Raw genomic sequence first — 140,853 nt, forward strand, 5'->3', positions numbered from 1 at the left:
CCAATTCTAAGGACAGTTATTTATTATTCAACTCAATGGCATGGACACATTAATAGATCATTATATTTACGTTACTATACAATGACTCGGTCAACAAACATGAAGTAGATACACTACCTACCGTAAGTAACTCACCCTAATGGATCGCTCTGACAATGACTCACGTGTGACCTGAGGGAGGCCCAGCAGCTGGGGAAGCTGCAAGTGCTGCTGGACTATGTCTCCTATGGGAGACTCTGCTAGCTGGAGACTCGGTGCTGGGGAGGGAAGTCTCCCTCTCGGAAGGAGCTGTCGTCCCCTTCCATGTTACAGCCATCGACATGGGACCAGGTTTGGTCCACTCAACGAATTTTTTGCGATTTTTCCACCAAGTTTGATGAAAAACGATTGTTCCGTTTCGGCTGCCCAGAACAGACACACACACAGCTATTCCAATAGTATATTAAAAGATAGATGGTCGTGGTTGTTATAATCATGGTCTTGGTTGTTATAATCATGGTCGTGGTTGTTATAATCATGGTCGTGGTTGTTATTATCATGGTCCTGGTTGTCATAATCATGGTCGTGGTTGTTATTATCATGGTCGTGGTTGTTATTCATGGTCATGGTCCTGGTTGTTATAATCATGGTCGTGGTTGTTATAATCATGGTCGTGGTTGTTATAATCATGGTCGTGGTTGTTATAATCATGGTCGTGGTTGTTATAATCATGGTCCTGGTTGTTATAATCATGGTCGTGATTTTTACAATAAGGGTCGTACCTGAGACTATCACAGGTAGAATAAACCCCAAACCTTATCTTTAATCTCAATAAACCTAGATTAACCTCACCTAATCAACAGGATTAGAGACCATTAGGATTGTACCACCAATACCGATACATTTCACACTGGATTAATAACAAAACATTTAATCACATTTCCAATAACTAATGTCTTACGGATATCTTATCAAGTTGGGAGTCTTACGTGTCTATATAATTATGTTTTATTCTTACAAATATTTATAGTTCGTTGTGTATTGTATTGTATGGTATGGTATTGAATGGTATTGTATCCGGCTGACAGCGTACAGCGAAATGAGGGTGTGCCAAGTCCGTAGAGCTTGTATCGTTTTTCCATCGTAAATAAAATTGTTAATTAATGACTTCCTAAAGAAACCATCGACATGGGACCAGGTTTGTTCCACTCTACGATTTTTTTGCTATTTTTCCACCAAGTTTGATGAAAAACGATTGTGCCGTTTCTGCTGCCCAGAACAGACACACACACACACACACACATACACACAAACAAACAGACACACACCTGGTCCTATAGTATACTAGATATCTTGTATCTAATATAGCCCCTCGAGGCGATAATGCATCTCACATTTTACAAACAATATCCTCATAGATACTGGTATGTATGTTTTTTGTACCCAACTTGGTTTTGACCTGAATAAAACTCACTATAAAGAGAGAGTGTGTTTGGTGGGTGGGTAGAGAGAGCGGTAGTAATAAAAGCAACAACAACAACGATAACACTCGACTATGTATCAGTAATGACACCAATACTCACTAATGACAACTATGCCCTAAGGAGCGTTTGTATACTGTTATTCTTTACCAATTATAGCTTTCATTGTACCTGTATTTGTCTGTACATCTATAATTTTATCTGTACTTGCTACTGTACTTGTGTCTATACGTGCATCTGTACCTGTGTCTATACGTGCATCTGTACCTGTGTCTATACGTGCCTCTGTACCTGTGTCTATACGTGCATCTGTACCTGTGTCAAAACGTGCATCTGTACCTGTGTCTATACGTGCATCTGTACCTGTGTCTATACGTGCATCTGTACCTGTGTCTATACGTGCATCTGTACCTGTGTCTATACGTGCCTCTGTACCTGTGTCTATACGTGCATCTGTACCTGTGTCAAAACGTGCATCTGTACCTGTGTCTATACGTGCATCTGTACCTGTGTCTATACGTGCATCTGTACCTGTGTCTATACGTGCATCTGTACCTGTGTCTATACGTGCATCTGTACCTGTGTCTATACGTGCATCTGTACCTGTGTCTATACGTGCGTCTGTACCTGTGTCTATACGTGCATCTGTACTTTGATATTATATTTTTTCCCATCTTTCCAATCATTACTGTAGTAGATGATAACTCAGTGGAAGTCTATGTTAAACACTCACTAATTGAATAAATGAATTACTCTTTATGACATTAAGTGTAGCAGTAAAAATAATTCTCATTGGATGGTTGGATTATTTAATCTATCATATCAACGGTACATTATCGGTACATTTCCCTACAGCTGATAAGGTTTAGTAAGTCATCAGGTACAGTTTACCTCCTGTCATTTGTAATAATTACTGTATCTGTAATTTGGACCGCAACCTGGACTTGTTCTGACTTTGTGAATTAACTTTATAATAATTATTCTAAAGTTTCATAACAAACTTTCAAAATTCTTTGTTGATACTTCTAAATTAACTTTCTGATACGTGTACAAATGTTTATAAATAAACCTCTAAATACATGTACTCCTATTTTTTACTAAACATCCGGGTATTGGTGCGAATGTTTCTGAATTAATTTCAAGAATCCGACTTCAAATCCGTTTCCGAACTGTCATGAGCATTTCCCCAACACTGAAGTGAACGTCACGTGTTGACAGTGACTGAGATAGACCCAGATATAAATATGTTCTGACCATTTATCTCTTCATCCAGGCATAAAGTTTCTAAACCTGGTTACTGAACGTGGAGTAACGTGAGAGGCACCCCGGTTTTACATATGCAATTTACCTTTGATTGGTTTTTATAGTAACTTCCAAACACAACCTTACCTCATTAGTGTCCGGTCCCCATCACTGTTGTACGAAATCAACCTAATTTAACCTAGCCTATCTTTACGCTAATCTAACCTAACCTATCCCCAAGTTAACCTAACCTATGTTAACGATAACTTAACCTTATCAAACCTAACCTGACGAAACTTGACCTAATTAAATTCAGTTCACACTAACTTATATCAGCCTACTTTAACCCTATCTAACCTAATCTAACCTAACCTACCTTGACCTAGTTTAACCTAATATACCCTAACTTAACCAGGTACTGTATCAGGACCTACAGACATGTGAGTCAATATATCGTCTAGTAGGATTTTTCCCTTTGGGGTTTTGTCCCATAATACTATAATCTCGTGGATTTTTTGTTTTTTGTTTTTATGGTGGAATTTTATGTGTACAATTCATTATAAGGAAAGTAACTACACGAACTTTTAAGAAATCGTAGAGAGGGTAGTCCAAATAGGCCCAACAAAGCCTAACCATTAGGCTGGCCAATCATGGTTGATCAGTATCAGTCGAGGACTTGATACGTCGTGGTGCTTGATTATGTCAAATTGATGATTGATAACTTACAATCGAAAGCTAATGATTCATCATTCGTAATTCAGGTATGATGATTTACCATTGATAACTGATGATTCACCCAAACATGATATTTCGTAATGAGTCATCTCTGACATCTGATAAGATCCAATGATTTCACTGATAAATTATCATTAGCAAGTTATGAGAGATTATTATCTGTTGTTGATGCTGATATTACTGAAAGACTTCTAATGTATTGTGAAACTCTTGTTTTGGGCTCACTACAAGTCACAGTGTGGTGTGTGTCCTCGTGGTGTGTAATTAAACACCTGTCACCTTCTTCACAACTTTCTCAGACTTTACTCTTGCTCTCACCACTGTTGGCAGAAGGTAGGCGGCCGTCGTCTGTCTTAGTTTCCGTAAAGCGCATCATTGTCGAGTGATGGAGAACGCCAGACGCTGTTGATTGCTCGTGCTGTAGTTCTCTTTCTGACACGGGATTTACTCTTGATCACGATAACAACACACCATTTACACCCATATTATTAAAAAAAAAGTCAGCACGAGCAATCACTGCCTGGCACTCTAACCCCCCTTATTAACATAACATTTGGGGGCTTCACATAACGATGTTCCCCTGCTTTCTGCCTACAGTGGCAGTACTTAAGGGCCGGAGGAAAGCATCATTTAGCTCCACCACTTGTTGTTGTCGTAGTTGGTAGTGGGTGGAGGACCTCGCTCCGGATGCTGTGTGAGAGAGGGAGACGCAGCCCTTCTTCAGGAGCGTCTCACGAGCCATTAATAAGGAGAGAGGCAGTGAAAGTCGAATAAGAATGGCGAAAACAACGTAACTGTGACTCATTATCGTGTAATTGTGACTCAGTGTCATGTAATAGTAACTTGTTTTCACTGTCAGATAGGAAGGTGGGTGAAGGAGGCGAGGTTAGGAGTGACACAGCCTCAAGCACTGACACACAATAATAAAGTTTGACTGTTTTTACTGATAGAAGAGGAATTGACAGATAAGGGGTGAAAGATACACTGACACACACAGAGGAGAAACAGAGATAAACAGAAACAATAGGTAGATACAAACAGACAAACAGAAAATAAACGAGGAAAGATTAGAAGAGAGAAGGAGAGAAAAAGACACGTAAGGAAAGAGCCATTTAAACTGACACGCAGACAGTCAAAGAAAAACACAAGAGATAGAAAGGCAGACTGACAGACATAGACAAGGAGCTCTCTCTCTCTCTCTCTCTCTCTCTCTCTCTCTCTCTCTCTCTCTCTCTTCTGATCATAACAGCAAGATGATCCGCTCCACAATATTCTCGAACGTGTTTTGCGAGAGAGAAACTTACATACGCTAAAGAAAATAGAAAATGGTACCCTAAATTGCTATAACTTGTCGTACCATATGGTGGACCGGATACCTCATTCCCCGCGATAAACTTGACTGATTGACTTGACTTGACAGTCTTGAAATAGCCACACCCCGCAGAAAGGAGATAATAATGTTTAGAAAAGACTTTTCCTATCTGCTCAGCACACCAGACACGTGAAGAAAATGTGTTCCCGAGAGAAACGGTTTGGCCACATGACGCTTAATGTTTAGGCTACGGTTAACAAATTTATTGACAAAGCTTGGAGTACAGTTTGCCATTCAGTCAGGTCTTGACACTGAGGGTGGTATCACTTCTCACTCTACGCAGAACAGAGGTTCGTACACAAAGAAATACATCACATTCATTAGCAGTATATATAGGTCAGAGTCATGTGGGTGATATCACTGTTCACTGCCATGCAGGACAGTGGTTCATATACATGAGACGTAATATTTTAATTGAAAACCAATCAGTGTGGGCTAGCAAATTTTGGATAAACAGCAAGAATGTCCTCAAACACCCCTGATTCAATGTAATAATTACAAAGTTCATGATACAATAAGTCAGGTGGCCTGAAGTCTTTGACAGTGTCACATTCAATAATATAGTGTTCAAGTGTATGCTTTAAAGGCTTATCACAAAGTTTACATGCTGGGTGTTCCGGTATGGGTACAGTGTCACTAAGTTGCCAGAGGTGTCTGTATCCTATCCTAATTCTGACGCTGGTGGCTGGTGTCTCTGATGGCGGTGAGACGGACACACACCCTGGGGACACACACACCTCGAGGAGAGAAAGAGACACACACAGAGATAAATAAGTAATGAAACAGAGATAAAGATAAAAAAGAGAGAGCAAACAAATGAAGAATGGAGAAAGGGAGGATGAGATAGCCAGAGAGTAACTCCGGGATCAAACACTGGCGCGATACAGTAACTTGTCTCTTGGCGTAACAACACATTAGCGAGAAAGTGACAACTATTACGTGTAGCATAGTGACTCATGGCTCTTACGCTGCCCATGACTTGGTAAAATCTTTCCCACAAAAGTACAGATGAAAAATAATGTTTTATTTGAGCACAAATTTGTTACAACGATCAGATGTTTGCAGAAAGTTGTAACTGTGTGGATCCTCCCGTTCACGTCCTGACGTATTCCTTGTTCTGGGTAAATTTTGTACTGCACGTGTTTCCTGCATGCAAAATTTTACAAGCTATTCATAGGACTGTTCCGCTCGTATTGCTTCTAAAATACGGTAGACCCGTTTCCTGTTGGTATTACGTTAATGGCTGTGAAGTCTAAACGTTAGAATTGTAGTCAGGGAAACTTGTGAGGGACAACACAAAAACGTAGGCTGAGAGTCTCTAAATGACACATCGGGAGGAATAAATAAAAAGCTTGCCACGAACTGTCCAGGCTGTGACCACATCTTAGAGGCACCGCCACAGGGAGTCCAGGTAAAGCCACCGCACACACGCACACACACCTTCACCGCTTGGAGCACCACCCACGGCCACGGACACACGGAGGGGAAAATCTTGGATGAAAGAGAGAGTTTCTATATCACACAAGGCAACTGTCAGTGGCCGCGGGAGAGAGGTGATGCTCCTGCAGATTGACGACGCTCTTCGGGCCATCGCTGCTATAACACGTGTGAACTGTGGAGGTGAGGTGTAGGTTTACTGTACACTGGAGACAAAGACAGTCTGCTAAAAGCTATACTCTAAATTTCTAAACTACTGGACACGTGTACTGTACTTACCTGTACTATGAAGGTCAGGTGTAAGTTTCCATGAGACTTGCGAACACACGTAGCATCCGGTACTGTACATTAACTCCCAAAGGCCTCAAGAAACCGCCAAATCTCCCAAAGGTCTCAAGAAACCGCCAACTCTCCCAAAGGTCTCAAGAAACCGCCAAATTTCCCAAAGGTCTCAAGAAACCGCCAATGGTCTCAAGAAACCGCCAACTCTCCCAAAGGTCTCAAGAAACCGCCAACTATCCCAGTGGTCTCAAGAAACCGCCAACTCCCAAAGGTCCTCAAGAAACCGCCAAATCTCCCAGCCAAGAAACCGCCAAATCTCCCAAAGATCTCAAGAAACCGCCTTGACGTTTTAAGCCAGGAGAGAAAGTCCGCCAGCTGCTCCTATAGTTTCTTTTGTGAGTTTTATTGTTATTTGTGTAGAGGTAAACCAACGAGATGTTTTATAAGATTAGTGAGGCGACAGATGGTGTTATTTTGTAAACCAGTAGTCAACCTTTTTAGTGTGTGTTTGAGATTGTTATTGTTGGTATTTTTTATTGTTATTATTTTTGTTGCTATTATAGTATTAGTATGGTAGTAGTGTTATTATTAGCAGTTATTATTATTATTATTATTATTATTATTATTATTATTATTATTATTATTATTCATGTTTATTTTCGCCTCTCTCCATGATATTCCTCTTCTCCTATTTCCTTATCATCTTTACTTCCTGATAATCCTTCTTTCTTCCTTTTCATCGTCCTTATTATATTTAGATTTCATTTTTATTCCTTCCTTCCTTCCTTCCTTCCTTCCTTCCTCTTCCTTCCTTCCTTCACCTTTTATCGTTGTTGTCCTCCTTTTATGTGTTTTCTTATTCCTCTTCCTCCCACTCCGTTTCACTCTTCTTCACCCTCTTCCTCCTCCTCCTCCCTCCTCCTCCTCTTTACTCTTCTTCACCCTCTTCCTCCTCCTCCTCCCCTCCTACCTCTCCTCTTTACTCTTCTTCACCCTCTTCCTCCCTCCTCCTCCTCCTCCCTCCTACTCCTCTTTACTCTTCTTCACCCTCTTCCTCCTCCTCCTCCTCCTCCTCCCTCTCCTACCTCTCCTCTTCACTCTTCACCCTCCTCCTCCTCCTCCTCCTCCTCCTCCTCCTCCTCCTCCTCCTCCTCCTCCTCCTCTATTCCTTCTGCCAAAACCAGAAGGAAAAAACATGAAAAATTAAGATACATTAAAATAGCTACAAAAATCTTTAATTTGTTTCGAGTTTGGTAAAGAGTTTCTTCAAAATTTTTGTGATTTTGTTTTAAAAATTTATATTATGTGTGTGTGTGGAGGTCACTGCCGTTTCCCAGTCTGGCAGTAAATGTTGTCTACAAATAGTCACTCAACTCCTTTAAAAAATTCTCACACGTTTGTTATGACTTTCTCGACGACGTTCTCTCTCTCTCTCTCTCTCTCTCTCTCTCTCTCGAGGAAAGTTAGGTTTTACAAAGATCTTCCCTGTTATTACGGTGTTTTGGATGTGGAAGGCTCTCTCATACCTCTTATTATTATTATTATTATTATTATTTATTTATTTATTTATTTAATTATTTATTTATTTATTTATATATATATATATATATATATATATATATATATATATATATATATATATATATATATATATATATATATATATATATATATATACAGGTATATATATATTTTTTTTTACAGGGATTAGCCCACCCAGGCACAGGTCACTGACCCACATCAGGGCCTGGGGGGCGAAAATATAATATAATAATAATATAATAATAATAATAATAATAATAATGATAATAATAGTAATAATAATAATAATTAATAAAATAAATAATAATAATAATAATAATAATAATAATAATAATAATAATAATAATAATAATAACCATAAATAAATGCAAAAATTACAAAATAAATCAGGAATGAGAAACGACAGTATGTATGTTGTGTTGTCAATAGTAAGAGAAATAATTCAGACCCTGCAATTGTGTGTAAATAAGGCAGAAAGTCAGACCAGCAGCCTGGGACTTGGTCTCACAATTTTCGTGATGCCATATGGCAGCAGGGTCTACCATTAGACAACACATTATGCTTCCAATATCTTCCCAGGCAGTAGTACCTCCCTGTTTGATAGCTGCCTACTACCTACTTGGCCATTTTAAGTCAACAGAACAGACTCTCGTATGAATGAGTGTTGGTTTATGACCTTGTGGCCTTGTCCTTGCCCACAGCCTTCCCTCAAAAATTAATAATAAAACTTTTACGAAATATGTATCACTAATTTATCTCTTACTTAATAATATATAATTCATCTTCACAGCACTAGGAGGTATGGGTGAAGAGTGTCAGTAGGTTAGTCTAAGTGTTTTATTCTTTAAACTGATATTATATTTTTTCCAGTCATTCTTGAAACCTTTGAGAGAGTTGGCGATTTCTTGAGACCAACCTAATGCTAACCTAACCTAACCAAACCAAACTTGACGCTAACCAATCCTAATTTTTCCTGCAGTCACTGTGTCCTCTCCATTCAAACATTAATCAACTATTACTGTCAAACTTTCTAAAGAGTTCCCCAGCCAGTGATAGAATTCCCTGACACGTGAAGGTAAACAGATAAACATTCTCACTTAACATTCTGAAAGTATTCCCACTCTCTGAAAGTGATCCCAGATTGAGGGTTTCGCTGTGATTCAAGTTACTTTCACTTTTTTTCCCTTCGAGCAACTTAGCATCTAGCGACAGTAAACACGGATGGAGTGAGACTTGAGGTGAGGTGAGGCGCGTTCAGAAGCCTTATTGATGTTTAGAGAAATATGAAACGGGCGGCCACAGTTCCCTCTCTTTCCTCGCCTCTCTCTGTCCCTCCCTTGTATCCGTTACCTCCACCCTCCCTCCCCCCCTTGTATCCGTTACCTCCACTTCCCTCCTCCTCTCTCCCTCCCTTGTATCCGTTACCTCCACTTCTCCCTCTCCCTCCCTTTGTATCCGTTACTCCACTTCCCTCCTCTCTCCCTCCCTTGTATCCGTTACTTCCACTTCCTCCCTCTCTCTCCTCCCTTGTATCCGTCCTCCAGCTACCCTCCCTCCCCCTTGTATCCGTCACCCCCACCCTCCTTCCATCCTCCCTCTGACCAGTTTCCCGTGACCACAAGTCCTTCACTTTCCCTCTCCACCCACCCATATCTCCCTCACCCTCCCCACCCTAAACTTTCTCTCCTCTCTCCCCCTCACCACCAATTGGATCTGCCAGTAATTGTTTACTGAGAGCCAATGCTGTGGTTACGCTTTCATAACAGTAATTACGAAATCAAGTTAAAATCTTCAACATTCGCCTGTAGTGCGTCCGTGTGTCAAAATAAACAAACGTAACATGTGTTAATTATGACTGGACAAATTCTTCCTCTGGGTCACCTTATCTCTCTCATTTATAACGCACATCTGCAGACAAAACAACACACCACTACCTCGACACACTGTATACACCAAGCACCTCTCTGTAGACATAACACGTAAATAAAACAACGGGAAGGACTACGAGCACAAGGATATCTTAAAAGGATCTTCCATAACTGTACAACATAAACAGGCTTTATTATCTGTACCACACTTCCGCGTCCCATATTACCAGTCACACAGAAACACGTAAAAACTTGTAAGTCTGAATACAAAAAGCATCGAGGATTATCACCAGTGTATAATAGTGTAGAAGGACACCTAGCGGAGTTTCTATCTTTGTTGAGGACGAGCTAGTGGTTTTAGAGACACTCCTAATGCTAACCTAACCCAACCCCCCAAGGAAGCGATATTTCAGGGCAAATTTGTTGTTTGATTTGGGTTTTTATTCACACTTTAATTTAGGGGAATTTTCTGAACCTGATCTACATACGTCGCTGTTACCGTAATTTGTTATTATTTTTTTTTTTTTTACTGGACAAGAAAGTGAAGTGAGTGGATAGGAAATAAGTCTACAAGGGAAGTTTGTTTTTCTGCAATTTAAAATAATAAGTCAAAAATATCAGATTGTTTAATTTTAAGTTCATTTTTATTCAGTTAGGTCGTCATTACAAGTCTACATTGATCTACCATCATGTATGTAGACAATGAAGGTGTACAATTAGACAATTCAGGTATACAGGTGGTGATTGTGAGGGTGTTGGTGGTGATTGTGAGGATGTTGGTGATGGTGGTGATTGTGAAAGTGATGGTGACAGTGATGGTGATGGTGATTGAGAGGGTGATGGTAACAGTGGTGGTGTTGATTGACCCTGGATGGTGGAGAGGTGGGTCTAACTACCCTGGATGGTGGAGAGGTGGGTCTAACTACCCTGGATGGTGGAGAGGTGGGTCTAACTACCCTGGATGGTGGAGAGGTGGGCCTAACTACCCTGGATGGTGGAGAGGTGGGCCTAACTACCCTGGATGGTGGAGAGGTAGGTCTAACTACCCTGGATGATGGAGAGGTGAGTCTACCCTGGAGGGTTAGAGGGCTGTATCAAGAAAAAGGAAAAGTTGTATTAAGGATGATGAGTTCTCAGAGGAATAGGCTGGTCGTGGTGGGAAGGAAATGAAGTTTGAAGACTTGGCCAGGCTGCAGGTGACAGACGAACTTCATTAATGAGGTACTGCAGGAGGTAGTAGTGTAATGGCTCCCTCACCTCGTGGAAGCTCACTGCCTGGTCGCTTAGATACTCCGCACCCTGCACACCAAAACACAAATTATTCTACTTCAACGATTTTCAGCCAAAATTACATATATAAAAAGAGAACTTTATTTATAAATGAATGCAGATTTATATAATTAACTTATGTCTGTACACAGTTTCCGTGACGGTGGTCTGTGGGGGGGGGGGGCTACTGTACATCTCTTGTGAGATTACGTCACTAGCACGATCTGTATTCGCACAGTCACGCCTGCTGCACCTACACACACTCTCTCTCTCTCTCTCAACCTACCGTAAAGAAAACGCACTTACAAAATTAAACTGGTACTTGCTGAGCCTCTGGAGCCAGGAGTACTTGGACTGGTATTGGAGGGAGGGGTCGAGAAGGACCCAGGGTGGGTATGGCAGGAACCTGGGCCGTCCCAGACTGTCCCGCGTATCACCAGCTGTCACTCCTGATGGGGGAGGAACCCAACATCACTCCAATTAGCAATATACATTGACGATAGGCTGTCTGTAATGTCATATCGCTGATACTTAAGGTTTTAAAGGAAACAATAAGGGGGTATAAGGAGTATAAGGAGTATAAGGTGGGTAATCAGTGAAGAGTACCTGGAACTATAAAAGGATAGAGAGGCTGCTGGACAGACAGTGCTGGATAGTCATTGATATGTCTAAATTCCACAGTCCACATTTCCCCTTAGTCATGGCGATGTGTACCTACCTAAAGCCTTCATGCAGGCACCCATGTTGACATCCTCGTAGGACGTCAAGCCAGGTACATGACACTCCTTTACATTGGTATCCTGTAGCCTCCTGACTGCTTCCCGGCTCAGGACATAGCCAGCTCCCCCACTCATATACTCCAGAGCATCTTCATCCTGCTGAAAGGAGAGTGTAGTTGAGGGATATATTATATGTCTGGTCAATACTGTTGTTCAACTAACCTACTACTACTATTTTTTTCAACGTGGCCTCCACCCTCCCCCAATAGCCACACCCTCGCCGCCATTTTATTGCCTTAAAATTAAATATCCTAATACATAAGTAGCTACCCTAGCTGTGTTGAGTTAGTTGAGCGGCAGATCTATGCGGCATTCAGTGACTGTTGCTTCGTAGTCATTATCTGCGACTGTTGTTGTCTTTGGGGCCGATGCTCTCGTTCCCCTGAGGCAGAGCAATGCAGACCTAAGCAGAGAGAAGAGCAGTCGACATCTCAACCAGGCGGTAACGTAACTTCTGGTCTGCAGCTTCCGTTCAGATAGCACCTCCGAGAGTCCGGCATAGAAACATCTTGCACTTGGTCCCATCCCACCAGAGGCTGTGAACACCAGAGGAGTGAAGCTGCCCTGATCAACATTTAGAATTCCCTCCCCATATGCCCTGATCTTCTCATTCTCGTTCCTCCTCTTTGTACCATCGAGAGCTAGGTTACGGTGACATGCGGCCATGGGATAAAAAAATCATTATGCAAAGAAGCCGTGCTGTACCCACGTCCAGAATCCTCGAGCACTTACGTCCACACGGGCTTCGTTGGATGTGTTTGAAATCCTATGATGGAAATTTTCACCGTCCAATGGAAGGAGGGTCGGTTTTACACTGACATCATGAGAGATTTCCTTCAAAGTATTTGCTGTGATATCCTTTACTTCGTCGTGCCTCATGCATACGAAGCCCCCTTTCTTGCATACCATGGCGTGGTCGATGTCATAGGGAGAGCCACACACGCATTGGGAGGGCAACCCTTCTACTGGCCTACCGTTCCTTAGAGCAATGGCATTTGTAAATTCTTGTTTATTAAGACTGAACCCTTTTGCCCATCGGTAACGTTCTTAGGCAGTTCGAGGCGCCCACCTCCTGCACTATAGCTACTTTTTCTTTCAAGTTCTCTGGCATTTGCAGCATCGGTTCCTGCAGTTTATCACTTTGGGTGTACTATCGTTCTGTCGTAATGGACCCTTGAATCTTGTTTAATTCCTTGGTATCCACCTGACTTGTTGCATTCTGAGCGATTATGTGCTCACTGAGGGCTGCCGTGAGCTTGACTGTGTTCTGATGTTCGGTGGCAGCAAGCTCCTCTGGATTGGTCAATCCCATTCCTCCCAATCCCGGTGGTAGTGCAAGGATTGACCTTTCTGCTGGGGTTAAGTGAAGGTGTTTCACAAATTTTTAGAATAAAATTGACGCTGATAGCTTCTTCCAGAGGGTAGAGGAGGGGTCCGATATCAGGGATAGTGCGCATCAGGTAATTCCAGCGATGCTTGACTCCGTGGGTGAATGCCGCAAAAGCCGCATGTGGCTCTGTTTTAGCAATATCAAACAGAGCTTGGATTTCCTCCACCCACTCATTTACCTTTCCCGTTACTTACTCGGTCTTGAAGTCCTTCGTGCCGATTACTGCACCTAGGTGTCTTAGGCCATCCTTTGTTATTTTGACCTCACTTCCGCCAAACACCTCCATTGCCCGTTCATAATGTGCTGGCTTCACAATGAGGAAGGACTTGCTGGCGTTTGGGTGGTACCCTATTTGTGGACCATATGATGTTATCAAGTCCCACCACTTTTTGATGCACTCCACTTTTCCTGCTCCTGTAAGGTCGTCAGCATAGGCCACTTGCTTGACTGCGGTTGTTTTCTAATCTTATTGTGTGTTGGAGCACAGATAGGCCTAGTGCGTACATGGCCATTGCAACAGGGTCCCCTGTGTTGTTCCCTCAGTTGACTGTATGATAGTATCTTCTCTTAGAGCCTTGAAGCTTGTTATATAGAGGTCTGGTGGGTTCCTATAGGTGTTTTCAACATATCTTGTAAAGCTTGGACACTTGATCTTGATGATGTGCAGTGTAGCTTTACGGTTGAGTATGTTGAATGTGTCGGAAGCGTCGACCAGAAGTACTGCCTCACAATCACGCTGTTCAAATACGTTTCTCATGGCGTGAATGGCCGTTCCCCCTCCCCCTCCCCCCGGCCTGGTGGCCAGCACATACTTGCAGGTTTCCTGCAGCTGCCCTGAGATCATCATTTACCACCTCCATTATGCATTTTCCAATTATGCGTCTCAGCACTTCCCCCACCCCTATAGGCCTACACCCTGGATTTTTATCCAGGGGAATGAGGCGGCAGGCCGTCAGAGCATAAAGGTGATGGCAGCACGAGGTTACTAGCTTTCTTGCAAGGACGGCAGTGGCATTGCAGAGATCACTTGCTACGGCACCAAACTTGTTAGTGCTGAGGATGACTCTCCAACCGTCTGCGTCCAGACCTGATGGGCCAGTCCCTCTCTGTTTCTTCAGAGCTTTTTACCACACCATCCCTCCTGTTATTTTCTCGAACATGACAGCATTTGGAGGGATATAGTCATCCTGGAACCTGATGCCTTCCTCATCACTTGCAGGGGATGTTTTTCTTCAGTTGTTGTAATGTCTCTCTGTTTATTGGCAGCACACCTCCGGAGGATTCCTCTGTAATAGATCTTCCCGCCAAGGACACTTTTCCCACCCGCATCTTATTACCAAACTTTCTGGCAACGTCATCGGTGTTTTGCTTTAGTCTCTCCTGCTGTATTCTTGCTTCTCGTAGATCATCAAGGGGCCCCATTCTGCCACATTGTCAATCTTCTCTTCATTGCTGCCACATTTTCTTTGCACTTAGTCCTTGCATGTGTCCTCTACCAGAATAGATGGGGTATTATTGTCAGTATTTGAAGACCTAAAGGGTCAATGAAGCTGTCCTGAGTGTACTCGGTTATGAGGCGAGTCATCTCCCGTATCATCTCTTTGGTGGCCGCACTCTACTACTACTACTACTATTACTACTACTATTATTATTACTCGTAATAATGAAGATAAGATGATGATGAAAACGAAGTACAAAAACAGCAAGGAAAACAGGATGAATAAAATGAACAAAATTATGAATAGTAATGATAAATTGTAACATACAAACAGCCACCACTGTTTCCACTACCACCACTACCACCACCACCACCACCACCACCACCACCACCACCACCACTACCACCACCACTACTACCACCACCACTACCACCACACCACCACCACCACCACCACCACCACCACCACCACTACTTCTACCACTACTACTATTGCCACCACTACTGCCACGAAAACTACTACCACTACCATAATCACTGCCGCGACAACAACCATCCACCACCAGTACTTCCATCGGTGTCACGATAACTACCACCACCATCACTCCCACTACAACTACCACCATCATCACCACCACTACAACTACCACCACCACCATCATCACCACCACCACTACTACAACTACTACTACCACAACTATCCACCACTAGTACAAGTACCACCACCATCGCCACCACTCAAAATGCCATCACCACCACTCCAACTACCACCATCATCACCACCACTACAACAACCACCACCAAAAGTACCACCACCATCACAACCACCACTACTACTTTGCTATCACTCAGAATCGAGTACGACGATCATCCAGCTATGATACAATGATACGAGTTGATAAAGATGTCACCTTCGTCAGTGAGCTCTGAGGTGACTCTTGAGACCGATACGGGACCGGCAGGGCCGTCCACAGATGATGCACGTGTGGAGGACTACATCTAGTGCAAGAGGAGCGGCGGCAGTGTCTTTCTGGCGCTTGCGCTTGTCTGCCTCGGTATGCAGTCAGGCTAACTCGAAAGAATTGATACCTAATCGTGTGGTGCTCCTCCAAGCGTTACGGCATGGAGTGATCGTCTCCCAAGTGAGGGGGTCGATTTGGCACTTTTTCAAGTTTGTCTTAAGACTATCCTTATACCTTTTCAGTTGCCCGCTAGCGTTAGGTTTACTATTCGTTAGGTGACTGTAAAGTAGCTGTTTTGGCAGTCTACTGTCGTCCATGAGGGTAACATGGCTTGTCCAGAGTAGTTGTTCATGGATAATGGTAGCCTCGGTACTCCTACAGTTGGTGTCAGCGAGAATACTGGCATTTGTTCTTTTGTCTTCCCAGCGAACTCGGAGGATGGAACGTAGACTACGTTGGTGAAAGTTTTCAAGTGCCTTGAAGTGCCTCCTGTATGTGACCCATGACTCACTGCCATACAGCAGGGTGGGGAGGACCACTGCTCGATACATGTGCAGCTTTGTAGATAATTACAGCTCCCTACAGCTGAAGACACCGGTAAGGAGTCTGTCAAAGGCTTGAGATGCACATCTGATCCAATACTGAATATCTTCCTCGATGTTCGCGGAGGTGGATAGGTGTAAGCCGAGATACTAAAAGTGGGTAACATTAGAGAGGGTAGTGCCGTTAAGCTGGATGGATGGTGGAGGTGTGGCTGAACCAGGGGTAGGCTGAAAGAGAATCTGAGCGACGAGGGTGAAGTCGTCTGCATACTGCATACTCGATGTCCACCCCGCCGGTTAAATTGGCACAGGCAGCCAAGAAAATGGAGGAGAGAGTTAGCGCCAGTACACATCTTGTTTTACCCCCGTTTGGATGGGGAAGAACTCAGACTGGGTGCCATTGTGCAGGACACTGCCGTTCATGTCATCGTGAAGTTTCCTCACAATGGCGATGAATTTTGGGGGCCAGCCGAAACGGCTGCGGGTCCACCAGAGGGCTTCCCTGTTGACCGAGTCGAAGGCCTTGGTTAGGTCGATGAAGGCCATCTACAGGTCATGACGCTGTTCTCGGCACTTTTCCTGTATCTGGCGGGCAGCAAAGATCATGTCAATGGTGCCACGTGATGGTCTAAAGCCACATTGAAATTCTGGGAGGAAGTTTTCCGCTTCAGGAAAAAGTCTGTTTAGGAGGACCCGGGCGATAATCTTGCCAGCTAAGGACAGCAGCGAGATCCCGTGGTAGTTGCCACAGTCTGACCGGTCTCCCTTTTGTTCTTATAAATATTGACGATGGAGGCGTCCTTAATAGCTTGGGGGATTTCCTCCTTTTCCCATACATTCTCCAGGAGAGAGTGGAGACGGCTAGTAAGCAGAGGTCCTCCTGCTTTATACACCTCGGCTGAGATTCCATCAGGCCCTGAGGCTTTGTTATTTTTCATCTGTTTGATGACAGTAGCTACCTCAACCACCCACCCACACACACACAACAACAACATCGTTCCTGACCCTCATACGACTCACCAACACACACACACACCCTCACATGCACGCACGCACATACACGCACCCACATACACGCAGGCACGCACATACACGCAGGCACGCACATACACGCAGGCACGCACATACACGGAGGCACGCACATACACGCACGCACGCACGCACATACACGCACGCACATACACGCACGCACACATGCACTCACACGCACGCACATACACGCACGCACATACGCATTTGCTCATAAATTTTTGCCATCAGCGAGGTGTTGAAGTGTAATGACCCAGGAACACCAAAGCGAAGAAATAAAGAGCAGAAAAACCAATAAGTGAACGACTTAGATGACCAGTGTCAAGGAATAATCCAATAAGACCGGACAGCTCGTAAACTGCACTGGCTAACTATTACCCTGGAAAATGGTTTGCCAATCGATTAATATCCAGGTTCCCAATTACTACTTGGTGAAAAGCCCAGAGAGAAATGGCATAAAGAAACGTGCCCAGAGTTTGTGTGTGTGTATGTGTGCGCGCGTGCCGCCATTGGCAGTACCTCGCTCTGGCACATCATCCCAGTTTAACATAATCTTAACGGTCGCTGCTTCAGATATAATTTATAGCCACAAAATTTTTAACTTTTTTAGATAATAAATTCATATAACAGTCAAAATCCATAAGATGGTTCTAAGAGGTTCAGCCTTTATTATCGATAGGTCGAGGGAGGAGGTGGCGTTCTTCCCCTGGATGGATGATGAGGAGTACTATAACTGGCTGTCCTCAGATGAGGAATCCTCAGATGTTGATGAGGATAGATCTTCACATGTTCCTGAGGACAACAACATCTCCTCCTCCTCCACCCTCCTCCTCCTCCTCACAACGAGGCCACCTTCCTTCCGCCGTATAAGGAGCATGAGGTGCAGGAAGTCATCATGGCCGGGAAGGAATTCGTGCAAATTCTCCTTTTCCTTCGTACATCAGCTCTTTTTGGACTCTCTGCAGGCGCTCGCGCCTTCCTGTCCTCCCTGTGGGGTCTACGATGTCCCTGGACCATGAAGGAGATGAAGACACGGATAACCGCCAACCTCGATAAGTTCTTCGGGGACTACTACATCGTGTTCTACGGCCTCGTCCTGGTCTTCATGTACCAACAACTGTACACCAGCTTGTCTCTCATCTCCTGCTTCCTGGGCCTTATGCTTCTCCTCCTGTGTGGGTTCCTGAAGGTGGTGGACAGACGCGTGGGAGACCACCACATCTCCTCCTGGGTTCAGAGGGTCTTCATCTTTCACGTGATCCTCTTCGAGTCAGGGCTGGAGGGTGTGTTGATCTCCTCCATGTTGTGGGCCTTCATCGTGATCTTCCTCCACCAGGCACTTCACAACCCCAGTGTCTCGCCTCCTCATTTTTGGTGTTTCGGCTGAAGCCTAACAAACCCATTTTTACATAATTTAAACCAAAAAAGACTTCCATTTTTACATAATCATTAGGGAAAACCTCAAATTTTTTATACACACAAATACAGACGAGTTATTAAAGACCCTCTACACTGATACATACACACACACAGGCTTCACTACACCGCCTCCTTGTACAGTATTGGATCAAATATTAAAGTAGTGAGGTTCATAACGGATTGCACACAACAAATAGAACATGAGCTCAAATATTTTTACTATAGATAAAGTCAAGTTTATCTTAAGATTTATATGGCGTGATATATAGTATTCTCTCTCTCTCTCTCTCTCTCTGCAACTACAACTACCACCAGCATCATCACCACTACAACCACCATCACTATCACTACAACTACCACAATCATCATCACCACTACAACTACCACAATCGTCACTACCACTATAACTACCGCTATCACCACAACTACCACCGCCGCCATCATCACCACACCTTACCATTACCACCACTACAACTACCACTATCACCACAACTACCCAATCATCATCACCACTACACCTACCACCACCATCACCACCACTACCATCACCACAACTACAACTACCATCACCACCACTACAACTACCATCACCACCACTATATCTACCACCACCATAACTACCACTACAACTACCACCACTACAAGTACCATCACCACCACTACCACCACACACCTGCAGGGGAAACATCAGTGACAGGCCCAGGTAGAGAGGCTGAGAGGGATCCAGGAAAGACAACAGGTGACACAGGTGAGAGTAGACAATGAAGGTGTCGTCGTCAGCCTTGAGGAACCAGTCACCCCTCGACGACTCCACTGTGAGAACCCTTCAGCACTTTACCCCAGAGGTCCTCGTACCTGGGGAGGAGAGACAAGCAGTTAGGTGCATAATAGGGAGCGATGAGGCAAAGAGGGGCGTGGCAGACAGGTAAAGAGGAAGATACAGGCGGTTAAGACACGGACAGACAGATAAAGGAAGAGAATGGGTAAAGAGACAGACAGGGGATAATATGTAGACATAAGGAGAGGCGCACAGGTAGGAACCTCTACAACACCCTACCTTACGGCTAACACAAGCAGTCAGTAAACAACGGCGTTCTCCTTCACCCCATAATGACTCACAGATAACAATTACTCCAGGCAAAAGGAGGCACACCCTCTGCCAGCTGCGGTGCTCTTGTATGGTCCACAGCGAATAATTGTGCAATAAGAGATCGCCACTGTTGGAAGAGAGTGAGCTGAAGTTCGCTATGTCTTAGTTATTTCCAGATTAGAGGGAGAGGAGTGAACGCTCGTCTGGCATAGCTTTCTTAAACGGATCATTAAAGTATAAAGGGCAACGTCAAGCACTGTTGCTTTCTCGTACTGTTACTGGTTTAATCGCATGGGTCTTGTATATCATATAATAAAGGTTTATATAATATACTACGGGTCTAATATATCAGATAATGACCCGCGACTGCTAGCCAGGGAACTACAGTAGAGACAGATCAGGTACTTGAAATGAAAAAGTGAGCTTGTATTTATGTAGATGGTTAAAGTGGCGCTGTGCAGGTCTGGGTGGAGTAAAGAAGGTCAAGTGCTCGTCGTTGCTCCTGCTGGCGCTGGTTTTATGATACGAGCTTGTCAGGGATAAAACTGGAAACAAACACTTAATGTAGGACTCACCTCGCGTAGGTAGATATGATGACTTGGTCGAGATCCTGGTGTGGGGCAGATGTGAGGAAGATGGTGTCTGGGCAGGCGCTGGGGTGGCCACTCTTACCCCAGGTGGACCCCAGGTGACGGGCGCGGTCCTCGTGGTGCTGGGGGGAGGTCACCACCAGGCACACCACCCTAGGGTCTCTTCTATGAGACCACCCACCCGGGGGAGGGACGTCACGACTGTGAAAGAACTGTCCTGGTAGCAGTGGTGGCCGCCCTGGACTGGTGTGACTGTGGGAAACAGTGACAGTAAAATAAATAGCTGTAAGAACTTTATATAAGATTTGTAACAGTGAACCGATCTCTTAGCTCTGATGCTGGGCTTATGTGATCAAATAGTCTGGAAAAGTTGCTAACCTTGCTGTTACTGTTCATATAGATTAGCACTACCTATCTATACAGTGTACCACAATTAACATTATTTTTTTTTATGATAGATGATATTGTGTGATAGTTGAGGCTTAGCACGGCGCTATCCATTTGACCTATAGAGTAGCGGGGTGGTCTGTATGGTAAAGGTAGACCACGTGTTGTATCCCATCACAAGCTCAATATATTTACAATAACGAGAGAAATAAAATTAATTGCTAATTTCTTCCAAATAATCTTTACCTGGTCAGTCCCAGTCACCACATAAGCATACGTTACCCTTAGATCGTAACTCTTTTACATGCCTTCTCGGTTCATGTCCCTTTAACTGAGATGGTAGTCAAAAAAGGTGTTGTGAGTTGTGAGATGTACTGTAGGTGTCATCGCCTCAGTCTCAGGGTCATTCAGTTGTCAATACGTACCCGATGATGTAATAGCTCCTATACTTCCTGCTGTGAAGTAATATTTAACACCAAGATTTGACAATACGGAGAGGATTTTTCAACTGGACTGTTCTGTATTATAACACACTCTCTCTCTCTCTCTCTCTCTCTCTCTCCTTAGCTGTGTATAGTATCACTTACTTGATTGCGTTGAAGAATATACAAATAAGGACAAACGCAGCACCCACAGCCAACTTGCCCCTCACACTCGTCATCTTGTCAACAGATAAACAAACGTAATGGATTCAACACTCCAGCAACCTGAATTCAAATTACATAACTACGTCATTATAAACAACGATATTTTTCCTTCTCACATTCACGACATGACGACACTGTTGTCTGGATATCATATCTATTTTCTATATCAGTGAATATATATATCGTTGGTTTAAACAATCATAGCAACACCTGGATTACCTGCACGACTCGGCATTACCTGAGGGACTGAGTAGATAAGGTTGCTGCCTCCTGATAAGCCCGGAGGTGATAACGTATCTTAACTGGGGTGGGGGGAAGGGGAGGAAGAGAATAAGGGGTATGAGAGAAAGGAAAGGAGGGAAAGGAGAAAAGAGAGGAAAGGGAATTAGAAAATGGGAGGAAGAGAGGAAGGAGAAAGAGAAATTGAGAAGGGGGCCAAAGCAAGGAGAGATGGAAAGAAGGGGAAGACTTACGCTCTGTCTGTTGCTGGTTGATGAATCTTAGCCTAAAGCCAACCTTGGTGAGAATTTATTGAAGGTGTAGAAACTGCCGCCAACACAACGACCACACCCTTATTTAGTGACCTGTGTAACCCAGTGTCAAAGAGAGCCCTGGAAAACATGGTCTCCCCAACAGTGTTTATGGGTAGCAAAGAGAAGGACACTAAAGAAAGTACTCGTAGTTTAAAGATGGACCAGAATCGAAACCTGGTCGTTTTACTGGAGAGGCGGGAACACTCCAGTATTACGGATTGACCATACTAAAGAGATAATCTTCTCGCAAACTACGGAGTCGACCCTTCAACCTAGCCATTTCCTTCCTCACACACACACACACACACACACACACACACACACACTATTACTATTACTATTACTAATACTATTACTACTACTATTACTTTTTTAACGTGGCCTCCAGCTTCCCCCAATAGCCACACCTTTACCATCATTTTATTACCTTAAAATTAACTATCCTAATACATAAGTAGCTACCTGGCTGTGTTGAGTTAGTTGAGCGGCAGATCATGGCATTCAGTGACTGTTGCCTCAAAGTCGATATCTGCGATTGTTGTCGGCTTTGGGGCCGATGCTCTCGTTCCCATGATGCAAAGCAAAGCAGACCTAAGCAGAGGACAGTCGACATCTCAACCAGACTGTAACATAACTTCTGGGCTGCTGCTTCCGTTCATATAACACCTCCGCGAGTCTGGCGTAGAAGCATCTTGCACGGTCCATCACGCCAGAGGTTTGTGAATACCAGAGGAGTGAAGCTGCCTTGATCAACGTTCTGAATTCTCTCCCCATATGCCTTAATCTTATCGTTCTCGTTCCTCCTGTGTGCAGCATTGAGAGCTAGGTTGCAGTGGCATGCGACCATGGGATCAAAAATCCTTATGTCAAAAAAGCTTGCTGTCCCCACGTCCAGAATCCTCGACCACTAACGTCCACACGGACTTTGTTGAATTTATTTGAAGTCCTGTGACGGAGGTTCTCACCTTCCAATGGAAAGAGGGGCGGTTCCACCATGACATCGTGGCATAGTTCCCTCCGTAGATTTGCTGTTAGATCAGTTACTTCCTCACGCACACCATGGCGTGGTCGATGTCATAAGATGAGCCGCACACGCATTGGGAGGGCAAACCTTCTACTGGCCTACCGTACCTTAGAGCAATGGCATCTGTGAATTCTTGTTTATTGAGACTACTACTTTGCTGTCGCTCGGAATCGAGTACGACGATCATCCAGCTATGATACAATGATATGAGATATAAGGGATGTCACCTTCATTGGTGAGTTTTGAGGTGACTAAAGAGGCCGAAACAGGACCGGCAGAGTCGTTCACAGATCTTGCACATTTGGTACGGGAGGGGCGGCGGCAGCGTCTTGCTGGCTCTTGTCTGCCTCCATACAGTCGGGCTACACACACACACGCACACATTCGTAGCAACAAGCACGCAGAACTAAATGTCAGAATAGGCTCCTGTATGTGAGAGCGAGGACGACCTAAGTGTGGACAGCGTACCAGCATTATGTACAGTATACTGCTTGTGAAGCCATCGTCTTATCCATATGTATATACATACATTTAGAGACAGATTGATAAAGAGACGAGCAGATAAACACATAACAGGACACACCCAGACACACCCAGAAGTGCTGCTCTAAATAAGGTTTTATGGTGCAACACAACACCATGATGTGGGCGGGGCTGCAAGGCCTGTTCCAACCACCCACTCCAGTCTCCCGGTCCTTCTCACCTCCTCCCATTACAGTTACAAAAATAAAAAGCCACTCAACAACCCCATGCCCCCAGCAGGTCTACCACCACCTGCTTCAAGACGAACCTTCAGGAAGGTAAACCAGACCAGGTATAAGTGGCCTTCAAGACTAAAATGCCACATCTTGAAACTTTTGCGACAAAGAAGATTCTATAAACCTTTTTTTTTTGTAACAGAGAGACGTGTCCCATAATCCTCTCTCCATCAAGTAGACTCATGAAAGTCATTTACAAAAAAGAGATATTCTGAATAATTCTTCTTCAGTAGATACAAGTCCCCGGCACATGTTGGGACAATAAGACACATTCTTAAGTGTTTTAGAAAAGAAAGCTCAGTCCCTACCGTTCTTTTAGGGCGATGATCGTCCTCCTCAATTGATTCATGGATAAGAGAATATAAAAAACTTGTAATTATTGCCAATCTTCACACACAAAATAAAGAAACACACACACACACACACACACACACACACACGTAAACTTTGAAGACTTACACTTATGTCTTGAAGTTGTTCAAAGACGCAAGTGTTTAATGCTCTATCTTAGTTCACTTCACCGAGATGGGTAGACGGATACAAGTCGTTATATATATATATATATATATATATATATATATATATATATATATATATATATATATATATATATATATATATATATATATATATATATATATATATATATATATATATTATTATTTTTTTTTTTTTTTATATACATGCTTCCATGTTATTCCATATTATTCCTGTAATGATGTGTTATATTTATTATTATATAATCTAGTCACCTTACCTGTATGAAGGTTTTAACTGTTATTATTTGTTCAAGCCCATCTTATTTCTTATTTAGTATTGTAACAAGCTTTCTTTTCCTCTAACGACCATCTGCAACGTTAAACGACCCACCGCAGGTTTTGGGCCGAATTGGCCCTATATATAGTCCACCAACTGATTCAGTCAGTCCTCCTTGTCATTCAGTTCACATCCTTTGAGTGACACTCGTCACCTGTTACTTATACTTAGTTTATTTGTGTTGTTCCTGTCGCCACCAATGTGGTATATCTATATGAGTACCTATTTATGTCTCTATTTATGTCCATCAGTATTTGCTTAGTTACATTTAAGTAATTCAGTGTTGTTTCACGTTAGTTAATTTCAGTGTTAGTTACACATTTTTATGTAGTGTTAACGTAATCCAATGCTTTATTTTTATTCTTTTGATGTTTCGATGTTTAGTATCATTTGTGTCTTAAAAGTTTCAATGGTGAATCAATTTGTTGTGACAGCCTACGAGGCTCTTTATTGTGTTAATATTTAATTAATCAAATTCTTAAAGGTTTACTTTATTTATTTTTATTCCCTTTTAATTTACTTCACTTTTTTGTTTGGTTACGCCTAGAACCTGCATATTTAAGTTAATTACGAGACGGCGTAACAATATATATATATATATATATATATATATATATATATATATATATATATATATATATATATCGTCCTTAGCTTACTCGTATTCTTGTAGTATATTTGTCTTTTCATTTCTCCAACTCCTCTGAATCACTGCTGAGTGTCCCAGCTTGTTTATAAACCTCATTAAGTATTTTTGCTTAACATATATGATTATTGTATATCAATAATAATAATAATAATAATAATTAACGGTTTATTGAAAGAGCTTGGCAGCCAGAAGGCTGAAAATATACAGTTACATAATTGGGGAATGGGTTTCGAATTACAAATAATATACAAGTAACATAAGTGACACAAATAAGACATATAATAACTAGATGGGGAAAAGCTCAAACTACAGTTCATTTCAACATAGTGACAGTGCAAGGAGTAGTGTTTACTGAGATTGAATACACTGGTTTATTACAAGTTATTGATAATTTTACAATGGTTGGGACTGGGCTGTTCTTATAGCGATCAGTTCGTGCACTTATGGGCTGGATGCGGTTGTGGTGTCAAACAGCAATTCTCGGGCTAGGGATCTCAGGTGGTAGTAGGAGCCGGTGTCGAGGATGGTGCAGAAGTTTCTTACCAAATTTGCAGATGAGGTCGTGGTGATGGTCAGTGAGAGTCGAAAGGGTCAGTGTGTTGAGCGCTTCTTGATATGTGGAGTAGGAAGGGGAGAGAGTAATCTTGCATGCCCTCTTTTGCACTTTTTCTAGGTGTTTACGTTGTGGCATTTAGGGAGGAAGACCAGGTGGGGGAGGCATAGGTGAGCTTGGGAAGTATGAATGTTGAGTAAATACTGAGGAGCTCGGATGCAGGAACTCCGAGGAACTTGAGTCGGCGGAGGAAGTGGAGACGGAAACTGGAGGATTTGACAACTTCACTGACGTGTGGTTTCCAATTTAGTTTGTTGTCTATGGTGACGCCGAGGAGCTTAGTGGAATCTACAACCTGGAGTGTGTTCGGACCTAATTTAATGGAAGGGGGTGGGACAATGTCGGAGGAGAGGTTGATGTACATAACCGTGGTCTTGGTATGGTTGATGGTGACGTGGTTGTTGGTGGCCCAGTTTTGGAGACTGTTCAATAAATCCTGAAGGGCGGTATAGTCGGGAGCAGAATTGTTGACGCTGATCCCAATGGTGGAGTCGTCGACATATTTCCACCGAGCGGGGGTTTCTCTTAGGGCATCATTGATAAGCATAACGAAGCAGAGTGGTCCCATCTTGGTGCCTTGGGGACGCCACAGGTGAGTGACTGAAAGGTGGAGACAGCCCCTCGGAAGCGTACAGCTTGGCGTCGGTCACTGAGGAAGTCTAGTTCCTTCCGGTGCATCATAGACCTTCCTTGCATTATCCTTGTAAATCTTTTATTATTCTACACCTTCCGTCATTACTAAACAGACTTATTTCTTATGTAAATCTTCGTAAAACTGAGCTGTGTATGACAGAGCATCCCACCCCCTGGTGTATCAGTGGACAATGTAACTCGGTGTGTGTATTTGCGTGTGGCACTCACCAGTGTTCTAAAATGAGTCGACTCCTTATCCTCAGAAAAGCTGGCGTGGACGAAATAATTTTGGCTAGAACCGACGGCATAGCCTTTTCTACATACAGTTCAGAGACGGGTGTTCTAAGGAGGTTCATTCACTTATCTGTAGTTGTTGTCTCTCTCTCTCTTAATTATATTTGTATTTTATTTAATTTTTTTTCCAACATTTCCTTTCTTCGTCATTAATAGTTACATATTCACCTTTGCGTCATTATACATGTGTCGTCCGCCTGCACTACAGAACGATCACTTAACAACAATCGAGTAGTGAATTTGAAAATAAGTCTTTTTACATACTTACATTGATCAGTTGGATTATAATATTAGTATTCCTTTACCAGGTGATGATAACCTTGTATATATGACCTTGAGTTAAACAGATTAGATTATATAACAACTCCAATTTGTAACTGTTTTTATTTCTCATATTATTCAGCTGCTTGAGATAAACTCTAGAGAAACACATTTTCTTATGTATTATATTCCCGTTAAGATCTGGTACACTATACTTACTGTGCTTAATGTTCCTCAACACAGGTGACGCTTAAAATTTGTAGTTATAGTTTTTGTCTTTTTTTCGTGGATGCTTCAATGCTTGTGACAGTAACTGGGCAGGCGATAGCAGAACTAAAAAGCAGACTGTCCGCTATGATGGGCGTTGCCTAGGTGGATCTTGCTGTGCCTGGCGACCTTGTGGCTGGCTGGTCGATATTATTATTTGATAAAGAAAAAATCCGATTTGCAACTACAGTAATTCATTCAGTACCTGACACCTCTCTCAAATGGAAGACACCATTATTTATATAACCACACATGATGATGAGCTTTCCTGTAATATTATACCTGTATATATACTCGTTTGTGTATATATATAACACAGAGACAAGGGGATGATAGTTAGGAAGAAGGGCAAGATGTGATCGACTCGTTCTTGCGAGATTCTTGCCTTACATGCTGGAGATGAAGGCGTGTCATGGAGGACCCGGACCCTGATTTCCCTGAAAACATCCAGGCTGAGAGGGAGGGCGGGTTTTTGTTTTTGTTTTTTTTTGAAGGACAGGTTGAACCTTGAAGGACACGAGCAGTTCATATATATATATAGGCTGGGAGGTGTGTTCAACAGCACACAACTCTACCATCTTCCTCCTGCAGTAGTGACACACACCTTCAGTCATGAGGTTCTTGGTAAGTAATACGAGAACAGCGGCGCCTTACATACTGTACTGCATCAGTCTCGACCATGTGGGCCTCAGACCATTCTTAACTAGACTTCGACTACAGTGCTTATAATTTTTGTTGATAATTTTACATATTTTATAATTATATATATATATATATATATATATATATATATATATATATATATATATATATATATATATATATATATATATATATATATATATATATATATATATATATATATATATATATATGTGTGTGTGTGTGTGTTTATTTATTTATTTATTTATTTATTAATAATGTTGCGTAAATTCAAACACGTTAAATATTTCGTAAGCGACTGTAAACACAGTTGATCATGTTACGAACCCCTTCTCGCCGCTTACCAGCTTCCACCTCTGGTTACCAGCTTCCACCTCTGGTTACCAGCGGCCAGGTCTTCTCTGCAGAAGCAGTATACACGTATAATGGTTGCCCCTCGTGTAACGAGGATGGCCGACCCAAGGGCCACCTAGGCGTGAATTTGTTTAAGGTGTAGAAGCTGTCGCCAACACAACAACCACACCCTGAGTTAACGAGCTGTGTGACCCAGTGTCAAGGAATAGTTCTGAGAAGACCGGACAACTCCAATGTCTAATCATCACCCCGGAACATGATCTGCAAATCGATTAACATCCAGGTCCCCAATTACTGCTGGGTAGACAGAGGCAAATGGCGTAAAGAAACTTGCCCATAGTTTCACCTTGCCCGGGAACCATGCCCGGGTCCGTTCGCTTGCGAGGCGAGCATGCTGACCATTACACTACAGGTATCACAAGTTTCGTCGAATTACCACTAGCTGTTCCACCAGTCTCCGGAGTCTCCGGTAATTTCCCGATGATCGGTCTCAGTGTACAGACGAACAACAGGCAGGTAGATTTCCAGCAGGTCACAGAAACACACTTGTGAACTGTAGTCTCCTTTAATAATTTAATCAATGTCGTCACAAAATGCTCACCGGGTAGTCCTTACAATTGGACTTCTCACCTCGAATATATATAGTTAGCACGCTACTAGTGTGCAATTCCTTCGTCTTTCCACTTTATATAGCTCACAATAATTCCCCAATACTTGCAAACCAACTATCTTTAGCTGTCACCAAATTTTGACTTGACATTCTGGGCAGAAACAGGCGACTACTTCCCCTAATTGGTTGGTTGGTTGCTTTGTTATGCTGGCCGCCAACATCATAGGTCATTACGGCCGTAGTCTTGTTGTTCTTGAGTTATCGTTCTCTACCTTTTGTTCTTTTTTTCTTCTGGACAGTCCACTTTAGATCTTGTTGCTCATAAATATGCTGTTCTTGGTCTTCTTCTTCGTCTACTTGTTTTCCTCGTCTCCATGTTTTTTTATATTTCTTTGTTATCTTGTTTCTTCTGTTCCTTCTCTTAATTCTTTGTTCTTCTTTTCTTCTTTCTTTACATTAAGGATAGCCTCCATATACCTCATTTTTTCTCGTATCGCAGCTTGGCTACCTTACACTCCTCCCTCCACTTGGGACATTCCCGGTCGAAGGAGGAATGAGGGCTGCCACAAACTGCACACTTTTTTACTTGTTGCTTGACACGTGGTATCCTGGTGCTGGTGCCCGGTCGTCCCGCACATGGGGCAAACCTCCCGAGCCCGGCATTTCTTGGCAGTGTGGCCGTAGCGCTGACAGTGGTAGCACCGCGTTGGCCTTGGGATGTATGGTTTTACTGAAACGGTGTACCATCCCAGTAAAACCCTTTTGGGAAGTGCCCTGAGGAAACCGACCATGGCGAAGATGGCTTTTCCGTCGGGTCCGACAGCTTCCTCTGAACTATCCACTCCCCGATGAGTTTTTGTAGTTCTTGGCGCTCAAGATGTTCAATATCGGCGAGGGAGATGACCCCCCACACTGCGTTGTCACAAAGTCCAGCGGTCACCTTAAGTAGCACATCGATATTATTTCAGTTGTTCGGTCTGCCCCCATTCACCGAAGGTAACCATATGGTTACCCATTCGGCCGGCGGACGATCTTCATTATCCCCTCTATGCGATAACCAATAAAGTAGTTCTTCAGGACGAGGAGGCTCAGTTTCTCGGGAGGGGTTGAAGGTGGAGGAAGTAACCTTACGGTCTTCACCCCCTGCCACAGAAAACTCTGGCTCTGGTTTTCTCTCGTCTGAGGTCTTGTAGGTCGGACCGAGATACGCCTGGAGAGTTCTAGAATGATCTAGGTTTACAAACTTAAGTATATCATAACAAAATTGATGCAATACATTCTATAAAACTCTTACATAGGTAAGATATCAATATATACAAAACATATGGCAAAATTTTCCAAAACAACTGCTGCTTGGAATAGAAAATAATAAAAATCTCCTAGTTCACAAAAAATTTAATCCTAAATTATGCCTCGGCATAACAATAAATTAAAACATAGGGCCTTTAAGGGTAAAACTTGCATCATACAGTACATGTAGACTTTTTAGTACTTAATAACTCCATCAACGCTGATTTTTTTTTTTTGGCCGCAATACCATTAAAGGTATATGCTGATAACCACAAGGAAAGAAGAAAACACGAAGTTCCCAAGCGCTTTCGTGTGTAATGAAAAATATCAATCAGAAACTAACTGGCGTGAGCACACTATATTTATCTATTTCAGTACTGTATATCATAACATTCTTTTTACTTATTTAAGCTGGTCAAATAAATCTTTGCTGAAAAAACTATAATATGCTTTTTGTATCTGGACAGGTTGTGATAGCAGTCATGGTGGCTGCTGTGGGTGCTTTCCCTTCCAACGCAGGCTACGTGCTCCCTGCTGGTAACATCGGCTACTCCGGCATTGTGCGAACTGACGGCACAATTGAAGCCTTCCCTGGAGACTTTTCCCATGACATTGTGCTAATCGGACCCTCCGGCATCGTGACCAAGTCCGGCAAAAACGTGCAGCTCGACAGGAACCTCCACAGGACTAAGCGTTCTGCTGGTTTCGTTCGACCCGAGGGTAGTGTCGGCTACTCCGGCATTGTGCGAACTGACGGCACAATTGAAGCCTTCCCTGGAGACTTTTCCTTTGACATTGTGCTAATCGGACCCTCCGGCATCGTGACCAAGTCCGGCAAAAACGTGCAGCTCGACAGGAACCTCCACAGGACTAAGCGTTCTGCTGGTTTCGTTCGACCCGAGGGTAGTGTCGGCTACTCCGGCATTGTGCGAACTGACGGCACAATTGAAGCCTTCCCTGGAGACTTTTCCTATGACATTGTGCTAATCGGACCCTCCGGCATCGTGACCAAGTCCGGCAAAAACGTGCAGCTCGACAGGAACCTTCATCGCGTCTAATAACATCTAATCAACCTCTCCTGAATGACGATTCCCTGGGGTCACCAGGTGTAGCTCAAGCATCCCCCAATAATACCATCATTTGCGAGTGAACCAGCGTATTTATCCACATGCTGGTCTGCTTCCTTGCTCACACCTTTGTCCTTAATACACTTACTGAGACTTCCCTTTTCAAGAATCATAACATTCTCTTCCAACATTGGATAGACCAACCGCCTGAACGGCTAGTAAGCTGGTAAGAGGCGAAAATAATAAGGAAAAAAACATTTTCTTAAATCCCTCTGACACCGAAAGTTGGGTTGTATCTGTAATGTGTATGCGCAATTGTTGATATTTAGTTAACTTTATGAACAAATAAACCTGGTCAAGTATCCACCAGCAGCAAAGCAACATTATAAACTCAGCTACTCAGCTGCTTTATTCTTGTAACATATACATTTTATTTTACTTTTCTTGCCACTTGTTTTTTTTTTTTTGTTCAGAGAGAAATAAGCTTTGCTACGAAGTGTCTTCTTTTGTCCAGTGATATATATCCTGGAGAATAAACAGTGCAATGTACATTCGTTTTTTCCTGTACCGATATTTAATTTCCCGTAACAACTGGTCCTTATTTTTTCTGAAAAAAAAACACCTTAGTTGTTGAATTAAGGTCAACAGCTTATTTAGAGCAGAGTCTCTTTTTCCCACCAAGTCATCCTCGCCTCAAGTAGTCACTGCCATTCGGTAAAGTTTCTCTCAATCTAATCTTCTTGTGATCTCAATAGGTCTCTAGCTAATTCTGAATCACACACAAAAGCTCAGTTTATATTTCACATAATTTTCAGTAAACAAACAACAGCGTAGGTACTGTACACAGAGATTTTCAATATGATAAACACATAGGTATCAACTTGTGCACGTACACTAAGTAAAGGCACTTCCTCATTACACGAGGTTCACCACTCTTCATAATACTGGATGATTTTATCACATAAAGAAGGGCGTTAGGCGCGTGGGTCGGGTCAAGTTGTTGAGGGGCAGGAACTGGACAGTGATTACATAAGATCATCATGTTCTGGGTCTATTAACCGCTGATTCTGCCTGGGTTAATGAGGCCGGAACATGTATATTATATAGGGTTTTAGTAGCGAAACCCAATTGTCTGTTATCCATTTATTCAGGAACTATCTAGGATACAGTTCCAAGTGTATATCACCGTAACTTATCACTGTAGCTATAAGTGTTAAGAGGAGGACGGAGGCTATGTTAAATAGCCCTGCTAAATACGTCCGGTTGGTGTGAGGGGTTGAGTAACAATGCCGCAGGCAGCCGGCTTCTAAATGCTGACCTTAACAGTCACTAAGCCGCGCCTCAAGGATCCTACCGATCACGTGATATGACCATGTCACCTCTTGGCCAGTGGAAAGTTACAGGGGGTGATATGATTATATAAACCCAATGTACTGCCCTGACATTTATATAAAGACTAAGGGGCTGATACAATCAAGAGCTTCTTAATGATGTGAAAGTGTAAATCGGTGTAGGATTTCTAATGCTAGACACGATTGTATTTTTGAAAACTCAATCTCCACCGAGTTGTAGGTACAGCCCAGGCCAAGAGGCCTACAAGCACAAAATCAATGCCATATGACAAAGCTTTTTTTTTTTACGGAGTTGTGGTCACGGCTGTGATAAAGGCCAACCAGGGAGTGTAGTACTGTGCCTTTAGTTAAATCAGTTCATAATGTCATTAGTGACCGCGGAAGAGGTTGTAAATAACTTAAAGTGAATACAAACTGGCAAGCAAGCTGGAACGACACCACTGCCAGCTGAAACCACAGAGACTTTAAATTTTATTTTGTTTGTGTGCTTTCTCATGGACTGAAACTATGATATTCAGCGTAGTGTCTGCGTTCTTGTGCCTTAATGAGTCAGGCCAGTGGGTACCCCTCATCTCTTCCCTCGTCCCGTTGTAATTTCCCTTGTAATATTTGCACCTTGGCCTGGCCTTATCTTGAACTAGGTAACAGTTAAATCTGAATGACAACACTATATGGTGACTAGTGCCAACTGGGGCAAGGTGTTCCAGTTTGGCCACCATACCCTCCTTGTTTGTTATGATGAGGTCTAGTGGCTTGGGTGTTTGCTCCCCTCTGTAATGTGTTGGGTCTCTAACATGTTGGAACAGAAAATTATATCTCAGAGCTTCTACGAAAAGAGTAACAGGGTTATTCAAGTCATTTGGGGTGAACTCGTTTCTCCAGTCGATGTCGCCATAGTTAAAGTCCCCCATGATAGGGAGGTGGCTAGGGTCGAGCATCGCCGCGTTGTCTATTAAGGCTCTTAAGTTCCTTTTATTTAGTGGGCCACAGTTTGGGGATCTGTAGATACACCTGACAATAAGTAAGTCCCTTTCCTTTAGTTTAATTTTACACCACTTGGACTCTTCAAAAACATCCTCTCCCTGTACCCTCGCCTGGCTGGCTCTAAGGTCTTGCCTAGCAGATAACCACACCCCTCTTGCAAGTCTCTTGAGAAAGGTTCGTAAATGGGTCATATCCAGCAATTCTAAACTCACTTTCCTCTGGGTCGATTCTCCTGTTCTTGCACAACAGTTCGACGACTCCCACAATATCTCCCCTCCAGTCCCTCACCCCCTCCAGTCCCTCACTCACGGCCTCAAAGGAGCCTCTGTCAGGGTCCTACGTCTCATGTACATTGCCATCGTCAGAGCTGTCATAGATTATTCCTCTCCTGTCCTTGTAGTTGCCTCCCAGCGTGAGAAACAAAGCATAGAGAAAATCCAAAACAGAGCGATGAGACTCATCCACGGCTGCCCTATGACCACCAGAATAGAAGTTATGCAGCGCGAACTAATCCTGCTTCCCGTCTGCGATCGAATTACTGCTCTCAATGCCATCCTTGGTGTTAAACTTCTTCGCAGTGAGCAACCGGCTCCCCTGTCGCGCTCACTGAACTCACATCTTAACACCCTCCTGCGCCGGCCTGTCCCCATTACTTTCCCCCCTCCCTCTCAACTCTGGCCCGTCCACACTGCTGCTGACATCCTGCGTTATCACCTCTACACCCCCTCGACCTCTCTCCCTCCCGAGTACACTCATCCGCCTCTACCACCGTGGACCTCCCCGTGTGTTGATGTTGTCGTCCACACCTTCCCTGGTCGTAAATCCACCCAACTGAGGTATATGCTCAAACTTAACTGCCTTGAGCAGATTAATGATGTCGCTTCCTCTCTAAAGACCTCCCACCCTCTTATCCTCGTCTACTGTGATGGGTCTGTTACCACACTGGGCAGCGCTGGGGCAGCTGCGTGGATTCCTGAGCGCCAGGCCTGCAGGAAAATCAGGGTCCACGACTGGGCCTCCTCCACTGATGCTGAAAGCATAGCCATCCTCGCGGGCATTCATGAGGGGGCGACCTATGCTCGCACTGAACGCCGGAACCTCCTTATAATCAGTGACAGCACTTCTGCGCTAGCGAGGCTCAAATTACCCTCCCCCTCCTCCCCTGCCGCCCAACACACCCTAGCCGCCGTTGCCGGGCTAGAACAAACTGATGACATCCGTGTCAAGTTTCTTTGGATCCCGTCACATATAGGAATAACTGCCTGTGACACTGTTGATTGGCTTGCCAAAGAAGCTACACAAGAAGAAGATATTGAAGCCACTCTCGCCCTCTCCCTGAATCATCTCAAATCTCGCATACACGCCACACAACGAGAGGCATTCAACGAAAATTGGATACACCTGAAACAACGGGATAGCATCACACTATGCCACTATGACGCTGTAACCGGTGACGACAACCGCCACTACAAAGAATATAAATCCCTGACTCGATCTCAACAGCTTATATACATGAGACTGCGCCTAGGGTACAGGTACCTATGGGAGTACATTGGCAACCCTGAGCCTCACCGCACTGTTTGTAAACTTTGTGGCCAACCCGACTCTCACACCCTCTCTCACTACATCCTCACTTGCCCTATGACCTCCTCCTATAGGTCCCCAGCCGTTACCAACACCTCTTCCCTCCCAGACCAGATATCCCTCCTCCTAGTCACAGGCCTGGCATTTGACATTATTAGGGACCTGCCACTCTTTGCCATAAACAGATAAAATGTACCGGGAACTTTCCCCCCACACACTCATCATTCTCTCACTTTATGTAACTTGACAAAACCTGTGACCCTTCAGGCTTTTACGCCCTTAATGTACGAGTCATAAAGGCAAGTATGAACTTTTCATACTTCCCTGTTGGGCGCTGTAAACGCTTCTGCGCTTCACCTTGCACAGGATGTAAGGGGGTGCCCAATAAACTAGCCCCCTCGGGGGCAAATCTGAAATCTGAAAAATCTCCCACAATATCTAGTTGGTGTACCTTCAGTAGTGTTTCAAACTCCTCTCTCTTATCAAGGAACGTGTCAGTATTAGAGTACATGACATTCAAGCCCGAATTTGTTCTCGGTAATGTCTCTTTGTGTTATCACTGTGTACACTGTATCTCCCTGTGAATGATGTATTGTGGGCACAGTTTCAGTCCATGAGAAAGCACACAAACAAAATAAATTTTAAAGTCTCTGTGGCACCTATATCACGACTTGGTTTCAGCTGGCAGTGGTGCCTTTCCAGCTTGCTTGCCAATTTGGATTCACTTTAAGTTATTTACAATTTCTTCCGTCACTGATGACACTATGAACTGATTTAACTCCCTGGTTGGTCTTTATCACAGCCGTGACCACAACTCCGTAAAAATATAAAATAAAAGCCTTGTCATATGGCAATGATTTTGTGGTTGTAGGCCTCTTGGTGGAACTGTACATAGTTACCTGCAGCTGGCGGACGTCCACTCCACAGGGGGTCACAGCTCAAGGTTCAATAAGCCACAAGGATAAGTAAAGTAAATCAAAAGGGATAACAAGATTATATTTTTAAGTCAGCCCTAAAACGTTTATCAAAGAAGACGATATAAGTAAATGTTACAAAGAAAACTTGTGTTATAATATTAACTTCAACCGCCTGCTATGCAAGTAAATCACTGTTGGTGTGTGTGTGATCTAGGTATATGCTAATAACCATAAGGAAAGAAGAAAACACGAAGTTCCCAAGGGCTTTCGTGTAATTCACATCTTCAGGGGTGAGTACAGACTAGAGAGAGAAATACAAACCAAGGTGCATATATACAGAGGAGGGTGAGACCAGGTCCACATTGTGTCCTCCCCAACTTTTTAAAGCTGGGGAGGACACGAGTTTTGTGGCATCCCACAAGGTGTCTCTGTTGTCCCAGGCAGCGGGGCACCTCTAGCACTCCACCTCAGTCTGGGATAAACATTCATCCGTCTCGCGTGTGCTACTCTGTTCTCTTAACAACTGTGCTCCTCATGCTTGTTATGGCTCCCAAACGCCCTCAACCACTTTCATCCAGCTGCGGGAAGGTGCCCAAACAAGCGAAGGGGAAAAAGAAAGTCATGACCCTTGTGGACAAGATACAACTGCTGGACAAACTTAGGAGTGGCCAGAGTTTTGCCGTAGTGGCCACGAGTATGGCATCAATGAGTCTACTGTCAGCTACATCAAGAAGAAAGAGGGGAGATGCACAATGCAGTTGCCCTAGGTACCGTACCCTCTCTTCTGCCAAGGTATCTGCTAATGTGAGGGATACAGCTATGGTTAAGATGGAGAAAGCTCTTATCGTCTTGATTGAGGACTTTAACCGCCGTTACATCCCTCTCAGTAAGAAGTTTATCCATGGCAAAGCCAAGGTCCTGTATGACCGATTCCATGCTGAGGAAGGTGATGTTAATGCTTTTTTTTTTTTACGTACATTAACCTCCCCTCCTCCGTCATCAAATGATATTCGAGGATTTGGAAATTCACGGGTGTTTCGAGACCCAAATTCCTGTAAATTTTAAGGGCATGCTGTATTTTTTATTTTAGCCTATCCTTCAATCATAAAGTACTTGTTAATGGGCATGGAAGAAGAGGGAAATAATGGGGTAAAACACTGCGAGCACTGATGATATGCCAGTATTTTCACATTTCCGCATCCGTTGCAGGCGAAGAAATACAATATTTACTGTAATTGTGGTGCGATCGAATCTTTCATGGCGACCATGTTTTAGTTCACATTATCTGCTATGTGGGAGTGTCTGCTGTCTTTGTTTACATGTCAAGAAATGAATGACGATCTCATTTGGCGTGTTTAATATGATTTATATTAGATTAACATTTTTTATTTTTTCTCGAGCTGTTTGGATGACAGTAAGAAAATTGAAATGACAATGTACAGGTTACGAATTGGAGTGAGGTTAGGTGGGTAAGGTCAGGTTCTAATAGGTTCTGTACATTCTCACTTCCATTTTCATGTTTAGTATCATGCAAATAATATCTCCAGTAATTTTGGTTCAAATCCATTAGTTATTTCTGGTGCTTACGGTCTCCTCCACCTTCACCTGTATGTCAGTGGGAAGTTTCATCTTTTTCAGGCTTTCTTCATAGCTTAGACCTTTAAATGTTGGCACTAGCCTGGTGGCTACATCTACATCTTATACTAGATATGGTGGATATTGGGTAAAGATTCGGTAGCGTACATAATGGGAAATCATGGTAAAGATTCAGGTAAAGGTGTAGGAGACTGTTAACACCTGAACGTATTTATATATTTAGTTCATGTTTTCCACATTTGTTCTTTGGATGATGTTAATGAGTAAAATCAATACGACTACTGTTTATTTTAATTATAAGTATTATTTTAATTTCCTGGGCAGGGCATGAGAGATGAAGGAAATTGTGTGTAAAAGCATAGTGAAAAACTGATCATATGACACTTAAATCAAGCCTCTACATGCTTTGTATATGAAGAAATGTAATACTTATTTATCGTAAATATTCCGCCGACAATTCTGGCCTGTCGGCGTGTGTTTTCCTCTGATCGTAAAATAATAAAACCTGATTCCACTCTATTAAATTGTCATTAAATGACGGAGCCTTTTTTTCTCTTCTCTTTATTATGGGTTTTGATTTATTTCCAATACCTATTGATTAGTGTCGGTTATTAAGTGAACTGTATGTTCGTATCCTTATTGTTCTTCCTCAAGAAGGAGGACTTAAGGAAAAGTCATATTGTTTTTCAGTGGTGTCCTTATCACATTGGGTTCGGTATCATATTACAAGTTATCTGTGCTAGTGGAGGATGAAGACCATCTCCAAGAGTTCATCTGTCAACATTGACTGATTAGCAAGATGTGCAAGTGCTCAAAATGTGGCAGAGACCATCTCTGTCACCTTTGCCAAGATTCTTTTATGCCCAACAGGAAATTTTATTGCTAAAATAGTGTTTTCTTATGACCCCATTAACACTAGTAACGACAATGTATCCTTTCAGAGTGAGCAGGGCTTAGAAGATGAAGGAAAATGCAGGGTTAAAAAAAAAATAAAGAAATAAAAACTTTGAGAACAGGACCTAACCTTTCCTAACTTGGAAGGTTCTAATCCTATAAACCCTTCCTTTATTTAACTGGTGGCAGGAAAAAGGTAATTCTTTCTTCTTATTTTTCGAGTCTCTGGTGTTTAGGTCATGGAGGAGCTATACTTTCTAAATCTGTTGTTATACCTTTTACAATTTTTCACTTTTCAGATTCATCCTACAACTTGACCTTTATAAACCATGGATGCTACAGACACAGAGGAATTTTCTGATGGTGACAGTGCAGGAGGTGGAGATATCAGGAATAGATCTTTAAGCATGTCTGAGAGTCATTGCTCAGATTTTTCTGATGCCGATAATACAGACTCCAGAGATGTGAGTGATTCACAGCTGACTCCTCTAGGGAGTGATCCTCTTGCTCAACTCTTGACCACCCCTGACCATGTAGGTGTGTTTTAAGGATTATATGTTTAATGTTAAGATAATTGTGCACCACAGTACATGCATTTAGATTTTCCTTCTTAACTTATGTGTCACTTCCTTAGTGATCTTCCCTGTGGATAGTGACATAGAGAGATGCCCAGGTTATCCTGTACAGTACAGTATCTGCATGATTCTTTATCCATCTCCCCTTCCCACACCCTCTCTGTGTAATTTAGATACTACAGTATATTTATTGTGAAGACAACAGATGCTTTTTTATTTGTGTGTGTGTGAATTGTGAACATATTTATCATTATATATCTTTGTGTTTCCTATGACCACAGGCCGAGACAGTACAACACCAGGCAGGGACACTCACACACCTACTCAAGAAACCACACCTCCAGGTCAGTGTCAGTGTAAAGAGGGTAGAACTTTATTTGTAATATATCATATGGCTTGTAGTAAATTTTTTACACACACACACACTGATTAATTAATTTGTTTACTGGAATAATGGAAGCTTACCTTCTCCTACACCCTCTCCTATGAAATTTCTTTTCTCCTAACAGTACTTCCAGATACAGTTCTGTACTTAGCCTATTGTAGGATGGGGTTATGAATCTTTAATGACATTGTAAGAAGACTTCAACCAGTTGATTGTTGCTACATTGAGGCATTAACTCAAAAGTACAGTACAGTATAAGTAAAACACAATATCTTGTGGTAGTTGTGCCGGATGTATATTTGCTCTGCTTGTTTAAGCAGCTCTGACTGTGTTCCAAGGCTCAGTCATATGTCTCAACCTAAAAGCACAGGAACCAATTCAACATGCCATGTTAAACTAACTTATTAGTTTAAGATATACTTGTATAACTCTGTGTTTTTTCTTGTTATTAATTGTTAAAATATAATGGTAATCAATTATTAGTTCATTTATATAAACTAATTTATAGATTTAAAGTAAATTATGAGATAAGTCAATTCATCACAACCCGGTGAAACTATCTCATGGCCACTTATGTTCATCAGACTAACTATTATTAAAACATTTAGTAATAAATCAATGCCTATATTTATAATTTTATACACATTAATCACGAATTATACGAATTATTTCACATTGAAATCACCCAGAAACTCACTACCCGAATATCCGAGCGTGCTATAGGGTTCCAGGGGTAAGCTGCTATGAGGTTTTATTTACAAATAATATTGCATCAAATTATACAAAATCATTTCCAAATTGGCTTCCATATAAGAACCTCCAGGCCACCCTTTCACTACATTCTGTATCTACTGTGCTATCATTATGCTCCTTATCTCCACCTCCATCCGCTCCTTATTGTGGTGTCCCTACTTCCCTGCTACGAGGTCTGACAATTAAGTTCACGAACTCGCCGCGTGTGAGAGTCATACATGTGACTGTGATCCCTTCTCTTACTTCCCCAGTTGTGTTGTTGATCTTAAGCGAGTTGAACATGTGCAGTGGCAGCTTTTGTATTAGAGTGTTTTCTGGTTTTGTCACAATAACGACATATTGTTTTAGAACAATGAATGACCATCAATTTACTCATGAAAATGGGGAAAGTTGGGCCTGAAATTCGAGACATATTAAACCAAGTTTATGAGGATAATGCACTAAAGAAAACATCAGTTTACAAGTGGATTAAGAGATTTTCTGAGGGAAGAGAAGACATGACAGACTGATGAAAATATTGAAAAAAATAGGAAAGTTGTATGAACTAACAGGTGGTTTATGGTGAGAAGCATTGCAAATGAGATGCAGATTGACAGGGAAACAGAAAGGTTTTGACTGAAGATTTGAAGATGAGAAAAGTTTCTGCGAAAATGGTGCCAAAAAATCTCGGTGACAAACAAAATCAAAGGGGAGTTGAAATTTGCTCCGACATTTTGGAAAGAGAAGAAGCTGGAGATGACCTGCTTCACTGAGTCATTACTGGTGATGAATCATGAGTCTACTAATACAACCCTGAAATGAAACGCCAGAGTGCTCAGTGGAAAACTGCAAACTCGCCACGCCCCAAAAAGTGTCGCATGTCAAAGTCGAAAGTAAAGGCAATGCTCATCACTTTTTTTTATTCTAAGGGTGTAGTTCACAAAGAATTTGTTCCCCCAGGGCAGGGTGTGAACCAGTTTTACTATCTCGCCGTGCTTAAAAGACTCGGAGAAAGAGTTAGACGAAAACGCCCGAAACTTTTTGCTGGAAACGAGTGGATCTTGCATCATGACAATGCCCTAGCACACATGGCATTGATTGTGTGGGAGTTTTAGGCCAAGAAACAAACTACCTAACTGGAACACCCTCCTTATTCACCTGACTTGGCCTCATGTGACTTTTTCTTTTTCCTTCTCTGAAGAAACACATCAAGGGGACTCATTTGCAAGACTTGGATGACATTCAGAGTAGCACGACGGCAGCTATAAAAGCTATTCAAGAAATGTTTCCAGGGGTGGAAGAAACGCTGGCAAGGGAAATATTTTGAAGGGGACCACAGTGCCGATCCTCAGGTAGGTACGTACTGGCGCCTGTAGCATGAGTTTGCGAACTTAATTGTCAGATTATGTACATTGCCTCTGTACTCTCTCTTTACCATTGTATACTTTTGCTTCCTTCAAACAAGTCCATATCCCAAGGGACACACCTCACTTATTCTACCACTCCACAATTCTCCTCTATCTTCTCAGCCACACACTTACATTTGTGTTAATTCTGGTTGCAACATAAAGGTAACTAATTTCTGTAGCTTGGATCTTTTAGGGTTCTCACTTATTCCAAACCTGTGTTTTGTGCATCCAACTCATTCCCGCCTTTCTGCACTTGTTTACACTTACCATGTGTCTCTGACTTCATGTTTTTTCGTTATTTCCGACTTAGTATGTTATGCAATCATGCCTAAATGCCCCGGTGATAGTTCCTCTTGGGCAGCCTGATGTGATGTGATAAGGTGTAATAAGAGTGGTGATGGACTAGCAAAGATTGGTAGAAACTTGAGTTTTCCTCCCTCGGCTGACTCTACCATCCTCAACACACATAAATAACAGTCTCAATTTGTGATTTACATTCCATATTTAATGCTTTTTATGCTAGCTTTATATGTCTGCTTTATTTTCTTGTTTGACAGTGTGCATGACAGAGATATTTCAAGAGTAGGTGGGAGTTTTGGGGGGTGGCAAGTCCCTAACCCCTTGAATTTTTTATATTCTTGTGGGATTAATTGCTAGATAACTGTTGATTCACTAACCAACGACTTTTCATGGTTTTTATATACGTCGGTTCTCAGGGTATGCCTGTACAAGAGGTATACTGTTCAGTGAAACTGATGGATTATGTATTTGACATTACCATCATCATATTTAATGTCTTACAGCCATTTTCTACACTTGCATGGGTGTAGCCATGATTACCTAATGGCACCTGCTGGTTAAAACCAGAACAAGATATCCCCCCCCCCCCCATGTACTCACCACTGGAAGCCCAGGGTACTCACCCAGAAAATTCCACAGAAACCAGGGGATAGGCATAGCTTAGGTAAACCAGTTGCCATCAGGCATGTTGAAGCAAAGTTTTACAGCTTGATGCCCTTCCTAGCACTAACCCACTGTACTCTACCATACTCCTTCAAAAAATAAAAGTCCTCCTTAAGATTTTCTCTTTCACAAAGTTCCATCTTGACAGGCACCTCATTAAACTAATAATCCTCAATAAGCATCATCTTTATTGTTCTTTGTATTAAAGCTGTAAACCTTGATATTTTAGGAAGAGACTGGACGCCAGGAAGAGAAACAGAAGTCGATGTTGGAGACAGTGGAGATATTTTACTTCCCAAACCAGCAACTCCTCAACCGGGTGGTAATAAAACTGACCGCAGGAAAGAAGGCAAAACTAAACGAGAGCAAGAGGAAGAAGAGAGGGAACGAATGCAGTTAGTTGCTTATTTTTTTTTAATGAATCTGTCTGTCTTTCTTTGGATAACATTTCATTGCTATACGAACAAGTGGTTCAGAAGTAACAAACTTCATGAGAAATAGAAAAGTAAATTTACAGTAATGTGTAGGATCTACAGTGGTCCTTCGGTTAATGAACACAATTCGTTCCACAGAGTCGTTCGTTAACCAAAAATTTTGTTAACGGAACCTATTATTTCAATGGGATATTGGGTAATTGGTTCCAACTCACAGAAAAAGTACATACAAAGTACTGTATACCAGTAGTAGAATTAACAAAACAGTAAATATAAACTAAATACAGTACTGTACTGTATAATATACTGTACAATTATAAATAAAAAAACAATAAAATACTGTATTTTAACTTACTTTTAGGTGTGTATGTCGTATTACCGGCAGCTTTGTTTACATATCAAACAGCTGTTTGTAGAGGCAGTCAATGATGACATGCCATATTCTTTACAGAGTGCATTGGTTCTAATGCCTTCTTCATGTTTCATAATAATTTCTGCACTGTACAGTATAGTCTCGATTTACGCGGATTTCCTTTATGCGTTTGGTCATTTACGCAGCACCTGGCCAGACCGGCAATTATTAGTTACACAGTACATTCCATCATTTACGCGGGAAGCGGCGCGGTCAGGGTGCGCACAAGGTCGCCCAGTCAACAAAACATTACCGAGTTCTTCACCCGCCACCCACCACAGCCAGCCCAAGTCAGTGATACTGATAGTGAGGATATAGACCTTGAGGGGTTTGACAAAGAAGCCCTACAAGCCTGTGTGGTGGATAGTGATACAGGTGATACAAGTGATACAGCCATCTCTTCTACTAACGTAAGTGTTGAAAAACCTAATATTATTGATATTTCTCTTAAATATTAATTGTGTGTGTATACCATCATAAAATTAAGATGTTATTTTTACTACAACGTACGTATTGCGACGGAAAAGGGGTAGTCTGGGGGTCGGCCCAGTCTCTATTTCAATTAATCCCATATGTTCTGTTATTTCGTTTACGCGTTTCTCGTTTTACGCGGACCTCCACAGGTTTAATTGACCGCGTAAACCGATACTATGCTGTATATTATCAATATGTTAACTAAATTTCAGAATGACCAATAATTTTAATATAAAAAATGCAGAATTATTCAAGAGACCAACATAATCGATGTTCACTCCACTGTAAACAAAGTTAAATTGAGAAGCGTTGTTGGGTGATTCAATCAGCTGATGGGCACACAAAAACTGTTCCCTGTACTGTCTATATTATCAATATGTTAACTAAATTTCAGAATGACCAATAATTTTAATATAAAAAATGCAGAATTATTCAAGAGACCAACTTTCTTGATATTTACTTAAGTGGAAACGAATGTAAACATAGAACCAATTACTGTATTGGCGGACTAGCCAATCAGCTGATCAGCTGATGCTCACAACAAAATGTGCTTGTCGTAAGAATTTCGTTAATCGAAGTTTTGTTCGTTAATCGAACTGAAAATCCTTATGGGAGATAATTCGTTAACCAAATTTCATTAATCGAACCGTTTGTTAACTGAGGGACCACTGTATATATGTACATAAAAAAAAAAACAGAAAACTTAAATAAAATATCTGACTTTATGAGTCAAAGTGAAATTGGTCTTATTCATTTTGTGTTTTTCAGGGTTTTAGTATCCAACTTTACAGAAGAACAACTAGACAGATATGAGATGTTTCGCAGGTCTGCATTCCCAAAAGCTGCAATAAAGCGAGTAAGTACAATTACCCTGTACTTTAAAAAATCTTTTCTTGGGAATTGCTGTATTTATGTACAATCTTATGATTGTTTCCCACTGTGGAAGTAAAGCTGACCTAATAGAAACATGACCTAACATTTGTATCAAAAGTACTGTATTTTTTATTACACGGGACCCCCCAAGTTCGCAGATTTTTATTCCGCGGTCCTCTATTATTCGTGAATGACACCCTGGATGTACCCAAGAATGTCTGTGGGTTGTTTTAAAGTTGCTGGCATTTTTGCGGCTGGGACAGGGAGCCATTCATTCTAGAGGCAGTAATTTCCTTTACCTGTATTGTATACAGTATATGTGTGTGTGTCTACACACACACACACACATAAATAAATATAAATTGGAAAATCCTCTCAAATAATCAGAAACAAATTTATAAAAAATGTGGCAGTTTACCCTCAAGTCCATACTTTATTACTTTATTAATAAAGCATGGATTTGAGGGTAGACTCACATTTTTAATAAATTTTCTTCCGATTATTTGTGAGAGGATTTCCAATTATTATTTATTTGCATGAGTTTTGTGTGTGTGTAGAAGTGTCTACACACACACACACGCACACATATACAGTATACAATACAGGTAAAAGAAAATTGTCCTAAACGTATCCCTCCCCCCCCACCAAAGGCTAATAGATGACACTGCCATGTGCATCCAAGTAACTACAACAGCCAGACTAGCAGGGGCGGAGCCACGGGGTGGCCGAGGGTGGCCAGTGCCACCCTAGAGTGAAGCTTGGCCACCCCAGTTACGCAAAGCAAAGCAGTCAAAGAGGAGAGAAAAATCGTATATATATATATATATATATATATATATATATATATATATATATATATATATATATATATATATATATATATATATATATATATATATATATATATATATATATATATATATATATATATATATATATATATATATATATATATATATATATATATATATATATATATATATATATATATATATATACTGTATATATAATGCTTTTCTAAAAAATAGTAAAAACATATATGATGAAATATTTTTTTAATTCTTTTTTGTTTTCTAAGAAATGAAACATTATAAAACATTTAATAGTCTTCTTTTTCAAAGACAATTTTAGTCACTGTATTCACCATTTCTTTTTTTCCTTCAAGAATAGTTAATCTAACTTACCTGGAGGTGTGGGCATGAAGAATGAGGAGATCTTCCTCTGCTTCTAGTTGTGGAGAAAGTCTTGCAAAGTTACTTGGTGCTTGGAATGTTAAGAGAAGCACTTGAGTGGTGATAGAGGTTCTTGAAGTGTTGATAGGAATTGGTGACTGCTGCATGTAGTTGAAAGATGTAGAGAGTAATAGCAGAGGTCCATACAGCCTGGTAGTTGAATGTAGAACTGCATGCTGTAATGTGTAGCAAGCGTAGCTATAATTGACTGAGCAGCGCCTTTGAGGGCTGTGGTGCCATCTGTTGATACATGCAGGAAACTTATTGTCTCTTTAACTAACCCATTTGAAATTACATCCAGGTACAGTACAGTACATTACTGAACAATATAGGGTATATGACTGCAGCCTCAAAAAGTACATCCTAAAATATTCCCAAAAGGAATCTTTTCCCCTAATTGTATCTAATAATGACAGAATGTGAGAAACAAAACCTTAAAATGCTGAACAATGTACTGTATACAAGAGCAATGATTTCTTGTACAGAGGAGACAAAGGAAAATTGTTAGTTTAGATCTGAAAATAGCTGTGTAATGATAAGGTGTTTTGAAAAGGGGGTATGGCTTGTAGATACAGTATCACTTAAAGGCCTTAGGCTTGATACTGAACATCATTTGTGACTTTTAGATTTTTTGTCCTTTAGTTTTGTAATCTCAAGAAGCTTTGTTCAGCATTTAACACCAGTTCTGACATTTTTGTTTTGTAACAGCTCTGGACTTAAACAGCACAATAACAAAGTATGACTGTGTGTTAACAAAAAGTGAGAGTAATTTAAGGTGTAAAGTTTCACTAAAAGTGCAATATCCAATCATTTTTATCGAGGGTCTCCAGAACTTTTTTTTTTTTTTTTTTATAATGGTTATAACAGACCAAAGCACAGTCAAAACTAGTTTACTGTATACAAATATCAGTTTTAGTATCGATAAATGAGTGAAAGATAAGTGAATGAAGAAACCAATTCTGTAAGATTTCAGACAAGTTTTCTCAAGGACTACTATTTTTTAATAATTTTTAGTGTCAAAATATTACCTGGCACTCTTGTTAGTCTTCATAGTGATAAAAAAATTAGAACGCAACAGTTAGGCTGCTCACTGTATCATTATAATATGTAATGCTGTATATTATGTATAGTGGGGAATTGTTGTGGAAATGGGAACAACGTAGAAGAATGTGTCTGGTTAGGTTGCAAGAACAAATAAATGAAATGAGAGTCTGTATTAATTTTTTTTATTCTGGCCACTTTTCACCATCGCAGAAATAAGGCTGTTACTATCTGTGTTTTTGAGGTTGAGATTTTTCATCACCAGGTTATGCAGACCATCACTGGATGCTCAGTGTCGCAGAATGTTGTCATTGCCATGTCTGGCATAGCAAAGGTCTTTGTCGGGGAAGTTCTTGAAGAAGGTAAGATATGTAGCAGCTTGCTCTTTTATATAATACACATATGATTAAATATGTTACTACAACAAGTTGTTAACTTTCATCAGGGATGTGTTCCTGGAAAAGGCAGTTCAATAGGACATATTTTTCCCATAGATACTTAGCATTATAATTGGGGGATGCTTTCCCAAACCAAATTTTTAGACACCTTAACCTAACATTAGAGACAAAAGTTAAACAAATCAATACAGAACACAAATGAAATTCATGACTAGTTAGTTAAATGAACACAGATACATAGGTATTCTACAAAAGAAATTCAAGTTTGCAAGCACCCTGTACTATAATAGAGATATATATGATTTCCAGATTGTGTAACATAAAAAAAATTTCTAGTCTTATATGACAGGTAACTGATCTGAATTATGTTGCTGAAATTCACTCGACTTAACCCATCCTAAAAAGCTAAATTAAATTAATCTCACCAATTATAAAAAGCGAACTCAGTCTAACTGAAAACATAAAGTCTGTGAGACTATTTATGTGAGAGGATTAGTAATTGGTTTTGATTAAGGTGGTCTTCCTTTTTGCAATATCACCAGGAAGAAGAGTTTCAGAATTGCAGGCCATGAAACAAATCTATCCCCCCCCCCCATCCTATCTGTGGATTGGATGAGATTGAGACATTTTCTTTGGGTCTTGGCTAAATGAGACTACTGACCTGAGTGAATATACAGTACAGGTATTTCAACTGTTCTGTGACTACACAGCTCATCAATAAATATTGTTTTGAAATTATAATACTGGAAGAAAGATGGGGTTTCCAAGAATTATACTGTATATCCAGTATGAATGTCAAGCCCATTACATTGTCTCAGTCAGACTCCACAACCTAACATATTAAGCATTTATTGTAAGGCATTTTGATGCACAGATTAGCTAACGTGTTACCTATTCTGTGTGCGCAGACGCTGTTTTTGAGTTATGCGCATGACACGTTTAGAGGGAAAAGCTAACACCTCGATCAGGCGTTGGCCTTGTGCAGCGCCCAAGCGGCCCAAATATCTAACAACCAATAAGCGTTTTCTCCCACTGAAAATACGCGGATAATGGCCGCTTATGGAAAATATTTTTATTAATATTGAAGAGTTGGGGGCATATGAGGCAATAAAAAACTGTGATATAATAATAAAAATAATTCTATATACGGTAATATATTGGATAGGACCTAAAACAAAGCGTATGGAGTGAAAAAATTGAAAAGGATTGCGCCTAGTTTAAATCAGTTTTGGCTCCGCCCATTTTTAAGTAGGCGCTGTCCGGTTTCATTAGCCGTTGGTGACTTTGGTGTAACAATATTGATAATTACTCAAATATGATTAAAACTTTAATATTATTACTCATAAGATACTTTAAATAAAGGTGAACAAGTTGATTACAGTTCTGTAAGTGCAAAAATTAAGACTAAAACGAGCCTGAAATTTGTCGTATTTCGTGTCAAAATAGGCTAACCCAGCCTTGAGAAAAGAAGCGTACAGCTGTTCTAGTTATTTCGTGTGGTTCGAGTCCGGGAGAAATTTCAATACAACGGGCCCGATTTTTTGTGTTATTCTTATTTATTGTTGACTGATTGACTTTTTTCCTTTTTTGTCTTTTTTCCATAATTTTCTCTCTGTTTTCTTTACTATTTCTCTCCGTATTGTGTCCAAATAACAGTTTCAGAATTTTATTGTTTTCTCAAGACTGTGTTGTACAACAGTTATTCCCAAGACGTGGTACAATGTCGTATTTTTTAATGACAGTCCGGGAAAGCTAATGCGTTAGCTATTCCGTGCATCTTAAAACGCCTTACAATAAACGCCTATTGTCAAGGGCCTAATATATGGCTTTCCTCAAGAGAATATGCATGAAATGTTAAAAAGAGTCACTTTTGTTTAACATAATGTAGATGAAGAGACATCACTGATGGTTTGGGTTGCTTTAGGAAATATGTAATGGTAGTATTCTTGTTTATTTATTGGAAAGAAGGGTTCACTTCCCTTTTTAGAGAATTTATCACAAGTGTTGTAATACCACAGCTCTTGGTTCTACAATTTATACATAGTTGGTTTCATGTACACAAGGTGTTTAGTAGAGTGATAAGCCTTAAATGAAGGATTGACATTAGAATCTCATTTTATAGTCAGCCCCAGAAGAAGATAGCTCAGCTCAGTGTTGAAGTATCCCAGGAAAAATGGAGGTTAATATCGGGAAACCATTAGGGTGTAACTCAAAAACAAGAGCAAAGTGTATGCTAGTTGATGTGACATGGTGGGTCTCATTGAGCCTCCTATTTCTAATTTACTAGAAATAGAATCTTCACTATTACCAGACCTGGGCTAGGCCATTGGCTTATGAGCAATTTGCACAGTTTTACACATGCCTGCAAGTTCTAGGCTCAGCCACAAAATGTGAATTTTTTTTATTCAGGCATAGTTTATTTTCTTTGTGCTTTTGACCTTGATATTAATGATTTTTCCCACTCATTTTGATTTTTAGGTTGTAGATTTTTTACAGCACTGGTGAATATTTCTTAGGTTCAGTGCCTGGCCAGAGTTGAGAACAAGGTATACTAGCCCTTATACAGGCAATGACCATTATATGATGGGGTTAGCGACCTCAAAAGGCCATCGATGATTGATCGTATACAGTACAGTAGAACGTCGATATAATGCAAGATACCGTATATACTCGTCTATAACCCCCCTTCGTATATAGGTCGACCCCGATTTTATGACCAAGAAATCGTTAATTTATGATATTCCTCGTTTATAGGTCGACCCAAGTTTTTGAGGGTAATGGAACAACAAAACCTTCAGAAAAACTCTACGTCCTATAAACTTGTTTACCATTTATTATTACGACACTTTACACTGAAACGCAGGTAGTTTCAACAAAAATATTGTATATTTCCATTCAAGTATTTATTCAAGTCAATTAGGAGGGAATATTATTGTAATACAACAGTTTTTTAACTAAACCATTCGAAAAGCGATTACGGTAACATCTTTTGAACGAAAGAAAGCGAGTCATTGTTTTCGTCACGATTTTATCCCACTTTCCACTGTAATACGTACGTCATTTCAGGAAAAAATGTTACATTTCCGTGAATGTAGTATATCAAGCACAGTATGAATAGAATATCATTGTAATATAACAGAATTTTAACCGAAAACTATTAAAAAAACGAATAACATCTCAAGAACATCGGAAGCTTAGGTGAAGTCTTTTGTTTTCGTCATGTATTTTATCCTATTTTACATTGAAATACATCACGTTTCAGCAAAACTACTATTTATTTCCGAGAATATATTCATTCAGGCACAGTTTAGGTAAAATATACGTGTGATGTAATAGTTTTTTAACTGAAAACGATTCGAAAAACACGTTCCCTCTAGCCCTGTTCAAGGAGAGGACTGGGAGAAGCTGTTTGGTGCTGCAGACGATGACAAGGAAAATGATTTTGATGGATTTTAATGAAAATATTCAGAAATATGGTATCGTAATATTTATTCAAGTCAATTAGGATATTATTGTAATACAATACAACAGTTTTTTAACTAAACCATTCGAAAAGTGATTACGGTAACATCTTTTGAACGAAACAAAGCGAAAGTCATTGTTTTCATCACAATTTTATCCCACTTTCCACTGTAATACGTATGTCATTTCAGCAAAAAATATTACATTTCCGTGAAGGTATTATATCAACCACAGTATGAATAGAATATCACTAATATAACAGTATTTTAACCGAAAACTATTAAAAATACGAGTAACATATCTTGAACATCGGAAGGTTAGGTAAAGTCTTTTGTTTTCTGCATGTAGTTTATCCTAATTTACATTGAAATACATCACGTTTCAGCAAAACTACTATTTATTTCTGAGAATATGGAAATGTAATATTTTTGCTGAAATGACGTACGTATTATAGTGGAAAGTGGGATAAAATCGTGACAAAAACAATGACTCGCTTTCTTTCGTTCACAAGATGTTACCGTAATCGCCTTTTGAATGGTTTTCAGTTAAAAACTGTTATATTACAATAATATTCTATCCTAATTCACTTGTGATGTAAAAGTTTTTTAACTGAAAACGATTCGAAAAACACGTGTACCGTCTAGCTGATACGGCAGAGCCCTGGTCGTGGAGGCTTTGTGTTTGCATCGGCCCTTCTTAAGCAGCTTTTAATTTTAGCGTACGTTGAAATTGTGTTTACCGGTGTATTCTTATTTTCTTGCTTCTTATTTTCCAGAAATATGACAAGTTTTTATATAATACAATGTTACGGTACTTTTAATTTACAAGTATTCATTTTTAAAAATACAGAAGACACCAAACAAATACTAGTACGGATATTTGCGTGACTCTCCCGCCAAAAAAGACCAAACAGCTGGTACTCTCTCCCTCAGCCCTACCAAAAATAGCCCAACATCTTTCTTGTTTATTCTCTTCCAATTTCTCACTTTAACTGGTATTTTTTACTTCATATTGCCTACATCAGATAAACTACAGTAATTGAGGTTAGATATTGTTATAAATTTGATTACCGGGTCCTGGCAGGTACCGTTAGAACCACCTGACCCTACCAACAGTGTTGCAAGTCAGACAGCATTTTTTTTTTTCACATTTTTGGTGTCTCCATTTGTTAATTTTTTTTCTGTGGGGTTTGCACAATAGTATACTGTTTTACCTACAGTATTGTAAAACGATTTGAGAAAAGAAATACTCGGTAACTTAAAATTTTAAAAGGAAAATTTTGAAACTGGCAACTGTGTAGATGACCTGACTCACATCATATTGATGTTTCAAATTTAATTAACAAAAATTTATGTATCTATAAATAAACTTTTAAAAATGAATACTTTATGTTTTACATACTCCTGTGCATACCATACCATGCATTTGGCTACTTTGGGCTTGCTATGATGACGCAAGAGATCTGCCCTGGCAACTGTACCGACACTCACAGCGGGTGGTGCGTTGGTGCATCGTTTCCATTGTTTACTGGTAGTTACTGGTAAATTTTTTTCAACCTAACGAAACTATTACCCGTATAGAGGTCGACCCCCAACTTTTTGCCCAAAAATTTGGTCTTAAGAACTCGTGCTATACACGGGTATATAACGTTCAAGAAAAATGCTCTAAATCAAATTCGCACTAAATCGAAATGTTGTTTCAGTGGAATAATTTAGTTTGGTACTTGAGAGAAAACACAAAATAAAAAGACTGAGAGTCTACCCAGATGCACCTCAGTCCATCTCCTAGAATAAACAAAACACTGTTTTTTGTTGTATTCTGTTAAAACAAACACTCATAAATCAACACAGCTAAAATTAAGGGATGTGAAATGGTCTGTTTATTGGCTGGGAAGATGGAGGGGGGTTGGTGAGGTGATATGTTTGACAGTTGATGCCAAGGTCTAGTGCTTATTTATCTGTCCTTAACAGTGACATTAAGTTTTTCTCTTATAAAATTTCACTGAACTGACATGGGAGAATATAATTAACATTTCTGGAATTCTTATAAGATAGTACAGTGGGGTATGCTATAACGAATCTAATTGGTTCTAGAACCTTGTTCGTTATAGCATTCGTTCAATAAAGGATTAATCCGTTCCAGGCCCCCAAATACAACCACTTAACACTGAAAAATACAATATAAAATTATAAAAATTGTAAAAAGTGCATAAATATGCATCTAAACCCCTGAAATAAAGAATATCATTAATACTTGTAATAAAAAACAATAAATTATTAAAAAAAAAAAAAAGATAATGTTCGTTGTAGGAGTTTCGTCCGTTATAGCATTCTCAATTTTATAGGTAAAACCGTTCGTTATAGGAATATTCGTAGTAGGATCCGTTCGTTATAGCATACCCCACTGTAATTAATTTGAATATAAACATGCTATAGTTTGCATTAGACATACAAATTTTTTTTCTAATTTAAGAATTTTATTACAAAGACCAAAAAATTTTATCTTTCGTGAAAAATATATGACTTTTATTTTCAAATTATTCTCTGTCTTGCAAGGATTCCAGCAATACAAATTATATTCTCCTAACTTTAATCTGTGATATTATATGAGATAAAAACTGTAAGCCTAAAACACCAAACCCTGGCTGGGAGGGATGGGGAGGGAAGTGACAGTGACATGTTTGACAGTTGTGCGGAAGGTCTAGTGAAGTACAGTATTTATTTGTTTATTTATGTCCTTTAGCTTGAATTTATGTTTTTTGCTTATAAAATGTCACAGAAGTGACCGGGGAGAATATAATTTACAATGCTGGAATTCTTATAAGATAGTGATTAATTTGAATATAACTATGCTATAGTTTGCACTTGACAAAAATTTTAGTTATCATTTAGTACATTATTTTGAGTACATGTACAGTACAGCTGTGCCCTTAGGACAGTGTAGCGTGCCGAAAGAAACATTAGGCGCAGAATTTTAAATATTATGTGCCAGATTGACTCATGCAAAATAGGAAAGATTCGCTTAAATTAAAACATTGTCATTAATTGTGGGTGTCGCTTTAAATCAATAATCTTAAGTTGAATCGCTTTAAATCGACGTTCTACTGTACTGTACTTGTATATAGATACATCGTATAACAGTCAATGATAAAATTAATATAATATCAGGAGTTCTTTCCTTTGGTGGATTAGCATCCTTCCAAAGGGGGGAGGTAAGCCAATTCCTGCTGAATGGTACAAATCAGTGGATCAGCACCTGCCTTGATTCCTTACAACATAGTGTAGAAAGGCTGGCAAGTGTGAAAACAAAATTTACATTCATTGGGCTTAAAGTGGGTGAGCTTACTACCTATTTTATTTTTATACAGCCTTGGATGTGATGGAAACACAGGGGGAATCAGGACCAGTACAGCCAAAGCACCTCCGTGAGGCTATTCGCAGAGTGCGTCGCCGTCCTGGACAGCATATACCAACAATGAAACAACATCGAGCTCTCTTTAGGATATGAGCACAGTACCATGTAATAAAGGGTACAATCACCTGTTTAGCGATTTACATCTTACCTTAAAGCCCTAAGCAATAGACAATTCTAAAGTAAGAGCGATGATATTGGTTGTAATGATGAGTGAAATGAAGAGAAGAAAACTTAGCAGATAATTTATGATATAAATGCTGCCATGATGTAACAGGAAGCCTTGAAGTTTAACAATTTGTAATGTTTACCTTAAACATATTTCTTGGTGAATTTTGTATTTCCCATCATATAGTTGGCAAATATATGATTTTTCAATAAGACTTTTATTATTGTGTATTCATCCCCTAGGTAAAATACTTATTTTATTATTTATTGCATATAAATTACATTATTACAGGTTAGCATAGCAAAGCAGATTTTACTCTTCATGGTACTGCATTTGCTGAAAAAAGTAGTGATACAGTACAATTTTTTTTTTTAAACATCAACAAATGATATGGGTATTGAAAGATTGGTATAAGTAGCATACAATTCAGAGACTAGTGTTTAGAATGAGAGGGAAAGACCAAGGAGATGGAAGGGTAGGGTAGAGGATACACTAGAAGTGAGGACGATGGACGAACATTCAGGAAGCAGCAGTGTGTGTGAGTGAATGAGCAGAGATCATGGCACTGAGTGACTTTTAGGAAGGGCTCTCTGGCTATGGGTGTTACTGGCGTGTGTGAAGTAACTAAGGTAAACCACACCTGGATACATATCATTGAAGGAGGTGTACCATAGCAGAATACACCTTTTACAGCATAAAGGTTGACTCTCACTACCCCTCGCATCTCGGTTCCATCGCAGATCGTCAAAGTTCCGTAAATATTGGCCTGTATTCACACCAAATGTTGGGGTTTCTTTCAGTCTAGGTGCAGCTGCTGAGAAGGCGTGGCACATAATTCAATGAGCATCAAGAAACTAGCAGTAATTGCACTCGGTTGGCATGTTTGGAGAATACTAGTCACTTCGCCTATTGGCTATTTCAACCTAACTAGGTTAAGTGGTAAAAAGAAGAGAGTGGGTACATAATAACTAAGAAATAGAAAAGCAGAAGGGAGTTCTAAATGTACCTCAGGATACAGAGCCACCTGGAACAATTTGCTTAGTGCCCTATGTCACTGTAGGGAATGAAGCCTTCCCACTAAAAACTTATCTAATGAGGCTATCCAGGATCACAAAATAATGGAAATGCTGAGAGCAGTGTTTTCAGTTATAGATTGTCACATGCGAGTTGTAGAGAGTACCTTCGGTATGTTGAGTCAATTTTCAAATATATCACAGGACCCTGAAGCTACTGCCTGACAATGCAGACAATCTTGTTTTTGCAACTTGCATTTTGCACAATAACATAAAGGACAAGAATGTCAAAGACAGTGCAAGCATTAAGCCTACAAGCATGGCAAACAATTTCATTGTTATGGCTAGACAAGGAGGAAGTGCCCATCAGAGTGCCTTCAGCGCAAAAGAGAAATTCAAAACTTCTTTAACAGCCCTTATGGATCTGTATCTTGGCAGTGACTAAGCTACTGTTTCCCTTTTGTGAGCCACCTCGCAACTGCTGGATATGTCTAGTATGCACTAGGAATAAAAACCATGAGTTAAAGCTGTAATTATATGAAGAAATTTTGTTTAAATAAAACTAATAAAACCTAGATTTCTCACCTGGTTTGTTCAGTTCATCTCCTATTGTTTTCCATATTTTTTCCTAGAGTAGGTTATCACTGTACAGTCTCTTCTCGACTTACGACAACCCGGACATATGACGGCCATGGTCGTATAAAATATTTTTCACATTACGTATTTTCAAGTCCCGACGTTAGTGATCGCGCTGTGTACTGACAAAAATTTTTTTTGTAATTCCCTTTAAAATGGCTGGCAAGCGTAAAAGTGAGAGTTCTCGTGGTTCTAAGAAGAAAAAGAGACACCCATTTTAGAATTTCTATGTATTATTTTCACCTTTTCAACTTACGACCTGGTCATCGGGACGGAACCCCGTTGTAAGTCGAGGAGAAACTGCATTTATTATTTGACATGTCTTATAGTCAGTGGTGTAGTGCTAAATGAAGTGAGGGAACACATTTTGAAAGTGTTACTCAGAAGTGGGTGGGACAATGGCGAGCACAGTGAGCCCATACAGCTGGGGTCCTACTAACTGCTAACCAAAGCCTACATCACTTTCATTGAGCCTCGGTTCTCATAATGCCACTATGCAATTTCACCAGTTCTGTCAATGCACACAATGGGACAATAATAGTTTTCCAGACTAACACCAGTGCTAACACCCAACTTGCCAAGACAAGTGTGTGCATTTTCTAAGTGACTTAGGTGAGCAACTAATCTTGCACACCTACTGTGGTAGAAATGCCAAATTTTTATGAATGCTCATTATTTTAAATATATTAAAATATTTCAGTTGCTTATTAAAGTAAGAATATAATACTGTATATCAACAAATTAGAATAAGTCTGAACTTAAAAATATATAGACAGACTAAACATCTTTATGTTTTTTAATAGATTTAAGGTATTTGGCAACCGTAACACTAACGTCCAAGTGAGGGAGCAGCCAGTAAGACATGAGAGGGAGGCTGGGGCGTTTTTTTTTTATCATTAAATAATGCAGTAATGCCATACATTCTCAATGCCCCAAAGTTTATAGGCTAGTGTTGCCTCAGTTGAAGCTAAAAGAAAAAAACAGTTAATAATTCTTAATCATATTTCTTCTAGGGGCGGGAATTATAATTTCATGACGTTAGTCAAGTTTTCCACAACCGGTTACCAGCGGCTAGGGTCGTATGTACAGAAGCAGTAGATATCTCACACATTATGCAGAAGACCCGACAGCAGCACCCTTATCCACTACCTCCTAAGATGTCCCCACACACAACGCTTCCGTGACGCCTGCTGGACCACCACTCCACGTCCCCCTGACGGAGACACGATGATCCTCCCCATACTGGCCAGATATTTTGTAAATAACATTGATTATGTGTTAAAGGAATATTCTTCCTTCCTTAGGCTTTAGTAAGCCCCTTTATAATATTTATACTGTATATACTTCTCACACTTGCCAGATGCTTCTGGTGTCATTGTACAGGGGTACCTAGTGACAGCACTAGGATCCCGCTTCCTCTATCAAGGAATAAACAATTGAAATTGAAATTGAATTGATATCTCACAGGTGATATTGAATTACCACTGGCTGTCCCGCCAATCTCCGGTAATTTCCCGACGATCGGTATCAGTGTACAGACAAACAACAGGCAAGCAGATTTCCACCAAAACACACTTGTGCACTGTAGTCTGCTTTAATAAACACTAATTCTTCACAACCTGTTAACAAGGTAATGGCTGCACAGCTAGAATTCTCACTTCGAATATATACATTACTGTAGTCGGCACACTACCAGTGTACAATTCCTTAGTCTTTTCACTTATTATTGTTCACAACAATTCCACAATACAGTGGTCCCTCGGTTAACGAGATTTCGGTTAACGATTTACCTTCCATAAGATTCTTAACTTCGGTTAACGAGCAATCCCTCGATTAATGAGTTTCTTACAAGCGGAGCTCAACATGTTTTCGCTTGCATTTGGTGGTCCACCAGCTGTAGTATTAGTCCGCCAATACAGTAATCGGTTCTAAGGCTTAAATTCCTTACTATTTTAGTAAATATCAAGAAGTTTATACAGTACTATTCAATAATTTTAAAAGTTTAATATTAATTTTTTTAGTTATTTTAACAATTATTGAACATAATTGAAGTACAGGAAACTAGTTTTAAGCGCCAAACAGCCTGTCAACACACCAAACAGGCATCAGTCTCTGTGTCTTTTCAGTGGAGGTAACATCTTGCTTGAGACTCTCTTCAACTAAACGCTTTTTTTCTGTGTTTCTAAGCAAATTGTTAGTCATTTTGAAATTTATTTTACATATCGACAATATATAATGCAGTGCAGTGTTGATTTAAAGAAAATAATCTTGAATTACACCAAGAGAACTAAAATTTTATGGGTGAAATGGCGCCATGGGGTGACTCAGAGGAGGACGGCTTGTGGGTCGCCATGCTCGCCGGCGGGAGCAAGGGCTGCCAGGCAGCGGTGGAGGAGGTGGTGTAGCCTGCTGCGGCTGTAGCTAGAAGAAGACAGTGGTCACCACAAGGTCAGGTCTTTTATAGCGGAGGTAGGCGTGGCTTAATAGTTGACCTCCTTCATGTAAGGCGGCGCTGGTTGACCCAGACCACGAGGCACACACTGTGGAATTCACGGGGTCGGCTACTCGGCTACAAACAGCGTTTGTAGGGGAGAAATCCACTACAATACTCCCTCCTTCCCTCCAGGCGGTGTAGGAGACTTGTTGTCTGCAGGGTTGCATGGCACATGTGAGGCAGAATGGGTGGTGCATGCCACATGTGAGCAATAACAGCGAGGGCGTGGATGAGCCGGCCACTAGAGGAGACAACTGACTAGATACACAATATCTGTGGGAGTAGAGAGGGAGAAAAAGGGTGTGTGGAGGCGATGAATGTTGTGCTTCCCTCACGGCAGGTACAGAGTCGTCAGATGCGCCTGCTGGGGTGTGTGGGCCTGGGTCAGGAGCAGGGGCTGCGTCAGCAGAAGCGGATGAGGGCTCGTGACAGCAGCAGGGTCCACTACAGCAGCAGGGTGCAGGACAGTAGCAGGGAGTACCTGAGGGAGAAAAGAGGGGTGTATGGATCTGCACTCAGGAGCATGGGCCACGTCGGGAGCAGGGGCTGGGTCAGCAGAAGCGGCAGGGGGTACTGCTGGGCCGGGGACGGCGTCTGAGGCAGGACGGGTGTGCTGGGGTCGGTAGGACGTGGTACTTGGGGCAGGAAGAGGAGCTGGTGTCTGCTTAGAGAAGCAGTGCTTCTCTAGGGTGTCTAACCTGCGGTTTAGAGACAGTAGTTGTAGAGCCAATGAGAGCTGCTTCTGGGTGGATAAGCTAGTCTTCCATGTTGCTTGAAGACTGGGAGCGTGATCTGTTTCTCCTCCATCCTGTGTGAGTGCGAATCTCCGGGGGTCACCATTTGTGGGGTATGGGATGTTTGGGTTCACACTCAGGATGGGATGGAGAAAGGAAACTCACAATGTGCTCACTGTCTACATGTTGTATTGGATGTACAATCCAGCTTGGTGCTGGGAAGGCAGCATGGTTACAAGCGTGATGTAGAGAGAGCTGGTTGGTGAGGATGCTCAGAGGAGGACGGCTTGTGGGTCGCCATGCTCGCCGGCGGGAGCGAGGACCGCCAGGCAGGCGGAGGAGGAGGTGGTGTAGCCTGCTGTGGGTGTAGCTAGAAGAAGACAGTGGTTGGTTGGTTATACAGAGAGAAGAGAGCTATAGCTCTGAGAGTGGGAGAAGGGTACAAGGTAAAGTTCAGAAGTTGGAAGTAAAGGAGAAGGTTAACAGCAGGTGGGCTATCCACCTTGCGAAGACAGTGGTCACCACGAGGTCAGGTCTTTTATAGCGGAGGTAGGCGTGGCTTAGTAGTTGACCTCCGTCATGTAAGGCGGCGCTGGTTGACCTAGACCACGAGGCATACACTGTGGAATTCGCGGGGTCGGCTACTCAGCGACAAACAGCGTTTGTAGGGGAGAAATCCACTACAAAACTATCCATATAAAAATATAACAAAAACCAATATGTCCGTGAATTAATTGTTATCCTGGATATGAATCTATACCCTCATTAGAAAGACCTGACTGGACTATTGGACTACTCAATTAAGACAAAATTGTACAGTATTTCGGAGTTGTAGATAAAATTGTTGTAGATAAAATTGTTGTAGATGTAATTGTTGAACAGATTAAATAACATGTCAAGCTAGGGCCGTGGTCGCGCCATTACCCACAGTGCTCAGTTGTAAACACCAGCTGCATGTGGTGGCCAGTGACAGACGGCGAGGACACACGACCAGTTGGCTCTACGACTAAAACTATTAATCAATATGTTTAAGAAGTAAGTAAGACTATGAAAACTACCTACTCGTTTATTTAAGAAGTAACAAGGACCTTATGGAGGTATTATATTTGTCCACATTAAGAAATTGATGCAACTGTAAAGATTACCGTCATCTTTGGGTTTTATTTTCTTCAGGAGAATAATTGGTTTTAAGTTGTTGCTCAAGGCATATGGTTGTGATTGTTCATTTTAGCTCTGTTATTTTATTTCTTATTTTATATGGGATCTGCTGACATGTTGTGATTAATACATTAAATACATATCCTGTGATGCAACGAGAAAAAATGTAAATACATTATTAGGTTCAAATGGTAATCATTCTACATACACTGGCAAATGATATAAGCGTGAAAAATAAAATGGTAAAGGTAGTGGATATTTTGCCATGACTGGCTAAGTTCCTACTAACGCTATTTTACCGTGAGTGCACTCTGATTGGCTAATCGTCCATTACCGGTAAACAAAACAAGAACAATAGGTAAATTTTTACTTTCGGACATGAGTCCCTAGGGGTTGACCAATATGTTTTCTAGTGTATTTTAAACAAATCTGACCTTCATTTTTGGCAGAAATTCCTAGCTAACCCCCCCCCCCCCATCAATAATGGGGGAGAGCCTGGGAAATCGGGTTTTTGGGTGGGGGAGAAAACAAAAACGAGTTATCTGACCTAACTAACCGGGGGCAGAGTCCTCGGACCCCCGGTAGGCCAAGCTTAAACTAACCTAAAAGTTTCAGTAGTTATAAAATTTAGGGCGCGCTATGTCCGAAAGTACAATACCTTAGTTAGAAGAGGAAGGACCAGGGATACATAAGAATTGGATAGAATGATCGTCTTTCTTGTAAAACTCAGCAATAAACATAAAATAATCGTAGGACCACAAACGTCAACCAACTTCCACCACGGCCACTGTGAAACTGGTCAATGAAATTAAAATCGTACCCAGAATGCTTCCTTTGAAAAAAAGCAGATGTGATTGGTCGAAAAAAAATTGTGTGATGACATCGATACCTCATTGGTCACGACTGGATGACGTCAGTCATCATTCCTTTTTCGATGAGCTGATAACATCATCTCACAGACGAAGACTGAAGACTACTTAAAATCAATTTAATTAAATTTTGTCGCTGTTATCCATTTCCGCCACGTATATATGGGGTTCAAAATGCTCAGAATAGCGAGATCTAAATGCTTCAGTAGTTTATGACTTTCGGGGGCGCTGTGTCCTAAAGTAAAATAATATCGAACATGTGACCATGACTGGCGGCATTTGGCATTTATTACACTGAATCAATCGCTCTGCAGCTGTAAAGTGTAAATATTCCTAACCATAATTCTGTTGAGAACAGAAACTTTTTATAAAAAAGGCAACATTTACTAGAACCGAATAAAACCTGACCTAACCAACCAAAGAAACTTACTTAACCTTACCTAACTTCCTAGCCAAAGGGTGGACCCTCCTCCCCCCCCCCCTCGTCATATTAAGCAGAAAGTACTTAGCCAATCAGAGCGCACTCACGGTAAGTTAACGTTAGTAGGAACTTAGCCGGCCACAACAATATATCCCTGTATTTAGATATCAACATCTCCTTAACCTGACCTGACCTGACTTGGCCTAACCTAACTTAGCCACAGAACCCAGGAACTATATTGTTTAACCTAACCTAAATTCCCAGGGTTACTGAAATTAAAGTACTGTAATCCCCCCCCTCCCCCCCCAAAATTAATGCACTTTTTCCTGCTATTTATAGTGGTAATAATGAAATATTGGGGAAATGCTTGTAAAATTATTGTGTTTTGACCCTTTCCTGTCAATCTTGAACCACCAAAAGTGGGCAAGGCCTCGAAGCATAAGGAAAATGTGGGTTAAGATTTGTTAAGAGGACATCAAGGGTGGATCCAGGGAGGTCCTGGGGGTCTGGACCCTCCTTTTCACCAGAAAATTCCAATACTTTTTCTTTAATGCAGTATTGTACTCAGGCATTTTTGTATAGTAAAAAGTGTTTACTATTAAGTGTTTACTATTAACTTTAGAATGTCTCCGAATATCAAGTGCACATTGCTTTAAAATGGTCTCAAAATGCCATAACATTGGTCAGATTTAAAAAAAGTTTTCTGAGGGGGTCTTACAGCCATGTTCCCTGCCACCTATAACTTCTTGGACACCTCCCCCCCCCCCTTCCTTGATATTCCTGGATCCACCCCTGGACATGGATGGGAAGCTATAATAATTTTAGGCAGCCATATGCGAAATGTTGATGTCTGTTGGTACAGCAGCCTAATGTGTATGCGTGGTGGGCAGACTGTACAATGATGGTTACTAAGATGGCCTCTTTCTGACTAACCTAACCTATATTTAGTGTAATTTTTGGTGTATGGCTGCCATACCTATATCCACTATGCTAATTTTATTGAAGGATGATACCAGTACAGCAAAAAAAAAAATTTAAATTATTGCAATTTTGGCAGAAATTTTTAGTTTTGCTCTTTTTATGTTAGTGCACCATTCTATCTAACCTAATCTAATCAGGGGACTCTGTTCCCCCCCCCCCCCAAAGAAAGAACGGTGCACTACTATAAATTAACCAAAGTTTTTTATTTATTTCAATTGCAGGTAAAGGTGTAGCAGATGGGTAGCACGTGAACACATTTATATACGTCGTTCATATTTTTCACAGTTGTTCTCTGGTTGATGTTGAGCAATATAGTCGAATCGATAACATTGAAGAATATTTTCTATTTTAAGTTTTTGTTTTAGCCTATCCTTCAATCATAAATTACTTGTTAATGAGCAAGGCATGAAAGATGGGGAAACTAAAGAGTAAAAAATACTGCAGACACTGATCATGTGGCAGTAATTTTATGTCTACATACTTGGTAAGAGAAGAAATCAATTATTTACTGTAATTATGGTACCGAGGGATCTCCCGTGGTGACCATGTTTTGGTCCACATCATCTGCTTAAAGGGAGCGTTCCATTCCCTATGTTATTTCTGGTACTTACCGTCTCCTCCACTTTTACCCAGTTACAGTATAAAGTTACTAAAATTTGTATGACCTTGGTGGTTCTCCAGTTTGTTGGAGGAAATTTGAAGTATTTATTGTTTACGTCTTCTTCATTTGATATACACATGGTCAGCCACCATCATTTAAATAAAATAAGGTTTGGTCAAATTAAGACAGATGAGGTCAGGTTTCCTTAGGTTTAATTGGTCCAGACTTCAAACCCTTGCTCACTTCCTTCATTCATTGGTAGTGGGTCATTGAGGTCAGGTTTCCTTAGGTTTAATTGGTCCAGACTTCAAACCCCTGCTCACTTTCTTCATTCATTGGTAGTGGGTCATATCTCCATAGTGATTCCTACCAATGTCCTCTACTGAATTTTACCAAAATGTGGAGTTAAAAACAACTAAAACAACTAAACCTAACTAAACTAAACCAACTTAACCTTATCTGTGCATTGTATTCACCCACTGGGTAATTATTCCCAAAACACTGGGTATACACTTTTGGATTTGTTTTGTTTCCCAATCAGCAAATTTCCATAACCGAATTGTTTGCAATGCAGGAGATGAGTAATGATTTGTTGTTGATAAGAGGAACCAACAAAACCTTTCTAACCTATTTCTTATCTTACGGTGGAAATACAATACGTACTATACAGTATACAGTATATACACAGTACAGTACTGTATATTATTATTTTAGGTTAGGTTATGGCTGGGAAACATTTGGGGGGTTTCGGTAACAGAAGCATGTCAACAGTTTGAGGCTGCTGAAACAAGGTGTCATGAAGTAGACAAGGGCCAGGAAACACCTTTATTTACAGGAAAAACTAGGATAAAACCAGAATATGAAAAGTGCAGTTCCTCTACTCAATTTGACTTATTCATGAGTTAAGTTATGTTTTCTTATACTGTATAGTTTTTTGCTGGTTCACCTGAATCCAATTTCTTAATTTTTACCAACAATGATAGTCCTTTATTGAGGTAATTCTTAACCTTAAGAAATATAAATAGAATGATTATTTTTGCAATAAACATATATAGAGAGAGAGAGCAAAGCAATGGCAAGCAAATACTGTAACCACCAAATTACTTATACAGTACTGTGTCATATTCTGGCAGGAACACGCCATTTCAAGATTGGTATGGTGATACAGTATTCAAGTTCAGGCTCAAATGACAGCACTCGATCGTTTGTCCTGTTTGGTATCACAACCTGACATAGATGCCAATGAAAACATTGCTATCTGCCAGCTTGGGGAGCAGTAATGTTGTTATGAATGATCAATAAGCGAGGATGGCTGTGAGGTCTAGCAAAAAAAGAAGTGTAGGAAGTCCTAAGATGGCTTGTTAGCTGAATATTATAACAACCCAAACTGTGCAGAATCTAGGAAAGGGTATAAAGAGAAGAGAGGGCATTTGGACTACCGTGATCTGTGAAAGTCCACAAAATGCGTTTCTTGATGACATTGACAATGGCTGCCCATTTGGTACATCCACAATGCCATGAACATATTGTTTTTGCATAACCCAAACACTAAAGAGGAGCGAATTAACTACAAAAGTCTTGACTGCTCTTGAGAATTTTGCCAGTGGATGGGTTAAGGGGGTTCTGGTTAAGGAATTTACTGAAAATGGTTTATGATTACAAAGGTAATTTCACTGTTCACTGTAACCATGCTGATTCACTAATAGTAAATCTTCATTAGTCAGGACTTATGGTATCATTGCAATGTACAGTATCTAAAAAGAAAGTATCTGACAGGATGGGTCTGATGGCTTCCAAAATTATACGTACAACTCGTGATGACTCGGGAGGATTGGTATGCATGTCTTCACCCACCGCCATTCAGTATCCAACACGGGGTGAGTTGACATATAGGAATAAAATAAATGGTTAAATGATTACTATTACACAGTATAGGGAGATAACACACATATCCCAATACCTGTTGTCTCACAGAGTATGCACAGATACTTTTTTTAGCTACTGTACATGGCTCTCCTGGATAACAAAGACAATGTATCTCAAGTAAAAAGCACAACATTAACATCAAAGTTTATGGATCATTGGCAGATCAAACGTTTGACTAAGGTTGTTTCTTAGTTTGAAAATGCCATATAAAGTACACGGAGAGGTTTCCTTACTGGTAACAAAATGATCACTTCACACTTTAGCATTGTTATACTGTACTGTACGTACATTATTTGACTGGTGTAAGTCCTGCTCTGAATATTGCCCAGCCACTTTTCTTGTCATTTCTGGGTTAATTCCTTGATTGTTTCTTTACACAATGAATATTAGCAGCTGATAATTATGGTGACAATGGTCCCAAATATTAAGGACCCAGGGGGATGACAATGATCTCAATGGTTAAGGGCCCAGAGGGTGACATTGGCCCAAAGGCCAGGGCAGGGCAGGGGTTTATCTCGGCTGAATAAAATCATCTGCCATTAGTCAGAAGAAAATACCTACATGCAATGCTACCCTCTAAAGGGTTAAGGGTCCAAGGGGGTGACAAAGGCCACAAAGTTTAAGGGGCCAGGGGGGTGACAATGACCTTTATATAACTGTTACCCAGTTGGACCCTTAATATCTGAGGCCACGCTATTGTCACTCCCTGGGCCCTTAACCTCTTGCACCATTGTCACTTTTAAGTGTTAGCCATTTTTCCAGTTAAATTTGGTACATATATTTAATTAGAGGAACTAGCATTTTAGTACAGTATATGAAGTCTATAGTACTGTCTGGTATTACTATTGTGGGCTTTCATGCATTACAGTTAGACCTCCCTAAGTTGGACTATATGAGGCTTGAGGCTGTCCGACTCATGGGTAAACCCCCCCCCGAGTGCTTTCAACTATCATTTTGTTGAACAACCCTTCCAGAAACAATATTAAAGTTAATAGTATACTGTACATTTACATTGCACTTACTTTTGTTGTAGCAAATGAATTTTGAGGTGGGGGACAGTGGGAGGGGGGGTGTTCACACTTATACAGTAATACCTGTAATCACACTTATATCTTATTACACTTACATTTAATTACATGTATGTTACACTTATATTTTATTACCCTAATATAACACTTAAATTTAATTACATTTATATCTAGTATGCACTTAAATCTGGCTGTTGTTGTAAAAAGTACTCCTTCAGCCCAAACTGCTCACACAGTAGATCACATTCATGAAGACCCCAGCATATCTTCAGTTTCTCTTAGATTGATAGAGTTTTAACCCTTAAGCCCCGGGTTAGGGTGCTGCTGGCAGAAACACCCCCTCCCGCAGGGTTAAATTGAGGGAAAAAATAAATTTTTCCCAAAATAATAGTAATAAAAAAAATGGCGGGAATATGGGCGGACGTTCTGGAACGTCACCCGGGGCCTAAGGGTTAAGCACCATTCCTGTTCTCCCAGTGGGCCTCGGTGGTGATGTTTTGCATTTGCTCTAGACACCATAATAATTCGCTAGAGAAGCACTAATTATGAAGAAGAAGAAAAAAAACTGCTTGATGGAGCAGTGATCACGAGAATAGACATGCAGCAATAGTTGTAAGTTAGAGGTCTTGCTTTCTATCTTTCCACCTCACCCTGGTTGTTTGCTGCTTTGTTAAGGCTGCAGTGCAAAATTTTAGGCTTGAACAATGAACTAAAAAAAGAAGGAAGGTATGCTGAATCAGTCATATTGCAACTACTGGTATATTAATAAACTCTATTCTCAACAGGTTTGATGAGAAGGAATCTGTGTCTGGTACTCAACAGTTGAAGTCATCTGTTCAGAAAGGAATCCGAAACAAATTGATCGAGTCCTATCCATCCCTTGGGGACAACCTTGAGAAAATCCTTCCTAAGAAAGATGCTTTTAGGATTGTTAAATGGTATGGCTTATGATTCAGACCTCAGTTGCCTGTTTTGTGTTCATGTGTTAAGAAAGTAACTAAGATATGAACAAAATAAAAAAGAATTACAATTAATGAATTAAGGCAAAGGTTGTTTGGAGGAAAATGTAAATTAAGATATAGTATGATCACAAATAGACTTTAAAGATACATGTGTGTGGTTTTGCAATTTGATTTTCTGAGGGGCCCATCTTCATTCCAAATGTTTATCAACTTTAATTACTGGACTAGTGTTTCCAGTGTTAATTTAACACTCTCAGGGTTTTCATATGCATAAATGCAAATGGTAAAATTAATTGCCTTGGGGTCTTCTTACACAAAAATTCATATGAACGTGTGGTGGTAGAATTTGTTTGTTAAAGTTGCGTATCATCAGCTAGAAACGCATGCTGTCACTTTCATATGTCTGGCAGCTTCCCTGCCTGTGTGCACTCACCACTGCAGCCATCACTGTTGTCATGTCGGAGAAAATTGTTCTATTGTAGGAAATTTTTATATCCTCAGGAAATGCCATTATGCATTGAAGTGCTCATTTTTTCACAATTCTTCTATACAGTCTTTATTTTGTGCTAAACATATAAGGATTACTGAGGAACAATTTCATGTCCCTAGTAAATATAATAATGCTGGTATGGTACTGTATAATATTATGTATAAGCATTTTACTTATGCATACTACAGGTTGACAACCCCTTATCCAAAATTCTGAAAACCTCTGAAAACAGAAAGTTTTTTCGTGGAGCATCACATCTCTGATATTTATATTATTTTTTATTTATTTATTTTCATTTACTTATTTTTGGGGGGGGGGATTATCCCACCCGGGCGCAGGTCACTGACTCACATCGGGGCCTGGGGGACGAAAATGTAATAATAATAACAACAACAACAATAATAATAATAATAATTCATAGTAGATAAAGTTTATATTAAAATACACAATTAAAATAAAATAATATTGATAATAATAATAACAACACTAATAATAATAAAATAATAATAGTACAGTCAGTTCTGCTATAACGCGATAGTTGTGTTCTTGTAAAATATCGTGTTATAGAGAATCGCGTAATAGAAATAACAGGGCTTATGGAGAAAATAGGGTTAGGTGCAGATTACTACTCGAAATAAAAAAAAAATTAGTAGTTAGCCTAACACAAAGGATAGCACAGTGTAAATAAATGTTACATTCCTATCTAATAATGAAATCATACAGTAAATGTAACACTTTACCTTGAAAAAATATGAATATAACTTGATGGGGGAGAAGGGTGATTTTGAGGTTGATAACATCGAGCTTCTCTTCAAGGGTTATAGCCTTTCTTTTACTATCACCACCGGGAATTCGATCACCTGAACGCTTCTTGGAGATATTCTTCTTTACCATCTTCACAGTTAATACCACAAAATTGGAGAAATAGTAAGCAAAAATCGCGTTACAGCAAACAAGCGTTCGCGTTATACAAATATCGTTCCTCTATTCATAAATCGCGTTAGAGCAAATTCGCGTTATCAAAACGCGTTATAGCAGAACTCACTGTACTGTAATAATAAAATATTAATACTAATAATAATAATAAATAACCATAAAGAAATACAAAAATGAAAAAAAGATCAAAAGTGAGAAACACGACCGAGACGTGAGGCTACTGGCGCTTGACCCATGCCGGGCGGTGGGTGTGAGGCGTCACTTGTGTCTCAGTGTTGCTACTAGTCACACCTGTGTCTGCTGCTCTCTTATACAGTATTTTGTGTGATTTTGTTTAATTTCACTGTGAAATTACCCTATGGGTAACAGTGAGAATAAAAGGAAGCATCTCATTATCGATAGCACAGAAAGTGGAGTTGTTACAAAAGCTTGATCGTGGTGAGCTAATCCCCGGAAAAAAAATCATTTTGAAATCCGAACAATTATGAAATCTGAAACAAATCTGGCCCCAAAGATTTCGGATAAGAGGCTGTCAACCTGTTATATTTTTTCTTTGTACATTTTCATAAAAAAAACTTATTTTGTCATGATTACTGCACCTATCTAACACTATTTATAGGTAATTTACCTGCAATTCTCAAAGTTCAAACCTCATGTTTTTATCTCAAATAGTACATGTGCTATGACTAAAAATGTAGAGGTACTGTACGTGATGTGCACGGGTGTAGTGTGGGAGGGAGACTGTGAGAGCACGGAACCTGAGCAGCCCGCCACCGAGGGCGGCAAAATCTTAAGTGTTAATTTAGACTTGCATTGACCTCTTAATTGTTTTTGTTTTTTAATTTTACTTATTTATGTGTCTGCTTATGAAAATAGATAACAGTAAAGAATACATAAAAGTTGTATACTTTTCTTGTTAGTACAGGTACTATTTACAGCATCACACATGTGCTGTTTTTCCACTTATGAAAAATAAGGTGATGCAAGTTAGAATTTTCTTAGACTTGTGGACTTTATATTCAAAAGATTTCCAAATACTGTATGTTGCTTCAATACAAACTTTAAAATACTAAATGTGGTGAAGGGAGGCATGGGTGGGAGTATTACACAGACAAGTCATAAAACCTCACATAGCTGCATCATGGGCTTGTTCCTTTCTTCAACCCACAACCTAGAAAAATGTTCTCCCTATTTTACTGCTTAGATCGGTTTTACTGGATTTAGAAAAAGATTAGAAGGATTAGTACTGCAGTGTAACTTTAAAGAAGTTTTGAATTTAAGATTTGTATAAGGTGCAAATGTTGTTGGTTTTCTAAAATTAAATAACTATGTAAATACTAAGCTAATCTTGCAAATGTGTTGCCATACCTGGAAGAGGAAAAAGTTGAAGATAATTTTGTGAAGATTAAACGAAATTGTGATTTTAGTTGGGAAAGGTGTAGGAGTAGATATTGGAAATCTGTAAGATAGAAAGGACATTCAACATGTCTTGTTTTCTCTTTAGTCGATGCGTGTTATTATAATTAACAATGGCATCAACTGAATAGTTTAAGACAATTCAGAGTCATCCAATCATCTTAAAAAAATTCTTTACATTTTGTTTAGGTTCTAATTGTAGAATTTGTAAAAAATTGTCACAAGAGTTCTTTACGGAAACTTCATAATTATGAACTGTGCAAGTACAGATTTAGGTATACAGTACATTATATGTAGCATGGGAAAAGTCCCCATTGTTGTACAAGGGAAAATGTTATGTAAGTATATGTGGTACAGTATTACCATAAGAATAATATATTTTTACAGTCATGAACACATTGAATTGCTTGTAAGAAGTGATGGGGAACTGCTGTTCTTCAGACAAAGGGATGGACCATGGATGCCTACTCTTAAACTTCTGCACAAATGTAAGTGTATGTTTAAGAATACTGTACAGTAATCGGCCAAATTTTTACTCTACCACTAAAATCTCTTAAGATGTCCAGAGGTTTAAATGCCCCAGAGTGACATTACATCAATGCTCACCCAGAGCTTAAGTCTTTGTGATGTCAGTGCTTGGTAGCATTGATGTCAGAAATCATTTAAATTCTGTTGGGGTGCACCGGATACACTGTCTAGTCGGGTAGTGGATATTTCTCCTATCCGGTATCCAGCTGGATAATTTGTACTCTCCATTCGGATATTTAAAATTTTCTAATCATTCTACTGTATCAGGTACAGTACAGTATATAAATACAATAAAATAAAGATAAAAGAAATCAAAAGTGTACAGGCGAGCTATAGCTGTCTAAATGGTTTTGCCATTGTGTTGGTTGTCATACACAAAGTTTTGGTTAATCTTTTTTTTAAATATTGATTTTCTGCTAAATTGTTGGTAACCCTGTAAATGTCGTCTTACCTAAGTTATAGCTAAGTGCTCTTGTTCAAGAAATTTTAGAGGAATTTAGGTGAAATTTAAGTCGCTACAAGCTTGCAGTTGTCAAGCAAGTACGCTAGTAGCCATGACTGAGACTACTGTCTTCATTAGCCTACTTCCTAGGCCAGCCAAACAAAACAATTCTCATGACTCTGTACCAAAATATATGTGTTTGGTAGGGAATTAATTATATACCAGCTTGGAAAATACCAAACTTAAGATTTATGTAGAGTAAAGTGTATATTTCTGTAATGACTATGATAAGACTGTAAGAAGAATCGTATAGTTTTAAATTTTATCTTCTTTGCCACTGATCGGCCAGTTAGCCACTTGAGCAGTCAGTCACATCTCTGTTACGCACTGTTAGCAAGTACTGTTCATGCACTAGCTTCAGAATGTATCTGTACCAGTGTTGGTCAAGTCTGGTCTTATATGAGGCTTCAGGAGTAGGAGGGCAAAAACACCAAAGTTATGTTTTAAGTAGAGTGCATTTAAAGTGAAGAAATGTGTAAATAACTCAAATATCACTACATTTTCATTATTTTCGTAAATCCAGTATCCATCTGGATACAGGTAGTAGAATATACTGTCTTGTGCATCCCTAAAATTAAGCATGTGCTATACTGTTAATTGTAGAGTGTTTATAAAATGCCATGATGTTTGTGTTTATAGTCCCTTGAGAAAGTTACACATCCAAAAAAGCTTGGAATTTTTTTGTCATTTACTCAACAAAACTATACTTCACTAAATCCACTGTGATTTAGATTTGCTGGCAAAATTTGAAGGAATAAGTTACAATTGTCTGGTAATTCTTAACAAATTTCACCTGTAAATCAAAGGAAAATATCAGCAGACAGTTATATGCAGAACTGATGGAATACATGCCCAGTTTTTTTGGATGTGTAACATCCTGAAGGGACTCTTGACAAATAACAGGGCACTTTGTAAACCCCCTACAGATCAATACAGGTATGAAGGAATCAAAGGAGAAAGACTATTCTGTAAAGAGGGTTGAAAAAGTTACCTGACTTTTCTCTCACCACTCTTAGAGCACATCTACACAGAACTTATTGACATGACAACCTCATGGACAGTGTTACCTGAATTTTTTTTTATCTTTCCTCACACCACTTCTTCATATGGCCACCTTGCACATTCCTTCACTCGTCAGTGACCAGACCAACTCCTTTCCTAATGTATTCCCAACTACAATATAGTGTACACTAACTCATGTTGGCTGCAGGCCTCTTGCTGGCAGGAGTAATACTGTGCACTGTTTATATGTGTGTGTATGTCTCTTGTTACCTAACCTATTTTATTACATAAGTTTTGTCAGTAATGTACTTTGTGCAGTGTGCGAGGTATTTCATCATAACTTTTTGCTAGATATGGAAGCTACTGTACTAAAATTCTGTACAAAAGCTGTGGATTTGGATCCAGGGACTCTTGAAGTAAGGAGGCTGGAGCTTATTCACAGATTAGCCAACTTCCCAGTAACAAATATGACGCTTGATAAGGGGTCTTAGAAGCTCTTAGGTACCCCTGAAGTCTAGAAGCTAATGAGCCATGAAGCCACAAGACTGGTGGGCTGGCAGCATCAGCCACATGCTCCATCAGAACAACACTCTTCTTTTCCAATTGCTCTTTTATTATGAATCTAAGGGCCTGGTCTCATATTGTCCTCAAGGAGTTTTGGGCGGGGCTACAGTTTCTGATATTTAATATACGAGAGCATTTTTACCTCTTTCACTCAATATTGTACAGAAATAGCTTACTGTACATTAACAGCCTAACTAGCAGTCAGCAGGTGTGGTACCTCAAGAACCCATAATACTCCAGCAGTATGCCTACCACTTTGTGCTAGCCACTGACTACACCTGAGGTGGCTCAAAATCCTTCCTTTTGTCATATTTCCATCCTAGTTCAGAGATTTAAGAGGTTGTGTTGGACTAGTTGATCTACCCCTTGTCATATGGGTTCAGGAAATTTTGGCACTGCCTCATCCACTTCCTGTATGAGCTAGGAATTTGGTAATTGGATGGTGTTTGGTATTCCTGATTCACAGTTATGTATTTTGGGAATTATTTTTCTGCTAGACTAGGCTCGTTATCCCAGTAAGGATAAGTGACCAAGTTTTAGAGGATTTATGTAAATTCATGTGTACTGTATTGCAAGATTTATCGGGTGATACAGGAGTGTATTTGGTGATTTTGATGGAAGTCATTGATGTTTTCCAATTTGGTTTGGCAACACTGGACCTTCCTTCATGGAAATAGGTGAGTGGAGAATACAGTTCAGCACCTTGTTAATAATACATTAAATAAATTTAACAAAATATTTCAATTTTACTCCTGGAGTTGATATTCATAAGGAGGAATAATGCATCATTTATGTATTTTATGGCTTGTTTATTTAGATAGGTAACTTTTGTTGCTTGAGCAATCTTCTGTCAGAAATGAATGGTATCATGGAATGAAGAAAGTCTTCACCCACTTATGGGTTTAATTTAAAACTACTGTAGGAATTGGAGATGTGGTGCTCTAAATCCTCTTATGTGGTTGAACAAATAAGGAATATTTTATTACTGCTAAACAATACCATTATTGAATGTTTTAACAAGATCATTGTAAGCCCTCATCATGTAATAAAAATTCCAACGAATCATTTAATCTTCTTGCTTATAAAACTTTTTACATTTAATTCTAAATTATATTGCACAAATTATATATTATAAGGGCTGTAGTACAGGTATAGTAAATAATATTTTCAGTAATTTTTCCATTACATTAGATTCCTGATTTTGCATTTACACAACCCCTTTAGAGATGCAACACCACATAAAGATGATGGTTTAATGTTCTTCCAATAAAAGCTTCATTTTATATTAAAATTGACATCACATTCTTAAAATTGGTTTTGGAAGACCTATTATAGTACAGTATTTCCACACTAACCTGGCCCGTAAGCCATGCCCCTCTTATATAAAAATGGCTGATTGGTTCATAGAAATACAAGACCTTACTGTACTTTATCCACTAACTTGGCATCTCCCCATCTTAAATGTTGCATTGTGACAAGATTTATGGAATAATATATGCTACAAAATATTAAGAAGCGTTGTAGAGGTTTTAACATTTTCATCCTCTGTCTTCAAGTATCAAGAAATTTGGTGCAAATGAACAAAAATCTTGGCCATTGATAGACGAGAAATAGTTAATTTGTGTCATAGTATTCTGATGCGAGCTCTACCATACTGGCAGTACGAGTCAAGTATCCAATTGATCTTTCACTGTTGGCTGATCACCTTGTCGATGTGGCTGTTCCCCCGAGTGTTTTACCCCCTTCCCGGACTGCGTGTATTTATATAGTTTTATCACTTTATAAATGATTTAGGATATATCCAGCTGTACAGACTGTATTTCATTACCTATTGTACTATGTTTGGTATCATTTGTTTCTGTTTGGTTTGTTAGGCACAAAACAAAGAAATAGTGAAAAGACGGCATTCGAAAGCGAATTTCATCTCTGACTTCGACCTTTTATGATAAATATTTAACATTTTCTAACATCCTCTCTGATGTGCTAATGCCTTGAGATCATTTGCATATAGATAGTCCAGATATTTAACGTTATTTTAAAGAATAACAGGTCTGCTTACCAATTGTGAACACATTTAGTTTGAATAAATGGACAGCTAGATGAACATTTTCTATGTACCAATCAGCTATTTTAATAGAAGAGGGGCATGGCTTACAGGCCAGGTTAGCGTGGAAATAGTATAGTCATAACATCTTTCTAGCAAAATATTCATGATAACAATTTAAGTCCAGTGGGTTTTGGATGGAGGAAGTTGCACAGTAGTATAAAGTGATTTGTTGAATGCATAATTCAGTACAATATTCAGTAGTACAGTACAGTATTTAACATTTTGCTGTATCCATATTGCAGATCCCTTCATGTTGCCATGGATGCAGGTCGACAAGGGTGCTATTCGCTTCATCCTCAGTGGTGCCAACATAATGTGTCCAGGATTAACCTCACCTGGTGCTAAAATGTCAAAAGTAGACCAGCATACAGTAGTAGCAGTGATGGCAGAAGGTAAACAGCACGCTCTATGTGTGGGTATAGCCTCCTTGTCTGCAGAAGATATTGCCAAGACTAATAAAGGCATTGGTGTTGAGAACTGTCATTATCTCAATGATGGACTCTGGTACATGAAACCTGTCAAGTAATTAATGTGAAATTTAGGTTACTGTAAAATTACTGAGATATGCATTTTTTTTCTTTTCAACGTGTATTGAATAAAGATGATGATGAAATAATTTGCCTCTAATTAATTCACTATGTGCAGGTACACCATCAATTTTCTGGCACCCTTGGCTCCTAAGCCTTGCTGGATAATCCATTTTCTCGGATTAACCAATGGTCATATAATAACAACCTCTAATACTCCACTAACAATTCACCAGTACGCCTCTGACCCACTATCCATACATCTTTCAGTATCTCTAAAGAACAATAGGCTGCTAGAAAATTAAATTAAACATACTAATTGTAAATTAAATGATTAAATGAAAAGCAAGTATAAATGGTACAGTACAAATAAAGGTTTATTAATCGCTTACATACATAATATATTGTAGAACTGCTTCTCTCTAACTGATGAAATTTAAAGTTGTACTGTTGAGCTAACCACAAAGTTCTGGAAGTGTAGTTACCTGTCCATCATGGACTGGAGATGTTGAGGGTGGCTCATCTGGGGTAGCTGAAGTTGAGGCTACAGGATTTTCACGTACTGCTCTGACTTGCATTCTTCTTGGCTATCTTCCTAAACATATCCAGCTGAAGCTGTTTCATGTACTTTGGTCATTCTCTGATTAATTTCTCATGCATGTCATGAAACTACATTGCTCTTACCTTTGATTAAATCACTGGACAACTCAACTGATCAATAGCAAGTTTCATCTTAATCACTTTCATTGTTTTATCAGGGTTTACAACCATTTCTACAATTCAGAGTCAGAATAGTGATGGACAATAGGTGCATCTTCATCCACTCGGCCAGATTTTCTCGACTTAAGCTTGCTGCTATACCCTTGGCAATGGGTTCTGTAACATTTCTGGCATACTCCAGCAACTCATAAACAACTTCTTTCTCTTTTTATACACAAAAGTCCAGTAAAATCAGCATTATTTTCATCAGGGCATTTCACCAGAATTAAGGCAGGCCACAATTTATGCCAACCTCTTTTTACCATTGATGAGTCCACTATATCCCAGGCATTGGAGATGAACCAACGCATACTTTGGATGTTAAATTCTCTAAAGAAAGTCTCAACAGGGTCGGGACGGGATAGGTTTGGTTTGGTCGGGTTATATCAGGTTAGGTTGGGTTGGGTAAAATTAGACCAGAGATATCGTTGTAGACGGCATGCTATCGTAACACCATAAAAAGTTCTTGTATGGTTTTATTACTTACTATCATCCAAAGATCTTCTATGGAAACAAAAACGAACATAACCAAACAACTGCTCCTGGTGTTACCCGCCTGCTGCAGTATTACCACAAATTTAAACGACAATGTACAGGTTTGAAAGTTAGGTTAGGTTAGGTCACGTTCTAGTAGGTTCTGTGCATTCTCACTTCCATTTTCGTGTTTGGTATCATATAAATATTATCTCCAGAAACTTTGGTTCAAAATCATAAATTATTTCTGGTATAAACCTTCACTCAGCTCACTATGGTAAAAATTTGTTTTATCCCAATTTTCCCAATTTGTATTAGATATTTTTCTGATGTATTTTGGTTAGGTTAGGTATTATAGTGGACACTGTTGTAGTTTGTGGAAATATATTAAAAATTTATATTTTTAAAATAAATGCGACTTAACATTTGTGGGCAAGAACAGACCTAACCAACCAAACAAATGTACCTAACCCCACCTAACTTCCCCGGTATATTAAACAGAAAGAACTTACTATGATATGGTGATATTTGAGGCATTTTCTGGACGTGAGATGAGACGGCCGCATCGGTGCTATGCAGCCCTGGCGGGTTAGTCTTATACATTAACCAAAATCTGAAATACCTATTGGGATAAAAACGAATATTAACCCTATTAATTTCTGCAAATTCACCAAATCGTCGACGGCAACGAATTATTTCTTACTACAAGCACCAATATAAACCTCACTAATATCAAGGCAGCATAATATATAAAATGACAGTTTATCTTTGCAATTACTTTTTCATAAAACATCTTCACCTAAATTTCCATTTGATGACGGAATAAAACCCTCGGTACTACCTGTTGGGTTGACAAACTTCCATGGCAGTGGTTAACCAACTCTAACATCACATGTCACTTAATTATGAAAATAAAAATACCCACAATTTACTCACCACAGAGGACAGTAGCGATATGAGCTTATGTTTAAATAACTTAGTATAAATATACTAAAAATGTAATCACCACACAACAGCCAGTCACGATACGTCCTTCCCTCACGCCTCACTCGGGCACATGACTTGCTAGTGACGTCACAATGGTGTGTTATACCAAGGAAGGAATATAGTGCATAGAGAAACTTGTACTACATGCAATTAACATTCAGTCCCTGACTGCTGCATCATCTCTCGATTTAATTTTACCACAAATATATTTTAGTTCGTCATAGAAAGCGTGTTGTTGTCTAGAGGACGAGTTAGTCTTTAGCGTAGACTCCTGTTAGGGGAGAGGAGGAACAATGGGAACGTCTCCAGCACAGGAACAATGTAATAGTTTTTGGAGTCCCTGAGAGCCAGGCGGAGGGAACCAAGAGTAAGATAACACACGATAAGATGCAGTTTAAGAATATTTGTACAGAGGTTCTGAAGATGCCATCAACCCCTCAGGAAGTGTAAGAGGATGCACCTGGGGCATACCAACGGTAAGGAGGCGTATAATATGTCCCAATGGGATGAAGAAACTGCACTATTTGAGACTTAATGTGAGAAGGACCTAGGTGTGTATGTTGACAATGAGCTGAAGTTCTCGGGCCATTGCGAGAAGAAGGTAAATCAGGCAAATAAATTATTGGGTCTTATAAGAAGGTCGTTCAGATATCTAGATGGTCCGTCCCTCGCAATGATCTTCAAGAGTGAAGTGCTTCCCCATCTGGAGTACTGTCACCCCGTCTGGTCCCCGAGATATGCTAGGGACTGGCAGTTGGTTGAAAATGTTCAAAGGAGGGCCACCAGACTGGTGACTGCACTTCGGCACCTCAGCTACCCTGAGAGATTGGAGCGCCTGAACTTGCCTAGCTTATACTACAGACGGGCAAGGGGTGACCTAATTGAGGTGTATAAGCATCTCAAGGGGCACTACTCAGTCGAGTGCCCTTACTTGGAGCTGGCAGACGCTCGCCCCACAAGGGGTCACAGCTCAAGATTGAAGAAGCCGCAAGTCCAGAAAACTGTGAGGGCAAACTTTTTCGGAGTGAGGGTTGTGAACTCTTGGAACAATCTGCCAGAAAGTGTTGTGACGGCACCGAGTGTGAGCTCTTTCAAGACAAGACAAGACTTGACCAACACTGGAGCGGGTTCAGGTACATTCAGGAGCCGGTGCATGCCCAGTACTTGCCAACAGTGCATAACAGAGACGTGACCGATCGCCCAAGCGGCTAACGAATCAATCTTTTGGTGAAGAGGATAAAAGAAAAAGAAAAGTAATTAGAGACTTGACCAATCGCCCAAGCAGCTAACGAGTCATCAGTGGTGAAGAGGATAAAAAAAAAAAGGATGTGAGGAGGCTGGGACAAAAGCAGGGGGACAAGCCTCACCGCCTCAGGATCACACTAGAGAGTGAGGAGGAGAAATGGGAGGTTATTCGGCAGGCAAAAAACTTAGCAAGGAGCGAGGCATTTCGGAGTGTATTCATTCACCCAGATCAAATGGTAATGCAGAGGGAACAGCACAGGAAGCTCCTGCAGGGCTTGATGCAGAGAAGGGAGGAGTCGAGGAGGAGCGGGGTTGGGTGTACATGGGTTGTATTCAGGGAGAGAGTGGTGGAAGCAAGTGTGCCGACACAGGGCCAGGGGGCAGCAGTGCACCCTCTACCCGCTCTACCCCCCGCCCGGGGGGTTTCACCAGCTCTGCCTATCAACCGGGAGGAGGCGAGCACCTTGTAAACAATGACATTTCTAACCACACCCTGCAAAATACAGTGTACTTAGCAAATGCTGCAGCTTCTGAGAATGGGGCGGGGGGTTACTACTAAGAGCAGAGACATTACTGAGAACAAATTCAGGCTTGAATGTCATGTACACTAATACTGACACGTTCCTTGATAAGGGAGAGGAGTTTGAAACACTACTGAAGGTACACCAACCAGATATTGTAGGTGTCATCGAACTGTTGTACAAGAACAGGAGAATCGACCCAGAGAAATGTGAGTTCAGTATTGCTGGATATGACTCATTTACGAACCTTTCTCAAGAAACCTGCAAGAGGGGTGTGGTTATCTATGCTAAGCAAGACCTTGGAGCCAGCCAGGCGAGGGTACAGGGAGAGGATGTTTTTGAAGAGTCCAAGTGGTGTAAAATTAAACTAAAGGGAGGGGACTTACTTATTGTCAGGTGTACCTACAGATCCCCAAACTGTGGCCCACTAAATCAAAGGAACTTAAGAGCCTTAATAGACAATGCGGCGATGTTCAACCCTAGCCACCTCCCTATCATGGGGGACTTTAACTATGACGACATCGACTGGAGAAACGAGTTCACCCCAAATGAGTTGAATAACCCTGCTACTCTTTATGTAGAAACTCTGAGAGATAATTTTCTGTTCCAACATGTTAGAGACCCAACACATTACAGAGGGGAGCAAACACCCGAGCCACTTGACCCCATCAAAACAAACAAGGAGGGTATGGTGGCCAAACTGGAACACCTTGCCCCAGTTGGCACTAGTCACCATATAGTGTTGTCATTCAGATTTAACTATTACCTAGTTCTAGATAAGGCCAGGCCAAGGTGCAAATATTACAGGGGAAATTACAACAGGATGAGGGAAGAGATGATGGGTATCCCCTGGCCTGACTCGTTAAGACACAAGAACGCAGACACTACGCTGAATATCATAACTAGTAAAGTGACCTATTTGATTGATAAATATATACCCAAGACCAAACCCAGTGCCTCTAAGAATACGAGGGGGTCCCTACACATGAACCATGCGGCGGTCGACAAAGTTAAGAAGAAAACCCAGAAATTCAAGACGTGGGTTGGGTCAAATGATGAGGATGTATGCAAGAGCCAGAAACTAAGCAAAGATAGAATGTAGAAGGGCTGAAAAGGAATTCCAGAGGCTGGTTGGAATCGAGGTCAAGTCAAACTCAAAGGCGTTTTACCGCTATGCAAAGTCGAAATTAAAATCGCGAGTAGGACTATGACCTGAGGCTTGAAGATAGCAGTTACGCAGATTCTGACCAGAATAAAGCTGAGGCATTGAATAGCTTCTTTTCTTTGGTGTTCACAAGAGAGGATGCGATTAACCTTCCTGCGTTTGAGGACAGACGGTTCGACACAGCACTGACCCACAGTGTGTTCACATAAGAGGGTATTAGAAATAAACTGTCAAGGTCCATAAGAGTCCCAGCCCTGACATGGTGCATCCCAGAATGCTAAGAGAGTTGAGCAACGAGCTTGCCGAGCCCCTGAAGATCCGGTTTTGTAAATGCCTGGATGAACGAAAGGTCCCCAGTGAATGGAAAGTGGCCTATGTGAGTCCTATCTTCGAGAAGGGAGATCATCACTCCACGAACAACTATAGACCGGTGAGCCTGACCAGCATAATATGTAAAGTACTTCAGAGTATTATCAGAGATGCCGCGATGGAACATCTAGTACGAAACAACCTTGTAAGGAATTGCCAACACGGTTTTATGCCGGGGCGCTCCTGCTTAACACAATTGCCCAAGGTATTGAATATTTGGACCCATATTCTGAAATGGAGTGGTAATATCGACAATATTACCTAGATTTTGCCAAGGCTTTCGACAGTGTACCCCACGAAAGGCTGAAAATCAAACTGGAAGGGTACGGAATTTCGGGAAATGTCCTAGCGTGGATAGAAGACTTTCTACATGACCACAAGCAGTGTGTGGTAATTAATGGCACGAAATCATCATCCGTACCTGTCACAAGCGAGGTACCACAGGGCAGTGTATTGGGCCCGCTGTTGTTTGTTTGTTTCATAAATGAGATGCCTGACGTTGTACATTCCTCCATACAAATGTTTGCCGATGACGCCAAGTTATTTAGGGAAATCAAGAACCAAGCGGACTTTGAAGAGCTGCAGAAGGACCTCTGTGGGCTCCAAGAATGGTCGAAGAAATGGCTGCTGAAATTCAATGTCACAAAGTGTAAGAGGATGCACCTGGGGCGTACCAACGGCAAGGAGGCGTACCATATGTCCCAACGGGATGAAGAAACTGAGCTATTTGAGACTTAATGTGAGAAGGACCTAGGTGTGTATGTTGACAATGAGCTGAAGTTCTCGGGCCATTGTGAGAAGAAGGTAAATCAAGCAAATAAATTATTGGGTCTTATAAGAAGGTCGTTCAGATATCTAGACGGTCCGTCCCTCGCAACGATCTTCAAGAGTGAAGTGCTTCCCCATCTGGAGTACTGTCACCCGTCTGGTCCCCGAGATATGCTGGGGACTGGCAGTTGGTTGAAAATGTTCAAAGGAGGGCCACCAAACTGGTGCCTGCACTTCAGCACCTCAGCTACCCTGAGAGATTGGAGCGCCTGAACTTGCCTAGCTTATACTACAGACGGGCAAGGGGTGACCTAGTTGAGGTGTATAAGCATCTCAGGGGGCACTACTCAGTTGAGTGCCCTTACTTGGAGCTGGCGGACGCTCGCCCCACAAGGGGTCACAGCTCAAGGCTGAAGAAGCCGCAAGTCCAGAAAACCGTGAGGGCAAACTTTTTCGGAGTGAGGGTTGTGAACTCTTGGAACAATCTACCAGAGAGTGTTGTGACGGCACCGAGTGTGAGCTCTTTCAAGACAAGACTTGACCAACACTGGAGCAGGTTCAGGTACATTCAGGAGCCGGTGCATGCCCAGTACTTGCCAACAGTGCGTGACAGAGACGTGACCAATCGCCCAAGCTGCTAACGAGCCGGTCAGTGGCGAAGAAGATAAAGAAAAGGATAGATAATTGGCTGGTCCGTCACCATCATCAGAGGTTCCTCCCTCGTCTGGTCCCCGAGGTATATAAAGATTATCAATTGATTAAAAAATTCCAAATGAGGACCACCATGACCGACCAGTGACGAAGAAAATAAAATATATCAAATAAACAACCAATTAATACCTCCTTCACCTCATTAACTAGTTACAGAAAACGAGCCTAAAATAAATAATTAAATACAACCAAAAAAAAACTTAATAACCTAATTAATAGTTTAGTTTATATCATATTAATAAGTATTTAATTTAAAACAGAAAATATAGCTCAAATATAATAAATATCATCAAACACAGAAGGTAATAATTATCATGGCGTCTGTATACAATAGAGACGCAGGTAACACATTCTAGAACTTACACAGGTAACTTACTATATTAAGAGGGTAATGGCATGTTTATCTTGATATTTAGAGGTTATATCATTATTTTTTAGTTTATTATGGTCACTATCACCTACAAGAGACAGTTGAGTTTTATGAATGTATAGGTAATAGATATTTTACCTTTAACAGCTAAAATCCTATTAGTAAGGACAATGTTTTTCTACCATATTTTTTGTTAATTATTAGTGTTTCTTTTTTAGGTATTATTTTATTTTAGGATATGGCGTACCCTAATGTTTTTAACTACTGAAAAATTTATGTTAGTTTAAGCTAGGCCGTCCTGGGTCAGAGTCCTCGGCTAGGGGTTAGGTTAGGTTAGGTTAAGTACTGACTACATTACATATATAGTCAGGGGGCGGTAGGTTAGGTTAGTGCTTTGTGTACATAAAATCATTAAAAAAAATTCCTGCATAAATTTTGCTGTTTTATTTACTGGAGGATGTTGATTTCTCTGGAAAAGATGAAAAAAATTCATGCTTGACGATGATTGAAAAACATTAGTTTTTTTTCCACAGAAAGAACTATCTCCATTAATAAAAGCAGCAAAATTCATGGAGGAGAAAAATGTTTTTGCTGGCAAAATCGCTCGCACCACTTAAGTAAACGTTTACCCTACTAACTCTATTTTGCCATGAGTGTGCTCTGATTGGCTAATCGTCCATTACCGGCGAACAACACAGGAACTATATTTGACCGTGAATGACGGCATTTGGCATTTATTTCACCATGAGTATCGCTGTGTAGCTATAAACATACCTATGACGACCCGTGGTGTAATGGTCGGCATGTTCGTCTCGCAAGCGAGCGGACCTGGGTTCTATCCCCGGGCAGGGTGAAACTATGGGCATATTCTTTTCCCCATTTGCCTCTGTCTACTCAGCAGTAATTGGTAACCTGGATGTTAATCAATTTGCAGATAGTGTTCCGGGGTAATGGTTAGCCAGTGCAGTTGGCGAGTTGTCCGGTCTTCTCGGACTATTCCTTGACACTGGGTCGTGCAGCTCGTTAACTCAGGGTGTGGTTGTTGTGTTGGTGACAGCTTCTACACCTTAAACAAATTCACGCCTAGGTGGCCCTAGGGCTGGTCATCCTCATTACACAAGGAGCAACCATTACCATTACATAAACATACCTAACCATATTTCTGTTGTGCATGGAAACTTATTGTAATAAAAGAGGCAACATTTGCTAGAACCTAATAGAACCTTACCTAACCAACCCTAGGAACTACCTAACTTTGGTGGTATTTTTTTCCAAGTTGCCCATAATGTCCCACAATATTTTAGGGTCCAGTTCTAGTTATATGTCGTCATTTTTAACAAATTTTCTTAGTAATGTTTCCTTTGCAAGTTAGTTTGGTTAGGTTACCCGGTTGTTGAGTTGAGTTAAGTTGGTTGCTTTGATATGAGCTATGTTGTGGGTCTTGGGGGCAGAGCTCCCCCATCATCTGGGAGTTCCAAGGGGGGCTGAGCCCCCCCTTAATTAGGTAATACTATATACAGTATATATTCTGAACAATGGTGGTTAGGTCAGGTTAGGCTTAGTTAACATAGAAACTGATTTTGAGAGGAAACTTATTTTTTTCTGATGGGTTTTGGTGTAATTCATTCGAATTTGATAATAATCTTTTGCCAAAACTTGGCTTGAATTCTCAAATTTTGGCCTTTTTACTTCTTAAAAACAGAAAATCCTAGCCAACTTTGTTCATTTATATCGCATACCATCACTTGTTTTTGCTTGCCCCTACACACAAAAACCTCTGTTTTTCACAGGTCCCCAAGATTGTCAAACTCAAGAACAAGTCATTTGCAATATAAATTTTAAAGTTGCTGGATGTTCATGTGTATGGAATACAGTACAGTAGTATGAAACAAAACATTTGATACAGTATGTAAACATAGAAGTTGGCATTTACTGGTAATGTGTTAATGTACATTAGTATTCATGACAGAAAATGCAAAAATATTACACAAATTGCAAATCTTCATCACTGGGATTTTTGTGGGATAAGAAAGTATTAATTTTCTATAAGAGACTTTGGCTAACCTGCAATACTTTTCAAAACTTACATTACTAAAACAAATTGCATGATTCAGGCTTTCTTATAGCATAAAGATTCAGAATTATTTTGTTTTGTGTGACAAAAAACATTCTCTTATGCCTTAGTTGTTATGCATTACTGATAGGGAACCGTAGTTTTAACTGAGCTAATGAACAGTGCTGTATTAATCCTTGCCAGGGCCAGAGACTACTTTTTGGCCGGTCTCAACATGAGTGCCTCCTCCAGATCACAGGTTCTCTGAGGTTGAGTAAAGAGTCTTTTGTCTCTATCTTATTTATATTTATAGGTGAAGGAGTTATATTAATAAAATGCATTTTTATATTTCTAACACATTCTCACGGGCATACACCATCACAACAGCCTCACAGACTCTCACACCTTCACACCAGCATCACACCCTCACACTATATCCAGACAGCTAATTTTGTTTGTAAAAAGAGAAACTGTATTAAAAAAAATTATTCAATATTTTTGTGGTCGGTCATGATCTGATGGCCAGAGCAAATACGTACCCCATTTACCTCTGCTATTATCCGCTGCTACTAATGAAGGTTGATTTAAAATTTCAGGCATGAAGAGGACCAGCTGAAGACACTTAAGTATTTCTAGACTGGTCCTTAACTGTGATCACCATTCTAGTGTTGAGTGAACCATGTCTAACATCCACCTGGGTCTTCCTTACCCTGGTGGAGTAGTCGATCACTCCAGCAACCTGGCGCATGATATTGGTGCTCTATATCTCAATGATGAGTACAGTGATGTTACTCTGCAGGTTAATGGACAGATATTTCGTGCACACAAAGTCATACTGGCAGCACGCAGTCAATATTTCAGGTAAGTAATATACAATACATAAACTTTTGTTCTGTCATTTATTGAGATTTATTATTTTTGTTATGTTCAAAATTTCAGTTTCTCTAACATTAGTACAGTATTGTATATTACTGTATACTCAATCTGCAGATTTGCAATTTGTGATTTGCCAATTCACAGTAAATATAATTACAGTATGGTACAAAATATTCATAGTCCATTCAGATTTATGCCTCCCCCATTATAATACACTTGGAAATACCTGTATATAGAAATACCACTGATATCTCTGTTAGGCGGAACAATTGGTGCAGAGCACTTTCGGGAATGAGAGATTTCTGGGCAACGAGGCGACTCTCAAAGCTGGAAAAAACCCTCATCCCCAGAATTTTCCGGGTAACAGAAAAATTTTCTCGGAAGTCCAGAAATTGTGCATTACATCATCTCTCAAACCTGGAAAAATATCCCTCATCCTTGGAATTTTCTGAGTACTGTGAAAATTTTCTCTGAATTTTCCAGAAAATGTGCCCCTCGGAAAATTTCAATTCCGGCTATCGGAGAGTTCCTGTTAAGAGGGATTCTGGCTAATGGAGATATTACTGTATTGTGCTGTGTAAGGCTTTCTTAATGGGAAATCATAACATTACTGAAGCTAGTTGGTAGAAAGGAATTCAGATTTCAAGCTTGTGTTTTCACTGTATTTTGCATAAAACCTGCATCAAGATGTTATAAAGCAAATACAGGTACAGTACAATAAACCATAAAAGTTCCCATATTAGAGGAGATAAAAGTGAAAAAAGAAGAGATAGGAGGAGGAAGGAAAGGATGAGAGGAAATTCTAAATATATCTTTTCCTCTATGTCCCTGTATTTGTATTGTATTGTACAGTATTTCATGTAGATCCACAGTGGAAACGTGGGCAGGGAAACAGTGGAGCACCTTAGCTTTCGTCTTTATGCAAGACATCTTCAGAGGCAACTGAAGATGTCTTGAATAAAGATGAAAGCTAAGGTGCTCCATTGTTTCCCTTTAACTGTGTGATTTTATCGAGATGGTACAGTATGTGTGTACAGTATCGTTCGCTTAAAGGTAAACATGTAACTCGGCTAATCTGCTCAAGAAAGATTTGGGGTAGCCTCACCATGCAATTTAGGTGTGATTCATTGTGCTTTGTCAAATCAGTACCATGTGTAGGGTATGGTAAAATCATTTCAAATTTACTGGTTCAATATACAATAGGTCTGACAGTCCCCAATGACTCTCCCAGACCTATTGTATTGTATATTGAACACTTTCAAGTTACAGTACTGTAACTACATGCTGTGTATGGAAATGTTTTGTATATCACTTTGGTATTTATTGGTGGAATGCATTACGACAAATTATAACCGCAGAATTATAAAGGTTTTACTGTTAATTTTTTTGAATATTGATATACCTGTACAGTTCTGTACATACTGCACATGGTTTAGAAATACAGTTAATGCAAATTTTCTGTCAACCTGAAGTGGGGATATTTTATTCATTAGGATAAACAAGGAAAATTACAGTGATGCATTGGGATAATTACTACAGGTAATGCTACCAGTTGTGAGTTTTATTAAAAAAAAAATTAAGAGAAAATGTCACTGCTTCTTCTTTCTGGTGTGTGTGACTAGGAGACAACCTAAGCTGAATGATGGCAAAACAGAGATTATTATCACCCGAGGGAATAGGAGGAGAGAGAGAGACGGCACATGATTTTTTGCTCTTTAAACTTTGGTGAAGTACAACTCGGTCCTGTCGATTCTGTTCATAATCATGGAGTGGACTTTGACTCTAACCTGAATATTAAAGAGCATATAAATTCAGTGGATAAGAGTTGCAACTTTCATATTCAAAATGTATGTTGTGAAACAGTTATTGGATGGACAGTGTCTTGTGGCACTTATTACATTCACTTATTTTGTCAAAGGTTGACTATTGTAACTCCTCAAGGATCTGCCTCCCTAATTATCTACTGAAGAAAGTTTAAACAGTGTTGAACAGGGTTGCCAGGCTTATTTTGCTCTCCCACCGAGGACTCCCACTACCCCATTCTTGCTCAAATTACATTGGCTTTCAATTATAGCTAGGATAGATTTCAAACTCTGCCAAATGACTTTTAAGGCACTAATGTTTGGTGAGCCTAAGTATTTGGCCAACCTACTAAATCCTCTGACCACAAGTTCTGAAATGATTTTGCGTAGTAGTGATGATCCCTCACTCCTTGAGAAGCCTAGAGCAGTACGGGAATGTTCTTTTGCTGCTCGATCCTTTTCCTATACAGCACCCAGATTGTACAACCAGTTGCCTGCAGCCATGAAGGAGTTGACTTCTGTGAAGGCCTCTAAGAAACACTTAAGTTTTTTTTTTACTTATTTATTTATTTTTTAAGCTTGTGATCCTGAAAAGGGTACAGTGATGGAGTATTATAGGGCTTAGGAAGTGTAACAACTTAAGGATATACGAACAGTAATTTTTTTGGCGATCTTTTTTTGTATTACTCTTTTCTTTTTTATTCTCGGGTCCTTGACTTTGTAGTGTTTCGAGCGCTATTGAATTCTTTGATTAGGAGAACTGGTGCTTTTGAGAAAACCCAAATATTATTATTATTTTTATTATTACTATTAATATTTGTATTAATATTATTGTTATAATATTTGGAGGTAACAAAGTAATAAATGTTGTAGAGTAAGCTTCATTAAACAGGACTAACTAAGGTTAGGTTGGTCTGACTGTTAACATTTTAAAGTTTTCTTGGGATTGTTTTCATGGGATACAAAGTAAAACTGTTGCAATTATTTTTTGAACAAACTACAGTAATCATATGGCTATTTTAAGAACATATACACTACATATAGCATTGTATCCAGTTGCATCCATCTTCCTTTAAACATATAAAAGATTAATACTTTATATTGAGCTAACATTACATTATCACACAAAAATATGTGTAGAGCCAGGGTTGGGAAACTCTGCCAATGGTCTCAGGGTGGCCTGTGACCATATTTGAATTCGGTGCTCTTTTTTTTTCTTTTCTTTTTTGTAAGGGAAGACTCGGGGTAGATAATTTGTTGATATATTTGGATGATATTTAGAGGATATATAAACACTTATAAGACTAATTTATGAAGGTGGAACCGCATTGGGACGTCATTCCAGAGTAGCGGCCATATCCATTAAATCTGCATATACAGGGTATTATTATTATTAACATCGAAAATAATAGGTGGCCCCTGAAGAACTATTATAATTTCAATTTGCCCCTCCGACCTCAAAGTTTCCCCACCCATGGTGTAGGGGGGGAATGGCCAGCCAGTTGGATTCATGGTAGCTAATGTAGTGTGATGTGTCAAATAGTACTCCAAATCAGAGTGAGAGATGTCATGTCATTTTTTGTTTAGTAATGATGCTTGTGTTTTACTCTCTCATTTTGTCCCAGCGCTGCTATAATAACCATTTGCACTTGTCAAGGTGATGAAATGAAATAAGATGTACTGTACTGTGCTTCATAGCAAAAAAAAAAAAAAAATTGCAGGATACCTTTAAGATATTACGAATTATGAATATTTGTGTAAGCTCCATTAAGCTCACATCATGCAATGATATGTCACCATGCCCTGTGTGACATTTCACAGTACAGTGTCTGTAATGTGTTTGTTGTAATATGAGAACAGTAGTATTCATTTCCACGCTTGTCTGGTAGTGCTGTTTCGTCAACATCTCCTTTTTGATGTATCCCTAGAAATAAATGTCTTAAGTACCATTTCACTGGTATTGTATTGAAAGTGTTACAGATGCAGGATCAACCCACCTTCCTGGGAATGCCTCATTCAAAAATTTTAAATGATATAGGACTTCTTGCCACAGTACACAATGTCTTGAGTGCAGTGTATGCAAAACATAAGTAAATAAGGGGCTTGCTATGCACCTCCCTTGGGGTGAGCCATATCCCATATGAACAGACAAATGTTTGTTCTAATCTGTTTGATCTATTTATTTTTTTTTTGTGGCTGGATTCAAAATGGATCAAGTAGCATTAACATGAAATGAATAGGAAGACCACACTAATTATGTAAGAAAATGGAATTTTAAGAATTATACTATTTTTCCTCTAAAAGATTGGACAAGCCATTTAGTGTTTAATTTATCCAGATTCTCATTAAGTGAAGTCTGCTTTAATTGCGATTTACTACAGTAACAGTATACAGTACTGCAGTAATAAAGTACTTCAAGTTACAGGTGTTATAGTATTTCCACGCTAACCTGGCCCGTAAGCCATGCCTTTCCTCTATAGCTACAAATGGTGGATTGGTTTCCCTGAGCGTTTTACCGCCCCTTGTATTGCAAGTATATAAGCTCGTATTTATATCGAATTTTTATGATAAATATTTACATTTTCTGACATCTTCTCTGAAGTGTTAATGTCTTGAAATCATTTCTATTTTGATAGTCCGGATATTTAACATTATTTTAGATAATAACAGGTCGGCTTACTAATAATTGTGAATACAGTTGTGTGTGAATTTTCTATGAACCAATCAGCTGTTAGTTTAGAAGAGGTGCGTGGCTTACGGGCCAGGTTAGTGTGGAAAGGGTAAACATTAATACATTTGATATTTAACTTATATAAAATGTATGATGTGAATTATTTAATTTATGGTTATGTTTTAGAGCCTTGCTGTTTGGTGGATTGCGTGAGTCTCATCAAGCTGAGGTGGAGATCAAAGATACCAATTTGACTGCTTTTAAAGTACTTTTGAAATACATATACACTGGGTGGGTCAGTCTCAGTTCTGAAAAGGTTAGTTCTACAATGTGTACACTGTACAGTAAGTGTTTATATCAAATATTGTGTTTCAAAGTGAGTTATATTTATATAAGTGATATAGTACATTACAGTAATGCTGTATAATAAATTTGGATTTATGTTTGAATTTTTTTATTTTTTTTCTTAACCTTTATGAATACTCTGTTTCATAAGTTACTTGGATGCCTTAATCCTAACACCAGGTACTGTATTCAGAATTAAAATTAAAAGAAATAGATTTGAAAAGCTGTGTTTAGTATTTTTTGCTCATTCTTGTGACTCATGTTGAACATTGTTCAAGCAATCAGACTACAGCATGTTACTGAATCAGTGAATCAGGTTCATATTTTTGTCAGTCTTAGGGCCATATTCTCAGTCGTTGTACCACCCGACCGATTGGGAACAGCGTCGGGTGAGGTCTTTCAAAGATGCCACAGACCTGTAGGCCGTCCCGATGGAGCGGGTTTGCTAGCGTGATCATTGGAACATTTCATTGGGGTGGGGTACCTGTCTGATGACAGTCCCGATGAATATAAAAACCCATGTCACCCTCCAAATTTTGATATATTGTGATATAATTTATTGAAAACTGATAGAAAATGAGTTTGTTGGTGACAGAAACTTTTTGGGGTGTTTGACGCTTGGGTTGTGGTAACAGTGAGCCATTCAGCTGATTTGGAAATATTGGTAGCCCTGCCCGGTACATCAAGATCCCTACCCATCGTATTGCCCGAAGCACGTTCTTGAATGATCTTGCCCCACACAAGCGTATGGTGCCCGATGGCCGGGTACACCATCGGGTATGACAACTGAGAATACGGCCCTGTATTACTGTACTTCATCTTCCATTATACTCCCTCAACTTAGGTTTTTGTTTGTTGTTTTGACCATTTGTCTCTTAATAATTTATGGAATTATTTTATTGATAGAAAAGGAAAGGAGTGTCCATGTAGGTAGTTACTGTACAGTATTTGTTTTTTCCTCATTTTGTGTTTTAACTATAAAGGGAGACTCTTTCCTTCTTTTTAATATCTGTCCTTAAGATCCATACCAATATACCTGTGAGTTATAGTTCCTTCATACCTCTTATCATTAGCATACCCTTGGACTGTATTTTACAAAATGGACTCATGAAATTGTATTAAATTTCAGGAAGAGACGGTATTAGAAATCCTTGGGCTTGCTCATCAGTATGGCTTCGAAGATTTAGAGTCTGCTGTTTGTGATTACCTGAAGGATGCTCTGTGTATTGCCAATATCTGTGTTATATACGACATGGCTTCTCTGTACAACTTGACAAACCTCAAGACTGTGTGTGAAGATTTTATGGATAAGAATGCTCTACCAATACTGAATCATGAGTCTTTTTACGCCCTTTCACCAGTACGTATACATTGTACATAAAGTATGGTTTAAAATAATGCTTGTTGATCCTGCAGCTTTATAACCAAAAAGTTATATTTAACTTTTGGATGATGTATCTGGTGTCATCAGCTAGCTAGTGGATGAAATTTGCATGTTGCAAACAGATTTGTCCAATTAATGATAATTCTAAAGGGTTAATTTTACTTAGTCACGAGGAATGTTTTTTTTTTTTTTGCATGGTTCTCTTGCAAAGCAGCCATACATAGCTAGTATGCTATGATAAGTATTGTTGTGCCGCTACTGTCTACACTTCCTGTTTATGGGATATATGATATTTTAATTTCGAAATTTGGATCTGTAGATTAGTTGGTTAGTTCTAGTTTACTTGAGTAATGTTTCTTAGTTAGTCTTTTCTGCTTTAATGATTAAGTTATAGAGTGTATCCCTGAAACTAGTGATCGTGGAACTAAGTTAGTTTTTAAAACAAATTTCAGAGACAAGCTGGTTTCCTACCTTCTTCGGTGAACTGGTGGAGGAACAGATATTGGTTGTCATTGAAAGCATTATGGACTCCTCCAAAACAAATCATATTCATTTGGACAGATGTGTCAAATCAAGGTTGGGTTTTCCATTCATCAGTTGAAATAGTGAACAAGGAGGTTTAGTTTTTAGCTCAGGGATGATTACACATTAATTTAAAGGAGCTTCTTGTAGTAACTCTTCTTTTCCAGGAACATGGGAGGTAAGCTTTGAGGAAGGAGTATCATATTCTTTATAGAAAACACATCTGTAATTGTCAAGGGGTCTCCTTGGATAGTGACTCCATAAAGTTGATGGGCGTACAAGAGTCACTGTCCAAATTTGGTTAAGAATTAGGCATCAAGGTCAATACTTAACTTATAATTACTGTCCTTATACCGCATATACTTGTGTATAAACCAACTTTTATAATTACTGTCCTTATTCCGCATATACTCGTGTAAACCAATCTCATATATAGTTTGACCCCTGAATTTTTGGTAAAAAAGCCGGAGCTTTTCATGTATCTATTATATAATTTGACTCTAGCTTTTGAGAAATACTGTACAGTATTAGGTATAATCCTAAGCATAATGTTTAGCAAGACACCAGTTTCAAACCGACGCATTTTGGCCATGATCAGCAACACAACAACTGACACTATAAACAATGTTAATAACTTTGAAACTGACAACCCACCAGTTACCAACTTCTGTGAGAAATAAGATAATACAGCATGACCTTATAATTGGCAGGATTTTTAATTCGTGGTCCTCGATTATTCGCGGATGACACCCTGGATGTACCCAAGAATGTCTGCGGGTAGTTTTAAAGTTGCCTGCATTTTCGCCTCTGGGTTGGCTAGATGGTGACGAAAGAAATTCTGTAAGTTTGATCTATGTATCAACCCAGCTGGCACTCAGATGCCATTTGTTTTAGAGACAGTAATTTTTACTAGGAAAAAATTGCCGGATGGCAACCCAACTAACTCAATTTCAATAACAAAGCATGGATTTGACTTGAGGGTAGACAAACATTTTTTCTACATTTTGATACATTTTGTTGTCTTGTTTCTCATTATTTGTGAGAGGATTTTCATATTCTTATTTATTTGTACATATGTGTTTTGTGTGTGTGTGTGTGTCTACACACACGCACATGTACAATACAGGTAAAAGAGATAATAGTCCTCAGGGCAAACACATAACCGCTCAGAACCTTTGAGATCCCTCGCTCCCCCTCTGCCAGAGTGAACTCTTAACACAAAGAAAATATATTCATGTTTATGTTTTTGACCTTCTTGAATTTACGAGTTGAAAAATAACCATAACTTAGCTGACAGTTTGGCCTGGAGTGGTAGGGAAAGGGCTAGGGGGATGTGGCTATAGTCTTGTGTTACTATCACAAATACAAAACCAATATGAAAACTGAAAAACAAAAATATATAAAGAAACACAAGGAATATTATCACAGACGTAACGTTATGTCCTATACGGTAAGTCAAAAGGCTGAAGCAAACTCACAACTCCCTGTACCTTCTTTCCCAGGATTCATAAACCATGCCACCTACCTTTTTATGTTATTTAACAATTGTGGTACTTCAACATTTGTATACTGTACACTCTAGATAATTATTAATAGATTGTTTGAGTGTGGTAATTACATCCATGGCGATACAACAGCTTAAGTCATATGTCGCCGAATTAAAATAAAGGCTTAAAATACTGGATGAAAAAATGTAGCTAAGACCATTAAGAAAAAGCTAAATGAAAGTTTAACACAACCGCCATTTGCATAGATGATGGCTGCTTCGCCTCAGCACTCACCATAATACCACAGCCCAGTTGGGTCACTGCCTCTGTCTACCCCCTAGCAAGGGACCCCCTCCCCCCTTGTACTCCACTTCCTCCTATAACTCCCCCACTCTCATGAACAAGGAAATGTTTATTCCCTTTATGTATTTGACCTCAAGATAGTTTAATTCATTTGCTGAATATAATAATGAAGAAAGTTACGAATATCTACCCCAAATTATAAGTTGAAAAATATCCATAACACCTCACAGCTCTGCTGGTAGGGACGGAGCTAGTGGTATATGGCTACAGTAATGAGTCTAACTTGGCAACATTACCGCCAGCGATGTTAACAGATGCAAGTGAAAGTAATAATACAGTGACCCCTCGTTTAACGAAATTTCGGTTAACGAACTGCCTTCCATAAGGATCTTCAATTCGGTTAACGAATTTCTTGCGAACCGACCTCAACATGTTTTCACTTGCACTGACCGGGCAACCAGCTTTAGTATCGGTCCGCCAATACATTAATCGGTTCTAGGGCTTAAATTCTTTACTATTTTAGTAAATATCAAGAAGTTTATACTATTCAATAATTTTAAAAGTTTAATATTCAATTTTTTAGTCATTTTAACAATTATTGAACATAATTGAAGGTAAAGTGACTAGTTTAATGCGCGGCATCCAGCCTCTTAACACAGCAAACAGGCGTTAGTCTCTCTCTGTTTTCACTGGAGGTAACATCTTGCTTGAGACTCTCTTCAACTAAACGCTTTTTTCTGTGTTTCCAAGCAAATTATTGGTCATTTTGAAATATATTTTACATATTGACAATATATAATGCAGTGCAGTGTTGATTTAAAGAAAATAATCTTGACATACACCAAGAGAACTAAAATTTTATGGGTGAAATGGTGCCATGGGGTGACTTCTCTTCCACCCCAATGCCTTCTCTTCTTCCTTCTCCTCCACCCCCATTCTAATTCCCATCATCATCATCATCATCCAGGAGCCTTTTACATACACACCTCAAAGTAAGTGAACTTTTCTACCATTTTTGTTGAATTTAGGAAATTTTCAGTGAGCTGGAATCAATTACCCAAAAACCCATTGAAACAATGGTTTCGGTTAACGAACTTTTCTGTTAACGAACGACCTTCTGGAACGGATTGAGTTCGTTAACCGAGGGGTCACTGTAGTTATAAATATTGATTTGTATTGTATCAGGTATATGTAGATTTAGATCAGCATATATACTGTATTACACTATAGTGAATGAGGTGCTGCTCTTCATACAGCAACATAAGTAAAGAATCTTTTTTTTTTTTACCAAGATTAGTCCACACGGGCACAGGTCACTGACCCACATCGGGGCCTGGGGGGCGAAAATGTAATAATATTAATACAGTACAGTAAATAACTTTTATAATAAAAAGTAAAATATAATAATAATGATAATAATAATAATAATAACAATAACAATAATAATAATAACAATGTTGTAATAATGATAATAAAGAAATACAAAGAAAAAAAATCAATAGTGAGAAATGCTATATTGTATGTATGTTATGTTGTCAATAGTAAGAGAAACAATTGAGACCCTGCAATTGTGTGTAAATGGGGCAGAAAGACAGATCAGCAACCTGGGACTTGGTCACAATATTTGTGATGCCATATAGCAGCAGGGTCTACCATTAAACAATACATTACCAGTATGCTTCCAATATCTTCCCAGGCGGTAGTACCTCCCTGTTTGGTAGCTGCCTACTACCTATGGTAGGCAAACCCAGGATAATGGAGCTTACTGGTAAGGACAGTCTGCCACGGGCATGTACCAGGTAGCTTTCATTCACTATAAATGACCCTCGGAAATGCATGAATTTTGACTCCTCAAAAATACTCTGCTTAAATACTTCAACCCCCTACTTTTTGCATAACAATTTTATCATAAAACATGAACTGTGCTCAGGTTTCTATGGTAAGTCCCATTAAGATAAATTTATTCATCAAACTTTTTTTATTGTAAACTGGATTTTTAGTTAATAAATTGGAGCTAGTGAGTAGTTATAATTAAGTAACATATCAAAAGCCTTCTTTTTAAAAGGTCATTTAGTATGTATGTGTAACTTCTCTTTTATTTCTTTGCAGTCAGCACTGAAAGCAATTATTGGAAGGGATTCATTTTGTGCTCCAGAAGTCCATATTTTCCAAGGTGTACATGAGTGGGTAGAGCGTAACTCAGATCTGACACAAGAGCAGACACAGGAGATTCTTGCTCAGATTAGACTACCTCTTATCAGCCTTTCAGTAAGTAATTGTTTTGTAGACAATTTGTACCCTAATAGCTGAAGATAGTAATACAATAGATCTCAAAATATAGACCACATCATGCTGTGGAAATTTTTAAATCATTAATAATGAATTTTTTTTTAGTAAATTATATGTTTTTAGAGCTGGTAGAATTTTTTTTCTTGCAGAGCCACCTCCATTTATTAATCCCCAGAGCTAAATGTAGATGAGTTATCCTCAAAGACTTTTGTCTAAAACCTTAATATGTATCTCAGCTCTCTTTTGGGTCCAGAAATGGAATAAGAAATGCAGTTTCTTTCAGTTTCCCGGGGGACAAGGCTGTGTACATTATGCACCCAAGTACATGTATAATCATTATCCATAGTTACTTTACCCCCTGGCTGGAGGAAAGGTGAAGCCAAGGTTGAAGAAAGGCCTGGCGAATGGGAATACTACAATAAATTATGCTTTGTGCTGTCATTATATATTGACATTTATAAAACAATTATAGCCCTACCAACATACCAAAACAAGTCAATGTTTTTAATCCTATTTTATACTTGTGCCTGTGTGAAAAGTGTTCCTGCGTGACTGTGTAGAGGTACTGATGTGTGAGCCACACCGTCATCGTGTCTCATCACCAAACTATTGAACTCGTGTATGTCTGTTTACCTGGCCTTTCTTCAACCTTGGCTTTGCCTTTCCTCCAGCCAGGGGGTAAAGTAACTATGGATTGTGACTGTACACTTGTGTGTGTGTGTGTGTTTGTGTGCGCGCGGATGCATGTACTAACCTTTAAATTGCACCCCCACCCCCGACCCCCTACTTTGTATGCACATAAAGATGACTGTCTAGAAAAAAATAATAGATATTATGAAATGATGATATTCTATGTGGAAATAAAGAATATTAAAAAATAAATGATATCCCTGTCCTCCCTGTGGCATATGAGTGAGAAGAACATTTGGTAGCAAAAACAGTGAAAGACTGATTATCAGCCTTTATGAGCAATAAATCACTCTTCACTTGTTTTTGATGTGGGCATATCAGACCTGATACTTCCCCTGCTTTATCACTGCTGAAGAGAATCATTTGATACTTGCTTGGGGTAATAAACATAGGATGCTTCCACTTCTTCTGAGGGATCTGGCTGGGCAGTATATTGTCCATGGTGGCTAGTGTAACCAAGCACAAAAAAGGAGTAGGTTCGCTTATCTTCCCGTGTTAGTCCTGACACCTATAGGGTAGTTGGTGGGGTTTTTTTATGGGTACAGGTATTAGTCCACCCGGGCACAGGTCACTGACCCACATCGGGGCCTGGGGGGCGAAAATGTAATAATAAAAATAATAATAATTCATAGTTCAGTACAGTACTGTGAATAAATTTTATAATAAAAAATTAAAAAACTAAAAGTAGAATAATAAAATACTTCTACAGTACTACTAATAATAATAACACTACTACTACTACTAATAATGATAATAAAGAACCATAAAGAAAAAATATAAAATAAAATAAGAAAAAAATCAAAAGTGAGAAACAATATATGTATGTTGTCAATAGTAAGAAAAACAATTGAGACCCTGCAATTGTTTGTAAATGAGTAAGAAAGTCAGATCAGCAACCTGGGACTTGATCACATTTTTTGTGATGCCATATGGCAGCAGGGTCTACCATTAGACAACACATTATACTTCCAATACATTCCCAGGCGGTAGTACCCCCCTGTTTGGTAGCAGCCATATATCATGTGGGGCCTTAAATGTTGGTGAGAAATGGCCTCTTGACAATTTAAGCTCAAAGCGTTACCTAAGAGTCACGTTAATAGGCGTGCAGAGCTGTTCAAGGTTAATCTAAGGAAGTTAGGATGATTATGTATCCCTTAAATATCAAGAAGTTTAAATTAATCAGTATTTGATCTTTTTGAACTAAAAATTTTATCAGTACAATAATCTTCCTGTTAGCCGGACTCTTCAATCCCTGGAACTATCTAATAGTTGGAATGTATTTTTGAGTCTTGAGAAATTCTGGGAAAATCTCTCCATTCAGAGCATAGGAATAAGTATCATGCACATTTCTGGAAAATTCTGAGAAAAACTCTGTTCAGGGCATGGAAATGAATTTTGGAGAGATTGCATCATGTTTCCAATGCAAAGATGCATGCCAGTAGGTGGGTAAACTCAGAGTGCTCTTGAACTAGGATTGGCCACTGCTGTCATGTGACTGCATGGGATGCCTATAATTGGCTGATGTATCTTGCAGCCTATCTTTTCAAACTCTTGCATCATGACATTCTTAGTTCATTGTCTGCTGGCATTGTACAAGCTTGTTCACTCGCTCACAGCTGTTTTTGCATACAATCTGTGTTGTGTACCAGCATATAATCAGCCAAGAATACTGTTAAAGCAATGTTAAAGTGTTAAAGTGATTACAGTTCTGTATTCTGTATTGTACATTAATTAAGTGTGAAAGTACCATATGTACAGTACAGCACATAGTGTATGATAGTGTGTAGAGGATGTATGTACAGTATACAGTGTGTGTGTACAGTCTCTCGTTCATGGAGGGAGAGGAGAGTGACAGTTAGCAATACCTGGTCCAGGACAAGAGAAGACCATCCCATATCCTCATATCACCATTTGGCCTGCCTGCATCACAAGTTGAAGACAACAGCATCTGCTGGTGAGTACAGTACAGGTAATGAATGACCTTTATACGATGGATCTACAGTATATACGATCGATCAGTTTTACAAAGTTAAAAATTTAACACCATTTACCTCTATGCGATGTCTCTGATTAGTTTTACTATAGTCGTTACCCGAATGCTTTTCCTGCATTGCCACTGCTATGAAAAAGTGATGTGCAATAACTCGCAATATTCTGAGATATGATGAAGCCGTCTCAGAATGTCATAACACGTGCAACCAACACGGAATGTGTGGGAGGTTCTGCCCGTCCCCAACGACTGCCTGGCTAAGCAGTTGCCCAGAGGATGGTTTGCATGTGGAAGAAGGTATTCTTTGTACATAAAATAATATAGTATGCTATACCAATAAATGTGAATAGCTAAATAAAAGAAAAGAAAAAATACAGTGATATCCCCGTTAGGCGGAACAATTGGTCCAGAGCACTTCCGGGAATGAGAGATTTCTGGGTAACGAGGTGACTCTCTCACAGCTGGAAAAAAATCCCACATCCCCAGAATTTTCCAGGTAACGAAAATATTATCTCAAAATTCCCAGAAAATGCGCCTGATTTTCATCTCTCAAACCCGGAAAAACTTTCCCCGTCCCCGGAATTTTCCGGGTATCAGGAAAATTTTCTCGGAATTTTCCGGAAAATGTGCCCCTCGGAAAATCTTTCCCAAAACCGGGGTACTTTGCAATCACAAAAAACATAACAAAAGTCACTTCACAGTCACCAAAAAAGAGTACAATCTGAAGGTTAGTGATGCCCTCACTATAAGAGAAAAAAACACATGATAAGTAACAATAACGATACTGACTGATAATTATCGTTGATTTACACAATCATGGGCAGACGTGATCACCATTGGGACTGTAGTGCACCGGGTGGCTGCGTGGTGGTGCGCTGGTAGATGACCCTGGCTGACATGTGCAGTGAGAGGTGTGTTCCATATTCTCTGTGTCGGCAAGTTTGGCCGTATGATGGCCTTTGAAAATGTGATTTTTTTATCATAAATAGGGAGGTGGTTATAAATCATCGACCTCGTTGAAGCAAAATATCGTAAATCGAGATATCATAAAACGAGGTTTACCTGTAATAGTATACAGTTCATTATTTTGTTTATTTACAATAAGTTGTATGTGCACAGTCGTGTTTATGTACAATATATAAATAAAGCTCTGTGTCTATCCGTGCGAGATGTATAGTTAGACTCCTGTAAAACTTGTCCCAGTACCCGGAGAAATTCTGGGATGTAGTATTGTTTTGTTTTTTAGGGATGGGAAAATTCATCTTCATATCTTGAAATTTTTTATTCCTAGGAATGCTCTGCAACAATTATTGTGGGGGTGTATTACTGAGACCTACATAAGGATAAATGACTCCATGACCACAGTGTTAATACAATTCCCAATAGTTTCAGAGTTATGCCACAAATTTAGGTAGGGGAGGACTGCAACAAGTCTATGGCCATAAAACATAAAATATCAAGTCCTATTTAAAGTAAGTGGTAACATTCACGAAGAGAGCCAGAACTTTGAACATTTACTGTAAAGTCCATATCAGATTTCACATGATTGTAAATAAATTGTACTAGCAACACTAGATACAGTATATCATTTATGTGTTGTAGGTTTTATCACATTCCAACTCTAATTGTGTTGTGATTTAACTCTGAAACTAATGGGTATTGAGACTGTGGTCATAAAGTCATTTATCCTCATGCATGTCTTAGGAATACACCCCCGGAATTATGAAATGTTTTTCCAAAACAGCCTGTGTGTGTGAAAGCATTTTTTTGCTCGACTTATCTCGCAGCTAGCTCCAGTTGAAGCACAACACATTTTGGGAGTCTCGGACTAGATTACTCTCTAAGTGACAGCAGAAAATTACCAGTCATGGATAGTGTCTAATTATACAGTAGACCCCCAAAATGACATTAACAAGAGTGATTTGATTATGTGCCATTAATAAGAGATACATGGCTCTTGCACATGAACAGGAGGATACTGGTTATGTGCTCAGTTTTGTTTACAAAGTTTCACTGCTTTATTGTACTGTAATTTAATGCGTTCTTTCAGGATCTGCTAAATGTTGTTCGGCCAACTTCATTGATATCCCCTGACCAAATATTGGATGCAATAAAAGCCAAGAATGAATCCAGGGATATGGATCTGCAATACCGAGGGTATCTAAGTAAGTTAGTTAAATATTTTAAACAAAGTGGTGAAGTATGTAAGTTTAGTGAAACAAATGGATGGATATGAAAAAGGTGTAGTTATTCCTATCTTTTCTGAGGTTTGTCAACAGTCATTTTTGTTCAAAATGGTGCTATGTCACAGGTACACCTTGAATGCTAATAGAGACATGAATGGTGGATTCATTGTGAACCCTTATTTTATATCCAAGTCTGCTGCTAGGTAGCTTGTTTAAGGTGTCCACTAGGCCTGCAGGTTAAGAGTCCTGGGAACCCTTAACCTTAGTAGCTGGGATTAATCTGAGGATTATTCATACTTCTCACTGCACTCATCAGCCTTAAAAAGGGATGTTGTTGCTATAGAATTTATAACTATGCTTCAAGAAATAAGGTTTTTAGGTGCATATTCTAGGTCAGTGAATACACTAATAATTAAATCAACAATAATTTTTTTTAAAGTAAATAGAACTCTTGACTGAGATTAGAAGTACTATAGTTGCCATTTAAAGCAGGAGGTCTGCTAAGCTGTGACATCACTATCTTGTATTTACTGTGACTGACAGCTGTTGCGCTAACCATATTGGATTACAGGCTGCAATACCTGTTCAGTTTCAACCAGCTTCCAGCTGTCATTGGGAAGAAGGAGGGTATCTAAGGTACCAGCTGTGGACTCGTTCTCATCATCATAATTGTTTTATGTCCACACTTGTGCGGGTTAGCTATGGTTTCTTAATGGCAGCTCTCCATGCTGTATGGTCTTAACTTGAGTGTCATTTCTTGCAACCTGTCTCCATGTTATTCTTGGCCTATCTCTGACTCTCCTCCATTTAGGCTTATGCACTGCACCTCTTGACTCGGTTGGTCTCATCCATTCTTTCCCCAAGCCCAAACCATCTCAGCCTGTCTCTAGGCAGGAATACCCAGCCACCCTCTTAGTTCTGAACAGGACTTCCTGTCTTTCAATGTCACATTACACTTCTACCTCATCATTCTCATTTCAGGTCACTCAAGTCTATTTATGTATTTCTCTTTGACTGTCCATGTTTCACTGTCATATAACATCAGACTCTCACACCAGCTGCATGCGTTCTTCCTTTCACTGAGAGGGAAAGTCCTCTTGCTGTCAATAAAGGCAGCAGCTCCCTATACTTCCTCCAGTCTCCTTTGACTCATGCAACTCATCATCTCATCCAGGTAACAGAACTCATCATAATAGTCCAGAGACATATCCTAATGTTGAATTTCCCAGCCCTGCTGTGGGCACATGGTTACCTGCATATACAGAACATTTAAAGTTGGCAATATCCCACAGTCTGCCATCTACTCCACTGCACCTCTTGTGCTCCCACCTTCCACCTTGTTGAAACATTGTTAAGCTGTTGCGAACACCTTTCTTGCAGACAATACAAGGCCATTTTCCACTTTTCACCACAGGTCCCTCACATCACTACTGAATACTTTAGATTTTGTCACATTCATTCTCAGGCCGTTTGCCTCTATTCCATCCTTCCATTTCTTAATTTTTTTCACTGACTCTTCAATACCCTGATAGATTCCTACTTTTACCTAAAATTCCTCACTTTCCTTCTCTCACAGAGGTTTTGAACCTTTATGTAATATCATAACCAATTGAACAAGGTAATCTTCAACTCCTAGCTTTCTCAATGCCCACTTTAATACTTCACATAGAACCTTGTCAAATTCCTCTTCAAAATGTACAAATATGTAATGCAATATTCTCTATTTTCTTAGATATTTTTCTTGTAGCTGATTGGCCATAAATATTGCCTGTGTAATCCCCCTTCTTGGCATAAACCCAAACTGCATTATGTTTATGTCCACTCCCCTTATCAATTTGTCAATCACTCTTTCTACCGCCTAATCTAGCAGCTTCACAATCACACTTCCTTCAGTCGTCTCGAACAGTACATTCCATCATGATTTCATTAATCAGTTCAGTCATATTGACATGCTTGCATGGCATGATTTTTTCATTTCTACAACTATCCCAGAGCTTCCAGCTGCATTTCCATTCTTGATATTGCCAATTGCTTTCTCTACCCATTCTCTTTCAATCCTTAGGCATGGTCTCTGTACTGGTTCTACTACCCTTAGGTTTTCCCTGTTCCATTCATACTCCTCAGTCAATAATTGATCGTAGTAGTATTTTCTTCAGGCATCCATGATTTTCTCTTTATCAATAATCACATTACCATGGTCATTTCTCACACACTCCTCACCAACATCCTGGTTTTTACCCACCTGGTTGTTTTGAAAACCTCTCCTCATGCATCTGCACTATTCAGCATATCCACGAATGTGTCCTGTTCATGTTTCTTAGCCTTGTAAACCTCTCTTTTGGCATTAGGCTTGGCCTCCAGGTAGTCCACCTTGTTACCACCCTTCTTCCAGGCCTTATATATCTTCTTTTCTCCTTGATCACTCTGTGTATTTCATTCCATCTCCATGTTACTGCATGCCTGGCTGAGCTTTTCATCCAGGTTCACATCTTGTCAACCACACTCAGCAGAACATCCTTAATTCTGGCCTAGCATCCCTCTCACTGGATGTTTCCAGTCTTCTCAACTGAGTGTAAAATACTGTACTTCTCTTACATTCTGGTCCTTCAGCTTATAAACTCTCCTCCTTGGTTTGTGTTATGAAACAGGATTTCAAGATCAATTCATAATTTTATCATCTAAATGCCCTCACTGTGGCTTATGTAACTGAAGCAAACAAGAGTGTAGGTAGAATTGATATGATAGAATCTCCAAATGTTCATGTGATGCACTTGGATTGTCAACCCAACTACAAAAATAAGGGTAGTTCTACAAGTCTACATCTCTCCGTGTTTGTATAGGACACTGGAAAACTATTTCCCAATGACTCAGTGTCTCCTGTACTACAGGTATCACATGACTCTCTTGAATGTTTTCTTTGACACACTGAGCCTAAAGTTTTTGGGAGCCACCATTGTGCAGATCAGTGGAGATATTTGAAAACTTAAGAATCAACTTGGAGAAACCTAGAAAACTCCAAATCCTGATTTTTAACCAAAGTCCAAAATCATAAGACAATACCATAAACCTAAGTTTAAACTCAAAATGAACTTGGAGGATGGAGGATTCCAAGGAATTTAACAACTGCAAGATGGTGTTTAGTGAGAATTTCTGAAAGACTTAACTACATAAAACACTAAATTGGGTAAACAAAGGCTACCTAGAAAACCCACAAATGAAGTGTGTAAAACAGGATATATAGACATACAATCTCTCCACTCTCTTCATGCAAAGCAGAGGAAATCTGAAGTGCCTTGGACAAAGTTGAGGCAGGAGAAAGAACCGAATTCTGCTTGGCTTTAAATAGGGGACTAATGGATGCTTCTGCTGCTTGATATTTGCTCTTTTGCTCTTTTGTTCTTATTACAGTACAGTATAGTTTAATCAGGGGCCAGGCTTAGAAGGTAGGTTTTATATCAAGGACAGAAGATTTAGCTTTTAAAAGAGTAAGGTACAGTACTGTTTACATTATGAGACCCACTAATCCCTCACCCAACACTGGGTGACTTGACATTGCATCAGAAGGTCAGTAATATGAGACCACTTATCCCTCACCCTACCTCCACCTGACATTGCATCAGGTCAGGTCAGTAACATGAGACCCACTAATCCAACACAACTCCTTGGGGGTGGAAGATACCAGTCTTCGCTGTAACACACAGCTTCATTCACAAGGTGCCTCGCACGCCTGTATCATATAGATTATTAGTTTTTTAATATATTTATTTAACCAGAATTTTAGATAAACTATTCAGAATTATTCTAGTAAAGAAATGGAGTTTATATCTTAATTAGAACTGCTTTTATAGACTCTGGTATCAACATTTCTTATATTTTTCATAAAGGAATGTTGTACAGTCCCCATCATTATATTGTGTCCAGATATTTTGTTTTAGGATCTCTTATTGGAAGAGTCTTGCAGAAAATTTATTCAGGATCATTGTAGTATCAACAGAAGCTGTGAATAAAAGTTTACAGTGCTTTTTGCTCGCCGTAAATATTTTAGCTCGTGCCCACAGTCTGCAGTAGATGTAATGGGAGAGTGTCCGTGCGAGATGAGATGCATAGTTTAGACTGTGATATCTTTCCCCAATACCCACAAACATTCTGGGAATGTGCGATAGTGTCTGTCCGTGCGAGAAACTGAGTTTAGACTCATGGAAACTTTTCTGTGACAAGAAAAGATTCTGGGGATAGGATATTTTTCCTGGTTTGTACCCGGAAGTCTTTCATCACCGGAAGAGTTGTGTGCCAGTTGTTCTGGCTAACAGGAATATCACTGCTTTTACAGTATTATGGTTTAGTGACATTTGTTAACAGACATGTATTTGCTTACAGTGCCAGGAGAAAATGTTGCTGTGCCAAGTAAAGGGGCTCAAGTGCTTCAGGGAGAGATGCGGGCAAACCTCCTAGATGGAAATGTATCAATTTATGACATGGATCGTGGCTTTACGAGACACCCTATAGATGATAACAATGGCCAGGGCATACTAATCAAGTTGGGAATGCAGTGTATCATCAACCACATGAGGATGATGCTTTGGGATAAAGATCAGCGGTAAAATTATATTTTAGTTTTTATTTCAGCAGGACTTGTTTGTACAGTATATCTAGTTGTGGAATTAATAATGTTAGATTTACAAAACTGTGGAATTACAGCTGAGGATGGGGTTGGTAGAGGAGTCAGGGGGTCTTAGCAGTGTCTGTATAATATTATACATGTTTCCTTCAAATTTTGGGGCTTACTTTTCTTTTATTCATATCCGTGAAAATTTTCTGTCGTACTGTACTTAAAAGGTCATGCAGTATAAAAAATAAGGCAGTGGGCATCCTTATGGTAATTTGTGTAATTTTTTGATAAAAGGAGTTGTCTTATTTTAATGTAATTGTGATTCTTTTATTTCCACAGGGGCTACTCCTACTATATTGAAGTGTCTATGGATCAGAAAGATTGGGTTCGGGTTGTTGATCACACCCGTTATCACTGTCGCTCGTGGCAGTATCTCCATTTTGCCTCTAGAGTTGTCAGATATATTCGTATTGTGGGGACAAATAATACTGTTAATCGTGTTTTCCATGTGGTGGCCTTTGAAGCATATTTTTCTAAACAAGACGTGGAATTACACAAAGGACTTGTAGGTAAGCAAATTTTTAATCATTTAGGTGTAAATAATGATAAAATGCTTAGTGGAGTGGGAATGGGTGCTTGATTTTCTTCAAGAAATATGTTTGATATACTTAGGACAAGAGTGAATGTTGTGATTGTTCCACAATGGCTCTGCCTAGGATTGTACATGTAGATAAACACTTGGTAAGAGAGGCTTCCTGCCAAGGGATGTACTTTTGGGATTTTATCCCATATCAAGTGTCTCTTTCCATCATCATAAAGTGGGATTTCAAGCCCTTTCTTAATTCATTTTTATTTAATTATTTTTAGCTGCTGTAACATATGTATTCACTCAGTGTATAGGTTGACCTTGATTATGCTAAGGGTTATGATCTTGGAAAAGGTTGGTTAAAGCCAAACCTGCATAAACAAGGATGTTTTCCCACTAGAGTACAGTATATTACTCCTTTTTGACATATACTTTGGAGTTTTTGCTCTGATCAAACTGTTCTATGTTTATTGCTCATACAGTACATATTTTTATCTTTGTACTTGAATTAAATGCTACTTCTTTATTACTAATTAGAAACATGTGAATAGAATTAGGGTTGCCTCAAGATGTAATACTTGAGGGAGAAATGCAATTCAGGAGGAGGCTGAAATGAAGTACATGTGTACTATAGTAACAATGCTTACACAGTAGACCTTTGATATATTGTGATTCAGGAAGCAGTTGCTCAGACTCTGTGATTTATATTTTGTTAAAAAAAATTGAAATGATGGAGTTAGCATTTAAGTGAGGAAAAGTGGTGTTGTAAGGGAATATTTATAGTGTATTTTGGGGGGCTGGAGTCCCCTACCCTATATATCATATTGAAACACTGTCCCTGTACATGGAGCGATATGTTTCGAATTACCATTTTGCACCAGTTCTTGTTCTCATTCTTGTGCTATATCAAGGGTCTACTGGATAAAATGTATCTTGTGAAAATCCTTATTGATAATGGCATTCTGTAAATTCCTCCCTACAGTTCCAATAGAAAATGTTGCACTCGTTACTAAAAGTGCACTGGTGATTGAAGGTGTGAGTCGTGCACGTAATAATCTTCTAAATGGAGACATTCACAACTACGACTGGGACTCGGGCTACACTTGCCATCAGCTGGGCTCTGGTTCCATATGTGTGCAACTTGGACAACCTTATTGGCTCTCCACTTGCAAGTATGTATTACATAACATCTGTTCTTCCCTTATTAGTCTGTAGGACTTTTCTCAGTTTAAACTTTTGACCAAGGGCAAGTTGACAGGTTAGATTAGCTTTGCCAAACAAAAGGAGTGCTAATTATTTAGAAAAAAGTCTTTCAAGTTCCTATTTTGTTCTGGGCATCCCATCTCACTCTGGGAACTGAGACTAAACCCCAAACCCCAGTCTTACAATGATTTTAAGGTCAGTTTCTGAGAGATTGAGATATTTTAAAAGGGCGATTGGAGAGTCACCATAACGTGATCAACAATGTACAAAAAGAAACCCACAATGGTAGACAAAATGTTTATGCCAAACAATTTTGGTGACAACTGTTGCCCTCGTCAGTGGAGCTACAGACAAGTCTGTAATACCACAGAGGAGGACAAAACTGTTTGGAATAAACATTTTGTCTGCGTGTGTGTCATAAGGTTATATTTAAAGAGGATGAGTGATGATATACTGTTAAGCTTTTATACTAAGAATGGAATTAATGTGCTCTCGTTCTTCCACACTTTAGCAGAGTATCTTATAAATAATACATGTTTATGATTTTCTAATATAAAGGCCTATAGGGAAAGCAGAGTTCTAGTTATTTCTCTGTATGTGCTAATTTTCTGCTTTTAAAAGATGCATTTTCATCTTTCTTCATTAGGGAAGCTGGTTTAAAATGGGAGCTATTTAACCAACTCATATTCACTGATTGTGCAATGTGGTAACATTGATCAAAATTTTATTAATGAATGACAATGTTCATCACTCTTTCAGACTTTTACTGTGGGACTGTGATGATCGCTCGTACAGCTATTACATAGAAGCGTCTGTTAATAATAGAGACTGGGAACTGATTGTGGACAAAACACGAGAATCTTGCAGATCATGGCAAACTTTAACGTTTCCTCCAAGAGCTATTGTTTATTTTAAAATAGTTGGAACATTTAATACTGCCAATGAAGTAAGTTGTATGGTATGCTTTTTATGTAAAAATTTATACATTTTCTCTAAGATGTAGGAGTGGTTCATTTCCAAGTATGATATCTACCTTTTAATTGTTTTTAACACCTTGTGTGTGACTGTACAAACATGGAAGGTGGTTGAAATTCAGAGATAAAATCAGATACAGGTATTCCCTATTTACGATGTTCCCCTTTATGAGGTAAACAATTCGTATGAACAATGGTCATCGTCTGGGCCAGCGTGGTACACTATATGGAACGCATCTCTCACTTTACTTGTCGGCTGCAGTCAACCCGTGCGCCACTAAGCTGCCACCCGTTACACTACAGTACCAGACTATTATCCATGGTAATTGCACATGGCCATGATCATGTAACTCAGTGATCATTGGTTAGAATCGGTGTTACTTTTTTTTTTTTTTTTTTTACAGTGAGAAGACATCACTAATGTTCACATTGTACAGTACTCTGTTTTCGTGACTGTGAAGTGACTCTTGCAATGTTTTTTGTGACTGTAAAATGCTTTGTATCTGTTGTGAAGTGGCATTGAGATGCCCCAGAGGCTTTGTGGGAGTCAAAGTGACATCACCACTCCACCTTCAAGAGTGCCCTTAGCCTTGAAGCCTTGAAGGGGACATGTAATGTCGGCCAGGCTTATTCTTAATGATGTGGTCAGATTTGTTTAATTGTTTTTTGTATACAGTCAACCCTCACTTTACACGGTTAATTCAACCCACGGCGGCCCGCGTAAAGTGAGAAACACGTAAAGTGAACAACATAACATATGAGATTAATTGAAAAAGAGACCGGGCCGACCCCCCAAACTCAACTTTTTCCGACACAATACCCACGCTGTAGTAAAAATAACTTCTTAATTTTATGATGGTATGCACACACAATTAATAATTAAGAGAAATATCAATAATATTAGGTTTTTTAACACTTACATTAGTAGAAAAGATGGCTGGGCACACGGGGATGGGAGGTTGGTTCCGAGGCAGAGGGCAGATTATTGGCCCTCACCTGTATCACTTGTATTGTATCACTATCCACCACAGAGGCTTGCAGGGCCTCTTTGTCAAACCCCTCAAAGTCCATATAAGTCCATATCCTCACTATCATTATCACTATCACTGACTTGGGCCGGCTGTGGTGGGTGGCGGGTGAAGAACTCGGTAATGTTTTCATGACTGGGCGACCTTGTGCGCACCCTGCTCGCACCGCTTACACAACATGGCGGATGGCGGGAGGTTTGGATCCAAAAATGGCGCGGCTCGCCAGCCGCTCTCCGCGTAAAGGGGTACACGCACCTCGGAATGTGAGCATTCCGGTTTCGGCAGGGTACCGCGTAAACGTGGAAACGCGGAATGTGGGACCGCGTAAAGCGAGGGTTGACTGTATTACGTATTACAGCATTTTTTTTTTTTTTCGGTGATACAGGTGGGTGTTGGACTGGTTGGGAACGTATCCCTTTGAACTCCATGTTGTAATGATCCCATTTATGATATTTCAACTTTTGATAGGTTTTTATGGAACCTAACCTCATTGTAAATTGGGGATACCTGTATAGTTAATTTTTTATTTTATTTATTTTTTTATTAACTGTGGCTATACAGTATTGTTTTTATGAAAATGAGTTCAAATATTGGAAATTGTTACCCATAAATATAAACTGCATAAATTGTATTATAAATTAACTTATTTATTTATTCATTTATTTATTTATTTATTTATTCATATATTTATTTATTTATCTATTTATATCAAGGCTTCTGCTTAATACTGGATGGCTGGAATCAAAAGCAAATACACACATACTTTTCTTTCCTCATTTATCATTTATTCTTAAAGCTATACAGTAATAGGTGTGATTTGCCATTGTACCCACCCTCCACAATAAGGCCTTAAAAATCCCTCTTGTTTATCAGTGTCACTTCTCACCAATTTGCATCACCCATCAGAAGCATATCTCTAAGAATAGTTTTATATGATCCTCTCTAGGGGGCAGGGAAAAAACACTTTTATTTGAGTTGCAGGCTGCACTTTTCAGGCATCGTTTGTATGGCTGTAACAAACACCTGTGCAAAATTTCATGCCATTTCATGCATACTTACCCTGCCGCATCGCGAACGACTTTTTGTCAACTTTTAGTGTATACCAAAAATTAGGTGTCATTTAATGTTTTCCAGGATAATGATAAATTTTACATGGGTGACATCGATTTAATTCACATGTTATTTTACAGGTACACCGTATAGAAAATCATTACAAGTTCATATTGAAATTCTTTTTTGTGCGGAACCTTGGCATCATTTTCCTAGACAATAATCTTTGCCTAATATATCCATCTCTCGATTCGTATCCCGTCACTTCAGTGCAAGCTTCAGTCATCACTTTTATGCCTCTCTCGACCGCCTGAGTGCTGTTTGGCCACTTGGGCACCACTAATGGTGTCTCAAGAATGTCATTAACCTGTAGATTTGACAGAGAAGCATTGTAAGGAGGCTCAGTCTTGAGTTCATTCCTCCAGTTAATCATGGAATGATAGTTTTTTGCATGCCACTTTAGTTTCGGAGTCACCACCTTTCTCATGTTGACTACAGGAGGCACATCCTCATTCCCATCTCCATCTTTACCCTCCTCATCAGTATAGTTTAACAAATTCTCGTCAACAGCAGCATCAGAATCTTCCTCCTCCTCTTCAGATCTGCCAGTGCATTCTTCCTTTTGCTGATTCTCCTCTCTAATTTTTCTTATCATTGAGACAGCTTTTTCTCTAACAGTCATGTCCTCATCTGCACACATACCAAGAAGAAGTTGATCTGTGTGGGCGAAGTATGCATTTCTCTGGACAGCCTTCTTCACTATCGTCTCCTCCTCACTATTCAGGTGTTTCATATATAGCAGGGACTGGAATACGTTCCTTGAGCCGTGTGTTACGTAAGGGTGTATCTTGATGTAAAACCACATTGGAGCACTGAACTTTATTATTGTAATGACAATTCTTTTCAACTCATGGCTGGGTCTTGATGTTGCTACATACAGCCTGAGGATTCTACTCCATAAGGTGTTCCACCTTGACACACAGGGAGGACCTGGCTCAATAGCAGCCAAGTCATCTTCAACAACACCTGTGATAACTCCTTTACAAATCCTATACAGGTATTTCTGATCCCAGGACAGATCTTTCTCCACTTCATCATTAAACACAGGGAAATCAGGGAAACTGACTGGCTGGAAGGCGACAACTGGAAGCTCAGACAAAGACTCCTTGATCTGCTTTCCAATGGGACCACGCCAATGCTCAGGACCACTTGGTTTACCATCATAGTGATAAAAAACTGCGCGGAAAGGCAGCTCATTTCCGTGAAGCTGACATATGAAATAATGGAGCGGGTGACCAAGTAACATTTCAAGATGATGAATGACTCCATTTTCTGATCCTACATTTACATTGGTTCCATCACAACCAACACACACAATGGGCTGCTGGGTTAGATTTTTCTCCACCAGAAACTCGTGAATAGTTTTGGCAATCTGCTTTCCGTGTCCAGTCTTGGGAGTCACATGTGTGAGATATTCATTGCCAGGCTCAACCATGATGACATAATGATCTTTCACCATCATCCTCGAACTCCATTTCTCGGTCTTCTCATTCTTTATCATCACACGAGTGGCGGTCTTCTTACCATCAAAATAGAGTGACGTCAAATTATCTAAACTAGCCATCTCAATTTCTTGCCTCTTAAATCGGTATTTTTGTCTCGCATCCCGCAGCTTATGTGGTCCAATAACCTGACTCTTGTCATCCTTTGTGATAATGCCATAGTCAGTTAAGGTGGCAGTAGCAATGGCAGCTCCAGCATAATCACTAATCAAGTATCGGTCACAAGCGGCAGCCAGTGTAGGGAGTCTTGTCCGGTTCTGTGAACTGGTGTCTGTCAGAGCCCTTGGATCAGGGACAAAATCAGCATCAGTATTGACGAGAGGAATATCTCTTGAATCATCTGAATTATCCTCAACATAAGGAATATCTCCAGCTACCAGATATCTATGTTTTTGCTCAAGCTGTCTCCTAACTCTGTCCGCATCATGCTTCTCTCTTGCCGTCACTCTGTCCCACATCTTCGTCACTTTCATGTCAACCCCTGCAATCTTCATCTTCCTATCACCTCGTTGGTCAAGGAGAAACTGCACCTCACGTTTGGGAACTTTTATAACACAATTACATGCCAGGTCTCCCCTACATTACAGTACAGTAACACAACACTGAGAAATGAAATGAGAAAAGGCTGATAATCAATATAGACATAGCACCATACTCATCTGCAACAAGACAACTTAAATGAAATAAGAGATATGAAAAAAAAGTTGATAAACACTGAACAGAACATTGCACCGCCACAGCGGCTGTTTGGCTAGTACTGTAGGTAAATTTAAAAATTTCAGTAGAAAATGCGGCAGACTAAACCTCGACATATCAGCTTCAAATTTGGCATGGAGTCTTAGATATGTATAAGGAACAATGCATAAAGAGTGCAGCTTTGAGCAAAATTTCACTGCCCCCTAATGCTCTCCACTTATTCATATACCCTGTAGACTGCTGCCTCCATCTTTATATCTTCTTGGTCTTCTATCTCTTTTACAATATAATCTTTCTCACCACTAATGTATTTTCCTTTGTCTTAATATGTTCATATCGCCTGAGCAAAACCATTTCAGGTCTTTCCAATGCTTCTCTCATTTCCGCCCTATGTGTTTGCAATAGATGGGGCATCCAGGCATAAAACTTAGCTTCAACATGCAAGCATGGAAAATGGCTATAATGCTTTGATGATGATGAGGGTGATAATATTCACCCTACATATTGGTATCCACTATGTCTTTTCTACAGCATTTTCTTTTTACAGTCAATGCACACAGTACCTCACATCCCTACATTATGCCAGGTGAACTATTCTGTGTATTCTGGTCTTTACCTCCTTTGATGCTCTTCTCTCTCAATACATTTCTTGATGTACCTATAACACATAGCTTCTTTCTCTTGTGAACGTGATTTGATTATATGTGTACTTTGGATGTTTCTATAGAACCCAAGGATTATTTCCCATTGGAGAATATTGATGACCTTTGCTGAAAACGTTTACATATACAATACAGGTATACGCCTATTTGTGAGAGGGCTAGGTTCCTGAAAACCTAATCGCAGGTCAAAATATCATAAATTGGGTTCATTATAACATGGGGTTCAATGGGATAGGTTCCTGGTCAGTCGGGAACCTATATGTGTCAGTTAAGTAAAAAAAAATCAAATTAAATAAATATGATATGAGTGTGCGAGGCACCTCGTGAATGGAGCTGTGTGTGTCACTGTTTTCCCCGATTCTAAGCAATGTATATGACACAGTCTGACACAATAGCTGTATTTATTTATGCAAACACCACTCTACATATGTAATATATTATAAACAAACAAAATAATATGTATTATTACTGTCATCTTTTGCCTACAGTAGGAATATACTGTCCAATCTTGTGAATGTAATATGTAACTGTAAACACTTTTTATGTCTTAACACACATGATGGAGGTGTGGTAGAGGATTAGTGGTCTCATATGACTGACCTTCTGATGCATTGTCAGGTCACCCATTGTCGGGGTGGGGGATCAGAGCAAAATCACTTCCTAGTTGGAGTGAAAGAACTTTACAGTTACTTAAACAGGGAAAACACTTGACAGTCAGAGAAAAAGCACTTCACAGTCATTGAAACAGGGTACAATGTGAACTTTAATGATGTCCTCTCACTGTAAGGTAATAAAACAACACCAATGATGACTGATAAACATTGAGCTCCATTTCTTACACACATGTAACCAAGAAGAAACAACGACTGGATTGTAGTTCACCGGATGGACACAAAGTGGTAGTTGGGTAGATGATGCCTCAGCTGATAAATGAAGTGAGTGATGCGTTCCATATTTCGTCTTGGCAAGTTGGCGGACATCGTTAATTCGAGTTTGTTTACATCGCAAATAAGGAATTGGTCTTAATATATCAGCATCGTTAACGCGAATTATCGTAGAATGGGATATCATAAATAGAGGTTTACCTTTACTGTACTGTATGGGCATTATACAAAGGCCTAATGTATTAATTTCACTCCTGCTCCATTTTGGTAGATTTAGCCTATATTTATTTAACCCACACAAGCACTGACTGTTAATTTTCTTACTCTCACTCATTTTATCCTTGTAATGTGCCTTAGATATGAACTTAAGGTGAATGTGTTTTTGAGCTGTCAAAATGAGAATGACACTTGAAGAAAAAAAAAATTCATATCTATGATTTCTTTTCCTACCAGGTTTTTCACTGTGTGCACTTCGAGACACCTGCACAAGTGGGGTCTGAAAATCGTCCAAGGCTGAGAGGTTTTGACCATGCTGTTGCTCCTGTAAGACCTCACCATTCCAGTGGTAATGAAGGAGAAGGTGGAGGAACAGCAGAAGTAGAAGCAGCTGTTCCTGCAATAGATGCCCCTGCACCAGCTGGAGTTGAGGGTGGAGTTGGGGTAGGTGCAGCTGTAGGTGTAGGATTAAGTAATAGTGAGGGTGTTAGGGATAGATCAAGTACAAGACCAGAACCTGTTGAAGAGGCTTCGGGAAGGATGAGGGTGGAAGACCACAATGTGCTTCCAGAAGGAGCAGTTGCAGTTGAAGGTCATGGGGGTGTAAACCTTGCCCATCACCAGGAATGTGATACATATACTGAAGGTAAATAGTGAGGATTTTTAAGATTGATTTACACAGCAGTGGACATATATACAAACTTAAGAAAATCTTCAAAGCATCATTTGTATAATGCTAATGATTTCCTCTGTTAAATACTGTGTCATCCTTCTGATTTTCATAGTGATCCAAAGACTGAAGAAACTCTGGTACAAGAATTAACTTGAAATTTATAGAATTTAATTCTTTTTATAACAGTTTTATTGTTGAAGTAAGCATGACTTGCAAATAGAGATTGACATTGTTTTCAGTATTACCTTGAAAAAAAAGTTGAAGATTGCATGTAAAGCGTCAACTTTATCTGTTTATGTATCAGAGGACCTCTGTAGTTTCAGAAGCAGGTACGTACAAATGATTTACTTCCTTAATTTAAAATTTGTCTACGTTTTACATATAATGGGGTGAAAAAGATATAAATATATTGTCTTATTGGCTATATAGAAAGCACTTTCAGGTATACTGTATACTGATCTAAAAAGAATTGTGATATATTAAGAAAGTGCATGTACTGTACTGTACAATACCCTGTACAGTATAACAAAGAAAGGTAAATATTCACTTTTTGCTGCTATACAAAATCGAAGTTGAAACTATGTTTGTCCAATGGTTTTGACGTGTTATGAATGAATTTGACCTTCATTTCTGGCACAAATCAATAGCTTCTGAGATAAGGCCCCCACCTTCCCATCTCGAAGTCTAGAGATTTGCTATAAAAAGCAAGGTAAAAAGTGTTCAAAATATATCAAAAACCATCGGAAAAACAGTTTTGAACCTAACCTAACCTGGGAGCTCCACAGTCATTCAATGCTCTGGGCATGAACATACATAATAAAATGTTAAATATCTCACTTAAATGTAATTTGCACCAGAAATGTCATTGAAGAAAATTGTCTTAGAATTGTCAAAACTACTGATTGCAACTGTAAAATTCCTGAGATTCACATAGTTTAATGGCAACAAGTAAAATAATACAAAAAAATTAATACTATATAGTTATGTATAGTAATAGTCCAGGGGATAATCCAGTAGATTATAATGTGATTTATTCACCTGATTATAAAGCCCAATAAAAATTTTACAGTAAACGATATCATAACACGGTTTGGTGCAATTAATAAAGCAATTCAGGTAATCTATTGACATGTATTTGACACACATAACTACACTTCAGTAAATCCCCACATGGGCCTCTTTCAGCTACTGTATCTGCAGACACATTAGGCTTACCTGCTCCTAAATATCTCTGTACAGTAACTAGAGATTTGGTTTCCCACAACCACAGCATACACATTGCTTTCTCCTTCACGGTCGCCATTGTATTGTCACAATTCACGTTGGTAGCAGTCGTGCCTAATACATGTCAAAAGATTACCTGAGTTGCTTTATTAATTGCAGCAAACCGTGTTATGATATCGTTTACTGTAAAATTTGTATTGGGCTTTATAATCAGGTGAATAAATTATAGAAACCCTGTACAGTATAAAAATATGAAGGGAAACAGACAAAGAAAAATGTAATGGAGGGTTGATTTGTTGTTTGTGAAAGGGCAAAGGAGAGGTTTGCATTTGGAGAATAATCTTAAGGTGTAGTTTTATGCCCAAAAATATTCATGGCCGTGCCTCACCAGTCACTCCTGTCCCTTCTCTTACTCTCTAAATCTTGTTACAGTGTGGAAGTTTGTAGTTATTCATTACTGTCTTGGGCTCTTGAAAGTTTTTGGTTGGTAATACCTCACTTTTTCATAGGTGAGGAAACTTATGCAGTAGGTCTACATCCATTGTGTGTCCAGCAACTTAGCAATTCCTTAGTGACTGACACAACATAAAATGTGCCATTCACAGAAGAACTATGATACAGTATATAGTTTTGGTGCCATTTCTTTATTCAGTTAAACCAATTAAGGCCTCAGTATACTAGATTGCAATGATGAACTGTAAATGGTAATATCTCTTTCAAACAAAAGATTTTATGCCCTAATGAAGGTGAAATATTGCTTCAGTCATTGTGGAATTCCCATTGCTCATCCAATTCGATATCAAAAGTAGTATGGGTGTTTTTTATACTGTATCAATTTTTCTTTACAATGAATTGTTCATGGGGGTTCCCTCCCTAGAAACTTGAACTTTCAAACCAACCAATCATAATGAACATTGGGGAGGTACAATTTAAGTTTATTCAGATGGTGTTGTCCTACATGAAAACATAGCAGCCATGAGTCAAACAAATTGGAGATTTTCAACCCTGGATTCCAGATACAGGTTTTCTTGGATGGTGATTTAATTAACTCTCCTTATGAATGAATCCCAGCAATCCTCCAGGTTACCGGTAACTATTTGTTGTCCATCTCTTATGAACTACTGTACTGGGCTAATATTTATCAAGGTGGTGTTAACATTTTTAAGGACAAGTAGTAGTAGTACTGTAGTAGTAAACTTACTCATTAGTATGGCCACCCTTAGCAAATGCTGGAATTCTATTGCAACTACAGTACTTGAAAAACCATAACCACTGACTCGAGTGATTAATTTGGGACACCTGATAGTAAAAAAAAAATTCCCAAGACATTTTATTCATTAAGAAGTACTGGACAGCCATGAGTTGTAAAGTTTACATCCTTTCAAAATTAGTTAATCAGTTTCAGTGAGTGCAAAGGCTGGTGTTTTGGATGTTACATTATGAGTGTATTCCAGGAATCCTTCAAGTTAGCAATCTCAATTTACCTGAGTCTCTTTGTTACAATCTCAAGTGCTAGTCTGTTTTTAGTTGCCTTTTTAAGTTAGTGATCAATGTTCTGCGAGTTGCATAGCATCTGTTAAATTATTATAATTGTTTAAAATTACTTGTCTTTTGTACAGTCAGCTGCTGTTTCTACAATAATTATTTCTTTTCATGTACTGTATTATGAGCAATATTTTATTGTAGCAGGTGTTATCACATGAATAAGTTTGCAACTGTACAGTGTTTCTTCACCCAAGGAAGTTGTCTTAGTTTTCCCTGGTGTATAATTTGTTCAACATTGTACACTTACAGTACTGTATAGTCATATAGGGAATGTTCATGTCAAAGTCTCTGTGTCTTAATTTCTCTGTGTAATATGTGACTGATTAATAGAATATTTTTTGTTTATTTACAAAGTATTATTTATTGTTAAGGTGTTTTTAGTGGTTTTTATTTTCGTTCTGAAAGAACTTTATTTTTTTATAAAATGAAAAATAATACGTAGTAAACACTAAAAATGAGTTGTTCATTTTCAGTGAAACTCCTCCATCCATGAGGGCCACCTATTGGTCTGCAGAGATATCAGTGCCTGGCTTGTATGTTATTTTATTTTTAACTTGTGCACACAGTTAAAATGTGGGTTTTTCTTGATAATGGCATAATACTGATACAAACCACTGTATATGGTTTTACCAAAGCATGATAATTAAGCTAAGTGTTGTGTATACAGATATATATTTATATATATTTTGTCATCTTTATTGTAGACATATATATTTAAAACAATGAGTACTGTATTCACATGCATATCAGTTTTTAATGCTTTACACATATAGCTTCCAAAAGCCAGCGAAGTTTGAAAGGTGACAAAACAGGGTAACTCATCACAGCACTTTTGAATATGGACAGGTCACAATGTAATTTAATCAAAATGTATGTACAGTATACAATATACTGTATATCATAATCTACAAGAGTAATACTTAGGAAGATTGCAAAGTATTCATATCAAGAATTTTCATAATGGTTTCATATGAATTACCAAAGTAGAAGAACCCATTTGCATGATTCCTACATTACAAGCACTTATGATTTAGAAATTTATTCATGAGGTAAGGATTAATTTGACTGATAAATACTGTAATATCATTCTTTTGCTGAAGTTGTCAGAATTGTCTCAATTTCACCGTTATATGTTGCTACTTTAATGTCTTGATAATTTGATTCATGTATCATTCTTTAACATGCAGTGTAACTGATTTGGACTGAAGACAGTATGTTATATGCCTGTTTTCATGTTACATGTACCGTATATACTCGTGTATAGTTTGAGTTTTTAAAACCAAATTTTTAGGCAAAAAATTGGGGGTCGTCCTATACATGCGTAATAGTTTTGTTAGGTTGAACCCGTGCATGATGGGAAGGGCGAGGAGCAACTTTTAGCTTCAGACATGAAAAATATTTACCATTTACTGCCAGTAAACAATGGAAACGTAATATATGTACCAATTAGTAACGAAAAGTTGTGCAGTTCCTTCAGCAAATGAAGCTCACCACCTTACAATAGGCTAAATTACATTACAATGTGCTTTCAGTAGTCTGTGTTGAAGTTCTTTGCACAGGCTAACTTATCATATCATATACGGTATCACAGTTCTCATTGATCTACAAAAAATACCTGTAATAAAAACCTTTCGATATTTCACACTTAATATAATACCCGGTAATCTACTTCAACCTCCCATTGTTTACAACGATGCATCACGCATCACCAGCTGTTGAGTGTATCAGCTAGACGGTACACGTGTTTTTCGAATCGTTTTTAGTTAAAAAACTGTAACATCACATGTATATTTTACCTTAACTGTGCCTGAATGAATATATTCTCGGAAATAAATAGTAGTTTTGCTGAAACGTGATGTATTTCAATGTAAAATAGGATTAAATACATGACAAAAACAAATGACTTTACCTAAGCTTCCGATGTTCTTGAGATGTTACTCGTTTTTTTAATAGTTTTCGGTTAAAATTCTGTTATATTACAATGATATTCTATTCATACTGTGCTTGATATAATGCATTCATGGAAATGTAATATTTTTGCTGAAATTACGTACGTATTACAGTGGAAAGTGGGATAAAATCGTGACGAAAACAATGACTTTCGCTTTCTTTCGTTCAAAAGAACTTACCGTAATTGCTTTCCGAATGGTTTAGTTAAAAAACTGTTGTATTACAATAATATTCCCTCCTAATTTACTTGAATAAATACTTGAATGGAAATATACAATTTTTTTGTTGAAACTACCTGCGTTTCAGTGTAAAGTGTCGTAATAATAAATGGTAAACAATTTGCCTTCGGCACTCGGTGTTTCTGGCACGGCGAGCCTCAGTTTATAGGACGTAGAGCGTTTTTACTGAAGGTTTTGTTGTTCCATTACCCTCAAAAATGTGGGTCGACCTATAAACGAGGAATTTCATAATTTAACGATTTCTTGGTCAAAAAATCAGGGTCGACCTATAAACGAGGGGGGATTATAGACGAATATATACGGTATTTTCAATATTTACTACATTTTATATTTTCAAGGCTCAAGTGTTATGCTGTTAATGTGTGTATATCAGGTGTAGGCATTTGTAGAAAGATATTCAGACAAAACACACTATATACATGATTGAAATGGTAAGTGTGAATGAGACTGAATTGATTTATTTAAATTTAGATGATGCATTGACATGCAAATGAAGATAATTATTTCGAGAATGTTAACATAAGAATGGAGGAAACTGCAGCGGGCCTATTGGCCCATACTGGGCGGTCCCATTTACACCCAACCCCTATCGCTCATATATCCATCCAACCTATGTTTGAAGCTATCCATCGTATTCAAGTCGATAATGATGTTTGGTAACTTGTTCCATTCATCCACTATTCTATTTCCAAACCATTGTTTACCTATTTCGCGCTTAAATCTAAATTTGTCTAGTTTAAAACCATTGTTACGAGTTCGCTCCTGGTTGGATAGTTTGAGTACCTTTGTTATGCCCCCTTTGTTTAGCCCTGACTTCCATTTATACACCTCTATCATATCGCCCCTCACTCTACGTCTTTCGAGGAGTGCAAAATAAGATGCTTGAACCTGTCTCTGTACTCAAGGTTCCTAATGCCTGGGATTAGTCTTGTCATTCTCCTCTGAATTCTTTCTAGGGATTCTATATCCATTCTGTAATACGGTGACAAGAATTGAACTGTGTAATCCAAGTGAGGTCTCACAAGTGCAAGATATAGTTTCAGGATGACCTCTCTAGTTTTGTAACTAACATTCCTTTGTATGAACCCAGGTACTTTATTAGCCGTGTTTCGAGCAAATACACATTGTTTACTTGGCTTAAGATTCCTACTTATCATTACTCCTACATCTTTCTCACATTCAGATTTCTCTATAACATAGTTGTTCATCTGATATCTGGTTTCTCTGTTTACATCTCCTAGACTAAGTACTTTATATTTGTCCACATTGAATTTCATCTGCCATTTTTCAGACCATACAAAAATTTTGTTTAGATCTTCCTGTAGTTTTGCGGAGTCCTCGTCAGATTTAATTACACGCCCTATTTTAGTGTCATCAGCAAATTTACTTATCTTGCTGTCTACGCCGATATCTGTCGTTTATGTATATAATAAATAATAATGGTCCAAGTACTGAGCCTTGGGGTACTCCACTTGTGACGTTACTCCAATCGGATTTAGTACCGTTAATGCTTACTCACTGTTTTCTGTCCTGTAACCACGCACTAATCCATTTTAGAATATCTCTTCCAATGCCATGAGCCTCCACTTTTCTTATTAGTCTTTCGTGGGGAACTCTGTCGAAGGCTTTGCTAAAGTCAAGATATACCACATCATAGTCGTGCCCCTCGTCCACTAATTCGAAAACAGCTGAAAAGAATGTTAATGGATTAGTTAAACATGAATGTCCGCTTGTGAAGTCATGTAAGGAATCATTGATCAACTTGTGCTTCTCCAGGTGATTTCGAATAGAGTTTGAAATTATTGCTTCCAGTAATTTGACTGCAATTGATGTTAAGCTGATCGGACGGTAATTAGAGGATAGTGATCTATCTCCCTTCATGAAAATCGGTATTATATTCGCTATCCTCCAGGATTCTGGTGCTACACCCATTTTTTAGGACATGTTAAACAATTTTGCTAAAGGCATACTAAGCTCTTCCTTACATTCCTCTAATACTCTGTCAAATATCTCATCGCGACCTGGTGACTTATTAGGCTTTAACGTGTCTGTTTGCTTACTAACGTCGTTACCAGTCACTGCTATCTCGCTTAATATATTTTCTTCACTATCTCTGTATATAGTAGTCAGTGCCTCGGGTATCATGTTCAAATTTTCGGTGGTGAAAACTGTTGAAAAATATTTATTCAGATTATTGCTCATTTCTCCGTCATTATCAGGTAGCTCGCCGGTATCTGACTGTATTGGTCCAATCTTTTCTCGTGTTTTAGTTTGATACATTTGAAAGAATCCCTTGCTACCTTCAGTTCATTATTCCTCTTTGCTTTTCTTATCTCGGTCTTAACCCTACTGGCCAATACCTTATAATAATCTCGGAGGTAAACTTCACCACGATTTATTCTTCTACCTATAGCCTTCCTTTGTCCAATAATATTCTTTAAATAATTGTTTATCCATTTAGGGTCATTGTTGTCTGATCTGAGTTTTTCTGTATGGTATGTTATGACTTTGTGCATTAAGTAACTCATTATTTGAATTGTTGTGGAATTCGTCAACCTCAGATCTCGTGATCAGGTCATCCTCAACCGTCATATTTTGTGAGGATATCGTTGTCAGGTCTCGGGTAAAGTGAGCTTGCCCTCTGTGGGTACATTGTGTGAGGTCATGTCATCCATCCCCAAACATGATACCCCTCCTCTCAGTTTGCCGTTCTGAAATCTGGGACTTTAATCGAATTTTCCTTGCATCTGCCATTAAATTCTAACTTAAATCTTATTTCTTTGTGATCGCTGTTGGCAACTTCGTTCCCTACCTCGACATTACTAATGAGGTTTTCAACGTTTGACAGAACTAAATCAAGCATATTATTACCCCAGGTGGGTTCGGTTATATGTTGACTTAGGAAACAGTCCTGAACTGTTTCAAGAAAATCCTCCGATTCTGAGTTACCTGTAAGGTCGATCCAATCTATTTGGCTAAAGTTAAAGTCGCCTACTATACAGACTTTGCTATGTCTGGAAGCCCTGTGCATTTTATCCCAAATAAGTCGTTCATTCACTCTATCAAGATTAGGAGGTCTATATATTACTCCTGCGATTAATTTTTCTCTACCGTCGATTAATTCAATTCAAATTGTTTCTGTATTCAGTTCAGTTTTTATTTCTTTATTTATTTCACACTTCAGATTATCCCTGACATAGATTGCAACTCCGCCTCCTTTCCTAATCTGCCTATTGGTATGGAATAATTTGTAACCTGCAATTTGGTATTCGGCAGGTAACTCGTGAGTCTAAGTTTATCCATGTTTCGGTGAATGCTATTACATCGATTTTGTCGGTACATACCATCACCCTGATTTCATCCATTTTGTTTCTCATACTTCTACTGTTTGCGTAGTAGACATTTAAGTTAGTCGTGTTGTTAGTCCTCTCTTTGACGGGTTTAGGTTTTGACTCCCTGCCTAATTTAGTTTTGTCATCATTTCTAGCACTATTTCCCTGTAACCTTTCACTCTGTTTACCCGCTCCCACTGCAGTTTCCTCCGCCCCATCCCCAGACAGATGCACCCCATCCCTAGCATAAAGGTCCCTTCTGCCATAAAATTTGTCCCAGTTGTCAATGAATGGGACTGATATTGACTTGCAATATCTGTCAAGATGGCCATTGACACCAACTGCCCTTGACAACCATTCATTGCCAACCCTCCTTCTAGGCAGGACACCACATATGATAGGGATCCCTCCCTTCAACCTAATACGTGCTACAGCTGTCTCGAACTTATCAAGAAGCTCTTCACTCCTACACCGGCCAATATCATTGCCTCCTGCACTAAGGCAGATAATGGGTTTGTTCCCATTACCAGACAAGATATTGTCCATCCTGTCAACTCTATCCCCCACCCCAGCTCCTGGTAAACACACCCTCATCCTATTTTTATTTCTACCACAAAAAGCTCTATCCAGGTACCGTACCTGGGAATCGCCAACAATTAAGGTTTTCGTACCTTCCCTCTCAGCCCTGTTCCTGACTACGTTAACCTCCAATTCGTCCTTTAAAGGACTAAAAGAGTTTTTACACTAAGCTGTTGTCGTTTCCTTGGTGTCTTTACTCAGTACCACTTTGGTCGTTCTTCTCCTCACAACCTTCCATTCGCCTTGAGTTTTCGTCAGACACGGGCTTTCCTTGTCTCGTGTCTGCTTCCTTCATCCTCGCTATCACTTCCTTTAATTTCAAGTTTTCTTCTTTGACCTTCTCTAACTCGGCCCTTAGAAGGGCACAGCTCTGTTCACAAGTAGCATTAGCCGTGACCTTTCCTCTAGCGAGAAATTGCTTTACAATAAATCTTCCCAACTTGTAGACGTGTACATATGCACACGAATATTTTTGTGCTATTCAGACTCACCTGTACCTAAATAAGTAAGCAAGTATGCACATGCATACCACAGTGTATCAGTATCTACCTCATGTCTGTATTGTTAAGTTATAAACTCTCTCGTGCTTATTTTTTTCATATTTCAGATTATAGGAAATAAAAATTTTTAGTACAGTACACTGTATTGTGAATGAAGCACTGGCAAAATAGATAATTGGAGCATAAACTTAGTATTATATTTGTCAGGTGACTGAGAAGGAATACTGCAGGTTAGATGGATTGACAGAGAAATGCATGTATGAGGTTTTTTATTTGAGGAAATATGCAAATAGTGGAAATCATATCATGCAAAAAAAAAAAAGCGGTTTATACAAATATGTGATTGTGTGTGTTTCCAATCATAGAGGAAGTAGAAATGCACAAAATTGGGTAAAGTAAAATAGAAAATAGGACTGATGCAGTATTAGTTATGGATAGTAAGCTTCTAATCCAATCATTAATTAATAGCATGAGAAATGAGTGATTAATGCAATTAGAGAAAGTCCAGTTTGAGGTTTGGTTGATGGAGTGAAAGAATATCAGAGAAGGATGTTGGGGGTGAGGCCCGTGAAAAATTTGATAACTGAAAGTATCCCAGCTTCTCCAATGTAATGTCGACCTGGTAAAGAAAAGGTTGATGAAGAGACAAAAGGTACAATATTTGGAAGGAAAGGATGAGATAGACTGCATATGTGGATGTAGTCAGTAACAGAGTTATTAAAATATAGGAGTATGCCAAAGGAATTATTAGAGACATGCAGTATGAATATGGTAGGGTGAATGGAAATCAGATGTCATGTTGAAATATCAATCTGATGAATAAAATAAAGAAGTTGGAAGCATTTGAGTAAATTAAAACTTGTGATTAACATTTTGTTTTGCTTGGCATAATTTCGATACAGGATAACTTGGATAAATTGTTTTAGTTATGAGGTTTGGCACACCTGTTCTTCCCCATCATCTTTTAAACAATGTAGGTAAAATTAATTTAGGTAGATCATTTACTTGTCTTCTAAAATCACTACTTTATTCTAAAATACTAGAATGTTACTCATTGCACCATTTGGAACTTCTTCATAATGTAATTCTTATCTTGGATATCTCTTATATTGTTTAGTGAGAGTATGGGTTAATATTCCATGGTTTCCGGGCCCCAACATAAGTGGCCAGCACTAATCTAAAATTTGATGATCTTAAAAGGAGTACCGGTACCTTAGATACAAAAACTGCCACTTTAGGCTGAAAGCTGTATGTGCTTTCACACTAAGATGTGTCTCAGTCAAAAAGCATCATTTTGTGGCTCAAATGTTAGTTCCACTTCAGCAAACAGAGTAGATGCCTCTTTCTTGTCTGTTAGTGTATGAAGCATTTTTCAGGGTTTCATAGTAGCCACACAGCCCTATGTGTTTCTCTTAAAGAATTTTACTGTTGCATGATGACTTAAAACTTGGCAGGCGTGGCTTTGGCATTCTCATCTCAGAAAAGGCCTCTTGTAGAAATGGTCCATAGCACAGTTCTGTAGATTAGTTTAACCCCTTGGGTATGAGGGGTCTCTCTCTGCTGAATAAAATCATCTGGCATTAACCAAATTGAATAGCAAAACTGATGTCCAGTAGTTAAGGGAGATAGTTTATTAATCCCTACTACAATGCTTCATTCTTCACCTGCAGTGTTGGCAAGTGTTACTTTTTTTAAAATTAGCAATTACATGTACAGTACAGTATATGTATATGGGCTGATAATTTAGTATTGTTGTATCTGTGTGGGGGGGGAGGGGGCACTTGATAAGCCAGAATTTGGGATAATTCGGCAAGGCCAGAGCCTCATATGTGCCAAGTTAGCAAGTTTTTACTGTTTATCTATAGAAGTACATCTGTATGAGTACCTCATGGTCCTCATCCCTCCCTCTGCAGGATACTATCTCAAGTGTTTGAAAGGGTTTCAGAGTTGCCGGCTTCTCTTTTTTGTCTGGTTTATCATGAGTGTATCAAGAGGCTCCTGATATATACAGTACAGTAGTCCCTCGCCATTCCTGGGGGTTTGGCTCCTGAAAACCCCATGGTTGGCAAGACTAAAGGCTTATGGGAAATAGGTGACAATTTTTAATAAAGCCAAAAATGGGAGTCACGAAACGCAAATGCTAGTGTGATGACGATGACTCTCAGCCTTAAGTATCACCTCTGGTTACAGTTACCAATATTATGGCCTGGGAACCACAAGTTTTTTACCTTTAGACTTAGCAAACTACTGTACTATACTGTATTTGAGTTGCTTGATGCAAATTTGCTTAAGAAAATAAGATTTCATGATTGGTCCTTCATTTTTATGTAAGATTTCCAAAGAATAATTTTTTTTAACATCCCTTGTTTGGTCTTTTGCTTACGCTCTTTGTGCCAACTTAAAGTTTTACGTCCTATTTCCCCCTTTTCTAATGCAGCTTATGTACCTGAAAATGACACTAGAAAACCTTATGTGTATATTACTCAGTGTATATTACTCAGTTTGCTGACACTTCTTGTAAAGAATCTTAAAGTTAATTGATATTAAATATTTATTGGATTTTGTTGGGTGAGCAGATAACAAAGAGCAGGAAAACATTTCATCAATACGTATAAGGAGATGCATTATTAAGTATAGTTTCATAATAAAGAGCAGTCTTGACTATCTTGTATCTTATAAATATGGATGTGCCAAAGAATTCTTCTAACACAACTAGCTTTTTCCCAAATGGTATAGCATTATGATCTGGTAATTCATTACTCTTAAAATGGGAGAAAGATACTGTATTAATTAAAAGTAACCCAGGAAACAGCTTAACTTTGTTTTCCAGTTTATCTGTTAGTAACTTAGAATAGTAAAATTTGCCATTATAACCCTTTTGGAATGATTGCTGCACCTTATGTGGTAAACAAAGCCAGTGTGATCGCTGCTCCATTTGAGGTAAGAATGTTCCTACCCTTACTTTGAATGTAATTGCCAGATACTCATCCCGTTTGATCAGTTGGCATGTAGGGAGGTGGCCACAAGGCCTATGACTCACAAATTATCTCTAGGCCTGCCAGTGTCTTCTCATTCATGACCGATAGCAGGTGTTCATTCACGTCAGATTGCCTGAGTATCACTAATCCCCTACCCTGCTTCAGGTAATCTGACCTGACTATGACAATGTCAAATCACAACCTTTTTGTATAAACTCCTCTGTCAGTTATTGTAAATTCACTTACCTCAGAAGAAGGAAAACAGCGTGTGCATGTATATTTGTGTGTGTCTACACTTAAATTGTGGTCAGATACTGTTATTTATTACAAAATACAGTATGTCATTTTATATTGTATGACAACTTTGGAAGATCAAATATTTGTTAATTTTTCAACTTTTTCTTTGCACTGGGGGTACAGCTGTCTACTCAGGGATTTGCTTTGAAAGGGTTAAATTTTGAAGTTATTGGTCCAATTTCATAAATTAGTATTCAAATATATTGGTTGGGAAGATCATTACTTTCTTCACTGTGGTTATTTTTAACAATTACTCATTACAAATATAGTACAGTATAAGAAACTCTTCACAGGTTGCACTTGTTTTTACCATCCTCACAAGAACCGTATTTGCATACTGTGGTTTACTTTCTGCCTCCCATTTTGTTTATACTGAGCTAAGGTTTTTATATATGCAGCTGTATATTTTTTTCCATCTTACACATATTGTTTTATGAGAAAACATCTAGTTCACAGATGAGCCAATAAAACCCTGGTTAACAGCATAACATTCTGAAGACTGGTTTTGTGAACTGATTTTGTGTGAAGGCAGAGCACTACTGCCATGACTTTTTAAGTTCAGTTTAAAGTTTTACTTCTGAATAATGCTAAGATCATCCTACACGCCTAAAGAACCTGCACCTTAGTATCCAAGTTATGTTTATGCCACCCAAAACCATTTCTTTAATTCACACAATTGATCAGAGAAAGATAACAACATTTAATATGTATTACTTGAGCCAGACATTATCTCTATGCTCACCAGCCTCTCCTCTTGCAGAGAATATAAAGTTGTACTGTATTGGTGAGTAGAGTTTTCTCAATAATAATGTTCACTCAAAAAGATTTATATTACAAGACTTAATTTTTACATTGCTATTAAGGTATGCATGAACACTAATACAGTAAAGATTCAATGTCAACAGTGGAACTCTAGCTGTGGCTGGGAATATAACACTCCTTTTATACCAGTTTGCCCTATACTGGCCTTTTCTAGGAACACAACCCTTAGCATAAATTAGAGCAGCATGTATGTATGGAGAGAAGATGCGATGCCTTGAATTGAATGTCTTCTCTCACATACAAATGAAACTACCATTATTTTTATTACCATTTTTCCAGTCAGTCTGTAAGCAAATATAAAAGGAAAAATTATATTTTCTCGATCCTCCTCATGAAGCTGAAATACTGTACTACGTATAGGAAAATATTTTTGTCTAAATTTGGGATAAAGGGGACAATTTTCAGAGCCAGGAAGAAACTTGCTTATCAGTAGCCCAGTTAGATGTAGCATCCATATGTAATGACATCATGTTACTTCAGTGGAGGGTACTGCATGGGGCTAGCACTTGTATTAATTAGTTTCTAGAGATAATCTAGTACAGTACTGTATTATAGCCATTTATAATTCAGTCAGGATGTCAGTCCACATATGCTGTAGTTAGTTTAAAATTGTAGTAATGAGCATGTAAGTACTTTGTAATTATGGGTTCCTACTATTCGTGTATGTATACCCAGTACAGTATATGTGATATGTGCGCACACACTTTGAAGCCCAAATGCTGAAGAATTTTACCTTTATAAAAAAATATCCTGTATTTATAGTCACATTGTCTTGCCTCATAAATTAATCTTTAAATGTAATATTAAAAACTTTTGTGAACCATCTGGTTATCAAAAGCTAATTTGTGGTAAGCATATTTTATCTGCTCAGATTTAATCTCTCAGACCTGACTTAAATTTTATGTACATACAGTATTTGATTTTGTGCCAAATTTTAATGTTTCATTTAATGTCTTAGAGACATATTTATATAGATATGTTGATGTAATTTAAATATTTATGGATTCAGTTATACGTATATAATTTATTTTTTTTTATTTATTCATGTAGTTTTGATGTACCTGGCATAGATTTAAGTAGTGAGTTAATACATTGTAATTTGTAAAAGGCAACATGATATAAGCCTTATATAACATTGTAAAATGCTGCATTGTAACTCATGACTTCAAATTCTCCATGTATTTTTACTTATTTAATTTTTTGGGGGAGTGTAAGATCAGATTGTAAAGTCAATGCAGACGGCAAAGAATAATTCCAGCAGATAAGGCTATTGTTTCCTCAAATCAATATCCTGCTGACAAAGACTGCAATAAATATTACACTGATTTGCTTTAGTGATATTTGCTTTATCCTCAGTGTAATTAAAATGGATTTTGGATTTCATCCTATTACAACATGTTTGCCACTAACTCGATCTCTTTTAATTGCAACTTTCTCTTTTCTGCCCTGTATTAGGCCTCAAACTAATTATTTTCACCCCATTGAGCAGGTACAGTAGCTACAGAAAGTATCTGTAGCTAGAGACAACAGGAGTAGCAGTGTTCATCTAACACTGTGACTCCTGTTGTCTCTGTAGGATTGTCAAAATCCTTCGTCCGTTGTCATAACAGTGTTATGTCCAGGAGTAGTCGTAGAACATTTCTGTTTTTCTCAACTTGGTGTTCATGTATGCATGTCTGCTCCTGACAGATAGTAGTGCCTGTGTCTACCCTAACCTGTAGCTACACATCCTAATGGATTTGACTGCATTGATATGAATCTGTTTTTTCTCACTGTATTCATGAATTTCTGTCTCTCTCCTAGATATGAAAACTGTGATTAGGATCTGAAAAGGCAGGTTCATAGTGAGCAACATGATGATCTGCAAATAACCAGCATGAGAAACAGAAAGCAGAATCTTTTCTTGGGGAGTACACAAACCAGTTACGATACCTAGTCATACCATTATTTATTGGGGGATTGTACCACCATTTCCTAAATGCTCTGCCACTATTACACCTGGGAAATCATGCAATTTCTTGACAAGTTCAGGAACAATAGCACTATTAATAAACAAGCATGGATCAGTTGGATAGGGAGAATTTTCATCAACCAGTGGAACTGGTTTATTAGACTTAAACTATGTCTGGGAAGCGTCTTGAGCAGCTGCATCAACATCCAATTCTTTCACATCTGAAATATTCAAATCCTTACTACTCCCTAAGTTCCTGGAATTGTTTCTGTCACTACTCTGCCTTTCTTGTCACGTGTCTCTCTATAAGCACTATCACATTCTCTAGATTTGTCCGTACATTTAGTATCATTACCGGTAGCTAACTTTTCAGTCATCGTCCCAGAACACAAACCTGAAGCTTAAGTATCAACTAGAACTGAGCCCGTATGTTTATTGTTTAGTCCCATCTTTGCTGAGGTACTTTGACTGTCTGTTGCTTCATCAACCTGAGTGCTTGTGTGATTCTGTGAGTTTACGTTTAAATAATACTGTACCTTAATATTTTGAATCCCCTTTCCTGAGTTTTCCTTTGCCTTGCATGTTGGGTGTTTTCTGACTGTGTGAGATTCTCGCTTATCCCTTCTAATTACTTAATTACTTTGCTGCAGTAAAAGCAAGCCATATCCACTTTGCTATGAAAGAACATTTTTGGATTTTTCAAATTTCAAGTCAAGCAGCGCTGCAATATATAATTTTCATGGAAGGAGAAGCTCGGAGCAGAAAGTCTCTGGTAGAACAGTTGCCGAGGCCCATAGATGATGATGCCTGAAATACACGAATACCATTTATAGACCTATTGTCACTGGGTTCCCAACTTATACTATATGCATTAGTAGTAACATTACATCAGCATTATAATCATGAAAAGAACATTCATGTCTACACTCAGGGCATCACTCTTCACATCAGTGCCAGGCTGAAATTCTCTGAGAACCTTATTTCCCAAGATACTAAGACTGTGCCTTACTTATACAGTGGTTTGTATTTATTTTTCTGTCTCCCTAAATTCATATTGCTTCCTCACTTTCAATATGCTTCCCTACTTTCACTGTACTAGTGCCCTATACTTTCACTGTATTTCTCTACCTTCATTGCATTTCCTTACCTACTCTGTGCTTTTCTCCCTTCAGTATGCATCACTTCCTTCATTATGTTTCCATCTTCACTGCAAGTGTGCTTCCCAACCTTCACTGAGCTTCCCAGCCTTCACTGTGCTGTGTGCTTCTCTAGCTTCACTTTGTTCCCTGCTTTCACTGTAATACTCTACCACTGTACTCTTCTACCTCCATTGTTTCAATAACTTCACTAAGCTTTGAGCTTTCCTGCTTTCCCAAGTTCCCTTCAATGTTCTCTATATTCACTATGCTTCCCTACCTTCACTGTGCTTCCTTCCCAATACACACTGGTGCTGAACTGTGGAAAATGGGCGATAATGATCAACAATTCACTGAGAACTATCCGTAAAATCTGACCTTAATGAAGGGTGAAGGTCTAAATGGAAAAAAAAAAGAGCGAGAGTTATTTGTGGTGTTGCCCTGTACTGACAATCTAATGAAATATGTAAATAAACCTGCACGAATAAATGTTTACTGCATGTGTGGCATCTGGTGGCTGGGGCCAGACCATCAGACACCTCTCTCTCACTTTACAAATTGCATTATGTAACAAATTATTTCCCCAAATTTTCTCACGAGGGGGTAAAAACCCCACTGTAGCTACACCACTGGTTGTACTATACTGTATATTGATTATGTACTGTAGGGTTATGAGATATTGGTTCACACTCAGGATGGGATGGAGAAAGGAAACTCACAATGTGCTCTCTGTATACATATTGTATTGAATGTACAATGCAGCTTGGTGCTGGGAAGGCAGCATGGTGTTGCTTGCTGGTGGCTGTAGGTAGAAAGAGAGAGGTCACCACGAGGTGAGGTCTTATATAGCAGGGGTAGGTGTGGCTTAATAGTTGACCTCAGTCATTGTTAGGCGGTGCTGGTTGCCGACCTAGACCACGAGGCATACACTGGGGAATTCGAGGGTCGGCTAGTCAGCGACAAATGGCGTTTGTAGGGGGAGGAATCCACTACAATACTCCCCCTTCCCTCCAGGCGGTGTAGGAGACTTGTTGTCTGCAGGGTTGCATCCCACATGTGAGGCAGAACGGGCAGTGCAGGAGACTTGTTGTCGGCTGGGTTGTATGCCACATACGAGACATAACGGCAAGGGCGTGGATGAGCCGGCCGCTAGGGGAGACAACTTTGTCTAGATACACGAGATGTGTGGGAGAAGAGAGGGAGAAGGAGGTTTGTGCAGGCGATGAATGTTGTGCTTCTCTCGCTGCAGGTACAGAGTCCTCAGATGCGCCTGCTGGGGTGTGTGGGTCTGGGTCAGGAGCAGGGGCTGCGTCAGGAAGAGGGTCCATGACAGCAGCAGGGTGCATGACAGCAGCAGGGTGCAGGACAGTAGCAGGGAGTACCTGAGGGAGAAAAGAGGGGTGTGTGGGGCCGCGTCGGGAGTAGGGGCCACGATAGCGGGAGGGTCCAGGACAGTAGCAGGGGTTACTGCTGGGCCGGGGGTGGCGTCTGAGGCAGGACGGGTGAGTTGGGGTCGCATCAATAGTAAGGAGGCGTATCACATGTCCTAACAAGACGAAGAGACTGCATTAATTGAGACCGAATGTGAAAAGGACTTGGGTGTGTATGCCGACAATGAACTTAAGTTCTTAGGCCATTGTGAGAAGAAGGTGAATCAGAAAACGAAACTAATAGGTCTTATAAGAAGGTCGTTTAGATATCTAGATGGTCTGTTGCTCGTCACAATCTTCAAGAGTGAGGTGCTTCCCCGTCTAGAGTACTGTCACCCCGTCTGGTTCCCAAGATATACTAGAGACTGTCAATTGGTTGAGAATGTCCAAACGAGGGCCACCAGCCTGGTGCCTGCTCTATGGAATCTCAGTTACCCGGAGATATTGGAGCGCCTGCAACTACAGACGGGTGAGGGGCGACTTAATCGAAGTGTATAAACATCTCGGGGCCCGAGGGGGCACTACTCGGTCAAATGTGCATACCTGGAGCTGGCGGACGCCCGCCCCACAAAGGGTCACAAGGTTGAAGAAGCTACAAGTCTAGAAAACTGTGAAGGCAATTTTTTTCGGATTGATAATTGTGAACTCTTGGAACAACCTGCCAGAGAGCGTTGTGGTGGCACTGAGCCTGAGCTCATTCAAGACTAGACTTGACCAACACAGGAGCAGGTTCCGATATATTAAGGAGCCAGTGCATGCCCAGTATCTGCCAACAGTGCGTAACAGAGAAGTGATCGACTACCCAAGCGGCTAATGAGACGATGGAGAAGGGGATAAAAGTAAAGGGGAGAGACTTATTTATTGTCGGGTGTATCTACAGATCCCCAAACTGTAGCTTATTAAACCAAAGCAACTTAAGAGCCTTAATAGACAATGCAGCAGTGCTCAACCCTAGCCACCTCCTTGTCATGGGGGGATTTTAACTATGGCCACATCAAATGTAGAAATGAAACCACGCCAAATAACTTAAATGACCCCATTACTATTTTTATAGAAACTCTGAGAGATAATTTTCTGTTCCAACATGTTAAAGACCCAACTCATTACAGAGGGGAGCAAACACCCAAGCCTCTGGACCTCATCATAACTAACGAGGGGGGTATGGTGGCCAAGCTGTAAATCCTAGCCCCAGTTGGCACCAGTCACCACGTCACATTGTCCTTCAGATTTAACTGTTACTTGGTTCAGGACAAAACCAGGCCAAGGTGCAAATATTACAAGGGTAAATACGACGGAGTGATGGAGGAGGTATCCACTGGCCTGACTGACAAGAACGCAGATGTTACGCTGAATATCATAGCCAGTAAAGCGAATCATTTGATTTACAAATATATACCCAAGACCAAACCCAGAGCCTCCAGGAATGCAAGGAGACCGCTACACATGAACGATGTGGCAGTCGACAAAGTTTAGAAGAAAACTCAGAAATTTAAGACGTGGGTTAGAACAATTGATGAGCAGGACAGGAGGATGTATGCCAGATCCAGGAATCAAGCAAAGTCAGAGTGTAGAAGGGCTGAAAAAGAGTTCCGGAGGCGAATTGTGAGTGAGGTGGTCAAAACCCAAATCATTTTACCACTACGCAAAGTCGAAATATTAAAAACGCGAGTAGGTGTTGTGGGGTATGAGATGTTTGGTTCACACTCAGGATGGGATGGAGAAAGGAAACTCACAATGTGCTCTCTATATACATGTTGTATTGGATGTACAATGCAGCTTGGTGCTGGGAAGGCAGCGTGGTTACAAGCGTGATGTAGAGAGAGCTGGTTGGTGAGGACGCTCAGAGAAGGAGAGCTTGTGGGTCGCCATGCTCGCCGGCGGGAGCGAGGACCGCCAGGCAGGCGGAGGAGGTGTTGCTGGATGGTTGGTGTAGGTAGAAAGAGACAGGTCACCACGAGGTCAGGTCTTAAATAGCGGGGGTAGGCGTGGCTTAGTAGTTGACCCCCGCTCCGTGATGTATGGCGGCGCTGGTTGACCTAGACCACGAGGCACACACTGGGGAATTGGTGGGGTCGGCTACTCAGCGACAAACGGCGTTTGTAGGGGAGAAATCCACTACAGTGTATCGTGTTGCGTCTCTGTAACAAAGCGTGTTCGGCATCCGGGCCTTCGATGTAGAGCGGCAGAAATTGGACAGTGATTACATAAGTTCGTCAAGATCGTCTTAGTGAGGTGAAAGTGTAAATCGATGTCGGACTTTTCATGCTAGACACGATTGTATTTTTGAAAACTCAATTTCCACCGAGTTGGAGGTACAGCCAGGGTCACAGGCCTATAACCACACAATCACTGCCACATGACAAAGCTTTTATTTTATTTTATTTTTTAGGGTGTTGTGGTCACGGCTGTGATAAAGGCCAACCAGGGAGTGTAGTACTGTGCCTTCAGTTAAATCAGTTCATAGTTGTCATCAGTGAATGCAGAAGAGACTATAATAACTTAAAGTGAATACATATTGGCAATCGAGCTGGTAAGGACAACTGCCAGCCTATTCGTGTCATAGGTGCCACAGAGACTTTAAATTTTATTTTGTTTGTGTGCTTGCTCAAGGACTGAATCTGTGTTTATAATACACCACTCACAGGGAGATACAGTGTACACAGTGATAGTTCATAGTGTCATCAGTGACCGCTGAAGTTGTAAATAACTTAAAGTGAGCGCTCACTAGCAAGCAAGCTGGAAAGGCACCGTGCCAGCTGAAACCAAGTCGTGTCATAGGTGCCACAGAGACTTTAAATTTTATTTTATGTTGATTGTGTGCTTGCTCAAGGACTGAAACTGTGCCTACAATACACCATTCACAGGGAGATACAGGGTACGCAGTCGCAGACGACAACTCCATAGGCAACAGAGAGTAGCTAAGTACTTTTTTCTCTCTTTATTTTCTTTGAAATAGGTGTAGATCTATACACAGTCTACACCCCCCCCACAACAACAACAACCATGAGTTTGGTATGTGATTACTGCAGGGAGACGTCGGATATGGAGGATGCAGGCCTAACTAATGCAACGTCTAGGAAGTTACTAACTGCCGTAAAGCTTGATGGCTGTTGCTGGTATTGCCCTGGCTGCATAGTCAAGGTGAATGAAGCGATTGCAATCCATAAGGGAACGAGTTCTCTAGGGACGAAAATAGATGAAGCAGGAGCCCTGCTGGTTGACAAACTGGAGCAAGTTGAGAAAGAGATCCTTGCTAAGACTGAGGAAGTAGCTAATAGAATGGAGGTGGTTGCTAAGAGGAGCTATGCGGACGTATTAGGAGGGCCACGGGTGGGGGGGGCGGAGAGTAATGCAGAATCAGTACAGGTTCTACAGCAGATTGGGACTCTGAAAAAGTGTGTCGAAGAAATGAAAATTAACGGACCTACTGTTAGGGGAGAGGAGGAACACCAGGAACGGCTCCAGCGCAGGAACAATGTAATAGTTTTTGGAGTCCCAGAGAGCCAGGCAGAGGGAACTGTGAGTAAGGAAACACACGACAAGGTGCTGTTTCAAAATATTTGCACAGAGGTTCTGAAGATTCCAGCAACCCCTCAGGATGTGAGGAGACTGGGACAAAAGCAGGGGGCTAAGCCTCGCCCCCTCAGGATCACATTAGGGAGTGAGGAGGAAAAATGGCAAGTTATCCGGCAGGCAAAAAACTTAGCAAGGAGCGAGGCATTTCGAGATGTATTTATTCACCCAGACCGCACGGTAATGCAGAGGGAACAGCACAAGAAGCTCCTGCTGGACTTGAAGCAGAGGAGGGAGGAGTCGAGAAGGAACGGGGACAGGTGCACATGGGTTATACTCAGGGGGAGGGTAGTGGAAACAAGTGTGCCGACACAGGGCCAGGGGGCAGCAGTGCACCCTCCACCCACTCAACCCCCCACCCGGGAGGCGGCACCAGCTCAGCCTACCGGACAGGAGGGAACGAGCGCCGTGTAAACAATGAAATTTTTAACCACACCCTGCAAAATACAGTGTACTTAGCAAATGCTGCAGCTTCTGAGAATGTGGGTGGAGCGGGTTTATTACTAAGAGCAGAGACGTTACCGAGAACAAATTCTGGCTTGAATGTCATGTACACTAATACCGACACGTTCCTGGATAAGAGGGAGGAGTTTGAAACACTACTAAGAGTACACCAACCAGATATTGTAGGAGTTGTAGAACTGTTGTACAAGAACAGGAGAATCGACCCAGAGGAATGTGAGTTCAGTATTGCTGGATATGACTCATTTACGAACCTAACTCAAGAATCCTGCAGGAGGGGTGTGGTTATCTACGCTAGGCAAGACCTTAGAGCCAGCCAGGCGAGGGTACAGGGAGAGGATGTCTTTGAAGAGTCCAAGTGGTGTAAAATTAAATTAAAGGGAGGGGACTTACTTATCGTCGGGTGTATCTACAGATCCCCGAACTGTGGCCCACTAAATCAAAGGAACTTAAGAACCTTAATAAACAATGCGGCGATGCTCAACCCCAGCCACCTCCTTATCATGGGGGACTTTAACTATGGCGACATCGACTGGAGAAACGAGTCAACCCCGAATGACTTGAATAATCCTGCTACTCTTTTTGTAGAAACTCTGAGAGATAATTTTCTGTTCCAACATGTGAGAGACCCGACACATTACAGAGGGGAACAAACACCCAAGCCACTTGACCTCATCATAACAAACGAGGAGGGTATGGTGGCCAAACTGGAACACCTTGCCCCAGTTGGCACCAGTCACCATACAGTGTTGTCATTCAGATTTAACTGTTACCTAGTTCAAGATAAGGCCAGGCCAAGGTGCAAATATTACAAGGGAAATTACAATGGGATGAGGGAAGAGATGAGGGGTATCAACTGGCCTGACTTATTAAGGTACAAGAACGCAGACACTACGCTGAATATCATAACTAGTAAAATGACCCATTTGATCGATAAATATATACCCAAGACCAAACCCAGTGCTTCTAGGAATACGAGGGGATCCCTACACATGAACCATGCGGCGGTCGACAAAATTAAGAAGAAAACCCAGAAATTCAAGACGTGGGTTGGGTCAAACGATGAGCAAGACAGGAGGATGTATGCAAGAGCCAGAAACCAAGCAAAGATAGAGTGTAGGAGGGCTGAAAAGGAGTTCCAAAGGCTGGTTGCACGCGAGGTCAAGTCAAACCCAAAGGCGTTTTACCGCTATGCAAAGTCGAAATTGAAAACGCGAGTAGGAGTATCAGACCTGAGGCTTGAAGATGGTAGTTACGCAGATTCTGACCAGGATAAAGCTGAGGCATTGAACAGCTTCTTTTCCTCAGTGTTCACAAGAGAGGATGCAACTAACCTTCCTGCGTTTGAGGACAGACGGTTCGACACAGCACTGACCCACATTGTGTTCACAGAAGAGGGTATTAGAAATAAACTGTCCAGGCTAAAGGTCCATAAGAGTCCTGGACCTGACATGGTGCATCCTAGAGTGCTAAGGGAGCTGTGCAACGAGCTTGCAGAGCCCCTGAAGATTCTGTTTTGTAAATGCCTGGATGAACAAATGGTCCCCAGTGAATGGAAAGTGGCTTATGTGAGTCCTATCTTCAAGAAGGGCGATAGGCACTCCACGAACAACTATAGACCGGTGAGCCTGACCAGCATAATATGTAAAGTACTTGAGAGTATTATCAGAGATGCAGCGATGGAACATCTACTACGAAACAACCTTGTAAAAGATTGCCAACACGGTTTTATGCCGGGGCGCTCTTGCTTGACACAATTGCTCAAGGTATTGGATATTTGGACCCATATTCTAGAACGGGGTGGTAATATCGACAATATTTACCTAGATTTTGCCAAGGCTTTCGACAGTGTACCCCACGAAAGGCTGAAAATCAAACTGGAAGGGTACGGAATTCGGGGAAATGTCCTAGCGTGGATAGAAGACTTTCTACATGACCGCAAGCAATGTGTGGTGATTAATGGCACGAAATCGTCATCTGTACCTGTAACAAGTGGGGTACCGCAGGGTAGTGTATTGGGCCCGCTGTTGTTTGTTTGTTTCATAAATGATATGCCTGACGTTGTACACTCCTCCATACAAATGTTTGCCGATGACGCCAAGTTATTTCGGGAAATTAAGAACCAAGCGGACTGTGAAGAGCTGCAGAAGGACCTCTGTGGGCTCCAGGAATGGTCGAAGGAATGGCTGCTGAGATTCAATGTCACGAAGTGTAAGAGGATGCACCTGGGGCGTACCAACGGTAAGGAGGCGTACCATATGTCCCAACGGGATGAAGAAAATGTACTAGTTGAGACTGTGTGTGAGAAGGACCTAGGTGTGTATGTTGACAATGAGCTGAAGTTCTCGGGCCATTGTGAGAAGAAGGTAAATCAGGCAAATAAATTATTGGGTCTTATAAGAAGGTCGTTCAGATATCTAGACGGTCCGTCCCTCGTGACGATCTTCAGGAGTGAAGTGCTTCCCCATCTGGAGTACTGTCACCCCATCTGGTCCCCGAGATATGCTAGGGACTGTCAGTTGGTTGAAAATGTTCAAAGGAGGGCCACCAAGCTGGTGCCTGCACTTCGGCATCTCAGCTACCCTGCGAGATTGGAGCGCCTGAACTTGCCTAGCTTATACTACAGACGGGCAAGGGGGGACCTAGTTGAGGTTTATAAGCATCTCAGGGGGCACTACTCAGTTGAGTGTCCTTACTTGGAGCTGGCGGACGCTCGCCCCACAAGGGGTCACAGCTCAAGATTGAAGAAGCCGCAAGTCCAGAAAACCGTGAGGGCAAACTTTTTCGGAGTGAGGGTTGTAAACTCTTGGAACAATCTACCAGAGTGTTGTGACGGCACCGAGTGTGAGCTCTTTCAAGAGAAGACTTGACCAACACTGGAGCGGGTTCAGGTACATTCAGGAGCCGGTGCATGCCCAGTATTTGCCAACAGTGCGTGACAGAGACGTGACCGATCGCCCGGGCGGCTAGCGAGCCGACCTTTTGGTGAAGAATATAAAGGAAAAGAGTCGTGACCGATCGCCCAAGCGGCTAACAAGCCGATCAGTGGCGAAGAGGATAAAAGTAAAAAAAAGTTAAAGATGGTAATTATGCATATTCTAACCAGGACAAGACGGAGACATTGAACAGTTTCTTTTCCTCGGTGTTCACAAAGAGAGGAAGCAAACAATCTTCCTGCTTTTGAGGACAGTTGGTTTGACACAGCGCTGATCCACATTGTG

The 140,853-nt window shown here is 39.8% G+C and overlaps 5 protein-coding genes across 15 annotated transcripts; 4 read left to right on the plus strand and 1 right to left on the minus strand.

Moving 5' to 3' along the window:
* Positions 1-10,868: 10,868 nt before the first annotated feature.
* LOC121855315 (glycoprotein-N-acetylgalactosamine 3-beta-galactosyltransferase 1-like) lies at positions 10,869-21,718 on the minus strand. Of its 4 annotated transcripts, XM_042350209.1 has the most exons (7): positions 21,700-21,718; positions 21,421-21,494; positions 20,432-20,698; positions 19,440-19,621; positions 11,926-12,085; positions 11,514-11,656; positions 10,869-11,237 (listed from the first exon to the last, which is right to left on the minus strand). In XM_042350209.1, the coding sequence occupies exons 4-7, from the start codon at positions 19,452-19,454 to the stop codon at positions 11,055-11,057; spliced, it is 501 nt and encodes a 166-aa protein (XP_042206143.1). In that variant the 5' UTR covers positions 19,455-19,621; positions 20,432-20,698; positions 21,421-21,494; positions 21,700-21,718; the 3' UTR covers positions 10,869-11,054. The 4 variants fall into 4 exon arrangements, with proteins under 4 accessions (XP_042206143.1, XP_042206145.1, XP_042206144.1 ...); XM_042350211.1 differs by lacking the exon at positions 21,421-21,494 and having other exon boundaries at positions 21,700-21,717; XM_042350210.1 differs by lacking the exons at positions 21,421-21,494; positions 21,700-21,718 and adding an exon at positions 21,597-21,674.
* Positions 21,719-27,887: 6,169 nt separating this feature from the next.
* LOC121855313 (cuticle protein CP1158-like) lies at positions 27,888-31,861 on the plus strand. The gene is made up of 2 exons (XM_042350208.1): positions 27,888-27,952; positions 30,713-31,861. Exons 1-2 carry the CDS (start codon positions 27,941-27,943, stop codon positions 31,301-31,303), a joined length of 603 nt encoding a protein of 200 aa, XP_042206142.1. The 5' UTR covers positions 27,888-27,940; the 3' UTR covers positions 31,304-31,861.
* Positions 31,862-36,355: 4,494 nt separating this feature from the next.
* On the plus strand, positions 36,356-54,829 carry LOC121855312 (transcription initiation factor TFIID subunit 11-like). Of its 5 annotated transcripts, none has more exons than XM_042350202.1 (7): positions 36,356-36,439; positions 38,939-39,176; positions 39,496-39,558; positions 42,933-43,098; positions 44,792-44,879; positions 47,435-47,531; positions 54,397-54,829. In XM_042350202.1, exons 2-7 carry the CDS (start codon positions 38,969-38,971, stop codon positions 54,534-54,536), a joined length of 762 nt encoding a protein of 253 aa, XP_042206136.1. In that variant the 5' UTR covers positions 36,356-36,439; positions 38,939-38,968; the 3' UTR covers positions 54,537-54,829. The 5 variants fall into 5 exon arrangements, with proteins under 5 accessions (XP_042206136.1, XP_042206141.1, XP_042206138.1 ...); XM_042350204.1 differs by lacking the exon at positions 36,356-36,439 and adding an exon at positions 36,486-36,941; XM_042350206.1 differs by lacking the exon at positions 36,356-36,439 and adding an exon at positions 36,486-36,916.
* Positions 54,830-60,404: 5,575 nt separating this feature from the next.
* Positions 60,405-75,593, plus strand: LOC121855310 (malignant T-cell-amplified sequence 1 homolog). Its single transcript, XM_042350200.1, has 4 exons — positions 60,405-60,521; positions 67,256-67,408; positions 70,662-70,762; positions 75,220-75,593. The coding sequence occupies exons 1-4, from the start codon at positions 60,511-60,513 to the stop codon at positions 75,501-75,503; spliced, it is 549 nt and encodes a 182-aa protein (XP_042206134.1). The 5' UTR covers positions 60,405-60,510; the 3' UTR covers positions 75,504-75,593.
* Positions 75,594-82,431: 6,838 nt separating this feature from the next.
* On the plus strand, positions 82,432-119,748 carry LOC121855302 (BTB/POZ domain-containing protein 9-like). 4 transcript variants are annotated; one of them, XM_042350183.1, is made up of 12 exons: positions 82,434-82,528; positions 85,523-85,787; positions 90,462-90,591; positions 91,750-91,980; positions 96,426-96,584; positions 101,336-101,450; positions 105,849-106,068; positions 106,420-106,649; positions 107,649-107,838; positions 108,629-108,815; positions 115,179-115,385; positions 118,857-119,748. In XM_042350183.1, the coding sequence occupies exons 2-12, from the start codon at positions 85,606-85,608 to the stop codon at positions 118,857-118,859; spliced, it is 1,854 nt and encodes a 617-aa protein (XP_042206117.1). In that variant the 5' UTR covers positions 82,434-82,528; positions 85,523-85,605; the 3' UTR covers positions 118,860-119,748. The 4 variants fall into 4 exon arrangements, with proteins under 4 accessions (XP_042206116.1, XP_042206114.1, XP_042206117.1 ...); XM_042350180.1 differs by having other exon boundaries at positions 82,433-82,528; positions 115,179-119,748; XM_042350181.1 differs by lacking the exon at positions 82,434-82,528 and adding an exon at positions 82,817-82,870 and having other exon boundaries at positions 115,179-119,748.
* Positions 119,749-140,853: the final 21,105 nt, after the last annotated feature.

Source organism: Homarus americanus, unplaced genomic scaffold (assembly GCF_018991925.1).
Source record: "Homarus americanus isolate GMGI-L3 unplaced genomic scaffold, GMGI_Hamer_2.0 scaffold32063, whole genome shotgun sequence".
NCBI classification, from domain to species: Eukaryota; Metazoa; Arthropoda; class Malacostraca; order Decapoda; family Nephropidae; genus Homarus; species Homarus americanus.

Coding starts and splice junctions, on each gene's coding strand:
- LOC121855315 (XM_042350209.1), bottom strand. Junction 11,657..11,925: donor TGCCTGCATGAAGGCTTTAG/GTAGGTACACAT, acceptor CTCCCCCATCAG/GAGTGACAGCTGGTGATACG. Junction 11,238..11,513: donor GCAAGTACCAGTTTAATTTT/GTAAGTGCGTTT, acceptor TTTGGTGTGCAG/GGTGCGGAGTATCTAAGCGA.
- LOC121855312 (XM_042350202.1), top strand. CDS start 38,969: ATGGATGCTACAGACACAGAGGAATTTTCTGATGGTGACAGTGCAGGA. Junction 39,177..39,495: donor GACCACCCCTGACCATGTAG/GTGTGTTTTAAG, acceptor CTATGACCACAG/GCCGAGACAGTACAACACCA. Junction 47,532..54,396: donor CGGGGAAGTTCTTGAAGAAG/GTAAGATATGTA, acceptor ATTTTTATACAG/CCTTGGATGTGATGGAAACA.
- LOC121855310 (XM_042350200.1), top strand. Junction 67,409..70,661: donor GCTTTTAGGATTGTTAAATG/GTATGGCTTATG, acceptor ATATTTTTACAG/TCATGAACACATTGAATTGC. Junction 70,763..75,219: donor TCTTAAACTTCTGCACAAAT/GTAAGTGTATGT, acceptor TCCATATTGCAG/ATCCCTTCATGTTGCCATGG.
- LOC121855302 (XM_042350180.1), top strand. CDS start 85,606: ATGTCTAACATCCACCTGGGTCTTCCTTACCCTGGTGGAGTAGTCGAT. Junction 85,788..90,461: donor GCACGCAGTCAATATTTCAG/GTAAGTAATATA, acceptor GTTATGTTTTAG/AGCCTTGCTGTTTGGTGGAT. Junction 107,839..108,628: donor TATTGGCTCTCCACTTGCAA/GTATGTATTACA, acceptor TCACTCTTTCAG/ACTTTTACTGTGGGACTGTG.